The sequence below is a fragment of the Haliotis cracherodii genome, unplaced genomic scaffold (genome assembly GCF_022045235.1).
Source record: "Haliotis cracherodii isolate W230 unplaced genomic scaffold, xgHalCrac1.p SCAF_9, whole genome shotgun sequence".
In the NCBI taxonomy this organism is placed as follows: domain Eukaryota; kingdom Metazoa; phylum Mollusca; class Gastropoda; order Lepetellida; family Haliotidae; genus Haliotis; species Haliotis cracherodii.
The window spans coordinates 26930054-27057001 of NW_027266343.1; the positions used below are offsets into that span (position 1 = coordinate 26930054).

Consider the following 126948-nt stretch of genomic DNA (forward strand, 5'->3'; position numbering starts at 1 on the left):
GTTACTATTTTGTCATTTGTCAGGTAATGCGGCTTAGAACACCTGAAAGTAAGATGTTGTTCACATACATCATCGCACAAATAATGCGTGCATTCTACATCTACTCATTGCAAAGTAAAGGTGATTTGAAATTGACATCATCTGGCATATGGTTTGTGTCGATTAAAAGTGGTTGCCGTAAATCAAGAGATATAAAAATACCCATCATGTTTCAAATTTCTCATTTCTGGTTGTCAGATTCATATTTTGATTTGCTGAAGTGTCTATTTCACATGAAATACAACCCGCATTGAAAGCAATCAACACTCGTTATAGCGTAATGTACAACAGTGACAAACACATTGTCAGGATCACTCAGGCTGTTCATATCTCCACATTAATGATGCCATATTGTCATGCCACCCGTCTCGTCAGCTACAACTATGCAGATACACGAAGATAATCTACGTAGGTAGAGTAGCCTCATTCCTCACACGGAAGAGAATATTATCAAGAACGTCTTCTTGATACCGGCGTAAATATCCTATGTTAAAATATGTAGACCCACGGCCAGTTTGTGGGCAAAGTACTATCGACACAGGTGCACGTAATCCAAACATTAACAATAGAACATTTCGCTTATTTAGGTTAACTAGTCCGTTCAAAAATGATTTAATCCGCAATCGGAAAATATCAGTTAACACTAACCCACACAGGTATAACATTGGTTTCATGAAGACTGCAAAAATAATTCTTATTTGGTCCATATTATAGTTATTCGTGGCATACAGGAAAGGAAAACTTCACGTGTGCATGACCACAGACACAACAATAACTTAATAATAGATATGAAGTCACCAGCCCCGTGCTACACAGCTATCTTAGTACTAGGCTGTCGCGTAAATGGTAAAGTACGTTGTAACAGGTATGTCAATTCTACACGTAAGTGCGGACTCAGCCATTTTGTAAAAATGGGTGGGGGTTGTAAGTGTGCATAACTCTTTTTAAAGCGATACTTATTTAAAAATTAATTTTATTCTTTTCTCTTTCTTATTTTGTTGTTGTTTTTGTTGTTGGTTTGTTTTGTTTTGTTTTGTTTTGTTGTTGTTGTTGTTGTTGTTGTTGTTTTTTTGTTTTTTTTAGGGGGGGGGGGGGGGGTAAGACATAGACCTTATTTACAGCTCTTGGGGTTTTAGTCGAACAGTCACTGGTGTCACTGTGAAAGGGGAACTGATCGCCAGCTGATCACTAACATTGGAAGCTCGGTTCCCCAAGCTGGAGGTGCTGCTGCTGATCCTGCTGCTGCTGCTGACAAGACGGAAGCACAGAAGGAAACACCCGAGTCCGAGGACAAATAGATACACTGAAAATACAAAAGAGCAAGATGGATGCGAATAATTCAGTGGGGAATCAATTTGCAAATGTAAGCAAAAAGTTAGTTAAGTATCTGTATCTTATATTGAAAACATGTCACCACATGATTCAGTCATCTGATGTGTACACGTTAACGTGATTCGTCTGCGCTTGACTGCATTCCCCCCACCCGTCCTCCGGTATGTCGTCGGAAGATGTTGCGCGACTACTAGGTAGGTTGTTGCTGCTGGTGGAGCTGATAGGTCAGTCGGTTTCATGCAAGCAAGGGCCTCGGGGCGACACCAAGAATACTTCCAGGACCAAAGGACTAATAATAATCTGACCTATGCGGCACAGGAAGGTCAAAACGATGAAAACGTTAACGTGTCAGACCTGATAATGCTAATAATGTAACACGAACAGAAAATAGAGGACATGCAGCCACAATAAATACAGCCTAAATGATAAACTACCAAAGCTCACATTCTATGTTTAGCTGTTGCTGAAAAGGGAGGGACCAGTTCACATCCTACAGTAATCTGTGGCTGTAAAGAGAGGGATTAGTTCACATCCTAAAGTTATCTGTGGCTGTAAAGAGAGGGACTAGTTCGCATCCTACAGTTATCTGTGGCTGTAAAGAGAGGGACTAGTTCACATCCTACAGTTATCTGTGGCTGTAAAGAGAGGGACTAGTTCGCATCCTACAGTTATCTGTGGCTGTGAAGAGAGGGACTAGTTCACATCCTACAGTTATCTGTGGCTGTGAAGAGAGGGATTAGTTCACATCCTACAGTTATCTGTGGCTGTAAAGAGAGGGACTAGTTCGCATCCTACTGTTATCTGTGGCTGTAAAGAGAGGGACTAGTTCACATCCTACAGTTATCTGTGGCTGTAAATAAAGGGATTAGTTCACATCCTACAATTATCTGTGGCTGTAAAGAGAGGGATTAGTTCACATCCTACAGTTATCTGTGGCTGTAAAGAGAGGGATTAGTTCGCATCCTACAGTTATCTGTGGCTGTGAAGAGAGGGATTAGTTCACATCCTACAGTTATCTGTGGCTGTAAAGAGAGGGACTAGTTCGCATCCTACAGTTATCTGTGGCTGTAAAGAGAGGGATTAGTTCACATCCTACAGTTATCTGTGGCTGTAAAGAGAGGGACTAGTTCGCATCCTACAGTTATCTGTGGCTGTAAAGAGAGGGATTAGTTCACATCCTACAATTATCTGTGGCTGTGAAGAGAGGGATTAGTTCACATCCTACAATTATCTGTGGCTGTAAAGAGAGGGACTAGTTCACATCCTACAGTTATCTGTGGCTGTAAAGAGAGGGACTAGTTCGCATCCTACAGTTATCTGTGGCTGTAAAGAGAGGGACTAGTTCGCATCCTACAGTTATCTGTGGCTGTAAAGAGAGGGACTAGTTCACATCCTACAGTTATCTGTGGCTGTAAAGAGAGGGACTAGTTCACATCCTACAGTTATCTGTGGCTGTAAAGAGAGGGACTAGTTCGCATCCTACAGTTATCTGTGGCTGTAAAGAGAGGGATTAGTTCACATCCTACTGTTATCTGTGGCTGTAAAGAGAGGGACTAGTTCACATCCTACAGTTATCTGTGGCTGTAAAGAGAGGGACTAGTTCACATCCTACAGTTATCTGTGGCTGTAAAGAGAGGGACTAGTTCGCATCCTACAGTTATCTGTGGCTGTAAAGAGAGGGATTAGTTCACATCCTACAGTTATCTGTGGCTGTGAAGAGAGGGACTAGTTCACATCCTACAGTTATCTGTGGCTGTAAAGAGAGGGATTAGTTCACATCCTACAATTATCTGTGGCTGTAAAGAGAGGGATTAGTTCACATCCTACAATTATCTGTGGCTGTAAAGAGAGGGACTAGTTGACATCCAACAGTTATCTGTGGCTGTAAAGAGAGGGACTAGTTCACATCCTACAGTTATCTGTGGCTGTAAAGAGAGGGACTAGTTCGCATCCTACAGTTATCTGTGGCTGTAAAGAGAGGGATTAGTTCACATCCTACAGTTATCTGTGGCTGTAAAGAGAGGGACTAGTTCACATCCTACAGTTATCTGTGGCTGTAAAGAGAGGGACTAGTTAACACCGGACATCTGTCTGGTGTCACATATTGAATCAACCACAAACGCAAATTAAGTTTTGATAAAGATTTATTCCCTCCCTTAAGTTAACTTTAAACCCCAAATAACAACACATAAATGCAAAGTAATTCCAAATTAACTAACACAACTAACTAAACTAGCTTAACTTATCCTATCCTACTTCTATTACAAAAGTCCTACTACTAACAATACTAATATCTAATACTAATACTAATATTTTACTACTAACAATACTAATATCTAATACTAATACTAATATTTCACTACTAACAATACTAATATCTAATACTAATACTAATATTTTACTACTAACAATACAAATATCATAATACTACTATACTAATACTAATAGCCTACTTCTAACAATATTCACAGAACACTAATACAAATGTTCTAACAATAACACAACCAATACACATTAATAACATCATGGATGTACATATATAAAAAAAAAACCAAACAACAAAGCCACTCCGCTGTCACTTTCCCATCAACTGTACACATAAACTCAAGGATTTCTGATGTCACTGTTCATTTCACAAGAGGATACTTCCTCATAATAGAGAATGGTGATCTTTACACCCAGGCGATGTTTTCACTACGGAGTTGAGGGTGCCAGTGTTACTTGGATGCCACGGCTATGTTCATCCTATGATATGCACTGCAACGCCAACCAGAGTAGAAATCTCCTACAATGTTAGTCATGCCTTAAATGAACATACTGATTCTGGCTGACTGTACAAATTTTTACCATGCCGTGCTATTTAAACTGACCCCAAATACCAAGCTACCCCTGACCTCCCTATTGTTACACCAATTAACTACCCAGCTATCAGACGTACCCAGCCACGCTTCCCTGAACCTAACCTGTTCCCATAGTATTACCTGACAATACCTAAAAACAACCCACTAAGCTTAATATACTAATTTAACCATACCATAATACATCTATCTAAAGTATTAACATATAATTAATATATACAGGATTATCTGCGATCTTGACATATGGAACATCAGTCTGTCTGCCCTTCATGAACAGTTTGTCATAGCCATTATATATATGCATCGCTACATTTATTGTGTGATCAGAGAACTTGGTATAAGTGAAATATCAAATGACACCACATACATGTATCAGAACAGTATGTTAACTTTGGAATAAAGTGACCAAAATGGAGCATCAGTACGATCTACTTTCGACTCTTAAAATCTGAAACCTGTAAAATGACCATTCGTCTTTTGCACTGAATTCCAAAACTTCATAAAAGTCCACATAAAGAGAGATATATTGCTGGATCCAGCTCATGTATCACCAAATACCTGTTTCAAAGATTACCCACCACCTAGAATACAATCAAGGACGAACTTCATAATCACAGAAAGTATTTGAGACAAGTGGAACAAATACCATGGGGATTCTCAAAAGCTCAAAGGATTTGCTTGAATTTTTGCAATTTCGGAAAAGACTCAAGTTGAATTCTGTCAAAACATTTGATTTTTCAACTTTGTACACCACTATCCCACACGACAAACTTAAGGAAAACTTCATTTCTTGATCCGTGGGACATTTGTCACTAAATTAGATGTCCATTTTCAGAGGTTCAGGAAAATTTGTCAAAACTTAAAGGAAATGACGTTTGAAGTTTAATGAGAAAACAAATTGTCAAATCCTGGACTTCCTTGTTGATAACATCTTTGTAAAATTTCGGGATAAGACAGATAAGATATTAGGCGTCCCCATGGGCACCAGATGTGCTCCCCTGCATGCTGATGTGTTTCATTATGCATATGAATCGGATTGGCAAAATCAAAACAAAGGAACTTGGCCAAGAGGTTTAACTTAAGTTTCAGGCATACTGATGATGAGAGCCAAACCCTTCCACTGATTTACCCGCCCTAACAAGATAAAACTCCCCAACACTGCAGCCCTCTGCATTACCCAGATTGTCAGAAGGGCTGTATTCCTGGTAGCAAACTCGAGACCTCTCCCAGTGTCAGTCAACTGATTGGGAGGTACCAAACCTAAGGCCCCGAGAACAATTGGAAGTCGGACAACTTGGTACTCTGGATGCAAGCGTGACATTTCGAAAGCGAGGTCCGCATATTTGCCATGATTTTTCCTGAATCCTGTCAATCACATTGGTGTCAAAAGGGACAGAAAATTCAATAATATAAACGATTTCATTGGATTTATCAAAAAGGACAATATCAGGTTTGTTGGCCTAGATACGTCTGAGGCTGTAAACGGGCCTATTCCAAAGAATTTTGTATTTATCATTTTCCATGACGCCATCTACACGTCTAGGTCGTACCATGGTCTCTGTGTCAAAACCACAAGCATGGCGAAGACGGTGAAAAGATATTGCATTTGTGCCAAAGCGGGGCATCCACTGACAATGTGTTGGACACTCTGATTATATTCATTGCAAAATCTACATTTCATGAATAAAATTTGTTTGAAAATCACACATTGACGATGGGAAGTGACTGGTACTGCGCAGCAAACAGAAAGCCTTCTGTTTCACTTTTCAGGCCAGTCGACTTCTAGGATTCCTTGCTATGTTAGCAAACGCTGGACACCAAATTTTATAAGATTACACACTATGTTATGTGTGTGAAGTGTTTTTTTTTTCTCAAAATATCACTGATGTTTTTCGTTCAGTAGTACCCTCATCTCGTTCATTCTGTACCTTCTGGGGTAAATTCTACTATAGGGATCGCATTGCCGCGCACATTTCTTATCTAATTGATCAGAATATATCTCCCGCGTCAGTAAATGGCGATCTCCCGTTCGATACATGTATATGAGAATAAAAGGTAACCATCTCAATGAGATACCATCCTTCCAGTACATGTAATCTTCTGAATGAGGAACCATCCTTCCAGTACATGTAATAATGTCAATGAGGTACCATCCTTCCAGTACATGTAATAATGTCAATGAGGTACCATCCTTTCAGTACATGTAATCATCTCAATGAGATACCATCCTTCCAGCACATGTAATAATCTCAATGAGGTACCATCCTTTCAGTACATGTAATCATCTCAATGAGATACCATCCTTTCAGTACATGTAATCATCTCAATGAGATACCAACCTTCCAGTGTATGTAATCTTCTGAATGAGGTACCATCCTTCCATTACATGTAATCATCTCAATGAGACCATATCCTTCCAGCACATGTAATCATCTCAATGAGACAATATCCTTTCAGTACATGTAATCATCTCAATGAGACAATATCCTTCCAGCACATGTAATCATCTCAATGAGACAATATCCTTTCAGTACATGTAATCATCTCAATGAGATACCATCCTTCCAGCACATGTAATAATCTCAATGAGGTACCAACCTTCCAGTATATATAATCTTCTGAATGAGGTACCAGCCTTCCATCACATGTAATCATCTCAATGAGACAATATCCTTCCAGCACATGTAATCATCTCAATGAGACAATATCCTTTCAGTACATGTAATCATCTCAATGAGATACCATCCTTCCAGCACATGTTATCATCTCAATGAGACAATATCCTTTCAGTACATGTAATCATCTCAATGAGATACCATCCTTCCAGCACATGTAATCATCTCAATGAGGTACCATCCTGCCAGTACATGTAATCATCTCAATGAGATACCATCCTTCCAGTATATGTAATCATCTCAATGAGATACCAACCTTCCTGTATATGTAATAATCTCAATGAGGTACCATCCTTCCAGTATATGTAATCATCTCAATTTAATACCATCCTGCCAGTACATGTAATCATTTCAATGAGATACCATCCTTCCAGTATATATAATCTTCTGAATGAGGTACTGTCGTCCCGGGACATGTAATCTTCTAAATGAGCTACCATTGTTCCAGTGCATGCAATCTTCTCACTGAATTACCATCATTCCAGTACATGTAATCTTCTCAGTGAATTACCATCGTTCCAGTACATGTAATCTTCTCAGTGAATTACCATCGTTCCAGTACATGTAATCTTCTGAATGAGCTACCATCGTTCTAGTACTTGTAATCTTCTCAATGAGTTACCATCGTTCCAGTACATGCAATCTTCTCAATGAATTACCATCGTTCCAGTACATGTAATCATCCGGGAGCATCATCTACCAAAGATTATTTTGAGAATGAGGCATTTCCATCTAGCAAAGATTATCTGCTAAATGATGTATCATCTTCCGGTTGAGATAACATCATTTAGGACAGTTCAACTTCTGATTGTGAAAATATCATTTTGGTAAGCCAATTCCTGGCTGGAATGGGTGGGTGAGATCGGGGCGAGATCAAACAATGATGTCATCTTTCAGGGTAGGTCATATCTTTAAAGTACCGACCATTTACTCTTTGGGTTTTGCCTACGGGGTGTCGATACAATCGGGCAGTAATCCCAGGATTACTCAAGAACCTGTGCATCACATGGGTTTGAATCATGACAACTTTGTTTAATGTAATACTTGTTGTGTGTTAATTCACACTGGCTTTGACGTTTTCCTCGCAATGTAACGCAGTCTCCTCCGCGCGAGCTGTTGGCATTACAAACACTACAGAAAACATCCATTATTAATCGATACAATTCTACACATTTATGAAAATAGGTTGTTTTTTCTTTTCAAATGACACTTCAATTACAGTGATTCCACTGCCTATCTTACAAGTCGGGTGCGTTCTTGTTATTGCAAATGGATATTTGAGATATATTGTGTTGCTATTAATATTTATGTGTATATAAATATATTAATCGATACAATTCTACACATTTATGAAAATAGGTTGTTTTTTCTTTTCAAATGACACTTCAATTACAGTGATTCCACTGCCTATCTTACAAGTCGGGTGCGTTCTTGTTATTGCAAATGGATATTTGAGATATATTGTGTTGCTATTAATATTTATGTGTATATAAATGTATGTGGTGTTTGCTTTCGAACAGTAGAAACAACATTTAACCTTTATGATAATGATACGCTTACTTTATCGGCATCAAATTGGATCATTACTCACAATAAAGGCTTTATCTTTCATTTTCAGCTAGACGCGGACTTGATTGATTTACAAGTAAAAGAAACATGCTAAGGTTTATTGTCCGAAGATTTATATCACATAGCAAAAGCTTAGTCATTTTTTACCTTTTTTGAAATATTGGTTTCACACAAAAATGATAAGACTGAATGAAAGACGTGTTGCCCATCATACTGCCAAGAATATTGGGATATAAATATATTGTTCAGTGCTTATGAATAATGAACGTATAGTGGGCGCTTAGAATCATCGTTCGTCGCTACTTTAGTAGCAGATGACACAAAAATGTAGGCTTGCAAATTACGTCATCACTATTCACGCTCGAGCTCATAGCTCTCCTCTGGCATGTAACGTAGTGCAAAATATACCAATTACTATTACAAATTACAGTTTGTGCTTATTTTGACGGATGCAAACATAACAGTTAAACAGCCAACTGGAATTCACTATCCCTCAACCAATGATACAAGTCAATCTCTACTTTAAGCAGAGTCCATTGTACGATTCCGACTGCTTTTTGAAATCGCCATAAGAATAGCATGCTCGATTGTAGATTCAACGCTGTGAAATGTAGATACTAACTGACGGAGCTACTTGGATAATAGCCGAAATATTGAAATCTTGACGTCATCTCTCTTGTAATACAGTCTTATTACTATAAATAATCCGGCATGTCCTGAAATCTTGGCCTTGAGATGTCACACACAATTGTCCTGACAACCGTCTCATCGTGTACAATCCTGACACCTATCACACACAATTGTCCTGACAACTGTCTCATTGTGAACAATTATAACACTTATCACACACAATTGCCCCGACAACCGTCTCATCGTGTACAATCCTAACACCTATCACACATAATTGTCCTATCAACTGTATAATTATCAACAATCCTCACACCTAGTTACACACAATTGTCCTGATAACCGTCTCATCGTGTAAAATCTTAACACCTATCACACACAATTGTCCTGACAACCGTCTTATCGTGTACAATCATAACACCTATCACACACAATTGTCCTGACAACCGTCTCACCGTGTACAATCCTAACACCTATCACACACAATTGTCCTGACAACCGTCTCATCGTGTACAATCCTAACACCTATCACACAAAATTGTCCTGACAACCGTCTTATCGTGTACAATCATAACACCTATTACAAACAATTGTCCTGACAACCGTCTTATCGTGTACAATCCTAACACCTATCACACACAATTGTCTTGTCAACCGTCTCATCGTGTACAATCCTAACACCTATCACACACACAATAGTCCTGACAACTATCTATCCATGTACATGCCTAACACCTATAACACATAATTGCCCTTAAAAACGTCTCATCGTGTACAATCCAAACACCTATCACACACATAATTGTCCTCACAACTGTCTATCCATGTACAATCCAAACACCTATCACACACAATTGTCCTGACAACCGTCTTATCGTGTACAATCCTAACACCTATCACACACAGTTGTCCTCACAACCGTCTCATCGTTTACAATCCGGACACCTATCACACACAATTGTCTTGACAACCGTATCATCGTGTACAATCTTGAAACCTATCACACACACAATTGTCCTGACAACTGTCTATCCATGTACAGTTCTTACACCTATCACACACAATTGTCCTGACAACTGTCTCAACGTGTTCAATCCTGACACCTATCACACACAATTGTTCTTACAACCGTCTTGTCGTGTACAATCCTAACACCTATCACACACAATTGTCCTCACAACTGTCTCAATGTGTTCAATCCTGACACCTATCACACACAATTGTCCTGACAACCGTCTCAACGTGTTCAATCCTAACACCTATCACACACAATTGTCCTGACAACCGTCTCATCGTGTACAATCTTGAAATCTATCACACACACAATTGTCCTGACAAATGTCTATCCATGTACAATCCTAACACCTATCAGACACAATTATCCTAACAACTGTCTCATCGTGTACAATCCTGACACTTATCGCACACACAATTGTCCTGACAACTGTCTATCCATGTACAACCCTAACACCTATAATACATAATTGTCCATACAAATGTATAATCGTGTACAATCCTAACACCTATCACACACAATTGTCCTGACAACCGTCTCATCGTTTACAATCCTGACACCTATCACCCAAAATTGTCTTGACAACCGTATGATCGTGTACAATCCTAACACCTATCACACACAATTGTTGTGACAACCGTCTTGTCGTGTACAATCCTAACACCTATCACACACAATTGTCCTCACAACTGTCTCAATGTGTTCAATCCTGACACCTATCACACACAATTGTCCTGACAACCGTCTTATCGAGTACAATCCTAACACCTATCACACACAATTGTCCTGACAACCGCCTCATCGTGTTCAATCCTGACACCTAGCACACACACAATTGTCCTGACAACTGTCTATCCATGTACAATCCTAATACCTATAATACATAATTGTCCTGACAAATGTATAATCGTGTACAATCCTAACACCTATCACACACAATTGTCCTGACAACCGTCTCATCGTTTACAATCCTGACACCTATCACCCAAAATTGTCTTGACAACCGTCTCATCGTGTACAATCCTAACACCTATCACACACAATTGTTGTGACAACCGTCTTGTCGTGTACAATCCTAACACCTATCACACACAATTGTCCTCACAACTGTCTCAATGTGTTCAATCCTAACACCTATCACACACAATTGTCCTGACAACCGTCTTATCGAGTACAATCCTAACACCTATCAGACACAATTGTCCTGACAACCGTCTCATCGTGTACAATCCTGAAACCTATCACACACACAATTGTCCTGACAAATGTCTATCCATGTACAATCCTAAGACCTATCACACACAATTGTCCTGACAACCGTCTTATCGTGTACAATCCTAACACCTATCACACATAATTGTCCTGACAACCGTCTCATCGTTTTCAATCCTGACACCTATCACACACACAATTGTCCTGACAACTGTCTATCCATGTACAATCCTAATACCTATAATACATAATTGTCCTGACAAATGTATAATCGTTTACAATCCTAACAACTATCACACACAATTGTCCTGACAACCGTCTCATGGTGTACAATTTAAACACCTATCACACACAATTGTCCTGACAACCGTCTCATCGTGTACAATCCTAACACCTATCACACAAAATTGTCCTCACAGCCGTCTTATCGTGTACAATCCTGACACCTAGCACACACACAATTGTCCTTACAACTGTCTATCCATGTACAATCCTAACACCGTTCACACATAATTGTCCTGACAACCGTATCATCGTGTACAATCCTGACACCTAGCACACACACAATTGTCCTGACAACTGTCTATCCATGTACAGTTCTTACACCTATCACCCAAAATTGTCTTGACAACCGTATGATCGTGTACAATCCTAACACCTATCACACACAATTGTTGTGACAACCGTCTTGTCGTGTACAATCCTAACACCTATCACACACAATTGTCCTCACAACTGTCTCAATGTGTTCAATCCTGACACCTATCACACACAATTGTCCTGACAACCGTCTTATCGAGTACAATCCTAACACCTATCACACACAATTGTCCTGACAACCGCCTCATCGTGTTCAATCCTGACACCTAGCACACACACAATTGTCCTGACAACTGTCTATCCATGTACAATCCTAATACCTATAATACATAATTGTCCTGACAAATGTATAATCGTGTACAATCCTAACACCTATCACACACAATTGTCCTGACAACCGTCTCATCGTTTACAATCCTGACACCTATCACCCAAAATTGTCTTGACAACCGTCTCATCGTGTACAATCCTAACACCTATCACACACAATTGTTGTGACAACCGTCTTGTCGTGTACAATCCTAACACCTATCACACACAATTGTCCTCACAACTGTCTCAATGTGTTCAATCCTAACACCTATCACACACAATTGTCCTGACAACCGTCTTATCGAGTACAATCCTAACACCTATCAGACACAATTGTCCTGACAACCGTCTCATCGTGTACAATCCTGAAACCTATCACACACACAATTGTCCTGACAAATGTCTATCCATGTACAATCCTAAGACCTATCACACACAATTGTCCTGACAACCGTCTTATCGTGTACAATCCTAACACCTATCACACATAATTGTCCTGACAACCGTCTCATCGTTTTCAATCCTGACACCTATCACACACACAATTGTCCTGACAACTGTCTATCCATGTACAATCCTAATACCTATAATACATAATTGTCCTGACAAATGTATAATCGTTTACAATCCTAACAACTATCACACACAATTGTCCTGACAACCGTCTCATGGTGTACAATTTAAACACCTATCACACACAATTGTCCTGACAACCGTCTCATCGTGTACAATCCTAACACCTATCACACAAAATTGTCCTCACAGCCGTCTTATCGTGTACAATCCTGACACCTAGCACACACACAATTGTCCTTACAACTGTCTATCCATGTACAATCCTAACACCGTTCACACATAATTGTCCTGACAACCGTATCATCGTGTACAATCCTGACACCTAGCACACACACAATTGTCCTGACAACTGTCTATCCATGTACAGTTCTTACACCTATCACACACAATTGTCCTGACAACTGTCTCAACGTGTTCAATCCTTACACCTATCACACACAATTGTTCTGACAACCGTCTTGTCGTGTACAATCCTAACACCTATCACACACAGTTGTCCTCACAACCGTCTCAATGTGTTCAATCCTGACACCTATCACACACAATTGTCCTGACAACCGTCTCAACGTGTTCAATCCTAACACCTATCACACACAATTGTCTTGACAACCGTCTCATCGTGTACAATCTTGAAACCTATCACACAGACAATTGTCCTGACAACTGTCTATCCATGTACAACCCTAACACCTATAATACATAATTGTCCATACAAATGTATAATCGTGTACAATCCTAACACCTATCACACACAATTGTCCTGACAACCGTCTCATCGTTTACAATCCTGACACCTATCACCCAAAAATGTCTTGACAACCGTATGATCGTGTACAATCCTAACACCTATCACACACAATTTTTGTGACAACCGTCTTGTCGTGTACAATCCTAACACCTATCACACACAATTGTCCTCACAACTGTCTCAATGTGTTCAATCCTGACACCTATCACACACAATTGTCCTGACAACCGTCTTATCGAGTACAATCCTAACACCTATCACACACAATTGTCCTGACAACCGTCTCATCGTGTTCAATCCTGACACCTATCACACACACAATTGTCCTGACAACTGTCTATCCATGTACAATCCTAATACCTATAATACATAATTGTCCTGACAAATGTATAATCGTGTACAATCCTGACACCTATCACCCAAAATTGTCTTGACAACCGTATGATCGTGTACAATCCTAACATCTATCACACACAATTGTTGTGACAACCGTCTTGTCGTGTACAATCCTAACACCTATCACACACAATTGTCCTCACAACTGTCTCAATGTGTTCAATCCTGACACCTATCACACACAATTGTCCTGACAACCGTCTTATCGAGTACAATCCTAACACCTATCACACACAATTGTCCTGACAACCGTCTCATCGTGTACAATCCTGAAACCTATCACACACACAATTGTCCTGACAAATGTCTATCCATGTACAATCCTAAGACCTATCAGACACAAATGTCCTGACAACCGTCTTATCGTGTACAATCCTAACACCTATCACACATAATTGTCCTGACAACCGTCTCATCGTGTTCAATCCTGACACCTATCACACACACAATTGTCCTGACAACTGTCTATCCATGTACAATCCTAATACCTATAATACATAATTGTCCTGACAAATGTATAATCGTTTACAATCCTAACACCTATCACTCACAATTGTCCTGACAACCGTCTCATCGTGTACAATCCTAACACCTATCACACACAATTGTCATCACAGCCGTCTTATCGTGTACATTCCTGACACCTAGCACACACACAATTGTCCTGACAACTGTCTATCCATGTACAATCCTAACACCGTTGACACGTAATTGTCCTGACAACCGTTTTATCGTGTACAATCCTAACACCTATCACACACAATTGTCCTGACAACTGTCTCAATGTGTTTAATCCTGACACCTATCACACACAATTGTCCTGACAACTGTCTCAACGTGTTCAATCCTAACACCTATCACACACAATTGTCCTGACAACCGTCTCATCGTGTACAATCCTGAAACCTATCACACACACAATTGTCCTGACAAATGTCTATCCATGTACAATCCAAAGACCTATCAGACTCAATTGTCCTGACAACCGTCTTATCGTGTACAATCCTAACACCTATCACACATAATTGTCCTGACAACCGTCTCATCGTTTACAATCCTGACACCTATCACACACACAATTGTCCTGACAGCTGTCTATCCATGTACAATCCTAATACCTATAATACATAATTGTCCTGACAAATGTATAATCGTGTACAATCCTAACACCTATCACACACAATTGTCCTGACAACCGTCTCATGGTGTACAATTTTAACACCTATCACACACAATTGTCCTGACAACCGTCTCATCGTGTACAATCCTGACACCTAGCACACACACAATTGTCCTTACAACTGTCTATCCATGTACAATACTAACACCGTTCACACATAATTGTCCTGACAACCGTTTTATCGTGTACAATCCTAACACCTATCACACACAATTGTCCTAACACCCGTCTCATCGTGTACGATCCTAACACCTATCACACACACAATTGTCCTGACAACTGTCTATCCATGTACAATCCTTACACCTATGACACACAATTGTCCTGACAACCGTCTCATCGTGTACAATCCTAACACCTATCACATACAATTGTTCTGACAGCCGTCTCATCGTGTACAATCCTGACTCCTATCACACATAATTGTCCGGACAACCGTCTGATCGTGTACAATCCTGACACCTATCACACACACAATAGTCCTGACAACTGTCTATCCATGTACAATCCTAACACCTATCACACACAATTGTCCTGACAGCGTCTCTTCGAGTATAATCTTGACACCTATCACACACACAATTGTCCTGACAACCGTCTCATCGTGTAAAATTCTAACACCTATCACACACAATTGTCCTGACAACCGTCTTATCGAGTACAATCCTAACACCTATCACACACAATTGTCCTAACAGCGTCTCTTCGAGTATAATCTTGACACCTATCACACTCACAATTGTCCTGACAACCGTCTCATCGTGTACAATCTTGAAACCTATCACACACACAATTGTCCTGACAACTGTCTATCCATGTACAACCCTAACACCTATAATACATAATTGTCCATACAAATGTATAATCGTGTACAATCCTAACACCTATCACACACAATTGTCCTGACAACCGTCTCATCGTTTACAATCCTGACACCTATCACCCAAAATTGTCTTGACAACCGTATGATCGTGTACAATCCTAACACCTATCACACACAATTATTGTGACAACCGTCTTGTCGTGTACAATCCTAACACCTATCACACACAATTGTCCTCACAACTGTCTCAATGTGTTCAATCCTGACACCTATCACACACAATTGTCCTGACAACCGTCTTATCGAGTACAATCCTAACACCTATCACACACAATTGTCCTGACAACCGTCTCATCGTGTTCAATCCTGACACCTATCACACACACAATTGTCCTGACAACTGTCTATCCATGTACAATCCTAATACCTATAATACATAATTGTCCTGACAAATGTATAATCGTGTACAATCCTGACACCTATCACCCAAAATTGTCTTGACAACCGTATGATCGTGTACAATCCTAACATCTATCACACACAATTGTTGTGACAACCGTCTTGTCGTGTACAATCCTAACACCTATCACACACAATTGTCCTCACAACTGTCTCAATGTGTTCAATCCTGACACCTATCACACACAATTGTCCTGACAACCGTCTTATCGAGTACAATCCTAACACCTATCACACACAATTGTCCTGACAACCGTCTCATCGTGTACAATCCTGAAACCTATCACACACACAATTGTCCTGACAAATGTCTATCCATGTACAATCCTAAGACCTATCAGACACAATTGTCCTGACAACCGTCTTATCGTGTACAATCCTAACACCTATCACACATAATTGTCCTGACAACCGTCTCATCGTGTTCAATCCTGACACCTATCACACACACAATTGTCCTGACAACTGTCTATCCATGTACAATCCTAATACCTATAATACATAATTGTCCTGACAAATGTATAATCGTTTACAATCCTAACAACTATCACACACAATTGTCCTGACAACCGTCTCATGGTGTACAATTTAAACACCTATCACTCACAATTGTCCTGACAACCGTCTCATCGTGTACAATCCTAACACCTATCACACACAATTGTCATCACAGCCGTCTTATCGTGTACAATCCTGACACCTAGCACACACACAATTGTCCTGACAACTGTCTATCCATGTACAATCCTAACACCGTTGACACGTAATTGTCCTGACAACCGTTTTATCGTGTACAATCCTAACACCTATCACACACAATTGTCCTGACAACTGTCTCAATGTGTTTAATCCTGACACCTATCACACACAATTGTCCTGACAACTGTCTCAACGTGTTCAATCCTAACACCTATCACACACAATTGTCCTGACAACCGTCTCATCGTGTACAATCCTGAAACCTATCACACACACAATTGTCCTGACAAATGTCTATCCATGTACAATCCAAAGACCTATCAGACTCAATTGTCCTGACAACCGTCTTATCGTGTACAATCCTAACACCTATCACACATAATTGTCCTGACAACCGTCTCATCGTTTACAATCCTGACACCTATCACACACACAATTGTCCTGACAGCTGTCTATCCATGTACAATCCTAATACCTATAATACATAATTGTCCTGACAAATGTATAATCGTGTACAATCCTAACACCTATCACACACAATTGTCCTGACAACCGTCTCATGGTGTACAATTTTAACACCTATCACACACAATTGTCCTGACAACCGTCTCATCGTGTACAATCCTGACACCTAGCACACACACAATTGTCCTTACAACTGTCTATCCATGTACAATACTAACACCGTTCACACATAATTGTCCTGACAACCGTTTTATCGTGTACAATCCTAACACCTATCACACACAATTGTCCTAACACCCGTCTCATCGTGTACGATCCTAACACCTATCACACACACAATTGTCCTGACAACTGTCTATCCATGTACAATCCTTACACCTATGACACACAATTGTCCTGACAACCGTCTCATCGTGTACAATCCTAACACCTATCACATACAATTGTTCTGACAGCCGTCTCATCGTGTACAATCCTGACTCCTATCACACATAATTGTCCGGACAACCGTCTGATCGTGTACAATCCTGACACCTATCACACACACAATAGTCCTGACAACTGTCTATCCATGTACAATCCTAACACCTATCACACACAATTGTCCTGACAGCGTCTCTTCGAGTATAATCTTGACACCTATCACACACACAATTGTCCTGACAACCGTCTCATCGTGTAAAATTCTAACACCTATCACACACAATTGTCCTGACAACCGTCTTATCGAGTACAATCCTAACACCTATCACACACAATTGTCCTAACAGCGTCTCTTCGAGTATAATCTTGACACCTATCACACACACAATTGTCCTGACAACCGTCTCATCGTGTAAAATTCTAACGCCTATCACTTACAATTGTCCTGACAAACGTCTCATCGTGTACAATCCTTATACCAATACCTATATAAAAGGCAGCAGACCAGCAAATACCCATAGTACTATCTAAAGAGAATACATTGTAGGTTTTTTTTCCAGTTATCAATATGTTTGTGAACATGGATTGTTAACTTTGCATTTCTGTGACTTTACTCATGTTCATACACCTCGGAGTTGTGTAGAAAATGAATGGACAAAAACAAAACCAATATACAACAATTCAATATACAAAGCATGTTTTATTAAACTTTGACATTTCATATACAACAATCCCATGTAAATATACAACAACAGTACTTTCCTCACAAATATTTTCATCATATAGACACCATTTCCCTAACGACTTTAGCAATATCATCAGCTTCAACTGAGCCACTGTGGTGGATCGCAGTTCAGTCAGGTCAAGACAGTCAGGTGTCTCGGTACTAATACAATAAATAAATGTATACTACAACTGTGTATTGCGTTACTGCACTGTGTCTCCAAGGTATCAATAAAGCTCCTGATTTCAGTTCACGGAAGCCACCGACGAGGGACGTCATGCAGGGTTTAAACAGATTAACAGTTTGTTACTTGCACCCATCATAAACTGAGAATAATTTCCTACAGTTTGGTGACCATCCCTTTGCTCTCTTGTAACCATCTTGTAAGTGTCGGTGTGCAGCACGAGGGCCTGAGTCAAGGTTTATTCTGGTCATATCAGTTTTTAATTGCGTAAAATCTCCATCAAACTGGAGATTGGCCCTGGCGTTACTTAACGTCCAGCACTTCCGTCACGTGAACTGACGGGATTTAGGATCAGGTATGTAGACTTCATACCGCGCTGTGTAGAGAGCGGAGAGATGAGATTGAGGGGTATGGGTGGGGGTAGCACAGGGGATTCAGGGAGGAGGAGAGCGGGGGTGAGCCGCTATGTAGACTGTCCGCCCTACTCCCTGAGAAGTTACTGTCATGATAGAGCACTGGGACGCGCACCATCCGGTGAGAGGCACGCTGGGATATATTAGCTGCTTCCATTTCCGCTGCCAGTTGCCGTTTCCACTTATTCCGCCTATTCTGGAACCATATTTTCACCTGGGTTTCAGTTAAATGTAGCGATGCGGCTAGGCCGGCACGCTCTGAGCTTGAGAGGTAACGTTTCATGTCAAATGTTGACTCCAACTGAAAAACCTGGCTGCGAGAAAAAACAGTCCTAGTTTTCTTCTTCCTCTGTTTTCGTTTTTCATCGTCTTCGCTGTTTTGACATTCACCTTCTTTCATTGGCCTCTCTTCGTCGTCGTCTTCAGAATCATCATCTTTCAATGTCCTTCCCGGGGAAGGCGGGCCATCTGATGGACACCCCTCGCTACTCTTCCTGAGGGGCAGTGGTTTCATACCAGTGGGGGAAGGCAAAGGAGAGCGACATCTTGGGGAAGCTGCTCTTAGTTTAGCTGCGGCACTGGCTGCAAATTGAATTTATGAAATAAAATGCATTCTTGAAGATTCTATCGTTCAAACTGTATCACTGAACATTATAAAAATATAGATGTAGCAATATTATATATACTGCATTATTACGAACCGTATAGCGAAACACAGCCGTTCCTGGCGTAGTAAGAATTTAACTAAAGTTATCTTTGGAGGGCTTCAGCTTTCAGCTTCATTGTCTCGCTATCATGACCACTAGAACGTTTATACGACAAGTATTTCATTGTCGATAAATGTTGGCAATAGACATCTAACAGTCCCTATTTGGAAATGATTAATTTTGTGTGGAATATCATCCACAATCTCTTGTATTATTAAATACTGGCAACATACAGAAATAATCAATCTTATTGAGAAAGATCATTAATACAAAATTCCCGGTCTGCTCAAAGAATCGGATGAACTTAACACCAGAGACACTGACTCCTGATCAGAATCACAAATAATTTCAATATTATAATTTATTGCCCATGTATTCACATTCATCATTAATAAATCATAACGAAGCACTATGTAGAAACACGAAATGAGAAATAAACACGTGTGTCATGGTATGTTCCATCTGAAATGGAAATGAAACCGAAACGAGTTCGATACTGTGATCCGAATTGTATCCTGTATAGATGTTAGATCCTATGTCACCACTTACAGTGTGCTATATCACACTCTGTATTGTATTTACACACAACCACGCATTCACTCAGCTTTATTTTGGATAAAATAACATTTACATGTGTGGCAAAATACATGAAGACAATTTGAAAAGCAAAAATTACGATTTAATTTTCATGAGTTATACCGCAGCATTTGTTTCATAAATCATACTTCAGTCTGTTGTGTAAAGTCTATTTTAAATAATCGCAACAGTGCAAAATTGTTTCAGCCTATTCAGTTATTAATATATAAACCCAAGACAAATTATGCGTTTGATATGTGAAAGTACAAACAAAGAATGTTAAAATATATAGATAACTTATATTTATAGGTTTATTCTTTCGGAAAATACACATTAAAGTGTAACTTTTATTCAATATATCAAAGTCGCACAATAATGTGTTATTTTATTTTAAATTTGCATTCAAGACAGGAATCCAGTGAACAATCGATTCCAACCCTACCTCAAACCTAAATGAGTCACGGAAAAGACTTCTAAGAGTGAAACTCGTTAAATCTATTTCAGATCGATCCAATGCATCACATGAGATCTAGAATCCTTTTTAGAAATTTTATTTAATTGGCCAAATTTCTCAGTTCAATTTTTCAATGATTATTGAGTCTTTACTCTCTCTTTTTAATTGGGGGATAACTCTTTTATAAGATTCTTGCTTTTTCCCATTTCTCATTTTAAGACAGCATGCTCGTCAAGACAGTGAATTAGAAGTTGATATTTATTACGCACAGGAACATTTAGTGTGAGAAAGGTATTGATGTCCCCATCTCAATAGTTTACAAAACTATTTACCAGACTATTCCACACAATCAAGTTTTTTCTATATTGAGGAAATATAATATTAGTTATAGTGAATATTGAAATTAAATTATCTTGATTTCACACTGAAACTAATCAGCAGAAAGACTAGCGATAAGCAACTGCAGCGAAATGTTTCAACAAAGGTAGTATTTGGGAAAGAAAGTCAATGTTTCTGTTAAGGATTACATAATTTCATAACCACGTAATATATATTCCTAGCATCATAAGCTTGATGTCAATGAATTATTAATAATCACGGGAACAAGTGGTCAACCGCAAAATACCTCATTATTCCACACGAAACACAAACTAAAATCAGTCAGAAAGGATTTTTTGTATTGCTGATAAATTATTAGAATAATGATATTGTTTATTAGATATCAATTATTTATTTGCACATAGTTCAATAAAAACAGGTAAAGCTACGTAAACAGTGTGTAACATTATTTGTTTAATTCATCAGTTCCAGTTTGAAGAGTATTGCAGGAACTTCAAGAAAGGCAACGTATCTAACATTTATCAAAACTTGATATAATGCCACTTTTAAATATTCCATGAGTGCACGTCGATATTTTGAAAGGGATATTTTTGTATAAGATAACAAATATTTTTGCATTTATTTCAATATTCTCTGTTATAAACATAAAATGTTATATTGCCATACAAATCTTTTTCACTGACTTTTAGAATATTACTGATAAATGTTGAATATGACTTCCGATAAATATTTGCATAAAAAATAATGTCTCCATGAGAACACTTGTTTTAAACATCTGTCTGTTTGTCATTTCATGCTTGATTCTGTTTGCTTTGTGGTTGCATATTTGATTATCTGGTGATGGCCGCAAGCTTGAAGTCCCCTTTTACTATTATTCGGCATTTTCTTTGTAAAACTGCTTCAGAACGACAAGGCACTCAAACAGCCTATGAATTCCTTTTATATTGTGTACGTTCGTTTGGCCTACCAGAACGGATGACCCAGGTGTTCGTTTTGAAGTTAATATTTCGCAAAGAAACTGGCATCAAGAAAACTTTGAATGATTTACCGTGACAAGTATATTGACTTTTTAAGACTAGACGCTGTGTAGTCACACGCCAATTGACAACATCTACAAATCACGTTAAACGTGGGACTAAATTCACTATGATATAACCACAAACATGCATTTAATTATTCATGGCTGAATGATTGCTAAGCATCGTTACTCTGGTGACAATAAGAATATTATAGATAAACAGTTGATACAATTGAATCAAAGCGTACAAATTTAAAGCCAAATTAATAAATTGTGGGGATATTTCTATATCAGTTCAGTTTAAACTGTTTTAAATGTTATTGTCAAGAAACCGATCATGATCATTTAAATAAGCTGTAACTTGAAAAATATTTATCAAATACAAACACATTTAGTTGGGACGCTGAAAATAATATTTTTAAAGTTAATATCATTGGCAATGTATATATTATCATTCGATTAACTTATCATAAGTTTTAACTCTTATATTAGGAAAGGTTGACATGTTTAAATGATAATTCATTTCATAAACATTGTATAAGTATGTTGCATGTCAAAACAATAGGTTTACATGCACATCTTACTGACAAAATATAAGGAAGATATTCATAACAATGCGGCTAGTTTTGATATCAGTTTGACAAACCTGTGTAGTTTATGCAATATGAAGCGACGTGGGATTCTTAATACGCCCTTATTTATTTATTTATTTATTTATTTATTTATTTATTTATTTATTTATTTATTTATTTATTTATCTATCTATTTATTTACTTATGAGGATAAGAAGACAAAAATGATATTGTTTGATGTATCAGACCCTTTACAAATACTACCACGAGATGGCGTTTGTCTAAAATAGATTATTTGATATTGAAGTTATTAAGTTTAAGTGACGACGTCCCTTACACGAACCGGATAGAAATACGCATGTTAAAAACCTTCTCATCATAGAAATTATTTGTTAAAATTCTTTTTATATTCAGTCAATCTGTTATTCGTATTTAGAGACATGCTGTAAAATAACGTGATTTTTTTTTCTAGGAACACAACGGCATGTATTTAGACGTGTACATTATTCTAATATCGTGTTTAAATGATACAAAAGATCTGACTTATTTGCTTGAAATACGTACCATTGACATCTGCTTGTGAATGGACGAATGAGGAATACCACGGGTACCAGAAGTTGAAGGAACTTGCACGTGCAGTGAGGGCGGCGTCTGAGTAAGCTTGGTATTTGGCATAAATATCGGATATACTAGAAATCACAGCATCCTTTGTTTCTTTGGTTTTGTCTTCTGCTTCTAATGACTTGTCCTCCTTTTTGTCGGTATCATTCCCGAGGATACTGCTGATAGAGAAGGACGACTTGGGCGTGACAGACACGGGACTTTTCGGCCTTGCTTGCTCCTCGGACATGTTTAAAAGTTTTCTTGTTTCACACTTAGAATTCCAAGAAGGCTTCCCTGACTCCAAGAGAACGTTCAATGAAATAATATCATTGAAAAAAAATATTTCAAATGTAGTCTGGTTATATTATTGTCGCCTGCTTAATGTCGATCGTTCCGTTTCCCAGAGGACAAACAACTGGCAATAAAGGCAGTAGAGAGGATAAATATGTACTGGTCAGTACCCTCTAAACTCACGTCCTTTCTTTCAAAGGGGTGACACAAACTAATGGAGAGCCACGTGAAATTCGAGAGTGTGCTCGCTGCAGGATGAAAGGTGTGTATCTAAATCAACATGAGCGCACGTTAGTGGTTTCGTCAATGGCTGACTTCATCTACCATTTGCGGTGATAATCACAAAATAATAAGTGTCCCTGGATTAAACGAGTGACAACTTCAAGCAAAATCACTGATTGGCCAAACACAAAAGCTAATCGGATTAATGAAAGAGGAATCCTCCAGTACACCACGCCTCTCCAATCATCGACGATCGTGTATGCGATAGAAGCGGGGATCTCATTGGTCGGCTCAAATAGGGACAATTAGAATAACACGGAGGAGCCAAGGTTTCCAATATGGCGGTGTCTAACAATGAAGTTAAACGTCAAGATTCGCTTCAGTGAAGAAAACAGTATGTGATCCCCGTCAACAATAGCAGTTTTCTTTAGCAGATAAACTCAAGAGTGGTAGAAGATTAGCCAGATAGGCATCGCGGATTGGTTATGCTGCCCGACCCGGGTAGTTGAGATCAATTAGAGTACCAGGAATAAGGACGTCATGTTTGCAAGTTCAACTTGATGAGACAGAGGGAAATTTGCCTGTCTGTCCCTATATCACTTTCCGCTTGACTTAACCCACTTTCCCTTGTGAAAAGCCCGCATTAGTAAATGCGACACACCGTGTAATGTGCCTAAATGACACGCGCTCATATTTGTTCATAAACTCACAGGAAACGCGAGAAAAGAGCATTGTACAAACTACATAAAGCGGAAGGCAATGTTCAGTTATGTTGCGGCGTGAAGCTGTTTTTATCAGTTGCTATCAAGTTTGATTTGATTGAAATTACATTATTGGGAAATCTGTACTCTGCCACTCGCGTATACATGGATATCAGGTTTGATTGGGGTTTATGACATAAGTTATTACACATAGATATGATTAAAAAAAAATAAAACTTTGTTTCATAAACAAAACTATTGTATCAGTCAACCTTACCCAAGCTTTTACCATTCTTAACTTTGTACAACATGCTGTGATTTTAAAACGTGTTAATATTGTTTTTGTTAACATGTAATTAACATTGTGAAGTGAGAAATGCATAACTACTGCATATTGCATTATATTGAGCTTTTGGCTTGTGTTCCCGTCAATATACTAATCACACATTGTTATTTTACAATTCCCTGTCAGTTATTTCTACACGCATTTCCTGGCAAGCAAGCAATTATTGACGTGTTAATATATGTGTATAATCTTCATTGTAAACGGGTCAATTAGGATGGGCTTATCATAACACTGATTGGAACTTATCTATGTAATTCTGGACCTTGTCCTCTTTCCTCCGTCGGCCACAGGGGGAGGGGGTGTCTAGACCCCGGGGGTGCGGCTGTGACACGGGATTTATAGACGACGGTTACGGAGACAAGCATACAATAGTTTGACGGTTTGTTTACTCTCCACTGAGACGCACAAAAAAGCCATGTCCTTACACGCTCGGCCATTGTCGCACACCCAGTAGTGGTACCACACTATTTGTTCATTTCACAATAGCTGTAATAACCCCAATTTACTTCTGCGATAATATTTTTACAGGTATGTGTCTCATAAATCAACTACCTGCATAGTGTATATTCACACACGACGTCATTCTGTATCATCCGAGACAAAAGTATGTACATTTTATGATGATGACATCAGATTATAACAGTTATGTGTTTATGCGAATATTATGTTGACATCCAAGATACTTTGTGTATTCTATCAATTACAACCGCATCAAGTAAGTGTGGACATATATATGAATAATGCTTTGTTTGATGTTTAACGCCACATTCAGCAGTATTCGAGCTATTCCAGCTATATGACGGCCGTCTGCAAATGATAGAATCTGGACCAGACAATCCAGTGACTGACATCTTAGATCATCGATCGATGGGATACGATGACATGCATCAACCAAGTCAGCGAGCCTGACCACCCGGTCCCGTTGGTCGCCTCTTACGACAAGCATGAGATGTTGAAGACAAATTCCAACCCTGAATCTTCAATGGATATGTATGACGTAATCACAATGCTGACTATAACGTATTAGTAGGAGTATATTTTTTATTAAATATACATTAAAAAATAAACATGATATACAGTGCGTCAAGGCATTGTTTTGCTTACGAGACCCTAAAATTCTACACGTTTAGCATGAATTAGAATAGTAACTTAAAACAGCTTTAATAAGAAATATTACCCAAGATGTTTATTTGGAATTGATTGTATTCAAATCACTGGCAACAATATATACATGTATGTGTGAATTTAAATGTGTCTGTAGATAATGTGAAACTAATTGTTGAAATCATTATTTACACTGTAGCAAAATCAATATTTTCTGTCTGTGGCTACAGCCAGGGAGCGACATGAGATTAATGTTCATAACAGCTGGAAGGATACGTATAATGAGGCAAAACTTGTTGAGGCGTCAATTGCTCGTGGGTAATATCGAGGAGACTCAATCGGAGAAAATATCTTTCATATACATAATTGTTTGCATTGTGACTTTCAGCCATGCATTTTAAGTGTAACTCAAAATACAGTTTACACGTTAATATGCATTATTTCAGATGAACAAATATGTACCAATCAGTGACATGCACATGTTTTAAAAATGATTTAATATGAATCCACCAAGTTAAACTGATCAGTTGAGTATATCAAACCATTGTAACTGAGGCATCTGAAACAGGTACAAAGGCAATTATAAGTAGATCCTTAAAAAGTGCTTCTTTGGCGTTCATATATTTTACATATACATTTTACTTTCTTAATCAAATAATTGAATACAACCCTAAACATCTACAATAAAAAGATATTTTTTATCCATTTTACGTGTTCACATTGTGGATATGGCACTTTTTAAGGTCAATTAATTGGTCATGTTGTGTGTAACAGCAACAATATGATCTTGTTTATTTGAAACTAAACTTGCTGAATCTCTTTATCTTGGTAGCGAACCCCACGGATTTGTTACAATCCAAATATTTCAAATTAAAGGAATAATAGTTATTCGTAATGCCTGTTTTCTTTTTATTTACATTTTTAGTTTTTCTTAAATCATAAATATATCAATATGTTTGTGAAGGGCAAGGATATGCTGTGATAGCTGTGTTTGTGGCACCAATGCAAGGTAAGGCAAGTCATTGAGGTCATTGAAAAGTAATTTGTGGACAAGATGAAAAACATTTTTGAGTTTTGAAAAATATGCGTGGAGGAATTTCTTTTGTAATTTCTCCAATAGATTTTGCTTGAAGTTGCGAAGAGAGAGTAGACTGTGCTATCCGGCTGATGAATACACAGTTTATGAAATGTAATAGCGGTTTTTTTTTATTATTTAATTCAATGGTTGAACATACTTTATATGCTGTTATGATTGGCTTTTCTCTATTTATTATTCACCGTTTCAAATGAGTGTTTTGTTAGTGGTAGCAACTTGTTCCTAAGTCATTTAAGCATTTAATCAAAAACATCTATATAAAGTCAGTTATCAAATATTTGAATACAATATTATTTTATGAAGGCTTTTCTTCAACGTTTAATTTGCTATAACGGGTTAGGGCACGTAAGTGTGGTATTTAATAAAGTAATGACAGGTATGTACTAGAAAGATGCAGTTCGTATGACGAGTACATCCCAAACTCCTACTGGATACTGTAGTGACAGTTACAGATGTCAGATTTACAACATAGTTTTCATATAGAGGTTGTTTGGTCTCTGTTCGTGTTAGTAAGTGTTGGAAACTGAGAAACAGGGTAATGTAGAGGTTATTTTTGTCTTACTCATATTACAGAAACACATATCCATGGAATCTTTATGTCGTAGTGATTGATGAAACTCTCTGTATAAACGCAAATGTGTAGGCGATTTATGTGTTGTATTTTCAACCAGTGTTTTTCAAGTGTTACACTTTAACAGGTATTAATGAAAAAGTGGATTACGTTTTTTTTTAAAAAGAAATCATTATCCATTATTTAAAATGTTTCTAATTGTAGAGTTTCAGAAACAATTATTAACAGTTCAACCTTTTTTAACCTATTTCGTAAATATGCATATCGTGTTTAAAGCCAAATTCATTATTAAATCGAACACCAGTGTATTTTCATATTCCCCTTCACTTTAATGTACTGATGATTGAAGTTTCAGAAACAATTACTTCTCTTTCATTATTAATTCGTACAAACAACATTGAACTCGTTTGCACTACTACATGAAACAACTATGCGTATTTTTCAAAAATACATTATCCTGCCTCACATGTATCACGCCTACCAATGATGATAGGCTTCGACTGATAAGCGACTTTTCAATTTAAACTGTCTGGGCATATAAGGATGTGACGATGTCACTGCGAGGAGACATCGCTGTATCGTGTCTGTGACACTACTCCCAAAACATACATCTAATGCCCATATTTGAAAGATGAACTGATCTTTATGAGCAGAGGCAGAAAATATACCCCCAAATTACCCAATAATTGCCCAGAGGCTAAAGGCACTGCATGTACACGTCCTGATGACAATCTGTACAATATGTCGCGAGTGTACATAACAGTCTCACATATTGTATATACCTTTCTTAATATTTGATCAATACGAAGCTGTTGTCGCGAGATCGATCAGCTCACCAGACGAACAGTGCGTGTAAGGCGATCTGCAGTTCTTCGTGTACACTTAACAATAGTCCAATATCGCCACCCCGTCTCACCCCACTCCTCGTTATCACTACCCTAAACCCAGCATTACTGGCACGTGGGCTGTCTCCACACCTCCCCCTAACCCTATCTCGATCGCTACCCTACTCTTCTTCTCAAATAATGTACATGTATGATCCTTAATTACCCACGCTCGTCCCCAATATCCAGAGACAAAAGTCAAGTGTGGTGTGTTAGTATTGATGTCTCACCTTTCCTTACTCAGATCAAAGCGATAAGCCGACCTCACCTGGTCGGCTGTAGATGGATCGGCTAATAAATCATACAGTAATTCGTTAGATAAAGAGGTTTTCTATATCAGGGTATTAGATTATATCCAATGATGTGTACACCCAAATTTGGGAACATCGTTAACGGGTTTAGATGATGTTGTATGAAGCGGAGGTTGGAGTGTCAAACTTAACCACTATGATCGCGGGTCTCTCATGATTGTTGCCGTGGAAATGTAGCAGAGAATTACTAGCTAAGAGCGTCTGTACGTTTTCAGACGAGGTATTTCCCTCGTCGCTCGTTTGAGAAAACTATTGGCAGACACAGCTGTAATAAACTCCTTAAGACTATATCTGTGTCTAAGTTGAAGTCACCGGAGGCAGGGCAATGTGCAAGAAAACAGTCTTGCAATCGATGGCATATTTGTTGCACCACCATCCGTCAACCGATACATACCTCTCCTCTTAATACGAACAGAAGAAAACACGTAATACTTCGTTAACCCATTAAAAATAAAGACATATGTCGAAATACGCAGTACAATAGAATGTAGGTTAAAATTCAAATGAGTTTGCGTTAAACATTTTAGTGTATCAACAATAACTATGGTTTATCCATATATGAATGTAGCGATTAGTGACTGTTGCATTACATTGTTGTGAATTACAATAAAGACAAAGGAAGTATAGCGTAAGAATGCAAAATGACGATTCGATTCATCAATGCATTTTTTATCCTAACATGGAAACGATCGACCATGGTATATTCACCGCACGCACAACGACCTAAACGTTTTACTCTCTTGTTTTACATTTTCCGGTGATTCGTTGATGAATCGAGAACAGTGAATTTAGTCATTACTTGACGTCCTCAAACACGCCCATATGCCGGGATGTGGTTATTTTGATTATGATAATGGTCAACTTGTATTAACATTTAAAGTTATCATGTAATCAACGAACTGTGTTGTGACGTATTGAAGACAGTGTTCCAGTTTAGTCATGTTATTGACATCAACGGTGTTATGACATACATATTTACGTCTGACGATTGACTGCAGATTACTTGGTCAAAAGTAGGGTAATCCGTTTAAGGCACAATCGAGTGACGGTTTGATAACTGGTGATACGTCTATGTTAATCCAAGCTGAAAAACAAACGGACAGTCTCCAGTCAGTCTGTATTACTATCGCTTACCAAACTAGCAAGTCAGAAATCGTTCGTGCTATAGTTCCAATTTCAAATTAAATTTCTTACTTTAACTTAAAAAACGTCCATAGGATAAAGATTTTAAGTTTCTCTTTATGCTTAATTGTAACTTCTTTTTAGTTTTTCTCATTCAATTTCCGAAATTGCAAAAATCGAAATCTGGTTAAATTTGAAAACGACTTTGAGAAAATCCAAAAACCGCCAATCATTCAGCCAAAAACACCGAGAAGTTAAATTAGCGCAAAACCTCAGTCAAGATATCGTATTTCGTGACATCAATCATTGTCATTGGCGGTCATATCAAGACAGAATGAAAATTAAATCGCGCTAAGATTTTAAAAGCAAACAAAAACAATTTAAGTGACATATGTATTTGCATGCATGCACTTTTTTGAGAGATGCTTCAGAATTATTTATGTATGTGTAACTGTTTTGATGTATCCTAATTCTCTAGATTCGGTTTCCAAATCTTCGTTCCTCCAGCGATAATCGAATTCACGTTGGTATCGATAAATGTGAAAGACGATATGTCATTACTTTCAGTGTCGCCAAGCGCGGGCGACAATCGCTATAATTACATTAGAGCACGCGCAGTCCTCTCGCTCAGTGCGGGGCCAATTAATTTGTTTAATTTCATATCCTTTCTTTTCAACGCCGAACTGATTAAAGGCATTGGCGACTGGATAAGGTTTCACTGCAAAGCTTGCACAGCGAAAAATTCCCACCGGCGGAAAATTCACAAACCGTGGGCTAAGCTAATGAAGATTGGCCATCGAAAACGACAGTCTCCTACAAGGTTTTAAAGCCTGGTTCTAAAAGACTTGAAATCTTGGAATTGGTGTTGACTTTTAAAGGGATTAAAAGATTATGTGCATCTGCTCGCGTTGTGTGTGAGGTTAGGTGTGCGAGTGATGAAATAGCCCCAGGATGAGGACCAGTCGTCGATGCCGAATCTCTATGTTATCCTATAGTACCAAGGATCAGGAACTGTCATCTGTCAGTCATGTTGTTATTGGAATGTAAATCAATGTAAACGGGGAGTCATTAAGTCGTGGCCATATTCCCTGGACCATAAGCTCTAGCATCACACACATATCGTGTTTATGGGCCCCTCTATTACAGAATTCTGGCCTAATGGCAGTTGTTTGTAAAGTACTCACATTCAGCCAATACGAAACTGTTCAGATTTATTACAACTCGTACATATTGTTTTTTAAATTTGAAATTTGTAGTCAGAAAGCAAACAGCTGATAAGACTCAATATGTACATGTTTACCGTGCTTCACTGTTACTGAGAAATGCCAAACATTTTATGTCAAATAATGTTCGGGGTATTTAAGGTTTCCTTTTATCAATTTATGCTCCTTAATGCCCTTAGCCCATTTCTACAATGACATGGCAAATGGGGGGATATTTCCTCAAACGAAATAAGAATCATGTCCAAGATTAGGTCTCATTTAAGCTATTAGAGAGGGGCGGGCACGGCATCCGCTCAGCATCATTAAGATATTCAACGCATTATCGCACAGAGGAGATGCACAGAATATGCATCGTTTGATTCAAATTGGAAATCTAATATCGAATTTGATTCGCTCGATCTCTTTTTGAACCTTGTCGCATCAGGCGAAGCATTGTTCGCCCTTTTCAAATCTGATGCTTCCCCAGAGGGGCTGAACTGTGTTCACGATTCGCTAAGTTCAAATTAATTGAGGTTACGCTGTGATAGTTTGCCGGAAGACACATCGCACCAGCACTTATTGTGACTTGGACCGAAATGGACCAATCCCAGTGGACTATTATATTTGCTGCGGAGCTATCAAGTTTACACCGGAGCTATCATATTTGCTGCGGCCCTATCGAGTTTTCTTCACTGCGGAACTGAGATTGTTTGTTCTGATTAAAAGTTTGTCAAGTTGCACGCGATTGTGACGAGAAAATTGTTGGAAATTAGGGGAATTAAAAACTTCTTAATTGTCGTTGACAGCAACTTGAGTATTTGACTTGAGCACGGCAAACATATTTGGCGTATACTCATTGAGGCTTTTATTTCCTTTGATCCTCAAGAGACATTCTAATTCATGTTGGGGCAGAGATGTCTTTTAAAGCCGACAATGAAATAAAATCAGTTATATATTTTATATTATTATTTATATATCCGATTTATTTGATTTTCCCATTTGTATTGTGCATGTGCAATGTATTGTAATTAAATTGACTTTATTTATTTACAGTACCTGTATTGTATCACATGGGGGATTATCAAGTGTACAGATGCGCTAGAAAAAATACGTTATTGATATAAAAATATTCGAAAAGAACAAAAGGTATGACACTTAAATTTACATCCAGTATACACATATATCCACATGATAAAAGAGATTATATGCAAATAGAGCACCATGGTCGCGACATCTGCATCCGGGTGACAAGAAACGTGAGAAAATATGTTGCTAAGACTAAATTGAACTAGATTGTACTAACTGTACAAGATCACACATCTCAACATATAACATCTGAGGCAAATGTACGTAAGGAAACAATGTGTGCAAAGGTCTTGCAACTTGTTAAGGAATATTGTTCGCACTATATCATAATAGGAATATTCAAGAATAAATGGTAAACCGCCTTGAAAAGAAAGGGTAGTTTAACGTAGCCGCATCTAAGTTGATCGACATGAAATGTTACTGTTTTTTAATTGAGCCTTAACCTATATAGTTTACCTTGCAGTTAACAGCTCGGAGCGCTGCATTTGCCCTGATTCGCCCAGTTTTTCCTTATATCTCGTATTGAAAGGATTGTTTCTACCCCTGTTTGCATTACAACCATACCGGCATTGGGACACGGGTGGTGTATTGTACTACATGCGCGTATCCTTTTCACCCCACAACATGGCGTCGGTGTCTGAGCAAGATGCGAAACATAATCATTTTATGCTCTGTATAGACATATGCCAATCACAAAAATAGACCTTAAATGTGGGGTTAGGGTCATGTAGACCACAATTACTGGCGATAAACATATTTACACAGTTGGTACATTAGTACATACAACAGCTGTTTTGTGGATAAAATGTCGGAAATAATAAACATGTGTCAATTCACTTTACATTTTTCGAATGAATTGTTTTCGTTATATGTCATGAAAAGTATTCATTCCCCATATGAGTACAGACATACTTCAGCGCTTCGAATCCACTTCAACAACGCTTATCAATCATAAGGCATTATAAGAAAATGACTTTCGGTCGTGAAACCATAATCTAACGAAAGTTCTACATTTCCACCCACCCCTGATAAAATACCCTGTAAACGTCATCGACACATTGCCTGTCCAGTAGGGATATACTTACCCAGAAACCGTCACCGAAAGAAGATTCGATCACGAGCGTCACATATTATAATAGTAGAGAGAGCCATTTACGATTGGGGCCCTACAGGAACTGAATAATTTACAAACTTCGAAACACTTTCGAAATCGTTATTAACGTTATCAGATTTGTTCATTAATTAGAATTTTGGACTTTGGTCGTTTCAACACTAAAATTACTATTCGAGGTATGTTTGTCACGTTTGGGCGGTTAGGGACGCTAAAGCCATCAAAAGGGCCCATATATATCATGTATGAAACATATTCTTCATGTCAAATGACCCAACCATCTACTTTCGACTATAGTAAGTTGGGGTCCATCCAGTATTAGTTACGGGACTTGGTCAGAATAAAAAAAAACTATTAAATTTAAAGATATATTAAAGGTATTAAAGGTATTACTAGATATATACACGTTGTGTGTCAGGCATCCTTGAATATGTCCGCACGTCTTCACGCGTTCTCAAAGGCATTTAATATTGGTGGTTGGGGTCTTGAAAAAATAATTAGGCTTCTGACTGTTGAAAAGAAAAATTGCCTGCCACAAAAAATACATTGCCGCACGTTTCTTTTCATAAAAACAAATCAGGCTCATGGCTCTAAATAAAACAACATCTGATTTTGTAGCTGTAAAAAGTATCTAATCTCGATAAAATTAGAATATCAAAGATAGAATATCATATGCTAGGTCCCTTACGCTTCACTTACTCGGGACTGTATATGTAAAAGAGGCATCATTTTTATTTCTAATTGAGTTCATCTAATATTTCGACAAACAGGTTTCCTTGTAGATGTTGTAAAAAGACGCTGCTGACAATTGAAATAAATCTTGCTCATAGCTGAACGGATTTGCCTGCAGTTTGACTTTCTCTTGAAGTTCGAACAACAGACTTTCTTTCGAAAACATGCAAGTGTTAGACACAAGTCTGTCAGTCATAGGCCTGCCAGTCATAGGCTTGCCCTCCAGGTCATCACTAGTGTCCTTACTTAAAGTGTTACATATCCACTGTGCCAATATTGGGACCACATATAGAATTGAATCTCTATCCTCAAAGGTTCAGGACAAATAAATGAATGAAAGCAAATATCTTCTGAAGTTTAATGAGAAAACAATGTGTGATATGTTGGACTTTCTCTGTGATAAAATGTCAAATTTGGGGATAAGACATTCAGGCAAGAAGTGTAAATCTGCACATGAATCGGAATTTCGGCTCGGGTTGGCAATAAGAAACAAAGGAACTTGGCCAAGAAGATAGTTTAAGATTCAAATAAATGATGATTTGATATCCTTCGATAAAATTCAAATAGTCAATTTCCTTCCACCGAATTCACCTGAACTAGATATGAAAGCGACCAGTAAAACCGTCTTATCTTTTTCATATCTTGATCTATGTATAAATATTAAAAAAGATTCGATAAAAAAACTCTCCACAAGATGGATGACTTCAACTTTCCCTTTACATCAAGCAATATTCCAGCGGCTCTAAACTTTGGTGTCTACATTTCACAACTTTTGAGGTACAATAAAGCACGCTCTTTCTATGAAGATTTCAAACAGCATCATGCGACGCTTGCTGAAACATTGTTTGCTCAATGTTACAGTATTCAAGGCCTCAGTGAAGCTTTCAAAAAGTCTTATGGTAGACATGGCGAGGCCTTTCTCCAAATTTTACGCATCAGTGACAAACATGATGTCCGGTTTGACTTTCAGCTGAGCAATTTGCATGTGTTTATGACGGGTGCGGTGACCTTTTCACGAACACCTGGTACCATTACTGTTTGATAGTGATTCATAAACACATGCTTATGATGCAGTCCGAAATGTTGATTATGGAAATGTTTTTTGTCGCAATTATTATCATAACTCGTATTTTACCTTTGACAAGATGGCGATACGTAGTTTTCAGTAAACTTCAGTTTGAGGTGCTTGTTTATCTACGCATGTACTTAAGGCAGAACACGAAGGCTTAAAATAGTCCTGTGGGTATTTGCATAAGCAAGAAATTTGACATACATGTCGATACTGGTTCTGAAGCCTACGTTTCTACCGCCGACGCTCAGACTGACATTAACGCTATCCTTAGGTCCAGAGCAAACAATACGCTTCAGGGTACGACGACTGGCAGGTTTACAACACTCATTTGTGCCTACATTGAGCTAGGGTATTATCGACATCTTGAACCAGTCACCTCACTTTTTTCAATCAACATTCAATTCAAATTAATGTTCAAGGTGAAGAAACATAATTGACCACAAATAGGTAATAACTTAAAAGAAATATGTGTTTATAGTTGAAACTTTATGTCAAACAACCCATTTAAAAGCTAAATTAATTCAAATATGGAACGCGTAATATGACAGGTGGGTACAGCGGCGTATATACGCATATACGTACCTAACTCTCAAATTTATGGTAAGACTTTCATATCTGTGACATGGGCACAGACGAAATAAGGAAGAATTTACACCGTGTATAAATGTCCCCATTCTCATACTGAAGTAACTATCACTGGGGATGTAGAGGGCACCCTAGGGTTACAATGGCAACGAATGAAACATGAAAGGATTGATTGAATATGGTTTTACGCCGCTTTTAGCAATATTCCAGCAATATCACGGCGGGGGACACCAGAAATGGGCTTCACACATTGTACCCATGTCGGGAATCGAACCCGGGTCTTCGGCGTGACGAGCCAACGCTTTAACCACTAGGCTACCCGACCGCCCCGAAACATGAAAGGAGCATAAGAACAAAAATAATGGACGGCACCCCAGTTGACTTCGCTTTAACGTGACGTCAGGACTGAAATGACATCACAATGGCGTAATTTGATAATGAGAGTGTACATTCTTGCCATAGAATAGACAATGCATGGTCCAGTCAAATTCGCATAAGGAGCTAGACATCCGTTTCGTTAACAACATGGATTTCAACGTGCAGATTTCGGTCGACTGAAGGATTTTCAGACCATGTGTACCGCCAGCTGGGCGTCGACAGATATTTAGCACATCTTTTCATGTTTCTAATCAAGGTGCTGAAGTGATTTGATGCACTTCGCGAGATAAGGCCCGTTTTATTACAATATAGATCACCGCCATTTCGTTTGAAGCAATGGCAAATGATATGAGAGGTGGAGCCTGATTGGTCAATACGAAGGGAAATAGCGACTGTTGGCACTACGACCGAGTCTGGAAATTCCAGCCTAGTTCAGCGAGGGTGGAAACTGGACTGTTATAGCCTGTTAAAGCCCTTGCCTCGGGAAGATGGACTCAGAATAAAGCAACAGACTTTCTTTAAAACGTAGGGAAGCTATGAACTTGCATCGATATGTAGTGTAGCCACAGAGATACGTACTGTAGCCATAAACTCCTAGACATATGAAGTGAAGCCATGATCTCCTGGATATATGTACTATAGCCATGATCTCCTAGAGATACGTAGTGTAACCTGGAACTTCTAGAGATACGTACTGTAACCTTGAACTCCTATAGATACGCAGTGAAGCCATAATCTCCTAGATGTAAGTACTATAACCATGATCTCCTAAAGATACGTACTGTAGCCTTGAACTCCTGGAGATACGTACTGTAGCCTTGGAACTTCTGGAGATACGCACTATAGCCGTGATCTCCTAGTATAAACGTACCGTTGTCATGAACGTCTAGAGATACCTACTTTGTTTGTTTGTTTGTTGTTTAAGGCCGCAATATTCCAGCTGTATGATGGCGGTCTGTAAATAATCGAGTCTGCACCAGACAATCCAGTGATTGACATCATGAGCATCGATCCACGCAATTGGAATACGATGACATGCATCAACCAAGTCAGCGAGCCTGACCACCCAATCCCGTTAGTCGCCTTTCACGACAAGCATGGGTTACTGAAGGCTTATTCTACCGCGGAACTTCATGGGTCAGATACGTACTGTAGCTTTCAACTCCTGGATATATGCACTGTAGCATTGAACTCCTAGAGATACGCACTGCAGCCTTGAACTTCATGAAGTTTTGGGATGATTAAAATCACAAGAAGATGGTAGGTTTAATATCACCTGCCTGTTTAATATATTACTAGTGATCTCATCGGGACCTAGAGATTTATTGCGAAGTTAACCACTGTGGAGACCTTGGTGTGGTTTTAAATGCCAACATGCATCGATCACATTTCACTTCTCCGTGTCTACACACATATCAATCAACAATGCCAACCTGCAGTATGCAACCTCTGCACGTGCATTGAGATGGTATATTTTCAGACATCACCTCGCAATTAGAACTTTTGAACAGCTGTTTCAAATCCTTCACCTATTTACTTATGTTTCTTATAACCATCATCATCATCCCGTTCATTTTAGAGCAGTATGATATAAGTTGGATCAGAATCACCAGGGGTACATGGGGTTTTATGCGTCTCTCGATAGGTTTTACACCACGAGCCTCCGGCATGTTTTAAAGTAATCATGTTAAATTAATTAAGACAAATTGAAAATTGATAGAAAACAGTTGTTCGATTGAGCTGAGGTTAACTTGCGCTATGTCACGGGACATTCATTGACTCAGCAAAAGCGTGCGGCTTTTTGCTTCGAAGCGGGGTATAAGGGCTTTATTCTACCTCTCAGAAATCAACATACAGCTTGACTTGTTCGTGGTGGGGTATAAAAAAATGATTTCCCTCCAAGGCGGGATACATAGACCAATCACGTCACGTGGACCAATCAGATCTCATCATTCTGACAAAAAGGTATGATAAACCATTGTGTATATTTGTGTACAACAATATACACATCGTATTAATTTACAATGATGCTTGTCGACAATGATTATTCATAAATGTCTTCAATGGATTAATTGTCAGTGAAGTACTCACTGTATTTATAATTATACGCATCTCGGACAATATTACACATACGACCAAACATATTAATCTTCAATTGGAGTAAAATAAAATAATATCTATTGTTTTGATTCATTGCCGTAATTGGATGATTATTGTTTCACGCCATTTAACTGTATAATTATGCCGTATAAAATTCAAATAAATCTGTGCTGTGCAGAAGAGTGACGGCGGTTTGATAGTTCAATAAAGCAGTTATTACCTTTGTCGATTACAGCAATATCACATTACATCTCTGAAATTTTCATATACAATATACATATTACATTTTATCAGTTAAATGGTTGCTCATCTAGAGATTTAATCGCCTCTTCTTCCAGACAGAAAAAATACAGATATCTATAACTACGAACTCCGGTATAGTTGCTCTGTGATGGCGTTTTGTCCAGATTTGAACCAGGTATAGATGCTCTGTGATGGCGTTTTGTCCAGGTTTGAACCAGGTATAGTTGCTCTGTGATGGCGTTTTGTCCAGATTTGAACCAGGTATAGCTCCTCTGTGAAGGCTGTTGAGTCCAGATTTGAACCAGGTATAGTTGCTCTGTGAAGACTGTTTTGTCCAGATTTGAACCAGATATAGTTGCTCCGTGATGGCGTTTTGTCCAGATTTGAACCAGGTAAAGTTGCTCTGTGAAGGCTGTTTTGTCCAGATTTGAACCAGGTATAGTTGCTCCGTGATGGCGTTTTGTCCAGATTTGAACCAGGTATAGTTGCTCTGTGATGGCTACTTGTCCAGATTTGAACCAGGTATAGGTGCTCTGTGAAGGCTGTTGAGTCCAGATTTGAACCAGGTATAGTTCCTCTCGGATGGCTGTTTTGACCAGATTTGAACCAGGTATAGTTGCTCTATGATGGCTGCTGAGTCCAGATTTGAACCAGGTATAGTTGCTCTGTGATGGCTTTTATTCCAGATTTGAACCAGGCATAGGTGCTCTGTGAAGGCTGTTGAGTCCAGATTTGAACCAGGTATAGTTGCTCTGTGATGGCTGTTTTGTCCAGATTTGAACAAGGTATGGTTGCTCTGTGAAGGCTGTTTTGTCCAGATTTGAACCAGGTTTAGTTGCTCTGTGATAGCTTTTTGTCCAGATTTGAACCAGGTATAGTTGCTCTGTGAAGGCTGTTGAGTCCAGATTTGAACCAGGTATAGTTGCTCTGTGATGGCCTTTTTGTCCAGGATTGAACCAGGTATCGTTGCTCTGTGAAGGCTGTTTTGTCCAGATTTAAACCAGGTATAGTTGATCTGTGATGGCTGTTGAGTCCAGATTTGAACCAGGTATAGTTGCTCCGTGGAGGCTGTTGAGTCCAGATTTGAACCAGGTATAGTTGTACTGTGATGGCTGTTTTGTCCAGATTTGAACCAGGTATAGGTGATCTGTGATGGCTTTTTGTCCAGATTCAAACCAGGTATAGTTGCTCTGTGAAGGCTGCTGAGTCCAGATTTGAACCAGGTATAGTTGCTCTGTGAAGGCTGTTTTGTCCAGATTTAAACCAGGTATAGTTGCACTGTGATAGCTTTTTGTCCAGATTTGAACCAGGTATAGTTGCTCTGTGATGGCCTTTTTGTCTTGGTTTGAACCAGGTATAGTTGCTCTTTGAAGGCTGTTGAGTCCAGATTTAAACCAGGTATAGTTGCTCTGTGGAGGCTGCTGAGTCCAGATTTGAACCAGGTATAGTTGCTCTGTGATGGCGTTTTGTCCAGATTTGAACCAGGTATAGTTGCTCTGTGAAGGCTGTTGAGTTCAGATTTGAACCAGGTATAGTTGCTCTGTGGAGGCTGTTGAGTCCAGATTTGAACCAGGTATAGTTGCTCTGTGATGGCTGTTTTGTCGAGATTTGAACCAGGTATCGTTGCTCTGTGACAGCTTTTTATCCAGATTTGAACCAGGTATAGTTGCTCTGTGGAGGCTGTTTTGTCCAGATTTGAACCAGGTATAGTTGCTCTGTGATGGCATTTTGTCCAGATTTGAACCAGGTATAGTTGCTCTGTGAAGGCTGTTGAGTCCAGATTTGAACCAGGTATAGTTGCTCCGTGATGGCTGTTTTGTCGAGATTTGAACCAGGTATCGTTGCTCTGTGACAGCTTTTTATCCAGATTTGAACCAGGTATAGTTGCTCTGTGAAGGCTGTTGAGTCCAGATTTGAACCAGGTATAGTTGCTCTGTGATGGCTGTTTTGTCGAGATTTGAACCAGGTATAGTTGCTCAGTGACAGCTTTTTATCCAGATTTGAACCAGGTATAGTTGCTCTGTGAAGGCTGTTGAGTCCAGATTTGAACCAGGTATAGTTGCTCTGTGATGGCTGTTTTGTCCAGGTTTGAACCAGGTATAGTTGCTCTGTGAAGGCTGTTAAGTTCAGATTTAAACCAGGTATAGTTGCTCTGTGATGGCTTTTTGTCCCGATTTGAACCAGGTATAGTTGCTCTGTGATGGCGATTTGTCCAGATTTAAACCAGGTATAGTTGCTCTGTGAAGGCTGTTTTGTTCAGATTTAAACCAGGTATAGTTGCTCTGTGACAGCTTGTTATCCAGATTTGAACCAGGTATAGGTGATCTGTGAAAGCTGTTGAGTCCAGATTTGAACCAGGTGTAGTTGCTCTGTGATGGCGTTTTGTCCAGATTTGAACCAGGTGTAGTTGCTCTGTGAAGGCTGTTGAGTTCAGATTTAAACCAGGTATAGTTGCTCTGTGATGGCTGTTTTGTCCAGATTTGAACCAGGTATAGTTGCTCTGTGATGGCGTTTTGTCCCGATTTGAACCAGGTATAGTTGCTCTGTGATGGAGTTTTGTCCAGATTTGAACCAGGTATAGTTGCTCTGTGATGGCGTTTTGTCCAGATTTGAACCAGGTATAGCTCCTCTGTGAAGGCTGTTTTGTCCAGATTTGAACCAGGTATAGGTACTCTGTGATGGCTGTTTTGTCCAGATTTGAACCAGGTATAGGTACTCTGTGATGGCTGTTTTGTCCAGATTTGAACCAGGTATAGTTGCTCTGTGATGGCTTTTTGTCCAGATTTGAACCAGGTATAGTTCCTCTATGATGGCTATTTTGTCCAGATTTGAACCAGGTGTTGTTCCTCTACGATTCCTGTTTTGTCCAGATTTAAACCAGGTATAGTTGCTCTGTGATGGCTGTGGATTCCAGATTTCAACCAGGTATCGTTGCTCTGTGATGGCGGTTTTGACCAGATTTGAACCAGGTAGAGTTCCTCTACGATTGCTATTTTGTCAAGACTATAATCATGCAAAGTTGTTCTGCGATGGCAAAGTTGCGCAAAATGGCAATAATATTATCAAATATTGCTGCTCGACGATGGCAGTTTTGTCACGAATGAAGCCAAACGAACTGAGCAAGTGACCGAATATATATATACATCAGCAGACTGTATGAATCTGTACATGTGTTGCCACATTTCTGGTTGGTAAGTATGGTCTATAGAGACAGGCCTGGGTGTTACCTGTTAAATGTGGTCTATAGCGACAGGCCTGGGTGTTACCTGTTAAATGTGGTCTATAGCAACAGGCTTTGGTGTTACCTGTTAAGTGTTGTGTATAGCGACAAGCCTGTGTGTATTCTGTTAAGTGTGGTCTATAGCGACAAGCCTGGGTGTTACCTGTTAAGTGTTCTGTATAGCGACAAGCCTGTGTGTATTCTGTTAAGTGTGGTCTATAGCGACAAACCTGGGTGTAACCTCTTTAGTGTGGTCTATAGCGACAGGCCTGGGTGTTACCTGTTAAGTGTTGTGTATAGCGACAAGCCTGTGTGTATTCTGTTAAGTGTGGTCTATAGCGACAAGCCTGGGTGTAACCTCTTTAGTGTGGTCTATAGCGACATGCCTGGGTGTTACCTGTTAAGTGTGGTCTATAGCGACAAGCCTTGGTATTACCTGTTAAGTGTTGTGTATAGCGACAAGCCTGGGTGTATTCTGCTAAGTGTGGTCTATAGCGATAGGCCTGGGTGTTACCTGTTAAGTGTGGTCTATAGCGACAGGCCTGGGTGTATTCTGTTTAGTGTTGTGTATAGCGACAGGCCTGGGTGTTACCGGTTAAGTGTGGTCTATAGCGATAGGCCTGGGTGTTACCTGTTAAGTCTGGTCTATAGCGACAGGCCTGGGTATAACCTGTTAAGTGTGGTCTATAGCGACAGGCCTGGGTGTTACCTCTTAAGTGTGGTCTATAGCGAAAGGCCTGGGTGTATTCTGTTAATTGTTGTGTATAGCGACAGGCCTGGGTGTTACCGGTTAAGTGTGGTCTATAGCGACAGGCCTGGGTGTTACCTGTTAAGTCTGGTCTATAGAGACAGGCCTTGGTGTAACCTGTTAAGTGTGGTCTATAGCGACAAACCTGGGTGTAACCTGTTAAGTGTGGTCTATAGCGACAGGCCTGGGTGTATTCTGTTAAGTGTGGTCTATAGCGACAAGCCTGGGTGTAACCTGTTTAGTGTGGTCTATAGCGACAAGCCTGGGTGTATTCTGTTAAGTGTGGTCTATAGCGACAGGCCTGGGTGTAACCTCTTAAGTGTGGTCTATAGCGACAGGCCTGGGTGTATTCTGTTAATTGTTGTGTATAGCGACAGGCCTGGGTGTTACCGGTTAAGTGTGGTCTATAGCGACAGGCCTGGGTGTTACCTATTAAGTCTGGTCTATAGCGACAGGCCTGGGTGTAACCTGTTAAGTGTGGTCTATAGCGACAGGCCTGGGTGTATTCTGTTAAGTGTGGTCTATAGCGACAAGCCTGGGTGTAACCTCTTTAGTGTGGTCTATAGCGACAGGCCTGGGTGTAACCTGTTAAGTGTTGTCTATAGCGACAGGCCTGGGTGTTACCTGTTAAGTGTTGTGTATAGCGACAAGCCTGTGTGTATTCTGTTAAGTGTGGTCTATAGCGACAAGCCTGGGTGTAACCTCTTTAGTGTGGTCTATAGCGACATGCCTGGGTGTTACCTGTTAAGTGTGGTCTATAGCGACAAGCCTTGGTGTTACCTGTTAAGTGTTGTGTATAGCGACAAGCCTGGGTGTATTCTGCTAAGTGTGGTCTATAGCGGCAGGCCTGGGTATAACCTGTTAAGTGTGGTCTATAGCGATAGGCCTGGGTGTTACCTGTTAAGTGTGGTCTATAGCGACAGGCCTCGGTGTATTCTGTTAAGTGTTGTGTATAGCGACAGGCCTTGGTGTTACCGGTTAAGTGTGGTCTATAGAGACAGGCCTGGGTGTAACCTGTTAAGTGTGGTCTATAGCGACAGGCCTGGGTGTATTCTGTTAAGTGTGGTCTATAGCGACAAGCCTGGGTGTAACCTGTTTAGTGTGGTCTATAGAGACAGGCCTGGGTATAACCTGTTAAGTGTGGTCTATAACGACAGGCCTGGGTGTTACCTCTTAAGTGTGGTCTATAGCGACAGGCCTGGGTGTATTCTGTTAATTGTTGTGTATAGCGACAGGCCTGGGTGTTACCGGTTAAGTGTGGTCTATAGCGACAGGCCTGGGTGTTACCTGTTAAGTCTGGTCTATAGCGACAGGCCTGGGTGTATTCTGTTAATTGTTGTGTATAGCGACAGGCCTGGGTGTTACCGGTTAAGTGTGGTCTATAGCGACAGGCCTGGGTGTTACCTGTTAAGTCTGGTCTATAGCGACAGGCCTGGGTGTAACCTGTTAAGTGTGGTCTATAGCGACAAACCTGGGTGTAACCTGTTAAGTGTGGTCTATAGCGACAAGCCTGGGTGTATTCTGTTAAGTGTGGTCTATAGCGACAAGCCTGGGTGTAACCTCTTTAGTGTGGTCTATAGCGACAGGCCTGGGTGTATTCTGTTAAGTGTGGTCTATAGCAACAGGCCTGGGTGTTACCTGTTAAGTGTGGTCTATAGCGATAGGCCTGGGTGTTACCTGTTAAGTGTGGTCTATAGCGACAGGCCTCGGTGTATTCTGTTAAGTGTTGTGTATAGCGACAGGCCTGGGTGTTACCGGTTAAGTGTGGTCTATAGAGACAGGCCTGGGTGTAACCTGTTAAGTGTGGTCTATAGCGACAGGCCTGGGTGTATTCTGTTAAGTGTGGTCTATAGCGACAAGCCTGGGTGTAACCTGTTTAGTGTGGTCTATAGAGACAGGCCTGGGTATAACCTGTTAAGTGTGGTCTATAGCGACAGGCCTGGGTGTTACCTCTTAAGTGTGGTCTATAGCGACAGGCCTGGGTGTATTCTGTTAATTGTTGTGTATAGCGACAGGCCTGGGTGTTACCGGTTAAGTGTGGTCTATAGCGACAGGCCTGGGTGTTACCTGTTAAGTCTGGTCTATAGCGACAGGCCTGGGTGTATTCTGTTAATTGTTGTGTATAGCGACAGGCCTGGGTGTTACCGGTTAAGTGTGGTCTATAGCGACAGGCCTGGGTGTTACCTGTTAAGTCTGGTCTATAGCGACAGGCCTGGGTGTAACCTGTTAAGTGTGGTCTATAGCGACAGGTTTGGGTGTAACCTGTTAAGTGTGGTCTATAGCGACAAGCCTGGGTGTATTCTGTTAAGTGTGGTCTATAGCGACAAGCCTGGGTGTAACCTCTTTAGTGTGGTCTATAGCGACAGGCCTGGGTGTATTCTGTTAAGTGTGGTCTATAGCAACAGGCCTGGGTGTTACCTGTTAAGTGTGGTCTATAGCGATAGGCCTGGGTGTTACCTGTTAAGTGTGGTCTATAGCGACAGGCCTCGGTGTATTCTGTTAAGTGTTGTGTATAGCGACAGGCCTGGGTGTTACCGGTTAAGTGTGGTCTATAGAGACAGGCCTGGGTGCTACCGGTTAAGTGTGGTCTATAGCGACAGGCCTGGGTGTTACCTGTTAAGTCTGGTCTATAGCGACAGGCCTTGGTGTATTCTGTTAAGTGTTGTGTATAGCGACAGGCCTGGGTGTTACCGGTTAAGTGTGGTCTATAGCGACAGGCCTGGGTGTTACTTGTTAAGTCTGGTCTATAACGACAGGCCTGGGTATAACCTGTTAAGTGTGGTCTATAGCGACAGGCCTGGGTGTTACCTCTTAAGTGTGGTCTATAGCGACAGGCCTGGGTGTATTCTGTTAAGTGTTGTGTATAGCGACAGTCCTGGGTGTTACCGGTTAAGTGTGGTCTATAGCGACAGGCCTGGGTGTTACCTGTTAAGTCTGGTCTATAGCGACAGGCCTTGGTGTTACCTGTTACGTCTGGTCTATAGCGACAAGCCTGTGTGTATTCTGTTTTTAGTCTGTTCTAAAGCGTCAAGCCTGAGTGTATTCTGTTACGTGTTGTGTATAGCGACTGACCTGGGTGTATTTTTGTTAGTGTTGTTTATAGCCACAGGCCTAGGTGTATCCTGGTTAATGTGGTGTACAGCGACGGGCCTGCATGTATTCTGGTAGTGGTGTGTATAGCGACGGGCCTGGGTGTTTTCTGGTTAATGTGGTGTGTTAAGCGACAGGCCCGAGTGTCTCCTGGAAGTGATGTGTTCAGCGACGGGCCTGGGTGTATTCTAGAAGTGTGGTCTATAGCGACAGGCCTGGGTGTATTCTGTTAAGTGTGGTCTATAGCAACAGGCCTGGGTGTTACCTGTTAAGTGTTGTGTATAGCGACAGGCTTGGGTGTTACCTGTTAGGTGTGGTTTATAGCGACAGGCCTGGGTGTAACCTGTTAAATGTGGTCTATAGCGACAGGCCTGTGTGTATTCTGCTAAGTGTGGTCTATAGCGACAGGCCTGGGTGTTACCTGTTAATTGTGGTCTATAGCGATAGGCCTGGGTGTATTCTGTTACGTTTTGTGTATAGCGACGGACCTGGGTGTATTTTTGTTAGTGTTGTTTATAACCACAGGCCTGGGTGTATCCTGGTTAATGTGGTGTACAGCGACGGGCCTGCATGTATTCTGGTAGTGGTGTGTATAGCGACGGGCCTGGGTGTTTTCTGGTTAATGTGGTGTGTACAGCGACAGGCCCGGGTGTATTCTGGAAGTGTTGTGTATAGCGACGGGCCTGGGTGTATTATGGAAGTGGTGTGTATAGCGACGGGCCTGGGTGTATTCTGGCAGTGGTGTGTATAGCGACGGGCCCGGGTGTATTCTGGAAGTGGTGTGTATAGCGACGGGCCTGGGTGTATTCTGGAAGTGTTGTGTACAGCGACGGGCCTGGGTTTATTCTTGTAGTGTTGTGTATAGCGACGGGCCTGGATGTATTCTTTTACGTGTTGTGTATAGCGCCAAGCCTGGGTGTATTCTGGTAGTGTTGTGTATAGCGACGGACCTGGGTGTATTCTGGTAGTGTTGTGTATAGCGACAAGCCTGGGTGTATTCTGGTAGTGGTGTGTTCAGCGACGGGCCTGGGTGTATTCTGTTACGTGTTCTGTACAGCGACGGGCCTGGGAGTATTCTGTTACGTGTTGTGTATAGCGACGGGCCTGGTTGTATTCTGTTACGTGTTGTGTACAGCGACGGGCCTGGGTGTATTCTGTTACGTGTTGTGTACAGCGACGGACCTGGGTGTATTTTTGTTAGTGTTGTTTATAACCACAGGCCTGGGTGTATCCTGGTTAATGTGGTGTACAGCGACGGGCCTGCATGTATTCTGGTAGTGGTGTGTATAGCGACGGGCCTGGGTGTTTTCTGGTTAATGTGGTGTGTACAGCGACAGGCCCGGGTGTATTCTGGAAGTGTTGTGTATAGCGACGGGCCTGGGTGTATTATGGAAGTGGTGTGTATAGCGACGGGCCTGGGTGTATTCTGGCAGTGGTGTGTATAGCGACGGGCCCGGGTGTATTCTGGAAGTGGTGTGTATAGCGACGGGCCTGGGTGTATTCTGGAAGTGTTGTGTACAGCGACGGGCCTGGGTTTATTCTTGTAGTGTTGTGTATAGCGACGGGCCTGGATGTATTCTTTTACGTGTTGTGTATAGCGCCAAGCCTGTGTGTATTCTGGTAGTGTTGTGTATAGCGACAAGCCTGGGTGTATTCTGGTAGTGTTGTGTATAGCGACGGACCTGGGTGTATTCTGGTAGTGTTGTGTATAGCGACAAGCCTGGGTGTATTCTGGTAGTGGTGTGTTCAGCGACGGGCCTGGGTGTATTCTGTTACGTGTTCTGTACAGCGACGGGCCTGGGAGTATTCTGTTACGTGTTGTGTATAGCGACGGGCCTGGTTGTATTCTGTTACGTGTTGTGTACAGCGACGGGCCTGGTTGTATTCTGTTACGTGTTGTGTACAGCGACGGGCCTGGGTGTATTCTGTTACGTGTTGTGTACAGCGACGGGCCTGGGTGTATTCTGTTACGTGTTCTGTACAGCGACGGGCCTGGGTGTATTCTGTTACGTGTTGTGTATAGCGACAAGCCTGGGTGTATTCTGGTAGTGTTGAGTAAAGCGACAGGCCTGGAGGTATTCTGGCAAGTGTTGTGTAAAGCGGTGGCAGGCATGGGTTTATCCTGTTAATATTTATGGCATCAACATTCCGGTTCATCTTCCTTGATGAAATCCGTCATAGATGTCTGGAAGATGGAATCAATTAATTTCGTAAAATCTCTGAAATATTAAAGCAAGTCTTTAAAGCAAACTGCATATTTTAAGAGAACAAAACTTTTGTATTATGCCCGCCTTCTAATCTAGAAATGGCACTGCTTCTGTTCATAAATGCATGTACCTGTCTACAAGTTGATAACTTCATAACCGGAATCCCAACCTATTTCATGTGTCAGATATTGGTCATGAATTTCTTAGGATTACAATATATGTGCTGTGCGTTCGGTTCCAAATTCAATTTAGCGCTGTTAAATCTACAGGTAACTCAGCTCTGCATTGAAAACACAGTATGTTTATCTCCTAATTTATAAGAGAAATACGCACATAGACAACATGTATAATCATAGCAATCTATTCAGTGTCAACACTTTAATGTATAAAGCATTGAAACATATTTAACATGCTCATGAACCAACTCCTGACTAACCATTCCCTTCACCTTATTCTTAACCTATAGCACACACACACACACACACACACACACACACACACACACACACACACCTCACCCCGAGTGTACTGGCCTCCAACAATTAGTATTTTATTCTGATCCAGATTTTCATCTCGGTATATATGGAGGATAGCTACATTGTGACTGCACAGTGAAACAAGAAATGTTTATTTTTGCAGTGTTGTGCAGTTGCTCTTCTTAACACCATTACAAAGTTCTCATGATTATGTGGGTGGCAACCATTCCGATGCGACGTTCATGTTTACTCACCCAAGTTTTAAAACCGAATTAAAATTGTATGTACGTGACCTTACTTTATATACCTCCTTGCATTGTTGAAGGTCGGCACTCAACACGCCCTCCACAAGGAAAGTAACATGTCTACAACATTTCACGACTGTTCTGCATGCACTAGATAACTATTATATATTATTATAATATCGGTAGGGATAATGTTTCCTACATGTAAACTAGTCTTGTATAAGATTTATTTTGGAGTTTGAAACATGGTGTAAGCTGTGCCATGTCTGTTGATCCCGTGGTTCGTATCAAAACTGATTAACTCGCTCACTCTTCATATTAATGAGATGGTAAAATAAAGTCCCGTGCAGGAAACAGGTAGTATTTGGCTGCAAGATATGCACATATTTTACGCACGCTTCGTGTGGGTAGGTTTGTTTATGGAAGTATAAAGGTAAACACCCGTGTACATGCTGTGTATACCCACTAAGTCTGCACATCTATAAACACAAAAACATATTGAAGTCAAGTAATATTTGATGTTTATAAAAAAAAGAGTCAACAATAATCACTTCACAGACATACGAGTAAACACCGCCAACCAAGTCACCGAGCCTGATCACCCACACATTTAGTCACCTTTTATGAAAAGTAGTCGAAATGGCCACACTCAAAAGGGCCACAAACACATTTTGGTCAAAATGGCCCAAAAAATGAAAATGGACACATACCAAACCCTAGATGGTCAAAATGGCCACAAACGAAAGGTAGAAATGGCCACTTTCTAGATAGATTTATAAAAATAATCATTTTGTATGTTCTGGCTTTACTAATTTCAAAACAAATAACTCTTATTTGGCGGTAGTTTATTGGCATCAACATCACATAGCAAGTCAGTCAAAAGAACACAGGCAATAGTTCAGTCATTTTCAGACAACACTAACCGTGCCCCGTGTTGAGTTCATTATAGTCGTCACCATGACAAGGGCTATTCTTCAGATTTGCACAAATAGCAACTCAGATTTCCATCCTTGTGGAGGCGCCAGAACGCAAGCACTGAAGACGACACACATATTTCACTAAGGTTACAAAAATAAATTGAGCAGAAACTAACATATATATGTAGTTGACTTCATGTCCCCAATCCCCCCCCCCCCCCCCCCCCCCACCCCCACCACCACCACCACACACACACACACACACACACATACACGCGCACGCACGCTCTTGATTGAGGTGCCGCAATTAGCTGTGCAGAGTTGCGTCCCTTGTGCAAGCAGGAAACCTATTATACTCGTGGGTTCGAATCCCGGTTCGAATCCCGGTTCGCCCCGCTTATGCATGGTCGTGGGTTTCACCAAAGCGGTTTACGTCTAAGACCTGCATCTCTTCCTCCCACACGAAGCTTACACGCCGTAGGCCTGCGTGATGGTCTTCAAAGAGGCGTTACACAACTCACTCACTCACTCTCTTACTCACTCACTGGGGTCTTGACAACAGTTTTCTGATCATGCTGCCAGAAACTCTGGAATGAAAATAAAATCATTTCATAAATAGAAATACCACACAGTGTTTAGAAAAACAGTATACCCTCCACAGATAGCAAAACATGTAATTAATTATTAGATTTATGTGTTTGGGAGAAAGTTTTAAGAGAGCGCATGCAATCGAGAAAGCTAGTCCCGCAGTAGCGTGCTTAGCGACGGGATCCAAGATGGCGGGGTCTAGCAGCGTGTATCCTCTCCCAAAGCTTTCCAACTCATATTTTCCCGCCATACCACCAAAAGCACCACCACCAGCAGTTTCATATTCACAGTACGTATAATATCTATAATTTATGAGTATGGTTTCGTTTTATCAATGTTTTGATTTATGAACATCGTTTTCTGACAGTATGAAGAGCGCGACCCACTCACTTGTCAACTGAACTCCTCAAGCATTGCATGTCAACAAAGTTTAGCACAAGTAGTTTGCGTGTCGGTGGTGTTCGCGAGTTATCATTCTGAGTCGATCAGAACTCCGGTTTATATTCGTTTGTCTGTATTCACGCTATGGAAAATATTTACCAAAACTCTACTAGGCTAATGATCTATAGCCTAATATAGGCATGAAATTATAATATTTATTTAGATAATTAGTAGTTATTTTAAAGCATTAATCCATGAAAATAAGAGGGAATAATTCCAATAACAATTGGTAACATTGTTGAGGGCAGAAGTTGGACTCGGGGCCAACCGGAATGCCACTTATCATGATGAGAGTAATAAGGTTAGAAACACAGGGGCTTTTATATAGTACTATGACTATGAAAACACCTTTGTAGGGCTGGGACGAGTCCAAATTTACTACCCGGGTACCCGACCCCCTATTACCCGACCCTACTCGGGTACCCACTGTAAGTCTCAAGAGTTTGGAACAAAATGTCTGATTGTTAATTGTTTTACCACAGCCTTGGCTAAAACTTTTTAGATACATATATCAGACAATCAGATCATGCGTTCACTGAAGTTGACTGAAGCTTTATGTTTCCGCAAAAAGGAATGTATGCATCGTCAGAAAGAAATGCGAACATCAGCGATTTGTAGTGTAACCACTTGGCTATATAGTTTGTTTTTGTCCTTAAACAATATATCACATGACTAACCACGGGTCCGGGTAGTCCTGTGGGTACCCGGGTCGTACTCAGGACCCACCCGACCCGATTACCCGAATTACCCATCCCAGCCCTACACCTTTGACTCTAATAAATAGTCAAATTTAGACAAATGTATATCTTCTTACCTGAAACATGGATGCCTGTATATGGTCCTTGGTCCAGGCAGATAATTAAGTCCTTGCAAGTTTTGAATACATTTTGAATCTGCTAACAACAATTAAAGTATGGGTGCAGAAAATATAACCTAAAATTTTTTTGTTTCCTTTTCCTCAAAAACACAGATCAGTGTGCTGGTATATTATCAGAAGTTTGAGACAAAAAGAATTGTTTGAGTGCATATAAAGATGTGGGTCATTCTCAGAAAATGTCAGAATTCCTGTGCATTTTGTGCCATACAACTTTGTCTTATATTTGAATATAGATCAAATACCAGTAGAATCAAACTTTTTCTACATACCTCAACAAGAAAATGTGAGGTGTGTGCTTCAAAAAGGGACATAAAACCTTGTACAAAAGAGTATTTTTGTGCTATTTGTGAGAAGAAATTAATATCCCTTTTGTAATTTCAGAAAATTCTCCCATCAAATATAAAATTGCCGAAATGTTGTAATGTTAATCTAGTGATTATAAGTGCCATTTACAGGGTTTTACCTTGACCTACAAAACTAGCGCTACAGAGAACCCCAAATTACTGTTTTCAAGGGTACTTACAGTTAGGAAATGAAAGGGCCTTGTAAAGAAATGAAATGGTGTGGTGTACTTTACTGTAAGATTAAATAATTACTATTATTACCGAAACTTTATATTTCTTGTCAAGGATTTGGTACAATGAATATTATTGTGTGTCCCAAGGGACCCAGTATTATTTTCTTTTGTATGTATGTTTTGTAGTGCCACCAGTTTTTACCCCATTCAGAACAGGGTACCCTTCAGTCTTGTTTCACTTTTCAAATAGAAGTTATAGTTATCAAGTATACAGGAAATGAATAAATATTTTATTACATTGGCTTATTTTGAATACATATACATGTATGTAAAATGAAAACAGATGACCTACTTTGAAAGAGGTTTGTATGCTGTTTTTCATTTTTATGTTGAATTCCCTCATGGACGTCATAGTTCCCTCGGGTGTAATATTGGGATTCCCTGACATTCCGCAGCAATAAAAGTAGTGCGCCTAGGTGGGCAAGGCTTAATTTTTTACATTCATTGGGAAATGAATGCAGTAACACGTGACCAGTTCAGCTAATCAGATTGCAGGAATTTCAATAAACACAACGAAAATTTAATTATTGTTGATTGATGGCTTGTGGTGGTGAATGTGGACTGCTTCTGTTAGTTCTCTTTTAGTGAAGTCATGGAGATAGGAGAGGATTCTGACCTTTTCCCAGCTGAGCCTACCACGCTTAAGAGAAATATACAAGGTTATTAATAGGCTATGTCTGGTCCTTAACTGATGGATTAAGTCATGGCCTGTGACTCTTCTTAATGTGGAGAATTGTCTGTGACCTTAGCCACTAGTCGAAGCCTGAGTCTCATAAAATTCTGTTTGGTCTAGTGAGCTATGATGAGGGCCAAGTTTGGGCTAGCAGTCTCAAGGTTTTTTGCATAAGCAGGGAGTAGAACTACCATAACGCGAACTGAATATCAAGTTTTTAATGAAAAAGGTTTTGTTCTTTTCAGAGCTGTCAACGAGGCCCCTTACACTGCCCTCAGTGGAGTGATAGTAGATGGGAGAATACCAGATAGGGTGAGTTTGTGTTGGCCATGATGGGAGAATACCAGATAGGGTGAGTTTGTGTTGGCCATGATGGGAAAATACCAGATAGGGTGAGTTTGTGTTGGCCATGATGGGAGAATACCAGATAGGGTGAGTCTGTGTTGGCCATGATGAGAGAATACCAGATAGGGTGAGTTTGTGTTGGCCATGATTGGAGAATACCAGATAGGGGGAGTTTGTGTTGCCATGATGGGAGAATACCAGATAGGGTGAGTTTGTGTTGGCCACGATGGGAGAATACCAGATAGGGTGAGTTTGTGTTGGCCATGATGGGAGAATACCAGATAGGGTGAGTTTGTGTTGGCCATGATGAGAGAATACCAGATAGGGTGAGTTTGTGTTGGCCATGATTGGAGAATACCAGATAGGGTGAGTTTGTGTTGCCATGATGGGAGAATACCAGATAGGGTGAGTTTGTGTTGGCCATGATGGGAGAATACCAGATAGGGTGAGTTTGTGTTGGCCATGATGGGAGAATACCAGATAGGGTGAGTTTGTGTTGGCCATGATGAGAGAATACCAGATAGGGTGAGTTTGTGTTGGCCATGATTGGAGAATACCAGATAGGGTGAGTTTGTGTTGCCATGATGGGAGAATACCAGATAGGGTGAGTTTGTGTTGGCCATGATGGGAGAATACCAGATAGGGTGCGTTTGTGTTGGCCATGATGGGAGAATACCAGATAGGGTGAGTTTGTGTTGGCCATGATGGGAGAATAACAGATAGGGTGAGTTTGTGTTGGCAATGATGGGAGAATACCAGATAGGGTGAGTTAGTGTTGGCCACGACAGAGGAATACCACATAGGATGAGTTTGAATTGGCCATGACAGAGGAATACTACATGGGGTGAGTTAGTGTTTGCCATGACAGAGGAATACCACATAGGATGAGTTTGTATTGGCCATGACAGAGGAATACTACATGGGGTGAGTTAGTGTTGGCCATGACAGAGGAATACTACATGGGATGAGTTAGTGTTGGCCATGACAGAGGAATACTACATGGGGTGAGTTAGTGTTGGTCATGACAGAGGAATACTACATGGGGTGAGTTAGTGTTTGCCATGACAGAGAAAAACTACATGGGGTGAGTTAGTGTTTGCCATGACAGAGGAATACTACATGGGATGAGTTTGTATTGGCCATGACAGAGGAATACTACATGGGGTGAGTTAGTGTTGGCCATGACAGAGGAATACCACATAGGATGAGTTTGTATTGGCCATGACAGAGGAATACTACATGGGGTGAGTTAGTGTTGGCCATGACAGAGGGACTATCATTTTTCATTCATAAAACAATCACGAGACGTCATTCATTTTTCAACTACAAGGCAGAACTGTTCAAGCAATCTCATGAAAGACAGAGATATTTACAAACACTTTATTAAACCAAACAAAATAGCCACACACATCAAATTAGGTTTGCATTCTATATAAATTATGCATAGAGCTTCTACAGACATGACATATATCGAGTTATATCCATTTTACGACTACCGATCATTAGAGCGAGGAGGGTCCCCCATAAGCGTGACGCACCCGACCACTTTCGCAACTTTCAATTTGATTTAACGTAAAAGGATAAAAGGAAATGAAGTCGGTGTAAACTATCTGGACAAATATCTAGACTTACTTGGGATGATCCGGTTGTGCCATCAGTTTCCCCTTCGAAGCGTATTTTGTGGCACTGTTTCAGGAGTTGTTGTTTGTTCACGACTGCACAACCATGTCACTCAAAGTGAACATTTCCAATACAAATCATTAAAAAAAAAAGAGTGCTTGATTTTTTATTATGTTGCCCAAAATATCCCAAATGTGAACAATAACATTCCCTATCTTTAGCCTAAAACGCTGTAAGAAGATCGCGGTTGTCTTTTCTTATTCCGGTGGTGACCTTGCCCTTTGTTCGAAGCTGTCACTGACATGCACGCAGACTTGAGTTTGTTGATTTTAACATCTTCAGTACAGGTTGGTACAGTTAACATGAATGTCTTTGGCGAACACTCTGATTCCCTCTTTCAAAATGGTACGGACATGATATAAATTCAGCTGATGGAGCAAGGAAACCGAACCATTATGAATGCACAGATGCGAGTGATCGACTGTTTGTCCGATTTTCAAAGCGGGGCACTAATGTGACTTTCGCTTTCGCTCGGTCAGATATCATAGAAAGCCCACGAGTTTCAGAGAAATGGTATCTAACGAGAATGAATGTAGTATTCTCCCAGGCGGTCGGGTAGCCTTGTGGTTGTTAAAGCATTCACTCGTCACACCAAAGACCCGGGTTCGATTCCCATCATGGGTACAAATGTTTGAAGCCCATTTCAGGTGTCCCCCATCGTGATATTGCTGGAATATTGCTAAAAGCGGTGTTAAACTATACTCACACACTCACCCAGATTGGATGAGTTAGTGTTGGCCATGACAGAGGAATAACTCATAGGGTGAGTTTATTTTGGCATTGACAGGGGAATACCACATACGGTGAGTTTATTTTGGCCATGACAAGGGAATACCACACAGGGTGAGTTTATTTGGCGATGACAGGGGAGTACCACATAGGTTGGCCATGAGGCAGGGTGATAGCTGTTATTCCTGACCTCTAGTATACATGTCATGAAATTCATCATTAAGAACATTTAGGAGAAAAATAATAATGTTATTTACTTAATTTAGATCCAAATGTAGTGATCAGTGTGTTGCACTAATGAGATTTATTATATACAGTATATACTGTTCAAATACTCTGTTTATATTATTCCCCTGTCTAACAACACTACCCATATGTACTCCCTATACACTGGGGAATCATTAATCATATCTTTTGTGTAAACACATTTCATGGCACTGCCACAAGTTAGCCGGTGTACTTGCTAGTGGTCAAGTAACATCTTTACTGTTCACTGTTACATTTCCTTCAATATCTGAGGTAAGATTGAGCCAGTAATCTCACCAAGTTGCTGTTGGTGTTAAGATCATTTCCCCTTCACAGCTCCTTAGGCTTGCAGTGTGATGGAGGAGGACTGTGACACTGATGCTAGTCTCCTTCTCTGGGGACTCATAACACCTCTCTGCTGGGACTGACTGACATGAAATCCACATAACTCACTTTGATGTGGGCTCTTTCTTTACTCCAACAAAAACGTTTCCCTTAAAGTACCAGGGATATCAACATGTATGCATGATCATACAGGATTCATTTGAATTATCAATAATACTGTAAATCTTGAAAATAACATGAGCATGAATTAAATGTGAAAAATGCGAGTAATCTATGAAACTTCGAATTTATGTCTCTAAAATGACTATAAACAATAGGATGCCCTCACTTGAATAAGACAAATTAATTTCAAGATTTACAGTAATTCATAACGAATAAGGGTAAATCTTATCATGATGTATCTGTAACCTCAGGGTTGCCATACTTCCCGCCAGTCAAGTAGAATTATGTGGAGAGGAGTATTCTCTTCTCCTGTCCATGGCCTTGTGGGTTGTTAGGTGAAAGTCTAGCATCTTTGGTATTTTTTTCATAAATAGGGCAGTGGACTAAATGGTGTGGTAGCCTAGTGTTTAGGGCTGAAACTCTTCATGAAAGGTTTCACTCTTTGTTGAAAATAGCATATTCTCTCAGTGGTCTTGTTCTTGCAAATTTGAAGTTGAAGTCTGAAGTCTGGACATAGACAACTCTGTTTGTGCCTGCTGTGCAGGTGGTGGCGCCTAACTTGGTGTGCAGCTGCAAGAAGTGTTTGGCAGCATCACATTGATTACCTTGGGCAGAAAAGTATATTTTGGTTGCTCTATAGAAATTGTTAGCGCAACGCAACACAGTTTGCCTGTCCTCTGCTACAGCTGTGGTTGTCAAACAGTATGAGTCGAAAGAGGATCGAATTGAGCAGTGATATGTCAAAGATACTGCAGTGAAATTGTATGGAGGGAAACTGTGAGTGAAATACTGTATTCGCTGTAATTAGTGCCTAGGGGGCTTAGAAAATTGACAGATGGGGAGGGGGTTAGAAGCTTATTTAAATCATATATATGTTAACTTTTGCTGTCAGAGATGGAAAGGGCAGGAACAAGTTCAATGATAGATAGCATCGTGATAACATCGGAAGGAAATCACAATATTGACATGCATAGTATATGTTACTACCACTTCCGGAAGGTGATGTAAGAGCGAGGGAAAAGGTCAGACATGACAGTTTTGGTGTAAAATGGCAAGCCGAGAGGTGAAACCATACGGTGAGTGTAAGCAACTTTTCATGATATGTTGAAACTAGGGCTGGGAGAGGTTACTAAAACTCGGGTACCGGGGTTGGGTGGATACTGAGTAGGACCCAGGTACCCACAGGACTACCCGGACCCTTGTTTAATCACGTGATATATTGTCTAATGACTAAAACTATCTGGAACTCCATGGTTATATTACAAGTCATAAATGTTCGCTTTTCATTCTGACTGTGCACCCATTCCTTCTGATTTGTCATATGGTTGAATAAAGATATAACTTAAGTCAACTTCAGTGTATACGTGGCCAGATTGTTTAATACTTGTATCTAAATACGTTTTGCCAGGGCTATGCTAAAAAAGTTCCCAATCGGACATTTTTAGACATCTCCTGCGACCTAGAGTGGGTACCCGGGTAGGGTAGGGTAATAGGGGGGTGGGTACCCATGTAGTAAATTTGGACTCCCTAGTTGTAACTAAAACGTTTGCGATAATAGTTACCAGACAAGGTGACAGACAAATTTAGTTGTATTTCCTGTTTCAGTAAGTACTTTCAGCTTATGTCATCACTAGTTACTTGTTGGCATCAACATTGTCCATAAACATTTTACATTTTTTCTTCTCTGAAATGACTTTGTAGATGTGTGGATGTTTTGTGTTTTTTTGTGCAATAAGGGGGTTCAAGTTTGTTGAAGGTATAAATATTGATATTTCAATATGGCTGCCAGGTAGACATTTTGATTAAAAGAAAGTCAAATATCTTAAGACGGTAGAGGACCAAAGGTCTGAAACTAGGTAGGTAGGTGAGATGGTCACCTTGCATCATATGTACCAAGTTTGTTCAGGACATCTTGGTCACAAATTAATAATGGCTGCCAATGGCCATATTTGAAAATTAATAAAGTTTTTGAGTCATGAACATTTTGTCCTTAGAAATTACTTGACCACTGAAACTTTAAAGTTTGTTCACACCAATGATGACACATGAATTTGTTAAAGTGGTTCAAAATCTGATTTTCATATGGCCACTTAGGCAGCCATGTTGAAAAAAATGATTATGGCCATTACTGAGTCACTTATTTTAAAATTATCATGGAATTTGGTTGATGCATAGTTAATAGTGTCACTCAACATACATATTATAATTGTAGTATTTGATTTCTTGTATGATTACCCGGAAATAACAATCACATATTGATATTGCTCCTGTTTACTAGTAGGGATCAGGTAAACAATGAGCAGCTTCTTATCTTCAATGATTTTATAGTTTAAAGATTGAAAGACATTCATCTGCAACCATTATTTTACCAAGTTTAAATCTCTCCAACCTGTCCTTATTCTAGTTTGCGTGATTAGTGATATGTATCAAAAACAGAGATACATTCCCAGTATAGCATTTGGTATATCACAGGGTAAGTTTGTTGCATGTAGGGAACAGTTTTACGAGTCACTGATTGATATCAACCAATTAGTGACTGCGAAAAACCCTAGGTGACAGATTGACTTACACAGTCAAATGACAACAACCATGATTCAACTGTGTTTGTCAATTTATGACATATGCATCCATTCCCTGACAACTAAACTTCATTTCAGGCGCCTATCTTCAGTCTGGTCAGTGTTACCAGAATTAATGGTGAGTTTGTGTGGTCTGCCAATGCAATCACTGAAAATAAGATTCTCTATGTTGCATTAAATGTTGTTGATACGACTGCATTAATGTAGTGCAGCATCTATAATAAAACATATATACACTGTTTACCATTTGATTAAAAAATACATAATGGCGTAGCTCAAAGCAGATTTGTTGACATGCTAGTTCTGGTGTTAACTTACCTGTAGTAATGTTTGAACTTTGGGCCAAAAGTCAAAATGCAATGTCTGCAAATTTTTGATATAATACTATATATACACCCTTTACAAAACAGCTCTATTTTCTGTACAAAAAACATCTTCCCGAGGCAAGGGAGATAGCTGACTATAAAAATCCAGTTTCTACCCTTACTGAACTACGATGGAATTCCAGATTTAAATTTTGGCCAGAAAAACGAGTCTATGCATAGTCCAATCAAAATTCTGCATTTGTAGAGGTATCCTGATCATAAACAACATGGATTTCAATGTGCAGATTTAGGTTGACAGAAGGATTTGCAGACCATGTGTACCGCCAACTGGACGTCAACAGATATTTTGCAAATCTTTTCATGTTTTATATCAAGGTGCTCAAGTGATTTGAAATTTCAGACTAGTTCGGCAAGGTTGGAAACTGGGCTTTTATAGTCAGTTAACATCCTTGCCCCAGAAAGGTGTACAAAAATATTTATCGTTTAATAATTTTTTTATTTGAAGTTTACACGATATACAGCTTTTCCATTGGATGAGAGATCGTCCGTAACGACACAATTTGACGTTAATAAGTTTTTCACGAGACCGTGTTCTTGAAATGACCTAAACACTGACGGACTACTTCCATATTCCTGGGGAAACCCCTGGGAATTCCCTAGCATGAAAACATGCATAAGCGTTCTTTCTGATCATTTAGAACCTTTATTCTTGGTCTCAGCGTTTCAGTATACTTTGAGAAATGTCAGAGAGCGTGACTGCATGATTGTTCACGAATATCCTCGCTAAGGCCCATCCTAATGAACAAACGAAGAAATGCACATCTAAACTATCGTAGTATCGACTCGATCCGTGCCTAGGCTGACATTGACCACCTCCAGCAATCTATGAATTTACCTTTGTGTCTGTTTGACGCATCTTTATTCACCTTTCAATGATCGGCCAGTTGATCAATGATGACTAACACATGTAACCGCCAAAGGTTCATCAACAACTTCGGAAATCTCTCCCGTCACATTTATCGTGTCGGCCATTTTGACGTCTTGTACTTGATGTAAATGTATTACGACGCGCTGTCATTGTGACTGACTTACTGAGGTAGTTCTTTACAGACCTTTCTCATCTAATGAGGATATGATTTGAACACATGTGCTGCGTAAGATGTTTCTGAAGAGCAAGTTGTGCATCCATACGCCCATGTCACCTCTCTTTTTGAGGAACTATTTTACTCCGCGATATAGCTGGTTGTTGTATGGCTGTCAGTGTAAACATGAAGTCACACGTACTAAATAAAATTGTGTTTAGATCTAGGCCTACATCTTTTGAGGTAAGAAATTGTGATAAAAAAATTATAAGAATTGACCTTTACTTTGTGTGAGTTCATTGGAGTATGAACCTTCATAGAGTGAGGGCCAAACATTGTATGAACGTCGTTGCAAGCTCCGACGTTCATACAGTTTGGCCCTCACTCTATGAAAGTTCATACTCCAATGAACTCACACAAAGTGAAGGTCAATTCTTAAATGTAGAGCTAGTATAGGGGTTGGGGGGGCACTTTTAATGATTACTTGCAGATTGATCTATAATTGAATACTGCAAATAAAGTAGGAACATTCTTGCAGATACCTCTTACCACAACTAACAATGTCATCCACAAGTTTGAATTGCATATATTGTTCTTGTAAAGTCTACAGAGGCATCAATCTCATTAAAATCAGTTCTTAGTTCTCTCTGCCGCTAAACAACGATCTGAGGACATCCCATTACGGGTCACGTCAGAACGACCTTTCGCAAACTTTGACTGACCACTAAAATGACTAACAGGAAGTCGACATCAGCCAATGAGAAAGCAGCTTTCTCGAGCTTTGCAGCACTCGTTTCAACCTGGCGACTTCCATTTCAGATTACGCTTGAAAAATATGTTGACACAGTTCTCGATTAAAATTTTGAAAACTGAACAAACGAACATTCTGGAATGTCTAATATATGGTTGAGATTGTATGACAGTGCTTCCCGCGTACTGTGCAACGCCTCCTCCGTTCAAATGTTTATCCCACTGAAGCATAAGATAGACGATAATTTTGACGGAATCAGTTGTAGGGGCTGTAACTGTCGTTCGGAATACACCGTGTTAACGTTTTTGAGTTTGCTTGATTAGAAAACACATTCCGACTGTCACTTTCATGATCTGGTAAGCGACGCTTTGATTGGTTGGATGAAAGGTCGTTCTGACGTGACCCGTAATGGGATGTCGTCAGATCTTTGTTTAGCGATAGCGAGAACTAAGATCTGATTTTAATGAGATTGACAGAGGCATTGAAGCAGACGCCCTGTTTGGTAACTGATTGGAGCTACTGCAAGTTGGAAAAGATTGAAACACAGATCAGAAGGAACGCTTGGTGATGTTAATGGCAATTTCAATGACAAAAACCAACAATTGAGATTTAAGAATTGATGTTGATTTTGTTTTACGTTTATAACTCCATAAATGTTAAACTACATTGAAGTCAATTCCTATAAATAAATATGTCAACAAAAATAACTTCACTGACTGTTTATTAAATCATTAATACACTAAAAACTGTAGACAATAATATGAAATCCATGACATCGTTCAGTGCTATAATGCAACGCAAGCCCCACCAATACTGTTAACAACCAGTCAAGAAGCAGTAGAGTGTTAGGGGATGTGGACTAGTTTTTTTTTTTTTTTTTTTTTCCCCTATACAATACATACAGAAGCATTGCTTCTAATCATTTAGACCCTTCAATCTTGAACAGCGTTTTAGCATACATTGAGAAACTTCAGAGAGTTTGAATGCATGATCTCTCACAAATACCCTCGTTACAACCCTCGACAAAACGAGGAAATCCACATCCAAACTATCATAGCATCGACTCGATCCGTGTCTAGACTCACAGTGACAGTCTACAGCAATCTTAGAACTGACCTTAGTATATATTTCACACATCCTTATAATCACCTTTGAATGATGTGCCAACTGATCAATGATGACTAACACTGGTAATCACCACAGGTTCGTGGACCACTTCAGAAATCTCCCCTGTCACATTTATCGTGCCATTTTGATGTCTTGCACTTATTGAAAGTGTATAACGATGTGCTATCACTGTGACCTTTCTCATCTAATGCTGATATCATTTGAGTATATTTGATGTAAACAAACTACAAAAGATGTCACCATAGAAGAATGTGAGCATTCATACGCTCATGTCACATCTCCTTTTAAGGAACTACTTCATTCCGCAATGGTTGTTGTATGGCTGTGTAAACATGAAGTCACATGTATTAAATGAAATCGTGTATAGTTCTGCATCCTTTGAGGTAAAAAAAAGTGATGTAAAAAATTATAAGAATTGACTTTCACGTTGTGTGAGTTCAAGCTCCCACATTCATACAGTTTGGCCCTCACTCTAGGAAGGTTCAAACTCCGAAGAACTCCCAGAAAGGGAATGTCATTTTGCACTGAATGTGAAAAGAAAATAGAAAATGAAAACAGGTTGGTGTTGTATACTTTTATGACTGACCCTAACTAAAATTTACTAAATTGTAAATCTGAAAAACACAATTCCATGCTCTACACATGTAATTGAGACCAAAGACCATAAAAAAGACTGAATACTGACATCAAAAACCAACAACAAGTTTTTGGACTGGGAGGTAGTCTGCCCAGGAAAGTATTCCTTTTGTACAGTTTCTTTTAGGGGGAGGATAAAATGTACAAGCTTTAAAAATATTTACTCGTATTTTAATAATGATGGACCCGTGAAGATTTGGGGTAGAAGAGGTCTTCAGCAACCCATGCTTGCCGTATAAGGCGACTATGTTTGTCGTAAGAGGCGACTAACGGGATAGGGTGGTCAGGCTTGCTGACTTGGTTGATGCATGTCATCGTATCCTGATTGTGTGGATCAATGCTCATGATATTAATCACTGGATTGTCTGGTCCAGCCTTGATTATTTACAGACCCCGTCATATAGCTGGTATATTGCTGAGTGCGGCGTTACACAACAAATCAACCAATAATGATGACTCCCTGATTAGAATCTGACCTTAGCAATGTCAGACAAGTCCATTTTATGAACAGGTGGGTTTAGTATTGGTATTTCCCACATATTCTCACAGTCCTCTAGTTGATTATCTGTACCATTTCTCCAAATACCGATTGTCATATCTCTCCCACTTTTGGATGCAATCATTTAGCCACTGCGTTTATCAACGTTGCCCAGCTAAATCTATTAGGAGCAACACACTAGACACTTCCCTCTAAAATTAGCTTTGTCCAATTTACGTCATCAAGTTGCAGGCGCATGTTCGAATTCCAGAAATGACGTCATGATAAAAGAATGTTTTATCCTGAAATAAACCATGCTTCGTTCTTCATTGTTCATTGTGATTTATCGCGTAGCTGTCTTATATTACTTAATAACCACCATCGATGGTACATGAGTTATATAATAACATGAATAATACAAATTACAGTACTAGATTTACAGCAAGATGGCATATATGGTAGAATAATTCACATTAGTGCATTCAAATGTCTGAGAAACTTTAACAGTTTGTTTTTTAATGTAGATACTTTACAATTTGTGAACAGTTTTCGATATTTAATTATGGTTGGCCAACTTGTGTGGTATTCATTGATACATTCAGTGCATAAGGTTAAATGTGAATTACATCTGATAAATAGTGGAATTCGTCACTAATTACTTGGGAGTCACACAATGAACACATCCTTTGTTCTCAAGGTATATTTAACTATCAGCCTGTTTCTATTGGTAGTGTATGGTTACCAGTTCTAAAATACAGTAAAGCTTTAGAAGTGTGATCAGGAAGAAGTTTAAATTTCACAAAGTATGGGCAATCTTCAAAGAGTCTATAAGACAAAAAAATATGCGACAATAGCAATCACCTGTACCAAAGTGCTACGCTTATGGTGATAACACGATATTGGAACATATAATTCTGATAAAATAATTTCAGATACAATTTCTTCCTACAATTGGATCAAAATGTTTTGAAGTTGTACTTTTGAACTGAATCACCGGTAGATGTGGGAGGAAATGTGTATAAACGTGTATGTGTATTAATTTTTGTGTGTTTTGCTTTAGCCAAGATTGCGGACGTTTCTGAGTGAAAATGTATATAACAAACTGATTTCTTCGGTCCCTTGTTGTTCGTTATGTCCATGTTCTACTGTATCAGAGTAGGATTTAATGTTATCAATTGTGTTCTGAAGCTGGGTTGGACTTATACAATACAATAATACTGAAAGTTTCAAGCAGAGGTTATTTCTTCGCATGGGTGATTTTGAAGAAAACTTTCCTGGTGGTAAAGCGAAACAGAAAAAAGGATGGGTGATAGTTTTCCCCTTGCCGGACTCCGGTCAAACAGGATTTTATCCTTATAATTTCATCCCATAGGCCTGTTCTCCATATTTTATCTAAAGCCTTGGAAAAGTCGACAGGACAGAATAGTTTCCTTTTTTTATGTTTAATTGAGGTGAGAATAGTTTGAAGAATGAAAACATTATCAACAGTTAAGAAACTTTCACAGAAGCCTGAATGTGTGTGAGAAATTCATTCAAAATGATCGAGATGTCTTGCCAATCTGTCATTTAATATGCTGGTGAAAAGTTTTCCTAAAGCAGCTTAATAGTTAACTGGGTCTATATGAATTTGGGTCATTTACGTTGCCTTTCTTCTTATAAACTGGTCCGATGATAGAGATTGATTTTTACTGTTGTGTTCAAAGACATAAAGCTCTGATGGAAAAAGATTGGCAGCTTCTCATCAGATATCTTGTTATATGAGGCACTGATGTAATGTCTGTCTAACATCACCCAGGAAGCTAGTCCAACACCTGATTCCCAATCAGATAGTCAGCACAACTGTCAATGGGATCGGTGACAACATCATTCATACATTTCATGTCAATTTATCATGTGTTATTTCCACACTGGGATGTTATTTACAAGAAGGTCTTCCCGTTTGCTGTTCAGTTACGATGCAGTGGTGATTTGGGGCCACTTGACCGCTAGCTGGTAGTGTTTCAGCCCTGTCTTTTGTTTGCTTGACTGATAGCATTACCACCACTAAACACGCTTCAGTGACTTGTAGCAGTATCATAGCTGCCATTGATTTCCACAAGAGGAGTATTTGTTCATCGATAAGAGTGATAAACGACACAGGTTTCTTAATTATTTTGTGTTAATAAATACACATATGCTGCATGCAGTTGTTAAAGCATATTAAGATAAAGTCTTTAAAAGTCATTTAGAAGTGATACACATATTTAAGAGAATTTAAGTTGACATCCATAAATTCTCTTCCTCATTAAGATCAAGCCTGATATTTCAGTGGGTGTCCCTACCTCAAGTGGAGGACTGTAACAGTGCATGTAGATCTGGCTAGATAATAACAACTTATTCATGACTCACTTGACAATCAATTGATTCTTCTTTATGTTTGGAATGGATGCCATATCTGATTCAATTTTGAAAGTCCCATTGAGATGTTAGCTCTAAAATATGTATAGTAACAAATAACATACACAATCTAGATCATCATAATGTGTTCTACAACATCTAAATGAAAACATTACAAGTTATTCTAAACACCTGGCAGAACATTATGTGTTTCTACAACACCTAAGTGAACACACTTATGAACGCCAATTTTGCGGTCATGTGACCAACCTCTCGTCCAATGGAAAAGCTGTATATCGTGTAAACCTAAAATTAAAAAATTATGTGTGAGTGAATCTGTTATGATACTTTCTACTTTGACTTAGTTTGTTGTGTGTGCTTGTATTTAATGTTCCCCACTGTTGTACGTTTTCCCATTTGTCTCATAATTGCATGATATTCATTGTCCAATGACTCGCAATCACATGATTTCTTATAATATTGAAAATAGTTCCACACCTAGCTCCCTTGTCTCTTTTATTGAATACTGTGTGGAAGTTCATGATTTTGATATATACCATAAAAACATCCAAAAAGACTTAGTATAATATATAACACATTTGGAGGCAATCATTTCCCTGTTATCCTGTACACAGTTGTTTACTTTGTCCTACAAGATACTAATAATTTCACCAACTCAGGTAAGCTAAAGTCAATCAGATAATGCCGGAGGACTGGCCAGGGACAATGGTTATTAGCAGAAGGCACAATTACATCATTTACTGTTCTAATTGTCAGCCTATAAATCAGCTGATGAAGTAACCATGCATGTGTGCTCTAGTTGTGCCTGTGTGTTGCAGCATCCAGTGGAGCCGCGTTGCAGGGTGCGAAACCAGGTGGGACAGACCAACCGCTGGCGCCTCCCGGAGTCCTTGTACAGTGACCTACTGGGCAGCTCGCAGGCAGTGAAGGCCATCACCATGCCCTATAACCGCAGCATGATCAACATCATCACTGGTACGTCTCGCTCCTGCTCCCGACAAGAGTGGAGAGAGGTGGTCAGCACTCACAAGAAGGAGAAACCAGATAAACCCAAATCTACTGAGACTAGATCCAAGAAAAAGAAAGTTAGCTTAAGCAGTGCAAGCCCTGAGGTTCTGGGGGAACTGGAAGTTTATTCATATGCTGAGAGTAATTAGATTTTCTGGTATCAAAAATAAAGTGTGACACCAAGCTAAGAGTAGGTAGAATTTTGATTTATGTGATACAAATCTGCTGAGCTTCTCAGGTCTTGCTATATGTTTGTTCTGTGACTTGTGGATGTAGTTGTGTACAGATGTTGGCACTCTCTACTGGTCATGTCCTTCAGCCGAGTCTCCGAAGCTATCCACCAACCTAGACCTGTCCAAGCCCTACACATTCCGAGTCTCCAATGACAGACCGCAAACACAGCCAAACTTGATGCCGTCCCAGGCGTCTAAAGGATCCAAACTGCTGACTCATGACTCTATGTCCTCGTCAGTTTCACCGACTTTGCCCGCTTCAGCTCCCAGTAGACCCCGAAGGTGGGTTGCATGTCGTGTTGGTTGCATGCTGTGCTGATTGTGTCCTGTTGCTTCTGTGTCTCCTGCTTGTTCCCGGTCATGTATTGCAGTTCTGTGACATTGTTGGTTGTTATTTAATGCTTTATTTCTCATACACTTCAGAGCTCTCTGTAATCGCGTGGGCTGCATGTCTTCTGTATGCATTATCATGTACATTTCAGCTCTCTGAATGTTGGTTGCAATTTCTTTATATTTAACTTATGATTATCATTTTTGTTGAATGTATATTGCTTGTATCTTTTGCATACATTTCAACACTCTCTAACATGTTGGTTGCATGACTTTGCATGCTCTCATACGTTGCAGCCCCTTCAAATGTGATGGCTGCATATATATTGTCTCACATACATGGCAGCTTTCTCTTTATGTTTTTGGTTGCATGTATATTGCCACTGCTTTCTCTCTAATTGTGTTGCTTGCATTCTTGCATACATTTCACATATTTCATCATTGTCTCATGGTGTTGGATGCATGTGTATTGCTTATATTCTTGTATGCATTTCAGCTCTTTCTAATGTTGGTTGCTTTCATTCTCACATACATTTCAGCTCTCTCTAATGCTGTTGGTTACTTTCATTCTCACATACATTTCAGCTCTCTCTAATGCTGTTGATTGCTTTCATTCTCACATACATTTCAGCTCTTTCTAATGCTGTTGATTGCTTTCATTCTCACATACATTTCAGCTCTTTCTAATGCTGTTGGTTGCTTTCATTCTCACATACATTTCAGCTCTCTCTAATGCTGTTGGTTGCTTTCATTCCCACATACATTTCAGCTCTCTCTAATGCTGTTGGTTGCTTTCATTCTCACATACATTTCAGCTCTCTCTAATGCTGTTGATTGCTTTCATTCTCACATACATTTCAACTCTTTCTAATGCTGTTGGTTGCTTTCATTCTCACATACATTTCAGCTCTCTCTAATGTTGTTGGTAATGCTTTCATTCTCACATACATTTCAGCTCTCTCTAATGCTGTTGGTTGCTTTCATTCTCACATACATTTCAGCTCTCTCTAATGCTGTTGATTGCTTTCATTCTCACATACATTTCAGCTCTCTCTAATGTTGTTGGTTGCTTTCATTCTCACATGCATTTCAGCTCTCTCTAATGCTGTTGATTGCTTTCATTCTCACATACATTTCAGCTCTCTCTAGTGCTGTTGATTGCTTTCATTCTCACATACTTTTCAGCTCTCTCTAATGTTGTTGGTTGCTTTCATTCTCACATACATTTCAGCTCTTTCTAATGCTGTTGGTTGCTTTCATTCTCACGTACATTTCAGCTCTTTCTAATGCTGTTGGTAGCTTTCATTCTCACATACATTTCAGCTCTTTCTAATGCTGTTGGTAGCTTTCGTTCTCACATACATTTCAGCTCTCTCTAATGTTGTTGGTTGCTTTCATTCTCACATACATTTCAGCTCTCTCTAATGCTGTTGGTTGCTTTCATTCTCACATACATTTCAGCTCTCTCTGATGGCAATGGATGTATGTCTACTGCCTGCATTATCACATACATTTGATTTCTCCCAAACAGAGTTGGTTTCATGTCTGCTGCTTACAATTTTGCAATCGCTTCAGCCCTATAATGGTCATGGATGAATATGTGTGTTGCTGGCATTCTCGCATACTTCTCAGTCCTATTTTGATAATGGCTTTTGTTGCATGACTGTTGCATACTCTCAAAAGTTTGAATTTCTTTAGAGTTGTGAGAATTCCAGGCTGCATAAGTTGTTGTTCCAAATTAGATGTATGGCATATGCCCTCCCTCAGCTAACGGAAGTGCAGAAGTTCACGTATAATCACATTACTGCTAGTCATCGGACTGTACAGACGTTTGAGATAGCATCCTTTGGTTATCATTTGCTGACCAATACTTTCTCAATTGTATATATTATAGTCTGGTGTACTAGTGTGGTCCTTTCAGATTTACTTCAACGTAATTTATGTCTGAACTTAGCTCTTTTCCCAGCTTACTTCACTCGTGTGTTTTTCTGTCCACCATTCTGTTTTTGCGACATTGTCACGTCTTGTGGTTTGATATTTCAATATGCCTGCCTTAGCTCTTGTTTATGTGCTATTAATGTTCCTATTCAGGGCTCTCTGAGTATATAATAATACTCTTTATATCATAATTTTCTCTCGTAAAACTTTGAGTTACATGCCCCTTTCTCTTTGTTGATGTGTCTACTTTGCTTGCAACGTTTGTCTATTTCATTGAAATTATATGACTGTCGTGGCAGTAAATCATCTAGGGATCCCCACCTCTGGTGCGCCGATTGCACAGTCCCCTGTTCCATGTCGTCGCTGTGCAATCTTTGCCACTCTCAGAATATCTCAGGGTCTTGAGAAAACGACACACCCAATGTGCAGCCGGCATCCCCAGATGGCCGTTCACATAGACACTTCGGAGGTCACCAATCACATCATTATTATCATCTACCACGCCACAATCTTCACTATTTAAGCAATGCTTCTCCTCCCCATTCATCTACAGTGTTCACGCCCTCCGTGTCCTCACCCATGGTCACCTCTTTGTCAATGCCCACCAGTGCTGCCATCTATCATGCCTCCAGGTTTTCGGCTCCTTCCTTGCACCATATCTGGATCCTGCCTGGGTTCATTGGATACAATCCATGTACCCGTCATCTGTGGCTCAGGCGGCTCCTATGGCGCCTCGTCACTGATCCCCTTCCTGCAACTCCAGCCACTGCGGCATCCTCTGCTACTCTGGCAGGCACCTCTTCGCAATCATATCAATATGTCCCTGTTGCCACTCACTATGACTATGACTACAACTACGTCACATCTGTCCTTTGTTCCTTTAGAGGACATCACTAATCCTCGTGACCTCATACATGTGGCTCCTACTCTCCCTGGTCCTCCCGCCGCACTTCTTCTCACGCTAGACATCGGTCCCGTAGTTGTTCCCCATTTTGCCGGCAACACAACTATCCATCAGACTCTTATGTGAGCTCAGTTGGTTTGTCCTTTGAGTTGACCATCCTGGAGTTGGACACGCACCTGGGGCTTAATCAAATCCTGGATTGGATGGCGGACACGTTGGCTTCGGTCCCTCCCTCCCCGGATGTTGATAAAAAGTACACTATTAGGTCCTCTCTTACGTCCACCCCGCCAGATCCCAGGTTCCACCCTTGGCAAACTGGGCTGGAATTATGGAGTAATATTGTGATTGGACTAACGAGTTTATGCATAGTCCAATTACAATAGCGTAACGAAATCGACATCCGCTTTGTAAACTGTCGTGCACATTTTGGTCAATTGCAGGATACTGACAACTTAGCCTCAACAGATATTTTCCAAATCTTTTCATGGTTTTAATCAAGATGCTCATGTAATTTGATGCACTTCAAAAAATAGGTCCTGATTTATTAAAATATAGATCTTGATTATCAATCAGATCATCTTCACTGGTCAACACCATTTTATTTGAAGCCAATGCAAGTGATATGAGGGGTAGAATCTGATTGGTCAATAGGAGGGACATATAAGGGACAATACTCGTACTAGCCTCTGGTGGTGCAATGATCGAGCCTAGAAATTCCAGTCTAGTTTCTAGTAGCCTAGAAACTTTTACAGTCTCTGGAAGATGGATGTTACTGAGGACGATCCTAGCTGGGTCGATCATTTTGGTACTATAATGTCTTTTCAACAGCATCAAATTGACCATCTACGTAATCTTCAGTCGGCCTTGGCGGAGATCACCACCACCGGGTGCCTCGGTTATCTTGCCTTAATGGATTGGGTTTCTGAGTTCAAAAGGCAACTCCTACATCAGCCTTGGAGTGCATCCTCGCTCTTCAATGGCGCCATCTCTTGATGAAACGGTGCTTAGGCTCTGGAGCATGTCTCCAATCTATCCAAATTCAAAGGCCAAGGTCAAGCCTGTTCGCAGCCACAAGGTAATTCTGGAGGACCAGACCGCCTTCAGGCTGAGGTCAAACAATCAGCACCAGTAGCACATCGCCAATCACATCAACATCACGGTTGTCTGGTGTCTTCACAACTAGGGGACACCTCACTTGTCATCCCTACTGTCTCGGACCTTCAGGTTCTTTCAGTTTGTGGATCGAATGCACTTGAGGTTCATCATCCAGCGCAGATCCCAAGTTGTCACAACATCTTGCCAGACACACTCTCCAGACAAGACAAAGTGGCTCCCACGGAGTGAGTGCTCCATCCCGATGACTTCACCCTCGCGTGCCTGCGGTTTGGCCTACCACTGATTGACCTATTCACAACCAGCCAGAATTATCAGCTCCAGACCTACATCTGCCCGGTCTCAGACCCTCTGTCTTGGGCATTTGAAGCCTTCAGCGATCCCTGGTCCATCTCCACCAGGCCCGTAGTGCCAAGTGCTACTCAGCCAGGGCGGCGAAGGTTATCCTAGCATGACCAAGATCCAGGAACTTTGGTCACTTTTGCTGCTCTTGGTTGGAGGATCAACATGCAAAGTTTCATCCCCTAGCCTGGGATTTGAACATGGTTTTTAAGTTGCTCTGTACTGCTCCTTTTGAACCACTCAACTCATCGTCTTTCTTCAATCTTACCAAGAAGACGGTATTTCTCTTGGCGTTAGCTATGGCAGCTTAAATCTTATACGCCTTGACGTCTCCCAAGTACGGTTTGAGAGCAATGTGCATGGTGCTATCATCTGGGACTTAATTGCTAAGATTCAACTGCCAGGACAGCCGGACATATCTGTCACTGTTCCTCCCTTATCGTCAATAGAGGGTTCTGAGGACGAGGATGAACTACTTCTGTGCCCAGTTCATCGATCTAAGACACAACCTGCCCATCTCGCCTACTTCCCAGACGTAACACTATCTCACGGTGGCTGTGCTCCATTACAACCTCACTGGTATGGAATCGTCCAGAGCAATCAAACCCCCATGAGAATCGAGCCGTCGTTTTGCCCATGACTCTCCACAGCACTTGTTCCATTAAATCCATCATGGAGGATTGTTTTGTGTGCTCAGATAATGTCTTCGGGAGTCATTATCTCCGAGATGTGGCTTTTGAGGATGTGCAAGGTGTTCATAGTTTCGGTCCGCTGGTAACAAACCCCAGAGGGTCTTGACTTTTACACCTCGGAGCTGACCCTGGTAGAAATTACCCCAGACTAGAGGGTTTCATGTTTCCATTTATTCCAGCTGCTTGAATTGGAATTTAGAACTTGGACAACACCCATTTCTACTTTTCTTCTTTTGGTGACTGGACTTCACACCTCCTACTCTCTCTCAGGGAAGGTCAGTGGTTTCCAGTTTTCCAGCTCTGGTTAATTGGATTGGTTGAGGGTCTATCCTGAAATTCCATCAGAAAGGTATGCCCACCCCTCTGTTCTGTCTGATAAATATGCATTAAGGTTGTAATGCAGGATAAGATAAAAATAATTCGCAAAATCTAAATATATTTTACATTTAGATACTTATCCTTCATTACTACGTCTAAAGTGCCTGCCCATCTCACTGCAAAGGTTTCAGATGTCGGTACTAGGAGTTACTGAGTGTGGTTATAACTGACTTTGCCAATTCCGGTCACATGGTAGCTGTGGAAGGGCATATTCCACACAACTGGTTGGAACAACATCTGCAGCCAGAACCTCACAGCCCCGTCTTCCTAGTCAGAAAACAGCAGTAAAAACATGAAGGTAGTATTAGGATAAGTATCCAATTGTAAAAAAATATTTTGATTTTACTAAATAAGTTGGTTGTACTTCTGCTTCTTCTATTTGGGTATATGTTCCAGCATTTTCTACTCGGGTTGGTCCTGTGGCCTTTGCTTGCTCTCCCATACATTTCATCGCTCTAGTGTAGCACAGGTCATGTGTATATTACTTGCCTTCTCCCATACATTTCTTTTCTCTCTAATGCTAACGGTTCGGTGTCTATTGCTTGCTCTCTAATAGTATTGTTTGCGTGACTATAGCTTTTCAACCAATATATTTTATTGCTCTACAATAGTATCAATTGCATGTGTATTGCATGCTATCTTGCTTATGCTTCAGCTGTCTAATGGTAATGGATCTATTGCTTGCATTCTCACATACTTTTCAATGCTCTTTTGCTTGTCATAGCTTTCTCTCATAGTGCTGGGTGCATGTCTATATGCTCTCACATACATTTCATTGCTCTCTAATAGTATTGCTTGTGTTGATATTGCTTACTCTTATGCACATTTCTGGTCTGTAATCCTGTTGGTAACTTTGCAGCTCCTTGCATTCTGACATTCATTTCATTGCTGTGTAATATTGTTGGTTGCATGTCTATTGTTTGCATTCTTGAATACGTTTTCTGCTCTCTTTAATAGTGTTGGTAAATGGCTGTTGCTTGGTCTCTCATACAGTTCAATGTTTCACATTGCATAGTGTTTGCATTGCTTGGTTGTTGTTGTTGTCAGTTGCTTGCTGTCTTGTGTACATTGCATATTATTATCTACACTGTTGTATGATATTATTTACTCTTTGTGTGTGCTGTCTTTAATGTAAATTTAATGTTGATAAACTATGTTCATGATCAGTGGTTGGTAAAGGCCATATTAACATAATTACAATGACAAGCACCAGGGCATTATCAGTTAGTATTGATAATCTCCAATAGAATAATTGTTTCTATGGTTGATATTGAAGACTGCAATTCTGATCAAAACTGTCTCACTCTCAGGTGCTAAAAAGTATACAACAGCTCTTAATTAACGTCATTTGACGAAAATTGCGAGATTGACAACAATGAATAACATACACAAAGTGTTTGTGTGTATGAGGGGATCCTGTGAACAGAGAACCTTAATGTCCTTCTGTTATGGTCCCCTCTTGGTCACAGAAAGTGAAATATATCATACCACATTAACCTTATAGCCAATCCAACTCTTAAGTATGGGTTAGAGCACGAAGACCTGGTGCGCCATGGTTGGAGTAATCTAATCTATTTAAACCCACTCAAACATCTAAATGCTTAAAAAACATTGTTTTGTTGAAGGTAGTTTGAAAAATATTCAGGAACTCTATGCTTTCCTGGGAAAATACTGTGTGAGTCCCCCCTGCGTGATGCACATGCAATATGTTGCCTGAGCCTTTTGCACATATGGACCTCAACATCACTTGCCCTAGAGCAAACATAGCCCTGAACAGGACAATAGTAATTGTTTCTCTGTTTGTGTTGTTGAATGAAAATCTACGAAGTCACAAGTACGTACAAATATTACTATGCATAGAGTAACATGTCAATAGCGACCCATTTTTCACGTAATTGTTCTACCTTCAAGGTAAATGATAGTGGAAAAAAAAATTCCGTCATTGCCAAGTCTTGTTTAACTAACAATTCATTTGGTTGGAGCACAGTCCAAGAAGACAAAGGAGCTATGGTTAAAGTAATAGTGAGATTTAAATGCAGTCATTAATGATGGGGGGAAACACTAGCTTCTAGTCTACATTCAGCTTTAGTAATCTGCAGCACACTATAATCAATAAACATTTCATTGAACTACTGTATTGTACTTTCTGTAGTAAGATGCTTGATTTCTTTAAGAATTGACTGCAATATGCCTTGTGTTTATGGAAGCATAAATGTAAAAAGTGATATGCATACTGTGTAAATTCGCATAGATGATTGAAACAAAGTATGCACACCCTTTTTTTATGTTTATGACTCCATAAAGGCAGAAACATATTCTTATAAATAAGTAAGTCAACAATAAATACTTCACAGACTGCTTACTAAATCATTAACACAAACAAAAATCAATGACAACAATATAAAATCTTCCAGCGCAGAAGTGTAACTCAGCTCTGCCATTTGTTATGAGGACACATTAGACTATTGGTGAGCATTGCCTAATTTGTTTGGGGGATTTCTTTGTTAACCAATCAGATGCCACAGAATCAGATAATTATATGGAATTATTTACAGCATATTTACCGCCTTAAAAGTGTGTCTTTGTAAACTCTCCCTTAGCTTTGATTTGCAACTTGAGGACCTGGGTGCAAGACCACAGTACCATAACACTGACATGCTTCAATACACTCATTGTGTTGTAGGGTTTATGTTAGAATTACAAGTAGTATTCATGTCAGAAGATACAAGGATTACAATAATTACTTGAGATGATTTCTGTGATCTATCTGCCACAGTTTCAAATAATTAAAGAAATTACATGGTTCCATTGAATATGTTTTTATTTTTGTTATGTTAATACAGTCAAGTCTCGTTAATCTGACAATCGGCTTTATCCGACACTAATGATGGGAACCAATTTAATCAGTGTTATTTAGACCCGTTAATCCGACACACTGATGCACCTAATTTGCAACAAATTGCTGAAATCATTCATTAATCAGTCTTGATAATCTGACACATTGATCAGCGTACTCTGTGGTCATCTGCCCGCGAGTACACAGCCCTGTGTTGTGATGCGAGACGAGTTGGCGAGTAGCTGCATATTTCATCGGCTGCAGAGATAAACTTGCTTAACAATAAACAATTACTGCTTTAAATAACCAAAACAGGATTAATCACATGCCTAGATTACCTCAATCTCATTAAAATCGGATACAAGTTCTCGCTACCACTGAGGACATCCCATTACAGGTCACATTAGAACGACCATTTGCGAACTTTGCCCGACCAATACAATATTAACAGGAAGTCAACATTAGCCACTAAGAAAACAGCTTTTTTAAGCATTGCGGCACTTGTTTCAAATTAGCGATTTCCTTTCCAGACTATGCTTTAAGAACCAGTCAATTTTGAATCAGTCATACAGTCCATAACAGTAGTTTTGTGTTAAATTTTAGTGGTTGCATGATTACAAACATATTCTGCTGACAATGTAACACAACAATATGAATATTTCATTTTTCATTTTCCTACATGTTCGCATCGTTATCTATCGTGTAGTTGTCCAATTTTCGATCACGATCGCTTATACTACCCAATTTCATTTATCCGACATACTTGTTAATCCGACTTAATCATATGCAACCAACAATGTCGGATTAACAGGACTTGACTGTAGATCATTCCTTCAGTCATCATGTGCTTGATAAGATATATTGCACTGTTGACGAGGGTGGGTAGTTAGTAGCAATTGATAACACACATGGACAAATTATAGAAACTAACATTTTTAGTCCACTCCCCGAAACTTGCCCTCTGTACATTTGTGAGATTTTACATATAGTAATTAGTATGTCATGTGCTGAACTTACAAGGCCAAAGAAATGTTAAATAGACACCTACTTCAGATTGGCACATTATATCTGGGGTTGATCAAATCTTCTACATGTTACCTACTCAGTACATCCTATTAATTTATGTTTATGAGAGCTGATCCAATTGATTTCACTTTGCACCCCTAAGTCAATCACAAACTCCATGTTTAGGATGAGCTGGGAGAGATATAGCTGAGTTGCAGTATGTGTTTGTGTTATGGAGTCTTATCATATATCATTCAAAAGCTTTCTTTCTTTTTATTTTATTTTAATGTATTAAAGATATTTATGTTCTCAAGCATGATTGATCGTTGATTTCTTTTTCATTTCAACAATCAATGTGTACCTTTTGACAAATTTGAAACACCAATAATTACAGGCACACAGTGCTATATTTATGAATGTTTCCCATTTGGTAGTATCTGAGTAAATGCTGACAGTCATCTTCATCTGGCTGTGAGCCTTGTCCAGACTGTGTAACACTGCAGCTGGTATCAACAAGCCAGCCTCCATCAGTCACCTTGTAACAGCTGGGACCAGTCAACCACTATACTAAGTCAGTTGGCCACCAGCAGAAAGGAACATCCCATGTTGTTCTTTGCGCAGCTACTCCTGGATGAGGAGCATCTGCTTATTGTGCATTTGAGAATTAGAATAACAGTTAAATGAAACAACTGCTTGCCACATTCTTATAACCAAACATATAACCTGTAATGGAAGACATAATTTGGATAGTTTAATGACTTATTGAAAATGTTACAGCCAATTTTGTCAAATTATGCATTTTTCCTTCAATTTATGTATAAGATAGCACAATGGTTAAGGCAGATTTTGATATGCAGTTACAGGGCTTTTATTGCCAAACTTCAATGGAATAAGTGGTTTACCTACTCACAAGACTTGAAAAAGGAAAAAAAGCATGATTTTTTTCAATCTTTTCACTGAGAATTAGAATAACAGTTACACGAAACAAACTGCTTGCCACATTCATACAAGAGTCATCAGAAAGATGACATATCCCCCCGGCAGCTGTCTGTGAAGTAACCACTAGTAAATGTGCAATTCATTATGTAATGAGTCAACAGTTGAATGTTCTTTAAGAAGCATACATTGTTTACCCACTGAATTGTTTTCGAATACTGGCCCGGAAATGAACCTTTTCCCCAATGGAGTCTAGGTCCAACTTCTTTCCATAAAAATTGTAAAAAAAAAATTCGTAAAAAAATCTTTAAAAAATATAATATCAAAAGGCACCACTTCAGTATGATAGCTTTGCCAAGTTTTGATCAAATACAGTGAATGGTTTTTGAATTCTGCCACCCCTGGCCAACTGACTATACAGCCACATTCACACCTACTGACTGATCAGGTCACTCACAAAGTCACAGCCTATTACTACACTGTCATATTCATCAGATCAACAGCAACGACTAATATGAAAGGAAGTGTTTAGACACTTACTGGGAGTCTCTTTGACAGTTGGAAGTTATTGTCAGGTACACAGTCAGCTGGATAGTTCTATACATGTCTGTCAGCTGGCTGGGTGTCTATAGCAGCACGCACACTGCCTGCACAGCAGAAAAACCATGTCTATTACATGCCTGACATGTATACATTTCACAAACTGGCATCAGGGAAGTTAGAGGTCACTCTCATGTCAACCTCAGCTTGAATGTTGGTGACCTTGTATTGTCACAATGTGAAGAAAAGATTAGGATAGCCTGTTGTAACTTCAGTCTCCAGTTACTACCAGACTATGGTGCTACTATTCCATGTCAGTGAGGCATGGAGATCTTGGTTCTATTTTGGATATCACTACTTAACATGGCCTTTAAGAAAACATGAAATGAGTACCTCAGGTACCATGGCTTTAGATCATTGTAATAAGTCGTATTATAGCAGCAAAATATATACTTTTACTGTAGTAAAAAAGTACAGTATTGTACTATTTGATACTTCTGTTACTTCATATTCTCATCAGTTAGATCAAGGGCAGATCCAGCATTTTAAAAGGGAGAGGTCCAAAGTATCAAAATTCTCTCTCAGATAATTTTGCTGCCTACATATATTTGGATTTCAAAAGGGGGTGGCCGGACCCCCTCTGGATCTGCTTATGTAGATGACATCATGTTATGTTAGGGTAGGTGGAACATTGCTAAATACATGGACTTTAAGTGTTTTATTACCATTAACTGTTAACTTATTCCTGGCAAACACTTTGTGGACAGAAGAGATCAGTACAAGTTGCACCATACAACTTCATTTCTCCCTCCATAAATGCAAACACGAACACTGAAGTGAACTTTCTGCTATATTGGACAGTGTTTACAAAATCAGGTTTCTCGTATGCCGGTTATGAGACGCCTATTACATCACATATATGTCAAAGTCAGCTGCAATACATACATCCCTGAATTCCCCATACAATTTAGAAACAAATGACATTGACATTTTCATTGTTACTATTACAAAATGTCTAGATGATATCAAGTAAAATAAATTAGGTGTGGAAACGAATGCTGTGCTCGGTGAACTGCGCTTGTTTGAAATGTAAACAAGGCAAAATTCAGCAACATGTCTGGCTACATGGAATTATCCATGGAACAAGTGTCAAGCTGTCAATGGAGATCCCACAATACATTTACCAGTTTCATACAACATGATCTAGAGGGACTATACTCCATGGGCCCTTTTTCTGTTGAAGAAGTGTGTGTGTGACTGGTGGGTGTGGTGTATGTGTGTGTGTAAAGATCCCAGAAAATACCACAAAATGAGGTAGGTTAGCCTTTGGTTTATTGTTGACCAGGTTGGACAGATCACTGACTTATCATCTGGGATCATAGATCCTTGGTGTTGTCGTGGCAGACTTCAGATCCGGATATAATGACAATAGTACATAAAATCACCAACATAACGGGCATTGTGTGTTCATATAACGAAGGATATGTCATCATGCAGTAGGAATGTACGACATTATCATACCTTAGGTGAGATATGTATATATGCTGTTGGCAATAGGGCAACATATATATGTTTAACATCACAGTGAAGGATTAACTGGAAGTGACGTCATAGATGACCTCACAATCGGAAGTGACGTCACTTAGGAGAATGAACCAAAAGTCATGTCATGAAAGACCTCAGAACCGGAGGGAAACCTCATAGGTATGGTCATATATCACCAAATAAGTAACAATTATGATGTCATAGCATGGGAAGGGCACCACAAAGTGCCGAGGTTTTACAGGTTTGCAAAGGTAAAATCAGAAAGTTAGGCAATGGTTCATACTAGGGCGGGGGCTGGGGCTGGGGCGGGTAACTCAGGTACTCAGGTTGGGTGGGTACTGGGTAGGACCCAGGTACCCACAGGACTACCCAAACCCATGGTTAGTCACGTGATTATATTGTTTAATTAAGGGCAAAAATTATCTGGAACTCGATGGTTACACTATAAGTGACATATGTTCACATTTCTTTCCAACTATGCACACATTCCTTCAGACTTTATATGTTTGCATAAAGATAAAACTTCAGCCAACTTTAGTGTATGCATGACCAGATCATTTTATACCTGTATCTAAATACATTTTTACAGGCGTATGGTCAAACGTTTCCCAATCGGACATTTTGTAATGAGACCTACAGAGGGTACCCAGGTACCCAGGTACCCAGGTAGTAATTTGGACTCGTCCCACCCCTAGTTCATACCACCGTGTTTTCTATGTATTCCCCTACTTCACTGCTGCCAATTATCAGGAAGTACTAGATGATAGATCCCGCCTGTCCTTCTGGTAAATACTGGCTGTGATGTAATAGAGGTAGGATATTTGTAGGAATACGTTTTTTCCTTTGGACAAGTGGTTGGTCACATGATCGCAAAATTGACTTTCATACATTTTTCCTGAGACCATGTTCTTGAAATCACGTAAACCCTGACAGACTGCTTCCACATTCTTGGGGGAACCCCTGGGAATTCCCCATCACAGAAGCATTCTTTCTGATCATTAAGACCCTTTAATATTGAACTCAGCTTTTTAGCATACACTGAGAAACATCAGAGTTTGACTGCACGATCGTTCACAATATCCTCACTACGACCCATTTTAGTGAACAAAATGAAGAAATGCACATCCAAACTATTGTTTCAACAGCTGGTTGTTGTATGGCTGTCAGTGTAAACATGAAGTCACACATACTAAATATAATTGTTTATAGATCTAGGCCTACATCCTTTGAGGTAAGAAATTGTGATAGAATATTATACGAATTGATTTTCACTTTGCATGATTTCATTGGAGTATGAACCTTCATAGAGTGAGGACCAAACTGTTGAATGTCAGAGCTTAATGAAAAGGTTCTTTTATGTTTGTGTTACACCAGTTACAAGTGCTGTTACAGCAAAGACAATTTTGTGTATGTAATATACTTCTTAACATTGATTAAAATATATATGTAGTTTTGATATTGTTTTAATGTACTGTATATATACTATAGTTCTTATTTTGAAAAGCATATATGTAAAATATATAAATGAATAGTTTGCCTACTATATGTGTGACACTTGTCGTTACCCTCGCCGCTTTTGACATAGCCATGAGGAATGTAGTTCTACAAATAAAGTAATACATTTTCTATTAAACCTGGAATGATATATTGCCATGAGACCAGGGTCATTACTACATTATCAGAACAATGAAGTTAATGATAATATAAAACAAATTGATGTCAAATTGTCATTGGTGTAACAGTGATTTAAGATTTGTTTTATGATGTCTTAAAGCTGTTCTTACAAAACATAATTAAATTCCATTTTCTGTGAGACATGAAAAACACATTTAAGTCACACTTACATTTTACATTTGATAAAAGAGTGTGTTGGACATTGGATGATATCAGTGGCATAATAAATTAGGTCATTGGAATAACAGTTGTGTTGTGAGGTAATCATCAATTCTCTTTTGCATATATGATTATGATGATTTTGTCAAAGATCTTATTTCAGTTTGTAAAAGCTTTACCATGACAATATATACATAAATTTGTTTAATTAGAAAGACCACAATAAGAATTATTGCTAGTGTCAGTGGGGACATACATTGTGTCACTGGTGTAACAAAATCGGTCAAAGTTCGGTCAAATGTTTACATTTTTTCTGTTTCCTTTCAGGACTTGATCATATTTGAAATGAATCAAACGTGTATAAAACTACAATTGAATTATTTTATCAGTCACATAGTAATTTGAACTACTTGTCATGTTATGGTCAATGGTGTAACAACATTTGTCCTTAGTGTAACGTTACACCACTCACTGACATATTTGGAATATTAATGCATTTATAATACAACAACTGCTCCCTCAGCAGAGAAGAATGTGCTAAAGAAAACAAATTGACAATCTTCATGTATCAAACAAACAATGTTAGGCTGATGACAACAGAAAAAATGATGGTGTAAGTGAAGCTTACCAATTCTGTTCAACTGATCTGCTGCCTGCATGTTCTTCACCTCATGCGCAGGAAGTGACCAGGAGCAGTTTCTTCTCAATTTTCAAAGGGTGCTTACTTAGATTTCAGCTATTTATGATTTGTTACACCACTGACAGTGAAAATTTTTTTGACAAGAATATAATTTTATGTATGTATGCCTCAAGTAGACTGTAACACTAGGGGGTTCACAAAGTATAATGAATAGATCATAAATGAGCCATATAATTATGAAATTGGTCAAAACATTACAATTTTTAATACGATTAAATTATGTAAAAGGGGATTCAATCTTGTTTACTTTTATAAATTAATGTATTTTGTATTCAAATATTGTTTCTATTCCCCCCCCAAATGGTCATTTTGTGAAAATTCTTCAACTGAACATAAAAAGGACCAATTTTGACAATGATCCATATTTAATAGCTCACCTCTACTATGTATTTTTACCCAACCAATTGTGCTTTTTAGTGACCATTTAAAAAATATAATGTTACCTCTATAAATCTTTGAAAAAGAACGTTTGCAAATAAAAACTGAAAGACCTGATGTAGATTTTTAGGCCATGAAAGAAATAATTATTAGATGTTTACCCCTGTCTGCCTCATTAACACACAACCTCCCATCATTTTGCCTACAAGGAAAATGTTGTTGTGTTTCTATCCTTGACAAAATACATACCTATTCCTTCAACACACTCACGCCTCGTGTGAACCACAGCCATCCACAGTTAATTAATGTACACAGATATCCTCAATACAAAAGATAATAATTTGTTGTAACCTTAAATACATTTATTTTTCTGTGTAACATCTTTCACTGTGCATGCCAATGAAATTTCTCAGTGAAATGAGCAATTAAGCAGTCTTCCCTAAAGGCAATAGCACACACAGGAAGGAACTTGTATGAATATATGATGTGACAGTTGTTCAGATTCTGTGGTACCTGTGTTAGATGGGGGCATATTGGCACAGCTATCATAATACTTGGCTTCATTTTTTGCCATGACAATTCAATGGCCTGGGGCATTGTTCATAATATATATCACTGGTTTATCTCATCTAGTCTAGATTCTAGAATATTTACATGTTGCCATGGGACTGGTATACCTGGAACATTGTTGTCGTCATTAAACAACATTCATTCACTCATAATTGTTTTGATCAATTATAAAATGATTGTGTACATGGTAGAGAAGATCGAACTGTTTCATTATCAGAAATCAGAACTTACACAAATGAAACAACATTGTTCCAAGTGTGACTGATGTCTTGTTCAGGGTGAAAATGATAACTACACTGCCTCAGATATGTATGATGTTTATCTTTACAGCATAACGTCCAGTCTCCGTCCACTTCGGACATTCACACCAAAGAATGCCAGGCCAGTCACCCCAAAAGATGTGTTCCTGTATCACTCCAAGAAGAACATGAGCTTTGTGGGACCAGGTGAGGCGTCAGTCACTGTCACATCTGTGCTGCCTAGTGCAGAAGACTTGTAAACTTAATGACAAGTGTTGTCCACCTGGTCATAGCAAGACAGATGGAAGTCTGCAGCTGAAGGGAGGTAACTCTTGATGACAAACTAAAGAAGCAGTAAAATCTCCAAATATATTAGAATAGAGTTGCCCTTCCATCCCAGCTACATGTGTGTCATCTATATATGTGTGTGTGTGTGTGTCCTAACCCTGCATGCCAAGTCTTGTTCACATCACATCTTCGTGTGTTTACCGGGACTGCATTGTTCTGATTCCAGATATTTTAACACCAGGATAACTTCTAACCAACTCTATTATAAAGATACTTAAAGATAGTCATAGAATCATTCTAAATTGCTGGAAGGTCTAAAGACACTAGTAAAGTATTACATGACCTTAATGTGTCTCAACTGAAGTCTCTTCTTCGTAGAGCCATTAGGAGAGATCTCCTCCTAAACATTAACATTTTCATAAGACCTTGTTACGGTATCAAGCCACTAATAATTGTTTTCATTCCAACACTGAACCAGATGGTCAGATGGATGTACTGAGTAATACATATCAATGTTTTATCGCTGAACCTGAACATTACTTCTCATATGATTATTATAAGAAAAATGTTTAAGAATCCTTTTCAACATGAGAAAAAAAGAGGTCAATAGGTTGTAGGCATTTTAGTAAATATGAGTTAATAATACTATTTTGTTAGTATGATGAGTACCTTCCCACAATGCAGAGTTTTGTGAAAGCCTCCTACATCTGCAGCACCTAATTCCATTGACTGCTTGTGCGCAAGGGTCCGAGTCGATCTTCATAGACTGATATGAGTTAAATGGCATCCCTCATGTTTCTTCGCAAAAGATGTATTATATACTGAACAACATAAGTTCCCGTGACATTCAATAAGAATTAATGCAAAGTTTTTTATCAAATCTGAAACAATTTCAGTTTGCAACAGATAAAAGACTCCTGTAAGTGTTCAAATGGTTTAATTTGTCATACTGACTTCAGAAAATGTGTGATTTCATAAAAAACATGAACATGCCAAAATGTCAATTTACAAATCAATAGCGTGTGTGTCCACACAAGCAAGCAACACATCTTCATCTCTTCATCGTGGGGGGCACGGGTGGCCCAGTCGTCTAAGGCGCTGCAATTCGCTTTGCAGAGTTGCGTCCCTTTGGCACGCCAGAAACCTCTGATTGTGGGGTAGAATTCCGGTTCGCCCCGATTATGTTTCTAGGTTTGTCAGCACCATACCCGTGCTCGTGGATTTCACCAAGTGGTAAACGTCTGAGACCTGCATCACTTCGGGCTTTCCTCCCACACGCCGCGATATAACTGGAATATTGTTAAAAGCGGCGTTAAACCCCAATCACTCACTCACTCATCTCTTCATCACAAAAAGTCCTGTGGGATATCTGTCTATATCTGCTGGAGCATGTTTCAAAGTTCCTGGTGGAGTCTGTGGAACACGTAGTTGATCCATCTCATTGGTGAGAGATCAGGGGAGCGAACCGGCCAGGTGATGACATTCATGTTGTTTTGTTGAAGAGAATCCTGAACAAGTCGAGCAATATGAGGCCAGACGATGTCATGTAGAAAGGTAATGCCTGGGCCATGACGACGCAAAAAGGTCAGGGATGCTTCTTGCAGTCACTGTTGCTGGCTGGAACCGATTTCGTAGCTGTGTTGTTCGAATCCAGTTGTCTTGTTGATTATTGGTTATGCGTGGCCTGCCACTCAGAGGATGGTCTCTAACTGCATTCGTCTGTTGCCAAATGGTGTTTCTGTGGACATTAAATTGTCTTGCAACATCATGTTGACTCGATTCTGCTTCAAGCATACCTATGGCTCACAGACACACATTTTCGGACAGGCATTGCATTTTGTAATGTTGAATAATTGTGTAATTTTGTGGTTGTTGTCAGCATGACAATATGGAATCCCGTTAACGCACACGTTTTTAATACCCATTCTTGGGCAGTGAAATGCATGGGGCTTACATAAAAGTCAACTTTTGCATGGAATGCATGCTTTTCTGTAGCAGTTGCATTTTTGTGATTTGATTTCATACATGTACTACAATATTGAAAACCAATCTTTACTTGTTTGAAAAATACTCTAAAATATTGGTGTCACAGGAACTTTTGTTGGTGAGTATATCAAAACAATTGGTACCGGTAAATACAATTATAATAAATGTGAAGGATGAATTCAAAATTATTCATTAAACAGAATAGCAGTTCCACTGATATGGCATTATCTATGACCCCACTGCTGTTTAATTATCTGCTCTTGCAGGAACTGATATAATTTTTCAGGGGAGAAACAATTTTTCAATGATCCCAAATATACCACTATAAAATTATATACAATCTTCCAACAACTTTAGGTAACTTACGTGAATCCCTCACATGCCTGTTATTGGTAAACAGAAATTATGTTGGCTTCATTATGAAATATATTTATCTTATGATCATGGTTACAAAGTTAGAGCACAATTATGTTTTTATGTTCCAAATCATAGCTTTGATAATAACCCAGTTTGTAGAAGCAGAAAAAAACACTGTGTCTAGCGGACCACAAACACGTGTTGCAACCCATCCCGGCTTCAACAAAGAACTGTATGACCCTACTCCAGTACTAATAGCATACACTGCCCTGTGTAGGGCGTCTGCTGTACTTTATGTCTGTCATGTGTTGTGTCATGTCATGTGTCATGTTATAATGACACATACTTTTGTTTACTCATATTGTTATACATTAATCTCTGAAAATTTTGATTGCTGTTAAATTGCTCCTGATGTCAGTACCTAATTAAAATTAGAAAAAAGATGTTGGCTCTCTGGCATATACATATAAAGGCCAATATCCTGGCCTTGTATAGATGACACTCATTGATCACAGTTTCTGACACTGAAGTTATCAAGAAGTGGTCAGTTGACAATTATTTGTCAAGCTTCTTCGCCTGAGAGACAGTTGTTTACATTTTCAATCTAAGTATTGTGTTGTTAGATTTAACTGTTCATATCATTCTATATGACAGATGAGCAGCCATTAGAGTGTGGTGAGTGCATTCTACCTCTGTCACTGCTGTCCTAGCTGCCATAGCTCCGTATTTACCTCCCCTTCTTAACACTCCCCTGTGCTGTGTGGTGACGCTGACATGAGGTCACATCCTCACGTCTGTGTGCTTGTCAATAGTCAAATTTGACAACCTTCTAAGAAGGAACTATTATCAGTTTTTGAGAACAGATAATCTACAGGTGCAATTTTCCAATATAGGCTTAGGAAAGTGAACTGCCAGTCACATGACGAGACATCCCAGAAGCCAGTTCTTACCACGCCACAGGAAGTCATAACACCAATGACAACATTTGTAAAACTTCTTCATACACACATGTTGAGCCACATGGCACAGTGGTGTCTGCTTCTTGTCTGCAGGGGATAGGGGCATGGCCTGCATCTCTCGATCTCTCTTTAGAATGTTCTGATTCCATACCCATAGTTGTGTAAAGAAGTTAAAATGTTGTATACACAGTGCTGACTCAGCTCAGGTTTAATGTTTATAAATGTAATATGTTTATTCCACTGACAGTTTGGATTCAAACACAGTAAATTCAGACAGTATTCAAATATAAAATCTGTATATATATATAATCTTATATGTCACCCTGTGTGTAATGCTCTTGTTTCTCAATCATATCTCACATCTTCTTGACTAATCTTTGCACAAATATTTAGAGGTTATTACTTTAGTTTTGACATAGGTAAGTTACTGGGTATTCTACATGGTTTTAACCGTATGCTCTATGAAACTACATTTTGCATGGATAATTCAAACAATGATGTATTGAAATAATGGGTGGCTGTTTTTCTATACTCCATACATCATGTGACCTATAGGGCCTTGTTGCTGTAGTAATTTAGTATTCATATTCATCAAAATAATGATATTTAGTCCTTTAATAGATTCTGTAACCTACCCTCCTGTCTTCCTGGGCTGGGTAGTTGACTCTCCATTGGGCTTTGTCAGTATATATGTATTTGATCTTAAGCCATGACCATTTTCTGCCTAATATTAGGTGTGTACAACCTGTGAATGAAACTGTCTTAACTCATCCTCCACTGATAGAATATTTTGTAAAACCAACCTTTCAGATGTGATCTTAGAGTGCCTAGGCCTCAGCTGGGAGCTTCACCGGCCATTCCTCCAGAAGTCTGGAACCCTGGCGACTTTGCTGCTCTCTGCCCTGGACCCCACTTCACAGAAATACTATCGCAGCTCTGCCTCTGAGACCCTGGATAACTACATTAAAAAGAGTGAATTCTACAGCAATGAATACCGCGACATCAGTCAACGACTGAGCGTTGTGGGTGATGCTCCTGAAGAAAAGAAGGGCGTCGGGCATCCTGCTCACACATCACAGCAGAGGACAGGGACAGTGGCAACAATCACACTGGACATAGATGATGCTCTGGTCACTAAAAGAGGTGGGTGTTTGTTGGAATAGTAACACTGGACATAGATGATGCTCTGGTCACTAAAAGCGGTGGGTGTTTGTTGGAATAGTAACACTAGACATAGATGATGCTCTGGTCACTAAAAGAGGTGGGTGTTTGTTGGAATAGTAACACTGGACATAGATGATGTTCTGGTCACTAAAAGAGGTGGGTGTTTGTTGGAATAGTAACACTAGACATAGATGATGTTCTGGTCACTAAAAGAGGTGGGTGTTTGTTAGAATAGTAACACTAGACATAGATGATGTTCTGGTCACTAAAAGAGGTGGGTGTTTGTTGGAATAGTAACACTAGACATAGATGATGTTCTGGTCACTAAAAGAGGTGGGTGTTTGTCGGAATAGTAACACTGGACATAGATGATGCTCTGGTCACTAAAAGAGGTGGGTGTTTGTTGGAATAGTAACACTGGCAATAGATGATGCTCTGGTCACTGAAAGAGGTGCGTGATGGTTGGAATAGTAACACTGGACATAGATGATGTTCTGGTCACTAAAAGAGGTGGGTGTTTGTTGGAATAGTAACACTAGACATAGATGATGCTCTGGTCACTAAAAGAGGTGGGTGTTTGTTGGAATAGTAACACTGGACATAGATGATGTTCTGGTCACTAAAAGAGGTGGGTGTTTGTTGGAATAGTAACACTAGACATAGATGATGTTCTGGTCACTAAAAGAGGTGGGTGTTTGTTAGAATAGTAACACTAGACATAGATGATGTTCTGGTCACTAAAAGAGGTGGGTGTTTGTTGGAATAGTAACACTAGACATAGATGATGTTCTGGTCACTAAAAGAGGTGGGTGTTTGTCGGAATAGTAACACTGGACATAGATGATGCTCTGGTCACTAAAAGAGGTGGGTGTTTGTTGGAATAGTAACACTGGACATAGATGATGCTCTGGTCACTGAAAGAGGTGCGTGATGGTTGGAATAGTAACACTGGACATAGATGATGTTCTGGTCACTAAAAGAGGTGGGTGTTTGTTGGAATAGTAACACTAGACATAGATGATGCTCTGGTCACTAAAAGAGGTGGGTGTTTGTTAGAATAGTAACACTAGACATAGATGATGCTCTGGTCACTAAAAGAGGTGGGTGTTTGTTAGAATAGTAACACTAGACATAGATGATGTTCTGGTCACTAAAAGAGGTTGGTGTTTGTTGGAATAGTAACACTGGACATAGATGATGCTCTGGTCACTAAAAGAGGTGGGTGTTTGTTGGAATAGTAACACTGGCAATAGATGATGCTCTGGTCACTGAAAGAGGTGCGTGATGGTTGGAATAGTAACACTGGACATAGATGATGTTCTGGTCACTAAAAGAGGTGGGTGTTTGTTGGAATAGTAACACTAGACATAGATGATGCTCTGGTCACTAAAAGAGGTGGGTGTTTGTTAGAATAGTAACACTAGACATAGATGATGCTCTGGTCACTAAAAGAGGTGGGTGTTTGTTAGAATAGTAACACTAGACATAGATGATGCTCTGGTCACTAAAAGAGGTGGGTGTTTGTTGGAATAGTAACACTAGACATAGATGATGTTCTGGTCACTAAAAGAGGTGGGTGTTTGTTGGAATAGTAACACTGGACATAGATGATGCTCTGGTCACTAAAAGAGGTGGGTGTTTGTTGGAATAGTAACACTGGACATAGATGATGCTCTGGTCACTAAAAGAGGTGGGTGATGGTTGGAATAGTAACACTGGACATAGATGATGCTCTGGTCACTAAAAGAGGTGGGTGTTTGTTGGAATAGTAACACTGGACATAGATGATGCTCTGGTCACTAAAAGAGGTGGGTGTTTGTTGGAATAGTAACACTGGACATAGATGATGTTCTGGTCACTAATAGAGGTGGGTGTTTGTTGGAATAGTAACACTAGACATAGATGATGTTCTGGTCACTAAAAGAGGTGGGTGTTTGTTGGAATAGTAACACTAGACATAGATGATGCTCTGGTCACTAAAAGAGGTGGGTGTTTGTTGGAATAGTAACACTGGACATAGATGATGTTCTGGTCACTAAAAGAGGTGGGTGTTTGTTGGAATAGTAACACTAGACATAAATGATGCTCTGGTCACTAAAAGAGGTGGGTGTTTGTTGGAATAGTAACACTAGACATAGATGATGTTCTGGTCACTAAAAGAGGTGGGTGTTTGTTGGAATAGTAACACTGGACATAGATGATGCTCTGGTCACTAAAAGAGGTGGGTGTTTGTTGGAATAGTAACACTGGACATAGATGATGCTCTGGTCACTAAAAGAGGTGGGTGTTTGTTGGAATAGTAACACTGGACATAGATGATGCTCTGGTCACTAAAAGATGTGGGTGTTTGTTGGAATAGTAACACTGGACATAGATGATGCTCTGGTCACTAAAAGAGGTGGGTGTTTGTTGGAATAGTAACACTGCACATAGATGATGTTCTGGTCACTAAAAGAGGTGGGTGTTTGTTGGAATAGTAACACTGGACATAGATGATGCTCTGGTCACTAACAGGTGGGTGGTTTTTGAGAGACTTGATTTCCTTTTTTTGTAATTCCAACATTAATTGTTTGTGGTGAAATGATGAATTATGTTGCAGCTGTGGCTGTTGCCCTAGGCAACCTGTACCATGATGAACTGGAGGTTGATGTGAATGACGTGGCTGGAGTGCTGGTTGTTGCTACAATCCTTGACTTCAAATCCCTTGTTGATGGGTCAGTATTGTTACATTAGATATTAGTTACATATGGAGCTTTTCACTGTCAAGACACACACATGTTGATGTGATGTAATGATTGACTTGTTGAATGACAAGGTTTCCTGTGACAATGAACATACATGCTGCTAGAGAGATCTCCATGTAGGTGGTTGTGTTGCAGGTGTTGTGACATCATGTTGAAGTCTATCAGCTCCAAGACTGCATGTACATATCACCACACTGCCTCTCATGTAAGTAACCTAACTGTTACATGAATCTCAGTATTTCGTGAGTAGCCAGTAGTAAAGAGTTCAAAATGAATTTGGCTATGATTTGGCTCACCTTGACTCATGTCTACATCATGTTTCAGTACCACCAAGACCATGTGGTGGTGGCTTGTGAGCGATGGCTGGAGCTTAATCTCATTCCAAAGGTTAGAGTTCTCTCCCTTCACTATGTTGACTGGTTGACAATGTGCAGTTGTGCTTTTTATCTGGAAGCTGATGAGATCAATGACACATTTTACTATATGCAAACATTCAATTTAAAATGGGCAACACTTTTACGAAACTAAATTAAACAACTTTTAAACAACTTAAACAACTTTTGCATATTTTGTTATTGAAAACAACTTTACAAGTTAATAAAGAGAATGTAAGTATGTCAACTTCTTTATTATGAGGAACACAACGTTTCGGAGTATATGCTTACTCTTTCATCAGGTGAATGAATGCCTTACTTACTTACTTACTTACTTTGGAGATTTAACGTGCACTTTCTGATGCGTATTTCGCACACGGGCCCGGCCAGGCCATTTAATGTGTTTCCGAAAGGGGCGAAGGTGGCCTGTGCAACCCTAAGAGGGGGCTTTAGGGGTTGCTTATATATAATTTGGGAATTTTGAGATTTGGAATAGATGCCGATGGGGTTGGGGAGGAGAACTAAGGGAGCTGGGTATGGTGGATGTTAGTTTATTTATGTGATTTTGATTTGGTAGGTTATTATGTTTTTAGATGCGTTTTATTAGTTCCGTTTTGATTAAGAATACGCCTAAGGCCTTGAAGTTTTCTAGTTTATTTTGTGGGTTTAGTATTGCTTCTAGAGTGAGAGCCTTGTTTAGATTGAGGGTGGTTTGTAATGCGGTTCGATGTGTGAGGTAGTGTGTGCAGTGGATGAGTGCGTGTTCTGGGGTTTCTGGTTGTTTGCAATGTGGGCAGTTACCTGTAGTGTGTTTTTTTATATTTTTAGGTGGTTATTTAGGTTGGTGTGTCCTGTTTGGAGTTTAGTGATTACTCTGTCGATTTTTTTTGATGGATGGAGAATTTTTGGTTTGGTTAGTGGTTTGCTGAGCACTTTTTTGATTTGGCTATTTGAGTTTAGATAAAGGTTATGCCATTTTTTGGTGATTTTTTGCTTGTTTACACTTTTAATTTCTGATTTTGAGATGGGTAAGTTTAAGCTTATTTCTGGGATTTTGAGGGATAGTTTAGCTGCTTTATTGGCGTTTTCATTACCGTATATTCCTACGTGGGCGTGGATCCACAAGAAGGTTATTTGTTTGCCTGCCTTAGTTAGGTCGTTGGAGCTTTTAAGTATTTGATTTATTAATTTAGGTCGGTTTTTGGTATTTTTGTTTTGGAGGGCTTGCAGTCCACTTAGGGAGTTGGTAAGTATTAGGATTTTTTTGTGGTTTTTGGATTCTTCATTATGGAGGGCTGAGGCCATGCCCATTAGTTCTGCCGTGAATATTGAGTGGTTATTTGGGAGTCGGAAGGATTGTGTGGTTTTAGTTGGTTGTGTGGTATGGACTCCGAAACGTGTGTGTTTGGAGGTCGGATCTGAGGATACGTCCGTGTAAATGTGACACCAATTTGGCCAATTTTCGTGTATGTATGCTAGTGTGGTAGTTTTAGCTATGTTTGGGTCGGTTTGTTTATTTATTTGGCTAGCTAGTGTTGTGTCTATTTTGGGTATTTTAAGTTTAGGGGTGAAGATATTTGATTGTTTGCAGTTTTGTTTAAGATTTTTAATTTGGTGTTCATTTAGGTAGTTTGTTATTCTTTGGGATATTGGGGTAAGTAAGGGGTGTTTACGAGCTAGAGCTTGGTTTTTAGGGCTGATGTTTTGGTTTATTAAGTTTTGGATGAGAGGGTTTGATTTGGACGCGGCCCAGAAATTTAAGCTTAGCTGTTCCCTGCGTAGACTTAGTGGCATCTCTCCTGTTAAGGCCTGAAGTGAGGTGTAGGAGGTGCCATGTTGGGTGCGTGTAATTAGTTTGAGAGCTTGATATTGTATTGAGTCAAGTTTTTTAGATAGGGGGTTGTTAAGGTTGTTGTATATGGCGCAGCCGTAGTCTAGTTTTGATCTAATTAGTGATATGTAGAGAGAGAGGAGAGTATCTTTGGAGGCTCCCCAGTTAGAGCCAGTTAGGCATCTTAGGGTGTTTAGGTCTTTACTGCATTTAGTTGTTAGGTTTTGGATGTGAGCATCCCAGGTGAGATGTTCATCGAAAATAAGTCCGAAGAATTTGGTTTGTTTTTGAAATTTGATTGTTTGATTGTCTAGCTGGAGGATTGGGGAGGCGGGTTTCATGTTTTTATGTTTGAATACTATTCCTGTTGTTTTTTCTGAGTTAAGGGAGAAGCCCCATTTGTCAGCCCATTGTTGTATTTTATTAAGAGATTTTTGGAGTAAATTTTGGGCCATTTTCATGCTTTTAGTGCGGATCCAGATGGCTCCATCATCCGCAAATTTTGATGTGTTTACTTTAGGGGATAGGCCCTCGAATAGATCGTTTCATTATATTGAAGAGGGTGGGGCGGAGGATACTGCCCTGTGGAGTGCCATTTTCTAGGGGAAATTGGTCCGATAGAGTTTGGTCTATACCCACGGTTATTTTACAATTGTTTAGGAAGTCCTGGATGTAGTTTATTATCTGACCTTTGAGTCCTATTTTTTTCAGTTTTTGTATTAGCCCGTCGTGCCATACCATGTCGAATGAATGCCATGAGGCAGAGAGCATATATATGTACATGTAAGGACAACAAAATTTATAAGATAACACTAGGTGGAAACTAACAGGAAAGCCAACAGATGATTGGCGCTGATAGGTGATTAGCAATACAATGGAGGCCGACACTTAACAGTAATTAGCGCTGACAGTATGGAAGCCAGTACCCAGTTATCATAGGTAGGTAATAGACAATGGGCATGCAAATGGGAGGCCGGGGGTAATTAGCACTGATAGGTGAAAGGATGGAAATAGCAACGGGCAAATGGAAGCCAGCCAGATAATTTACACCCACAAAGGTCAAAGCAATAAGTCCCAAGCACTGGGCAGATTGGTTCCCTGGTCATGGTCCGTGGCTGGCTGGTGTCTCCTGATGTCAATAGCTTCTTGTAGTTTTCTTTGTCGCCAGTTGTTGTTGTTGCTAGACAGGACTTTGGTGGCTTCCCACATGATGTTATGGTGTTATGGTTTGGGTTCTTCAGGATGTGTTCGGAAATAGTGGATTATCTAGCTGGCTTCCATTTGCCCATCCTAGAAGAGTTTGATGTGGTTTTCTTCTCCCAACTCAAAGACATTACCATGAGCAAGTAACACTATTTTTAACCGAATCACTGGTAGATTCAAAGAAAATGTGTGTGAAGCTAATTGCTGCTTCTGGCTTAGTTTACAAGACAATACACACGGTAATCTTACTCTCTGCATATAAAACAATGCCAAGCAGAACAGGAAATACAATTTAATCAGTAAATCGTATTTTAGCAACGATTTTGAATGCTTGTACAATGGGGTTGCATTATAGTCAACAGATTCATTTAAATAAGCACCCTTGCTGTGTTGAGTTTTTAGTGTCAGTAGTGGGGTATGCACCAGCTAGAAACAGAAGCTTGTCAGGTAGGTATACTCTTGTCTCCCTTGCAGTTGGCCTGTCAAATACAGCTGAGAGAAATGTCAGGCGATCTGCTACAAAGAATACTGAAATCTAACAGGTAGGATCACAGTCTTCACCAAGGGATTATCATGTTTACTTCTATATTTTCTTTTGTTTATCCATAAAAGTTGTGATGCTCATACATGATAACAAAGTCTGAAGAATTTATTATTCTGTAGATCAGGTTTTGTAAGAAGAATTTCTAGAATAAGTGAACTGTCCATCCTGCTTTAATGTAACTGTTGTCCTGCGCACTATGTGTTGAGTTCCGACTCCTGTGACTGTTGTCCTGCACATTGTGTGTTGAGTTCCCACTCCTGTGACTGTTGTCCTGCACACTGTGTGTAGCGTTCTGACTCCTGTGACTGTTGTCCTGCACATTGTGTTGAGTTCCGACTCCTGTGACTGTTGTCCTGCACACTGTGTGTTGAGTTCCGACTCCTGTGACTGTTGTCCTGCACACTGTGTGTAGCGTTCTGACTCCTGTGACTGTTGTCCTGCACACTGTGTTGAGTTCCGACTCCTGTGACTATTGTCCTGCACACTGTGTGTTGAGTTCTGACTCCTGTGACTGTTGTCCTGCACACTTTGTGTTGAGTTCCGACTCCTGTGACTGTTGTCCTTCATACTGTGTGTTGAGTTCTGACTCCTGTGACTGTTGTCCTGCACACTGTGTGTAACATTCTGACTCCTGTGACTGTTGTCCTGCACACTGTGTGTAGCGTTCTGACTCCTGTGACTGTTGTCCTGCACATTGTGTTGAGTTCCCACTCCTGTGACTGTTGTCCTGCACACTGTCATTTCCTTGTTTCCTTCTTTCAGATTGTTTGTGTACAACGAGTACAGCGTGTACAAGACGCTGGTCTACTGGCTGTTCCTGCAGGTGAACCCCGACATCCAGCTCATGCCTTCACACAGCTCCGTCTTGGCATTTTTTAATAGGTAACACATCAACGTAGTTGGAACAGATTGTTTATATTATGATGCTTGTTCATAAGTAACTGAGGCTTGTTTCAACTGGTAGCACCTAGTTTCAGATGGCAGTTAGTGGATGCCTAAACATATGTTATCCCACAGCATTCCACCTCTATTATGACAGTCTCTAATTATGCACTACGAGTATGGATCCGGCAAGCCAGTCATGGATAACATGAGCATCCACACAATGACACTGATCATAAATCGTTACCATCCAATCCTTATTAAGTATCAATTGGTTCCAAAGACTCAATTCCTCATGCGGGGTAATCACCAAACTAGCCCAGCCTGTTCCTAAACCATAACATGACTTGTAAGGTGATGGGCCATATCATGTCCTCTCTAACAACCATTGCCATACCATGTCCTTTGTAACAACAATGGCCGTATCATGTCTACTATAACAACCATTGCCATATCATGTCCTTTGTAGCAACCATGGCCGTATCATGTTCTCTATAACAACCATGGCCATATGTCCTTTGTAACAACCATGGCCATATCGTGTCCTCAGTAACAACCATGGCCATATCATGTCTTATGTCACAACCATGGTCATATCATGTCCCCTGTAACAGCAATGGTCATATCATTTCCTCTGTAACAACCGTGGCCATATCATTTCTGTTGTATAACAACCTTTGCCATATTATGTCCTCTCTAACAACCATGGCCATACCATGTCCTCTCTAGCAGCCATGGTCATATCATGTCCTCTCTAACAACCATGGTCGTATCATTTCCTCTCTGACAACTATGGCAATATCATGTCCTCTCTAACAACCATGGCGATTTTATGTCCTCTCTAACAACCATGACCATATCATGTCCTCTCTAACAACCATGGCCATACCATGTCCTCTATAACAACCATGGTCATATATATCATGTCCTCTGTAACAACCATGGTTATGTCATGTCCTCTCTAACAACCATGGCCATATCATGTCCTCTCTAGCAGCCATGGTCATATCATGTCCTCTCTAACAACCACGGCCATATCATGTCCTCTCTAACAACCATGGTAATATCATGTCCTCTCTAACAACCATGGCCATATTGTTTCCTCAGTAACAACCATTGACATATCATGTCCTCTGGATATACAACTATGTCCATATCATGTCTGCTGTATAACAACCATGGCCATATCATGTCTGCTGTATAACAGCCATGGCCATATCGTGTCCTCTCGATAACAACCATGGCCATATCATGTCCTCTGTAACAGCCATGGCCATAACTTGTCCTCTGTAACAACCATGGCCATAACTTGTCCTCTGTAACAACCATGGCCTTGTCTTACAACCCTTTGTGTTCTCTTTGCAGCTTATCCAAGAACACTGCCTTCCTGGAGAGAGACGAGAGTCTGATATATGCTCCGCTGTTTGCAGCTGTACGGCTACATGGGATCACAGACAGTACGAGACTATATGCATTATTATCATCAGTAAAAAACACACCATTTTGATAGAAACTAATATAATACAGATGTGTCAGTTGTTGAATTTAGGATGTGTCATTGTAAACATCACTTACAAGATTTCACCTGTAAAGTAACTTCCTGTTCAGAAATAGGTAGGCTCCCTCACCCTGTCTGGTCATTTGACTATTGGACTTTGAGGGATGTATAACATTTGTTCTTTTGAACATCTTATTCAGATCAACATAACTCAACAATGATCAACATGATGCTTTTAGACGTGTATGAAATTAACAGTTACCTGCAAAGTACCATACAAAGTATGTCTTTTGTGAGTGTTACATTTGCGTAGCACACTGGGTTCCATACCTGGAGGTGTCTCCTGTGTGGCAGTACTGGTAGCCTGTCCATGCATTGATCATAGAGACTAGGATATTGTAGTACTTGTAGTCAACAATTGAACTGCTTTACTGGTTTGAGCTGCTGAGCAGAGCTAAGATTTGCCACATAAAATCAAATCCATATCAATAAATTCCATCCGTCCATCCGAATCAAGGGGACAAATTTTCTCAGAGAAATGAAACTTTACACACTGATTTTACCGCTCTTGATATCAAATGTGTTCCAAGATTGGTGTTGTTAATTCGTGAGTTTTGGCCCTTGCTCCATGCGGGCCTTTTGTGTGCATTCATTTCACATTTAATCACTTTTTCTGATGACAAAAACTGTCCCAAGTGCCTATCTCATCTAAAGGCTTTAGGATTTGAAAGTTTATATTCACTAATATTTAAACAAGCTTGTGCCACGTGGCAGGGGATAATGATAACGCTGTTTTCTTGTTTGTCTTTGGTACAACTTCGCATAGATTGTTGCAAGAACAGTTCTATATCACCTGTAAAGTTGCATGATGTAGAAGGTACCCTCAGCCACATCTTGTACTTCAACATACTCTGTTCAACACAGGTGGTCAATAGTTTTAAGCAGTAAATCCTGGGAGAAATCAGAGATATGATTTGATTTCTGATTGTCCTTGTAAAGTAATGTACATACAGTGCTTCATAATGATTGTCTTTCAGCTGGGAACATTCAGGACATGCAGATAATGAACATCCTGCCGCAGAGATGGCTGGTGGATCTCCTGTCTCAGCACTATCATGCTGTGAGTATACACCTCCTGCCACACCCATCCTACTGCTCCTACACACCCACTAGCTGACACCCAGGGCTCTCCTGTCTCAGCACTATCATGCTGTGAGTATACACCTCCTGCCACGCCCATCCTACTGCCCCCACACACCCACTAGCTGACACCCAGGGCTCTCCTGTCTCAGCACTACCATGCTGTGAGTATACACCTCCTGCCACGCCTATCCTACTGCCCCTACACACCCACTAGCTGACACACAGGGCTCTCCTGTCTCAGCACTACCATGCTGTGAGTATACACCTCCTGCCACACCCATCTTACTGCCCCCACACACCCACTAGCTGACACACAGGGCTCTCCTGTCTCAGCACTATCATGCTGTGAGTATACACCTCCTGCCACGCCCATCCTACTGCCCCTACACACCAACTAGCTGACACACAGGGCTCTCCTGTCTCAGCACTACCATGCTGTGAGTATACACCTCCTGCCACACCCATCCTACTGCCCCTACACACCCACTAGCTGACACACAGGGCTCTCCTGTCTCAGCACTATCATGCTGTGAGTATACACCGCCTGCCACCCCCATCCTACTGCCCCTACACACCCACTAGCTGACACACAGGGCTCTCCTGTCTCAGCACTACCATGCTGTGAGTATGGGCAGATACTGATGTGATGGTACTGATTATGTCTGCTTCCCATAGTGATTCTGTGATTGAATAAGTCTCCAGCAATCTACGCTGGTCGTTGGAGGCACCCAAATGGATTGCGTGGTCAGACTCTGTGACTTGGTTGAAAGCGTCTCATGGTACTCTGACAGCGTGGATCGTTGAACACAATATAAATCTCTGGATTTTCTGGTCCAGACTTGATTATGTTCAAACCGCCATCATATAACTGGAATATCATATACCGCTGAGTGCGGTGTAAAACAAAAACCAAGCAACTAAACAAGCAACTTTATGTCTGCTGCAGCTCCAGGGTGGTGGAGACATGTCTGCCCTGAAGAACTTCAACATGTCAGCTGTGAGACAGGGCTTCGTTGTGGATGATGTGAGTGATCCCCCCTATTATTGGCTTGTGAGATCTAGTGAGAATTTCAGTGTTAACTTTCAACATGTGTGGTTAACAGTCCATGAATAAAGTTTTGAAATATAGCATAATTCTACATAGCACCAGGTATTTTGGGGACAATATTTACTTTTGATGATTGTGAACCAATGCCAACCTATGTTCCTGCTCTTCACACAGGAGCCTCACTATCACTCCGAGATCCTCTCTCTCCATGGCTTTCACTTTGAGCTGAAGGCTGTTCGCCAGAGCACAGCGGGAACTTATGTCTTCTACATGCAGGTAAAAGTGTTGGGATCACATATATGTGCCAGTGGGGAGTTGTACATTGTACAAGATGTCCGCCAAGTTGTTCTCGTATTTCTCCTGCTTCGAAATTAGACTTTGTTGTACAACTTTGTTCTTGTTGTATAGCCATCGTAGGTGTGTACCCATGTACAAACATGTTTTCCAACGCTATCTGTATTTGCAAGAATAGTTGGAGTGTTTTCTTGCATAGCTGCTGCGAGGTCGCCTTGTTCTCGGAAACCATGTTCTTTGCAGAGATATTCGACAAGAGCTTCTCTATCTAGTGTACCCGAAAAGTCCCTAGTGTAGTCTATAGAATACAAACCATAGCCGTGTGCTAGTAGTTGTCTTTCGAAATCTGGCGGATAGAATTTCTACCTGGAATATTGGGCAGTTTCGGAAACCAAAATCTCCTGTAGCCCATCCTGCTTCTATGCTTCTGATTATATTTCTCCTGTTCTGTTAGTAGTGTCTTACCATTCTATATGTATTGTGTCTATATCTTTAGTTTTTTATAACATTAGACTGTAATGTGGAGGTCGGAATGGGACTACGTGAGCAGTTGTTGATCATTCTGAAAAGACTTCTACCAAACTGCTTGACTGAGACTATACATGGACTGTGTTTCAGTTGTAATGTTGTTTCCAGCGTCTACGTCCTGGTGACCCTGTCCTGAGTTTCCGCCAGAGTGAGAGACACACCTTCTCCATGCGTCCCGACCGTGAGGTGCGCTACTGTATTACAGTGCAGTACAGCCATAGAGGGGAGAACCACCTCACCACCACAGGGCTACTCACACACAAGTTTGGTCTTGGAGAGAAGACAAGCAAGAGTGAGGTGGGTACCTCTAACAAGGTGCATGCTTTGTCATCTGTATTGGTGGAAAATAGATTCTTAAAAGAGAGTACCACTCGCATGCCAAGAAATGGATTTGTATTGGATATTTTTATGGAAAAACAACTTTGGTACTGTTAGTGCATCGTTGAGAAGTGTAAACTTATTACAAGATTTCATTGTGTACAACTGCATATGAAATGTTCTTTTGTATTATTACAATGGTGTATGTAATGGAACTTTGGGTCTTGGATCCTGCCACGTCACACTTACTCATGTCACCAGCAATCTGTGCTGGTAATAAGAGGTGACCAAATGGATCGGAGGGTTAGGCTCAGGGACTTGGCTGGTTCCATGTCTTCATACCCCTCCCCCCTGTCCCCCTCTCCCTGACAGAGATGATTGTTGCTCAGAATATCTATCACTGGATTGTCTTGTGTGGATTATTAACAAGTTGTTGTCATATGGCTGCAGTACTGCCCGATGTGATGACAATGATACAACTGTAATATTATTCAAAGCAGTGTTACACCTAACTCCCTCCCTCTCCTACCTGTTTCACTCACTTACTCCCTCTCTCCGTATCCAGGTGATCAAGATGGAAGGCCTGCAGAAGCCGATCTATGTGACGTATGCCATCATGTTCCCTGTATCCTGAGAGGCTTACAATACAGATATGCGATACTGTGATAAAACTGGCATACATTTCAGTTTGTCTATTTTATGAGTGGCAATGTGCAAATAATAGTCATAATATTTATTGGTTTTTATATACTTTATTTTATCCCTCTTGTACATTGAGATATTAATTTCTGGTCAGTCAGTAGGCATGTGAGCAGATGTGCATGGAAATATGTATACTTGTATTGACTTGCATCAGCTTGACTTTAAAAGTGTATTTACAAAAACATGTATACAAATCAACATTATAGATTACTAATGGTGTAACCTTGAATAAATAGATTGAAATCATTGATGTTGGTGAGATGTATTTTTACTGAGTGTTGGGTGATGCATATATTTTTCAAATGGTTTGCTGTTGTATATTACATTGTATTTATCCTGAAACATATGTTGGAATCTCACAGTTTCATTGTTTCCTACATTATATGTTACAGATTAGATAGTTATTAAATAGGTGCATGTTGGATGGTAACTCATCCTGCAGAAATAGGAGCTGGACAACAGTGGAAGAAGCTTAGTACAAGTGAGCCCTGTTCATAATTGCCCCATGCCAGTGATCTCCCTTCCTCTTGGATCACTGACATGATTTGGCTACATCTGTGCCTATATGTATGTTGTTGTGAGTGTTTAGGTGTAACCCTGTGATATGTGTTAAAGTTGTATCTATATATCGGTGTAACCCTGTGATATGTGTTACAGCTGTATCTATATATTGGTGTAACCCTGTGATATGTGTTACAGTTGTATCTATATATCAGTGTAACCCTGTGATATGTGTTACAGTTGTATCTATATATCAGTGTAACCCTGTGATATGTGTTACAGCTGTATCTATATATCGGTGTAACCCTGTGATATGTGTTACAGCTGTATCTATATATTGGTGTAACCCTGTGATATGTGTTACAGTTGTATCTATATATCAGTGTAACCCTGTGATATGTGTTACAGTTGTATCTATATATTGGTGTAACCCTGTGATATGTGTTACAGCTGTATCTATATATATATCAGTGTAATCCTGTGATATGTGTTACAGCTGTATCTATATATCGATACTCAGTTTGGACAAATGTTGCATTGACATCGCTGTCATTCTAAGTTGTTGATAGTGCACTTTATGGAGAAATAAAATGTCTATCATCTGATTTAACATTTATTGTTGTTTTGGGGGTGACCAAAAGCAGAGGATAGACAATGGTGTGAAATAAAAGTCCTGGTGTCTTCCTTAATTATAGGTATTTAGCTAATATATCCCAGATCCAAATCTGATCTATTGACAAATGCAACATGACTCACTTCCTAAGACACGTGCCTTCAAATACAAGTACAAGTGCAACAATATATTTACTTATCAAGTTGGAAACCAGACCAGTAAAGATCTTTTACCCACCGTGATTGCTCCATGATGGCAGCCAAATAAACATACCTTCTCGGGTAATCCAACCCGATAAGTACATAGAAAGTTACATGAATGAAAATATAACTACACATATTTGAAGGTAAGTGTTTTAGGAAGCAAATCCTGTTGCAGTTTTCATGGCATTATGATTTATGTACATTATGGCACGGTTGTTAGCGTGGCATGTTCCAAATTGGGAATCTATTTGGAATGATTGAGTTAGGTTTAGCACCACTTTGAACAGTATTCCAGTTATATAACGGCGTGTCAGGTTAATGTGAGAGGAAAGCCCAATGTCATGCAGGTTTCAGACGTTTACTACTTCGGTGAAACCCACGGGTATGGTGCTGACAAACCTAGAAATATAATAGTGGCAAACCGGGATTCGATCCCACGATCACAGGTTTCTGGCATGTCCATTGGACGCAACCCTGCACAGCTAATTGCAGCACCTTAGACGACTGGGCCACCGTGCCTTCGAATCTATTGGGAAAAAATTGTGGAACAGCCAGTAGCTCTCTGTAGTGACAAGTATCAAAATCATATATTAGGAGCAGCACAGTGACACTGTTAGTACCGCTAATCCCTGAGTTGCTAGTGCAGTTTTTGGTGTCTGGGGGCACCCTCTCACTGTGCCTAAACTTGAACATGATACTCAATGGTCTCTGTGTTGCTCTCACTGATGAGTAGAACAACATGCGTCTAGCTAGACATTCGTAGACTCAAAGAAGTCGTGCATCTCTGGCTAACAGAGGTAGTTTACCCGGTATTAGCGAAGCTGATTGCAAAATGCAATTTTCGAATTTGACCCCGACCTCTTTAACGACCTAGTGCGCCACCATCCCACGACACCAACCATTAGATGTGATTGCTTACTCCCCAGCTGATATGATCAGATCAGATCATTTTCATTTGCCAATACCATATAAATATAGATCAGAAGATTGATGATTCCCACTATACCCTACATTTTGGGCATAGAAATATAATAATAGGAGATATCAAATGTAGTATAGGTAGTCCCACAATGTCACACAATAGGCGTAAGTGAACCATGCATATGTCTTTGTTGTTCAATAACTTGAGAATTACACCACAGATAAACACATGAGTCACTTGGAGCTACTGTCGAGTATCTGTGCTGAATGGTGTCCAGGAGGGATGCCATCATAGCCAAATAATCTAAAATCATCTCTGTAATAAAATCTGATAGAATCTAGAATTGCCTGTGGTATTGTTCTGTAGGCAGCTTCAATGGCGTCTTGTCTCTGAGCTTTCCACTTCCTTCTTTCTGCCCTTGGCGCTGATGAGTAGGTGTTCAGAACATATTCCTTAAATGCCTGCTTGTACGACGTCGCTACACGGAGCTTCTGAACTACAGCCCCAGCATCAGTGTAGTTAGGTAAATACCCGTTAAGCTGAAAAACGCGCCACAGTAAGTGCATAAGGCCAGTATCGTTTATACAGCGTTGATAAAACTTGCGTTTTAACAAACTGAAATTATAGTCAATGAGCATACTCAACTCTTCTCTTACATAAGCGTCGTAGTCAAATGACTCTATCATCCAACCTTGTCCAACTCCCTGTAAAATGAAGGTCGCATCATCAGTAAATGTTTCCTGTTTCCCAAGGATGTTTGGCTTGAACTGACATGGGTCACACCTGTGCTTTATTGGTTGCCAGTGCCCATTCATTTCTCGTGGATGGTGGGAGACAACATATTCTAAAAATTCCTGAAAGGTGACGTCATTGTGGCATCTAGAGGCTTCCTCCGATACGGAATCTCGTCTCGCAGCTAACGTACTCATGATATCCTTTCTCACCCAGAAATCTGGAAGATAGTATTTGTCCAGATACGCCGACCACAGGCGACTGAACGGGTCTCTTGAGAATAAAAAACGAGTGTAATTGTCATATTTGGCACCCATCTCATGTACTATGGAAGTGTGTAGTTTTGTACCGTAATGGACGAACATCCGAGGTATGCCGAATGGGCTTGTCACATTGTGAGATCCTGTGTCATTGTTCAGGAATAAAAATACTCTTTTCCAGAAAGTACACCCAATTTTGGCAACAGAACAGTAAGCAAGTCTTGAATTGTCTTGTATGTACACAATGTCCACATGTCCCTGTTCGTTATAAGTAGAACTGCACTCAGACTGTAGGGTGTCCAGGCGTTTTTGGAATTCCTGTCTCTGTTCATGTCCAGTTGGTACGGCGTCGAGCTTTGATAACCCAAGTGTGCCTTCTGCCACCCGATGTGGCTGATACAGTCTTTCTGTTGTATTATGAGTTCGGAGCAATAGATGTATCCATCCATCTTTGGCCATTTTTCTATTATTTTGGCAATCAGACTGAGTGAGGGTTGGCTTCTGGTTAGGTCTGGGGTCTTGTTCCTGTGTGGCACTCCCTTGATCGCCGTTGAATGTGGACCGAGCATGCATCCTCCCACCTGCATTTAGAATATTGAAAGAAGATACCAATTTAGCCTAATTTGCCAAAAACTATTAACAACTGAATTCAATAAACGAACAGAAAATGTAAAAAACATATGCAATTTGAAGAAATGTGATGCTTCAACTAAGACAACATTGTTCTGCCTGGTGTAGTGTTAGTAAGGCAGCAGGACATCCTGTACAAACACGTGTGGTTGGTATGTGTACGTGCGGGTGACTACACAATCTGGGGAAAGGGGTTCTTGAAAGATTTCAGTCATTATCAAGTTGATCCTTATCATTGGCTATGAAAGCATCTGTGAGGGTAGATTACTTTACTTCAACAGTGCAAGGCTTTATTATCTAAGTGTGGTATAGACGAACAATATCATGTCCCAACTGAGAGTTCTTTTCTAATTATTTATGTGATACGGTTCCGGAGTCCTGTGCCACTTACGTTCAAACTGGTGATACGGGGAGAAGTAAGTCGTGCAGAATCCGCCGCAGATGAGGATGATGATCCCGAGGACCCTCGCCCGGCTCCAACACACACGCAGGACCAACCACACTTTCATCCTAGTGCATAATAGTGGAAGTTAGCTGGTTTCACTGAAACATCTAATGCAAATCCTCTGCATATGCAAATATGTGCTAGTCTATTATCAGGGGGCACGGGTGGCCCCGTCGTTTGAGGCGCCGCAATTCGCTGTGCGGAATTGCACGACTGGGCACGCCAGAAACGTCTGATTGTGGGTTCGAATCCCGGTTCGCCCCGATTATGTTTCTAGGTTTGTCAGCACCATACCTGTGCTTGTGGGTTTCACTGAAGTGGTAACCGCCTGACACCTGCATCACTTCGGGATTTCCTCCCACATTAAGCCGACACGCCCCGATATAACTATAATACTGTTAAAAGCGGCATTAAACCCAACTCACTCACTCATTGTCTATTATCAGGTATGCTCAGTTTTAGAAAACAATCAAGATGATGACGTCATGTCTAGTAATAATGATTTTACTCATGTTAGTTGACATCATTATGTTGTGCGCAACTTGTTTTCACCTTAGAATTCAAATTCAAACTTCATTCTGACATAACATTTTATAATTCTGCATTTTGACTGGTCCGCCAGCGGTATCGAATTAGAGAATAACCTACGGGCTACAAGGAATTACCTAATTCAATATTATTTCACGAGCGATATATTTTCTGCAAATCCGTGTTGAGAGGAAGCCTATATATACTCTTCAAAAAACGAAACACAAAGCCAAATTTGTGTGAGGTATACATTTATATGAGGAACCGTACAAGGTACTGAGTCTAAATGTTGTGGAGAGAACACTTGGTGATCGTAGTAATCTCAGTTATCGGTACATAGAAAAAGTCCAAGGTGAAGGTCAGTTACCATCACTAACGCATATGTCCCCCGTTGAAATAGATCTCGGCGTGACATCTCCTGCCCATGGAGGGGACAAGCATGCGAATCACATCCTGGAGAATTGCAGCCTACAAGGCCTGCAACGCAAAAGCCAACTGCATCAACGTCTGGGGTTGTGGTTGACTATCGGGTTCAGATCCGGGGATGTGGAGGGCCAGGGTATACCATCAACGGGGTTGTTGTGGAGACAGACACTTGTGATCCGTGCTGTATGCGATCGAATGTTGTCCTGCTGGAATACACCGTTGTATCGTTGAGCCGTAAGATTGCCCTGGATATGGACCAAACCTGTCCTGCCATGATAAGAGATAGACGTCAACATCATTTCGCTACCCCCACCAAACCAATCCATTTCCTGTGCGCAGTTTCCGGCGTTGCGTTCTCCCCGACGTCTATAGACTCGTGCTCTTTCATCCCCTCGAGAAATCGTGATTCGTCGCTGAATCAGACATCTCTTCGTCGCAGTTGATCCCATACCCTGTGTTGACGACACCAATGCGCACGCTGTTGACGATGTTGTTGACTCGATAGGACGTCTTGCTCGAAGACCGGGGCCCACTTGCACAGAACAATCTTAGTTACAATTGATCTTAGGTGGCTACAATCAACTTTACAATCACCATACAATTGTCCTATTCCACTTGCACAAACCGATCTTAGCGCGATTGTCAGACGGCTAGGAGTCTTCATCTGTGGAGGTACGAATATTTTCAACTCGACTCCTGTCTACAGTTGTCTGCAAACGCGCATAGTTTGCTGCGCATACAATAAGCGGAACCGGTAACGACACGCAACACGTACCTTCCTCCATCGTACTTTGCAGTTTCAAGAAAGGTTCCAATCTTTTTAAGGAAACGATTACTAGAATGAAGGTATATATTCTTGTCGGCATTAATACTGTCATGATTTAGGAATTGTTTTCTATTTCAACAAGAGAAATACCTACTCATGTTTTTATTCAAAGTATTGAAATACGAATAAATACATTATTTATCAACATAATTATTATGAAAATTAAAATGAATAATAAAAATTATTCCTAAAAACATAACGCGTAAATGCATGATCGTCATCTATTTGGGTAAGCTTTTCGTAAAATCCTAAATATATCCGTCATGTTTTCGTTTCGTTGCTCCAACAAAGGATGTTGTGACTACCATTTGAAAACACAGAAAGACGGGAACTTTCAAAAACGCATAGACGGGAAAAAAGAATAATGAATAATACTTCGAGAAAGCAATTGTTTAAATATATTCACTGGGTAATTATTTTGTGTGTGTTAAAAGTGTGAATTTTATTTTTGCTATTTATGGGATATTTTGCAAAAAATTCAAATGTTTCATCATGTACATTTGCTTGTTTGATGAATACTTGCATTTCTTTTATTTTAAACTCTGATATTTAACCGCTCGTCCACGTACCAATTTGATTTTAGATTTAGCATGTATATAGGGGGAGCTCAGCGATTCAACAACATTGATACACTGGGTAACGTAGATTGTACTCTTATACAAAGGGAAACCACTTCCATCTAGAGTATGAACTAAGATTAGCTGCCCTTGATTTATCGAAAAGGTCTCGGACGTTACAAAACGCTTGCGGGACGACTTAGGTTTTTATCCTTCCCTTGTTTAGCGAAAAGGTATGTTGTTTCACATTTCTTTCAGTATTGAGTCGGATGGGAATATTCCTTTTATTACTTGCCCTTTAAGAGATCACCCGTTTAATAAACGTACAGCTGTATTACACATTGTGTAATACCAAAACGCGTGCTTATGTACTCTCGGAACACGTTTCACGAACAAATATTGAAAGCTCTCAACATCCCTTGGCTTATTCAACGACATTGCGTGTGGAGATGATATATCACTGAGAGGAGCTTATGCACACTCGATGACCCCAGCAACCTTGTTGCTAGGTTGACGTCACATGGCATTGTTTCGCCGTAGGATCTTGCAACAAAATTCCACAAATTACGTCATCGGGTATTGTGACGTTATTGTAAACTTTAAGGTGCAAGGCCCCGTTCCACAAAACGATCGTACGGTAGCGCAACGACAGTCGTTGGTCTAACTTAAAGTATACGAGTTGCGATAACCTTAACGCTACGATACTTTTGTGGAACGGACGCCTGAATTCTAAAGGTGGACCGTTGGATGGTATTAAATTCATACGTTATCAACTTTTGGCGTATTTGAAGTATTACTGTGTTAAACTCAGTTGGATTATGCCGTGGATCGTGTAGGTGTCAGCCTATTCACACTCAACAGTATAATTCTAAAAACGTTATAAATGGCCAGTAATAAATAAAATACTAAATTCGCTCCCGTGTAAAACCAATTTTATGAAACTCGTGAATAGTTGTGGTATCTGACTCGCTTTCGCTCGTCAGATACCAGAACTATTCACTCGTTTCATAAAATTGGTACTACACGGGAGCACGTTTTGTATTCCATATTTAGCTGTCGAATCGATAGTTACGTTTTTAACTGTGGTAATTAACGATATTTCTGACGTTAAATCTGTGGTGCGTTCTTCATGTTGTTTAAGTGTCGATTCGAATTATAAAGTTTAACAAAATAAAGCGGCAATGTTTGAACGTAAAGCAGTTTATTTATGTGCACGCCATTTTGTCAAGATTATTTTAGGGACTACAACGATCTTAGCTACTAAGATTGGTCCGGACCAATTGTAAGTTTCGATTGTAGCTTACAATGATCTTAGCCTACAATCGCTTTGTGCAAGTGGATGGCGATTGTAGCCGAAGCCTAAGATCGCGATCTTAATGATTTACAATGATTGTAGCGCTAAGATCGCTTTGTGCAAGTGGACCCTGCTGCTTTTAAACGATTTCGTACGGTCTGGTCTGCGTTTGATTTGGCTGTGGTCGTCAATTCACGTAGGTGGCGCAGTCGGATGTAGCGATCATGGACGGGGGTCGTCACTCTTGGTCGTCCCGTTGCGCCGATCACGTGTTGACCCATGCTGTTGAAACCGATCCTAATAGCCTTGTGATGGTGCTTGGCCCTACATTGAAAGCCCTTGCTTCAGCTGATCGAGATTCCTGCAAGGGGCCTATGGTATTGCTTCTTTGCAGTTCTGTTAATCTTAGCATGTTGTTGAACTGTCACTGTTCGATTGACGCAGATGCCAGGCAATCAAAAATACTGAACTTTAATACCGTTCATAGTGCTGCTGCACGTGCAGTACATGCCGCTCCATGACTCTTTTGTTAACTGGGTGCGTTTTTCTGAATCGTACATGTTTCCCGACTAATGGTGTCTTTGTCCTTGTTGTGATCATTTTGATCCGGGAATTTTGTCACTGACACTATACCACATTAAACCTCTTCATTTTGCACTTCTTGGTCCCTTTTATAGCCAAAAATATCCCTATTGCGTTTCTTTGTTTTTTTAAGAGTATATTTCCATAGTCTTTTCTATTGAGAAAATGTATAAGAATTGGCGATATATCATTGTTGAACGACGTCACGTAAACTATTTGTGTTATTTGATATAACTAGACGTTGCTATGGGCTGCTTCGAAAAATGATGACACTATTAAATGGAACAATTAGCAATTCTATAATGCTTTGTGCTTATGCATTAAATTCAGGGTGAAAAGACTACGATTTCAAAATAACAAATGTATATATTCGTTGAATGGGGATCGTCTGTTTTTGTCCTATTTGGGGATACAATAATCATCAAAGTAAAAGGTATCTGTAGGTAAGGTAATCTATTCTATTTTCATACAATTCGGATTTTGGTACTACTAAAGTTAACTCAAAGGAAGGAGCCTCAGTTCAGTGTTATATAATATACATCTGATTTCTTGTTAACAATATCAAGATAAAGGATTATCTTCACCGCATCTTTAACTGCTCCAACACGTGCACTCTAACCAATGGAGGACTAGTATCACGTAGTATCACAGGCACCTGTTCTCAAACTAAGTCAAAAACGCGTGGAGAACTAGTATCACGTAGTATCACACAGACACCTGTTCTCAAACTAAGTCAAAAACGCGTGGAGAATTAGTATCACGGAGTATCACATGCAGTGTTCTGATTCACCCCTGGCACCAGCGCAATGTCTTACTTACGTGCATCCGTCCTCCAAGTCATCTACAGGTACAATACGGCTCTCACTATCTTTATGCCACTGATGAACCATCTACAGGTACAATACGGCTCTCACTATCTTTATGCTTGTTGAACAAATATAGATGATTCATGTATGTCTATAACGTTTCAGATATGAGTTATCAATAAATCCCACTTTATTTCACTGTCTATAGAGATACATTGTTTAATGAGTTTTGAAGTTTAAATGTTGAATACACATAAGCTTTATGACGTGATGTTGTGTACCTGACGTGTACTTGCGCTGTATCTGGGACCACTATGTTGTGGAGGGTATATGGTGTCAGTACTACCGGGCAGAGTTACGTACCACCGAAAGGTGGAACGGTGTCTGATTTTATTCCGTTTCAGGAAAAATGACACAGAATAATTCGTCCAGTCCCTACAGATCTGAAATTCGCTGTGTATGGGCGTGAGTTCAAATTCCAGATTCAGCTGATTTGGCATTTAGATTTGTCAGCACCATACCCGTGCTCATGTGTTGCACAAAATTCCTCCCACATCAAGACGAACGTATAGGTATCACAGCAGCAATAAACCAAAACTCACCCACTCTCATAAACGCACGGTAAGTGTATGTAGCGTTCCAGATTTGTAGACACTTACACTTGAACTCATGCTTCACAATTCCTAATCATGAGACATCCGACAACAGTCACATGTGTCATCGATCCCCCCTCGTATAACCCTAGCTACATGTGTGTGTGTGTGTGTGTGTGTGTGTGTGCGTGCGCGCGTGTGTGCGTGTCACAAGTTTATGACACAATATACATGACGTAGGATATATAGCAATACATCTTAGTTTCATGTAATGAATTGGTTTCATGTAATATAAACCTTACAATGCAGAAAGAGAGGAATGATCAGCACATGCCGTAACAATTAATTACACACTCGCTGAAAGGACACTTTATCTAATCTTGATAGTATGTAATTGTTAATTGCATTTGCATGAAATGAACAAAATCATGACGATGTATCAGACAACTGTACACAAACGCGATCAATAACATGATGTTTATACGTATTAGGTCTTAGACATGAAAATGAAATGAAAATAATTTTTTTGTTTTTTATTAAATTACGATGCCTATCTGGAAATAATGGACGTTTTTGTGTTTACAGTTCGATGGACTTTGGCAGGATACAAGATTTCCCTTTACAGAATTACCAATATGTGCCAATTACTAACTATTTACAAGAGTCCCAGTTGAAATAGAACGTGTTACATTTAAAGCCTCAAAAATAGATAGTTATTAACCCTTACTAGAAAACCTTTAAATCGCAATCTTGAGTTCCAGTTGAAAGTAGAGCGCGCTATTTATAAAGCTTTGCAGTAAAATGTGAGGTTTTCATCAAACAGACCATTATTCTAATGAAAGATGTCATACAGTCGTCCCATATAGTGTGGTGGACAGTTTCAGGCTATCAGCTAACGTCCCACTGATGAACCAAGGCCCACAGTCGTCCCATCTAGTGGGTCGGACAGTGTCAGACTATCAGTTAGCATGCCACTGATTAACCAAGACCTACAGTCGTCCCATCTAGTGGGTCGGACAGTGTCAGGCTATCAGTTAACATGTCAGTGATGAACCAAGGCCTACAGTCGTCCCATCTAGTGTGGCTGCTAGTGTCAGGCTATCAGTTAACATGCCACTGATGAACCAACGCCTGCAGTCGTCCTATCTAGTGTGGTGGACAGTGCCAGGCTATCAGTTAACATGTCACTGATGAACCAACGCCTGCAGTCGTCCCATCTAGTGTGGTGGACAGTGCCAGGCTATCAGTTAACATGTCACTGATGAACCAACGCCTGCAGTCGTCCCATCTAGTGCGGTGGACAGTGTCAGGTTATCAGTTAACATGCCACAAATGAATGAAGGACTACAGTCGTCCAATATAGTGTGGTGGACTGTGTCATGCTATCAGATAACAAGCCCCTGATGAACCAAGGCCTACAGTCGTCCCATCTCATGTGTCGGACAGTGTCAGGCTATCAGTTAACATGCCACTAATGAACCAAGGCCTACAGTCGTCCCATCTAGTGTGGCTGCTAGTGTCAGGCTATCAGTTATCATGCCACTAATGAATGAAGGTCTACAGTCGTCCCATCTAGTGCGGTTGACAGTGCCAGGCTATCAGTTAACATGTCAGTAATGAACCAAGGCTTACATTACTCCCATATAATGTGGCTGCTAGTGTCAGGCTTTCAGTTAACATGCCACTAATGAATTATGACCTACAGTCGTCCCATCTAGTGTGGTGGACAGTGTCAGGCTATCAGTTAACATGTCAGTAAAGAACCAAGGCCTACAGTCGTCCCATCCAGAGTGTCGGACAGTGTCAGACTATCAGTTAACATGCCACTAATGATCGTCCCATCTAGTGTGGTGGACAGTGTCAGAGATGTCAGTAAACAAACTATTGACCAGTCAATTAACCTGACTGGATATGGCTATAGACAGTTTGATCAAACAATTTTCAGCGTAGGAGAAGGTTCCAATGTCGATTTAATGATAACTTCCAGATTTTCGTCATTTTTCAAAGGGTATTGTCTTTATAGATCATATGCTCACTCAACAATAATATCTTCGCTTCACATATGGATGTCTGGATCTTGTAAGGTTGTAAGGTTGGTAAGGGTAATATTTTGTCCGATAATGTGTGAGTTAATACAGATTTAAACCACAATCGAGGGCACTGATTTTCTATTTGGCCAAATAGTCCCGTGACATTCTCCTGTATAGACCAGCCAAGAGTGAGTGAGTGAGTGAGTGAGTGAGTTAAGATTTAACGTCGCATCGGCAGTATTTCAGCCATATCGTGACGAGAAGTACATTAATAATACAAAGATTTAGACTAAATAAAAAGCTGTCAACGATGGACAGTACAATAACTAGGGTATCACGGATTCAATTTCAAACTAGTTGAGAATATATAAAAGCCATAAGTATCAACAACACAATATAAAAATGGGCTAGGGATCGTCAGTAACTAAAGGGAGATCACCATACTAGGGACTATGGGGACTTACATTGTCTTTGCTTCCTGCATGGACCCCGGCAGGATTTATATCATCCCTTCAGTCACTGGCGATAGATTACCAGTTAAGCCTAAGATTTAAAATGACAAAAATGCTACGTTTTAAAAGTCTGGTATGCATAAAAATACTTCGAATGACGTGGAACTTACATACACTCTTAAGGGGACAATAATTTTACGCTACTTCAACCCCCCTCGAGGGTACAGCCACTAACAATCTAAGTTATATATTAGCACTACCAATATATAAAAACATATTATGTACATCAGAATTTATGTATTAAATCAATATCCTTTAAAAAGCGCAATACTAAATGGGAATTAACTTGACTAAAAAGGTCCTTGACTGTTTTGACACTATAATATTTATCCCTTGTGATGAAAAAATCAATGTAGTCAAGCAGGACATGCTTGACCGTGATTCTTTCATCACAAGGGACACAAAACGGAGGATCCTCACCTTTTAATATATACTCATGTGTATATCTGCTATGGCCAATACGACATCGTCGCATTATGACCTCTTCAAATCTGGACTGACAGCCCATGTAGGTGTAACCGATAGTTGGTTTAATTTCATGTAATTTATTGATACCTACTTGAGTGTCCCACTTCTTTTGCATTAGATCACGGATGTAAGATCTAATCACGGGTTTATAATCAGTGTATGGAATAAGAAGTGGTGTCACAGATTTGTTGAGTGCTGCCTTTGCAGCAGCATCAGCCATTGTGTTACCAATGATACCAACATGGCTTGGTAACCAGCAAAAGACGATGTCATAATGGCCAGTAGCAAGATCATTAAATAATTCTAGAATTTGCATTAAAAGTGGATGTTTAAAGGACATATTTTTAATTGCCTGAAGGCATGAAAGAGAATCTGAAAATAGTATGAATTGTTTATGTTTAGATTGATTACTGATATATTTAAGTGCTGTAAAAATGGCGTTTGCTTCTGCAGTGAATATTGAGCTGTTATCAGGTTAACGTGAAGAGATTGTTCTGGATCCAATGATCCACCATCCTTGGATCCATCTGTAAATAGAGATTGATAAGTGTCGTAAGTGTATCTTAGTTGATGGTATTCTTGTTGATAAATTAATTGGTTAGTATCTGATTTCTTTAGTTTTTTTAATGTCAGGTCTACCTCTGGCTTTACCATTTGCCAAGGAGGAGATGAGAAAAGTTGAGTAGGAGCTATATCTTGGAGTTTAATATTTGAACTGATATTGCAGATTTTATTCTAATTCCAAGTGGTGGATTGAGTGCTGATTTCTTATCGTAAAGATCTTCGTAGAGAGGATGGAATATACATTCAAAAGCTGGATTGGACGGATTAGAATATAATTTAGTGATGTATTGTAGAGATAATTTTAGTCGGCGTTGTTTAAGAGAAGGCTCATCTGCTTCTATATAGAGACTGTGAATGGGAGATGTTCTGAAGGCTCCAAGGCAAAGCCTCAGACCTTGATGATGTATCGTATCTAGTCTTTGTAAATTACTTTTGCATGCTCCACCATAGATGATGGAGCCATAATCATGTTTTGAACGGATCAGTGACCTGTATAAGTGTAGGAGGGTTGTTTGATCCCCTCCCCACTTTGAATTAGAAACAAATTTCAATAGATCGAGTGCCTTCAGGCATTTAGCTTTAAGGTATTTAATATGTGTGAGGAAAGTTAAGTGATTATCAAAAATAAGTCCCAAGAACTTGGCCTCCTTAACAACTTTGATAGGGGTGCCATTCAGAAATAGTTCAGGGTCCTTATGCGGTTTATATTTTCGGCAGAAATGTATGCAATTAGTTTTTGATTTGGAAAAGTTAAAACCGTTTTCTAGACACCACTTGTTAATTTTATTGAGACATAATTGTAATTGCCTTTCAATTGTGTGCATATTTTTACCCCGACAAGATAGATTAAAATCATCCACAAAAAATGATCCATCAACTGAATCATTTAAAACTTTTGACAAACTGTTAATTTTTATACTGAATAAAGTAACAGACAAAATACTGCCTTGTGGGACACCTTGATCCTGATTATAATGATCAGACAGGGTTGTACCTACGCGGACTTAAAATTGCCTGTCTGTTAAAAACTGGGATATAAAATGAGGCAGACGGCCTCTTAATCCAAAATCATGAAGATCTTTTAAAATACCATGTTTCCATGTTGTATCGTAAGCTTTTTCTAATTCGATAAAGATTGATACAGCATGTTGTCTATTTACAATTGAAATTTTAATAAACGATTCTAAACGCACTAAATGATCGATAGTACTCCTGTTTTTCCGGAAACCGCATTGTATATTGGTAAGAAGATTATTTGTTTCCAAGTACCACACTAATCGATTATTTACCATGCGTTCCGTCGTTTTACAAACACAGCTAGTTAGAGAGATAGGTCGGTAATTTGATGGATCAGAATGATCCCGCCCAGGTTTGGGTATTGGTATAACAATGGCATTATGCCATGAAGGTGGAAACGTCCCTAATGTCCAAATGTCATCGAATATAGTCAACAAAGTTTTTAAGGCAAGATTCGGGCAAGTGTTTCAGTAGCTGATAATGAATATTATCAGCGCCTGCTGCTGTATCAAGAGCTTGCCCTAAGGCAGTAAATAGCTCATGTAGTGAAAATACCTCATTGTAATCTTCACCATTATCAGATGTAAAATTTACTTTTTTCTTTTCCTGTTGGAGCTGATATTTTTGAAATTCGGGAACGTAATTAGTTGAAGACGAATGTTGAGATAAAGTTTTCCCAAGACTATTGGCAATAGCAGTTTTATCAGTTAGTAAAGTATCGCCATCCTTCAGATGGTTAACGGTAGAATGTGATCCCTTGCCTTTGATCTTTTTAATCATGTTCCATACCTTGGACATAGGAGTACGCGTGTTTATTTTGGAGACATAGTTCCTCCATGATAGACGTTTATTTTGCTTAAATAGACGTCTTGCCTTAGCATTTGAAATTTTGACAGTGTTTAAATTATGGACAGTGGGATGTTTACGGAGGTATTTCTCCGCCTTCTTACGACATTTCCTAGCTTGTTTGCAGTTGTCATCAAACCATGGTTTACGAACACGTTGGTTGACGGAGGACTTAGGAATTGATTCATCAGCAATTATATTCAGTTGATCTGAGGACAACTGAATCGGGTCAGTAACATTCTGAAAAGACGTAGGTTGTAATTTATCTTTGCATAAAGATTGAAATAAAGGCCAATCAGCCTTCAAAAACTTCCATCGAGGTGAAGGTGGATCAGCAGTTGGATTAATGGGTTTAAGCACGGTGGGGAAATGGTCACTTCCACACAGGTCATCGTGAACAGACCAGGAGAATTCGTTTAACAAAACTGAGTCCGTCAGAGACAGGTCTAAAGATGAATATGTGCCAGTAGCAGGGTGTAAGTAAGTGTTGGAGTCATCATTAAAAATGCAAAGATCATTATCGGAAACAAAATCCTCGATCACTTTTCCCTTTTGATTAATGGTTGAACTTCCCCATAAAGGATTATGCCGATTTAGATCACCCATGATGACACAGGGCTTTGGGAGCTGGTCGTATAGTTTTTGTAGATCATTACGCTGAAGATTTGAAGAAGGTGGAATGTATAAGGAGCAAAGTGTGAAGGCAATATGCAGTGTAAGTCTAACTGCAACTGCTTGCAAATTTGTGTCAAGTGGAACAGGACTGTGAACAACGCCCCGCCGCACTAACATAGAAGCACCTCCAGTAGCTTTATCTCCTGGATGAGAAAAAGAATGATAGGAACTATACTGCCTTAATTCAAATTTATCAGTATTTTTTAAGTACGTCTCTTGTAAACAAATTGCTGATGGAATAAAATCAGTTGTTAATAACTGTAGTTCGTTAAAATTGTGTCTAAGCCCTCTGCAATTCCATTGACGTACATTGGAATGATTCATGGCGGTTCCTCAGGAGATCGCTCAGGTGAACGTGAAGAGGAGTCACAACTGTTGGTGTGATGTGAGGATGGAGTAACATCCATCTCTAAAGGATCAAAGAAGTTGTGAACAGCTACAGATGTTTCAGTAGGTGTTGGGATCTTTGTTGTAATTTTCCTGTTTTCTTTTTTCTTTTGTTCTTTTGACGTGTCAGCTGATGTTTGAACAGTAGCTGACATTTCTGGAGCTGCTAAAGATTGAGTCAAAGTTTCACTCATAATCTTAGATGGTGGAGAAGTGTCACATGTTGTAGTATCTAATTGAGGTGTCTGGCTTTCAGAAGTTGTCGTAATAGGCATTGGATGTTCTGAATTTGCCCATGTCAAATCTGTTTGACATTCTATGGATCAAGTTGTGGAAGGGCGAGAGACAGCTGCAGCATAGGTTTGTGTTGATGGAGGAGACCGGCTGGCAACAAGTTTTTTAGCATCCAGACAAGACAAATTATTTTGACATTTGACAGTCAAAATATCCTTTTCAAGTTTTCACAGTGGACAGGATTTGGAAGATGCAACATGTCGGCCATTACAATTAACACATTTGAGTTCAGCTGTACAATCAGAACCGTCATGATTGCTACCACAGCGGCAACAAACAGACGATCGATTGCATGTCTTGGACCCATGTCCAAACTTCTGACACTTATAACATCGGAGTGGATTGGGGACATACACCTCCATTCCGATGTTGAAATAGCCTGCCTTTATTGATTGGGGTACGGTTGAAAGGGAGAAGGTGAACAAATAGGTGTTCGTAGGAACGAAGGTCTCACCATCTTTTCTTCAGAAACGTGTCACTGACGTGACATGTTGTTCATTTAATTCATCAAGTATTTCGTCCTCTGACACCTCAGCCAGACAACGGGCTCTGTCGCGGATGATACATCGACTTGAATTTAGTGTTCTGTGCTCAGAGACAGCTACTGCAGTGTTTGCAAACATTGTACAATTCAAAAGATTGATAGCTTGCTATCTCCGTGCACACTCCACCAAAAGAGAGCCGCCCCGGAGCCGTGAAACATTTTTTACCTCTCCGCAAATACCTGCAATGGCTTTGCAAATTGCAAATGGATTCATTTTTAAAGGATGTTCAGTTACAGATTCAACTACAAGAAATCGTGACCAATTGGAATTTTGTTGAACAGAAGCAGCGTCAGATGAGAAAGTCTCAGCTTCTAAACGTCTTTTCTTTTCGTTGCGGTTTGAACTAGAGTGATTGTTTGCCATGGTGAAAGTAAATTATTCAGCACCCCTGCTCCCCACCCACCATGGAGTGCTACAAAGAGCGATGTTTTTCCTGCACCGGATCTCCAACATGCAAACATCAGGGATACAGAGGTGTTGTACTCCAGTAAGAAGAACATGAATAGCTGTATTTGTCTATCAAATAAAATGTCAGGCTGGTTCGGCCCATGGCAAGAAATTGAAGACATACAGAACTCAGAGGTCGAAAGTACCAGATTGGCCCATGAGCCACCGCCTTCTGGCGTAAGACTCTAGGCAATTTATTCAATCCAAAATTGAGAATATACACAAGATATGCACGACCGAAATATACATTAAAATACACATGTGTGCATATACAGTATTACGCACAGGGCCTGGCATGACCAGCCGATTGATAAGACCGGGCCCATCTTACCACCCGTCTAGGCGAAGTAAGGATCAAAGTAGTGTGTTGGGCAAAGGAACACAGTTCCAGGAACCAGTGCCCTCAACCACCAGACTCCCGTCCTCCGCCGACACAGGGACGCAACCCACGGCAAACGGGCTGCCCACTTTGGTCGCCTCTTACGACCAGCAATGGGGTGCTGTGGAAATAGACCTGTATAGACCAGCCACGAGACTGCAATGTGTTGGCCAAATAGTACTGTGACATTCACTTGTATAGACCAGGCACGAGAGTGCAATATTTCGGCCAATGAAAGTATGACAATCACCTGTATAGGCCTGCATCGAGAGTGCAATGTGTCGGCCAATAATACCGTGACATAAACCTGTATAGACCAGGCACGAGAGTGCAATGTGTCGGCCAATGGTACTGTGACATTAACCTGCATAGGCCAGCCAAGAGAGTGCAATGAGTCGGCCAAAGGAAGTGTGACATTCACCTGTATCCACCAGCCAGGAGAGTGCAATAATTGTTGGCCAATAATACCGTGACATTAAGACGTAGAGACCAGCCAAGAGAGTGCAATGTGTCTTCCAATGGTACTGTGACATTAACCTGTATCCACCAGCCAAGAGAGTGCCATGGATTGGCGAAATAGTACTGTGACATTCACCGTATAAACCAGCCAAGAGAGTGCAATGTCTTGGCCAAATAGTACTGTGACATTCACCTGTATAGACAAGCCAAGAGGGTGCAATGTGTTGGCCAAATAGTACTGTGACATTCACCTGTGTAGTGCAGCCAAGAGAGTGCAATGTGTCGGCCAATGGAAGTGTGACATTCACCTGTATAGGCCAGCATCGAGAGTACAATGGGTTGGCCAAATAGTACTGTGACATTCACCTGTATTGACCAGCCAAGAGAGTGCAATATGTTGGTAAAATATTACTGTGACATTCACCTGTATAGACCAGCATCAAGAGTGCAATGTGTCGGCCAAATAGTACTGCGACATTCACCTGTATAGACCAGCATCGAGAGTACAATGTGTTGGCCAAATGGTTCTGTGACATTCACTTGTATAGGCCAGCATCGAGAGTGCAATGTGTCGGCCAATAGAAGTGTGACATTATCCTGTATAGGCCAGCATCGAGAGTGCAATGTGTCGGCCTATAATACTGCGTCATTCACCTGTATAGACCAGCATCGAGAGTGCAATGTGTTGGCCAAATAGTTCTGTGACATTCACCTGTATAAACCAGCATCGAGAGTGCAATGTGTCGGTCAAATAGTTCTGTGACATTCACCTGTATAATCCAGCCAAGAGAGTGCAATGTGTCGGCCAAAAGAAGTGTGGCATTCTCCTGTATAGGCCAGCCTAGAGAGTGCAATGTGTCGGCCTATAATATCGCGACATTCATCTGTATAGACCAGCATCGAGAGTGCAATGTGTTGGCCAAATAGTACTGTGACATTCACTTGTATAGACCAGCCACAAGAGTGCAATGTCTCGGGCAATGAAGGTGTGACATTCGCCAGTATAGGCCTGCAACGAGAGTGCAATGTGTCAGCCAATAATACCGTGACATTAACCTGTATAGACCAGCCACGAGAGTGCAATTTGTCGGTCAATGTTACTGTGACATTAACCTGTATCCACCAGCGAAAAGAGTGCAATGGGTTGAGCAAATAGTACTGTGACATTCACCTGTATCAACCAGCCAGGACAGTGCAATGTCTTGGCCAAATAGTATTGTGACATTAACCTGTATCCACCAGCCGAGAGAGTGCAATGTGTTGGCCAAATAGTAATGATACATTCACCTCTAAAGACCAGCCACAGGAGTGCAATTTGTCGGCCAATCAAAGTGTGACATTCAACTGTATAGGCCAGCATCGAGAGTGCAATGGCTTGGCCAAATAGTACTGTGACATTCACCTGTATAGACCAGCCAAGAGAGTGCAATGTGTTAGCCAAATAGTACTATGACGTTCACTTGTATAGACCAGCCAAGAGAGTGCAATGTGTTAGCCTAATAGATATGTGACATTCACCTGTATAGACCAGCCACAGAAGTGCAATTTATCCATCAATGGCGTTGTGACATCTACCTGTATAGTCCAGCCAAGAGAGTGCAATGTGTCGGCCAATAATACCGTGACATAAACCTGTATAGACCAGGCACGAGAGTGCAATGTGTCGGCCAATGGTACTGTGACATTAACCTGCATAGGCCAGCCAGGAGAGTGCAATGAGTCGGCCAAAGGAAGTGTGACATTCACCTGTATCCACCAGCCAGGAGAGTGCAATAATTGTTGGCCAATAATACCGTGACATTAAGACGTAGAGACCAGCCAAGAGAGTGCAATGTGTCTGCCAATGGTACTGTGACATTAACCTGTATCCACCAGCCAAGAGAGTGCCATGGATTGGCGAAATAGTACTGTGACATTCACCGTATAAACCAGCCAAGAGAGTGCAATGTCTTGGCCAAATAGTACTGTGACATTCACCTGTATAGGCCAGCATCGAGAGTACAATGGGTTGGCCAAATAGTACTGTGACATTCACCTGTATTGACCAGCCAAGAGAGTGCAATATGTTGGTAAAATATTACTGTGACATTCACCTGTATAGACCAGCATCAATAGTGCAATGTGTCGGCCAAATAGTACTGCGACATTCACCTGTATAGACCAGCATCAAAAGTACAATGTGTTGGCCAAATGGTTCTGTGACATTCACTTGTATAGGCCAGCATCGAGAGTGCATTGTGTCGGCCAATAGAAGTGTGACATTATCCTGTATAGGCCAGCATCGAGAGTGCAATGTGTCGGCCTATAATACTGCGACATTCACCTGTATAGACCAGCATCGAGAGTGCAATGTGTTGGCCAAATAGTTCTGTGACATTCACCTGTATAAACCAGCATCGAGAGTGCAATGTGTCGGTCAAATAGTTCTGTGACATTCACCTGTATAATCCAGCCAAGAGAGTGCAATGTGTCGGCCAAAAGAAGTGTGGCATTCTCCTTTATAGGCCAGCCTAGAGAGTGCAATGTGTCGGCCTATAATATCGCGACATTCATCTGTATAGACCAGCATCGAGAGTGCAGTGTGTTGGCCAAATAGTACTGTGACATTCACTTGTATAGACCAGCCACAAGAGTGCAATGTCTCGGGCAATGAAGGTGTGACATTCGCCAGTATAGGCCTGCAACGAGAGTGCAATGTGTCAGCCAATAATACCGTGACATTAACCTGTATAGACCAGCCACGAGAGTGCAATTTGTCGGTCAATGTTACTGTGACATTAACCTGTATCCACCAGCGAAAAGAGTGCAATGGGTTGAGCAAATAGTACTGTGACATTCACCTGTATCAACCAGCCAGGACAGTGCAATGTCTTGGCCAAATAGTATTGTGACATTAACCTGTATCCACCAGCCGAGAGAGTGCAATGTGTTGGCCAAATAGTAATGATACATTCACCTCTAAAGACCAGCCACAGGAGTGCAATTTGTCGGCCAATCAAAGTGTGACATTCAACTGTATAGGCCAGCATCGAGAGTGCAATGGCTTGGCCAAATAGTACTGTGACATTCACCTGTATAGACCAGCCAAGAGAGTGCAATGTGTTAGCCAAATAGTACTATGACGTTCACTTGTATAGACCAGCCAAGAGAGTGCAATGTGTTGGCCTAATAGATCTGTGACATTCACCTGTATAGACCAGCCACAGAAGTGCAATTTATCCATCAATGGCGTTGTGACATCTACCTGTATAGTCCAACCAAGAGAGTGCAATGTGTTTACCAAATAGCACTGTGACATTCACCTGTTTCGACCAGTTACGAGAGTGCAATGTGTCAGCAAATACTACTGTCACAATCACCTGTATAAACCAGCCACAACAGTGCAATATGTTGGCCAAATAGTACTGTGACATTCATCTGTATATTCCAGCCAAGAGAGTGCAATGTGTCGGCCAATAATACCGTGACATTCACCTGTATCCACCAGCCAAGAGAGTGCAATGTGTCGGCCAATAATACAGTGACATTAAGATGTAGAGACCAGCCAAGAGAGTGCAATGTGTCTGCCAATGGTACTGTGACATTAACCTGTATCCACCAGCCAAGAGAGTGCCATGGATTGGCGAAATAGTACTGTGACATTCACCTGTATAGACAAGCCAAGAGAGTGCAATGTCTTGGCCAAATAGTACTGTGACATTCACCTGTATAGACAAGCCAAGAGGGTGCAATGTGTTGGCCAAATAGTACTGTGACATTCACCTCTATAGACCAGCCAAGAAAGTGCAATGTTTTGGCCAATAGTACTGTGATATTAACCTGTATCCACTAGCCAAGAGAGTGCAATGTGTCGGCCAAATAGTAGTGTGACACAGGGACACAGGGACGCAACCCACGGCAAACGGGCTGCCCACTTTGGTCGCCTCTTACGACCAGCAATGGGGTGCTGTGGAAATAGACCTGTATAGACCAGCCACGAGACTGCAATGTGTTGGCCAAATAGTACTGTGACATTCACTTGTATAGACCAGGCACGAGAGTGCAATATTTCGGCCAATGAAAGTATGACAATCACCTGTATAGGCCTGCATCGAGAGTGCAATGTGTCGGCCAATAATACCGTGACATAAACCTGTATAGACCAGGCACGAGAGTGCAATGTGTCGGCCAATGGTACTGTGACATTAACCTGCATAGGCCAGCCAGGAGAGTGCAATGAGTCGGCCAAAGGAAGTGTGACATTCACCTGTATCCACCAGCCAGGAGAGTGCAATAATTGTTGGCCAATAATACCGTGACATTAAGACGTAGAGACCAGCCAAGAGAGTGCAATGTGTCTGCCAATGGTACTGTGACATTAACCTGTATCCACCAGCCAAGAGAGTGCCATGGATTGGCGAAATAGTACTGTGACATTCACCGTATAAACCAGCCAAGAGAGTGCAATGTCTTGGCCAAATAGTACTGTGACATTCACCTGTATAGACAAGCCAAGAGGGTGCAATGTGTTGGCCAAATAGTACTGTGACATTCACTTGTATAGACCAGCCACAAGAGTGCAATGTCTCGGGCAATGAAGGTGTGACATTCGCCAGTATAGGCCTGCAACGAGAGTGCAATGTGTCAGCCAATAATACCGTGACATTAACCTGTATAGACCAGCCACGAGAGAGCAATTTGTCGGTCAATGTTACTGTGACATTAACCTGTATCCACCAGCGAAAAGAGTGCAATGGGTTGAGCAAATAGTACTGTGACATTCACCTGTATCAACCAGCCAGGACAGTGCAATGTCTTGGCCAAATAGTATTGTGACATTAACCTGTATCCACCAGCCGAGAGAGTGCAATGTGTTGGCCAAATAGTAATGATACATTCACCTCTAAAGACCAGCCACAGGAGTGCAATTTGTCGGCCAATCAAAGTGTGACATTCAACTGTATAGGCCAGCATCGAGAGTGCAATGGCTTGGCCAAATAGTACTGTGACATTCACCTGTATAGACAAGCCAAGAGGGTGCAATGTGTTGGCCAAATAGTACTGTGACATTCACCTGTGTAGTGCAGCCAAGAGAGTGCAATGTGTCGGCCAATGGAAGTGTGACATTCACCTGTATAGGCCAGCATCGAGAGTACAATGGGTTGGCCAAATAGTACTGTGACATTCACCTGTATTGACCAGCCAAGAGAGTGCAATATGTTGGTAAAATATTACTGTGACATTCACCTGTATAGACCAGCATCAAGAGTGCAATGTGTCGGCCAAATAGTACTGCGACATTCACCTGTATAGACCAGCATCGAGAGTACAATGTGTTGGCCAAATGGTTCTGTGACATTCACTTGTATAGGCCAGCATCGAGAGTGCAATGTGTCGGCCAATAGAAGTGTGACATTATCCTGTATAGGCCAGCATCGAGAGTGCAATGTGTCGGCCTATAATACTGCGACATTCACCTGTATAGACCAGCATCGAGAGTGCAATGTGTTGGTCAAATAGTTCTGTGACATTCACCTGTATAATCCAGCCAAGAGAGTGCAATGTGTCGGCCAAAAGAAGTGTGGCATTCTCCTGTATAGGCCAGCCTAGAGAGTGCAATGTGTCGGCCTATAATATCGCGACATTCATCTGTATAGACCAGCATCGAGAGTGCAATGTGTTGGCCAAATAGTACTGTGACATTCACTTGTATAGACCAGCCACAAGAGTGCAATGTCTCGGGCAATGAAGGTGTGACATTCGCCAGTATAGGCCTGCAACGAGATTGCAATGTGTCAGCCAATAATACCGTGACATTAACCTGTATAGACCAGCCACGAGAGTGCAATTTGTCGGTCAATGTTACTGTGACATTAACCTGTATCCACCAGCGAAAAGAGTGCAATGGGTTGAGCAAATAGTACTGTGACATTCACCTGTATCAACCAGCCAGGACAGTGCAATGTCTTGGCCAAATAGTATTGTGACATTAACCTGTATCCACCAGCCGAGAGAGTGCAATGTGTTGGCCAAATAGTAATGATACATTCACCTCTAAAGACCAGCCACAGGACCGCAATTTGTCGGCCAATCAAAGTGTGACATTCAACTGTATAGGCCAGCATCGAGAGTGCAATGGCTTGGCCAAATAGTACTGTGACATTCACCTGTATAGACCAGCCACAGGAGTGCAATGTGTCGACCAATCAAAGTGTGACATTCTCCTGTATAGCCTAGCATCGAGAGTGCAATGTGTCGGCCTATAATACCGCGACATTCACCTGTATAGACCAGCATCGAGAGTGCAATGGGTTGGCCAAATAGTACTGTGACATTCACCTGTATAGACCAGCCAAGAGAGTGCAATGTGTTAGCCAAATAGTACTGTGACGTTCACTTGTATAGACCAGCCAAGAGAGTGCAATGTGTTGGCCTAATAGATCTGTGACATTCACCTGTATAGACCAGCCACAGGAGTGCAATTTATCCATCAATGGCGTTGTGACATCTACCTGTATAGTCCAACCAAGAGAGTGCAATGTGTTTACCAAATAGCACTGTGACATTCACCTGTTTCGACCAGCCACGAGAGTGCAATGTGTCAGCAAATACTACTGTCACAATCACCTGTATAAACCAGCCACAACAGTGCAATATGTTGGCCAAATAGTACTGTGACATTCACCTGTATATTCCAGCCAAGAGAGTGCAATGTGTCGGCCAAAGGAAGTGTGACATTCACCTGTATCCACCAGCCAAGAGAGTGCAATGTGTCTGCCAATAATACCGTGACATTAAGATGTAGAGACCAGCCAAGAGAGTGCAATGTGTCTGCCAATGGTACTGTGACATTAACCTGTATCCACCAGTCAAGAGAGTGCCATGGATTGGCGAAATAATACTGTGACATTCACCGTATAAACCAGCCAAGAGAGTGCAATGTCTTGGCCAAACAGTACTGTGACATTCACCTGTATAGACAAGCCAAGAGGGTGCAATGTGTTGGCCAAATAGTACTGTGACATTCACCTCTATAGACCAGCCAAGAAAGTGCAATGTTTTGGCCAATAGTACTGTGATATTAACCTGTATCCACTAGCCAAGAGAGTGCAATGTGTCGGCCAAATAGTAGTGTGACATTCACCTGTATAATCCAGCCAAGAGAGTGCAATGTGTCGGCCAATGGAAGTGTGACATTCACCTGTATAGGCCAGCATTGAGAGTGCAATGGGTTGGACAAATAGTACTGTGACATTCACCTGTATAGACCAGCCAAGACAGTGCGATGTGTTGGTAAAATAGTACTGTGACATTCACTTGTATAGACCAGCCAAGAGAGTGCAACGT

The 126948-nt window shown here is 40.3% G+C and overlaps 2 protein-coding genes and 1 pseudogene across 2 annotated transcripts; 1 reads left to right on the forward strand and 2 right to left on the reverse strand.

Annotated features, from left to right (window-relative positions):
* Positions 1-19282: 19282 nt before the first annotated feature.
* LOC139453240 (homeobox protein HMX3-like) lies at positions 19283-23845 on the reverse strand. The gene is made up of 2 exons (XM_071234865.1): positions 23560-23845; positions 19283-19911 (listed from the first exon to the last, which is right to left on the reverse strand). The coding sequence occupies exons 1-2, from the start codon at positions 23843-23845 to the stop codon at positions 19283-19285; spliced, it is 915 nt and encodes a 304-aa protein (XP_071090966.1).
* Positions 23846-50434: 26589 nt separating this feature from the next.
* On the forward strand, positions 50435-101047 carry LOC139452416 (BTB/POZ domain-containing protein 16-like). The gene is made up of 18 exons (XM_071233887.1): positions 50435-50535; positions 53060-53126; positions 66517-66673; positions 67026-67221; positions 83310-83425; positions 86504-86524; positions 87619-87951; positions 90572-90686; positions 90852-90921; positions 91041-91103; positions 94599-94666; positions 95431-95550; positions 96916-97007; positions 98086-98168; positions 99138-99215; positions 99414-99515; positions 100170-100358; positions 100945-101047. Exons 1-18 carry the CDS (start codon positions 50435-50437, stop codon positions 101011-101013), a joined length of 2040 nt encoding a protein of 679 aa, XP_071089988.1. The 3' UTR covers positions 101014-101047.
* A 2516-nt stretch (positions 101048-103563) lies between these two features.
* LOC139453385 (uncharacterized) lies at positions 103564-105451 on the reverse strand (annotated as a pseudogene).
* Between the last annotated feature and the right edge of the window lie 21497 nt (positions 105452-126948).

Bases quoted from the DNA above. Each gene is read 5' to 3' on its own strand.
- LOC139453240 (XM_071234865.1), bottom strand. From the start codon at position 23,845: ATGTCCGAGGAGCAAGCAAGGCCGAAAAGTCCCGTGTCTGTCACGCCC. The intron at 19,912-23,559 runs GTACGTATTTCA...TTCAATTTGCAG, and splicing joins TTCACAAGCAGATGTCAATG to CCAGTGCCGCAGCTAAACTA.
- LOC139452416 (XM_071233887.1), top strand. From the start codon at position 50,435: ATGGCGGGGTCTAGCAGCGTGTATCCTCTCCCAAAGCTTTCCAACTCA. The intron at 99,216-99,413 runs GTGAGTGATCCC...CTCTTCACACAG, and splicing joins AGGGCTTCGTTGTGGATGAT to GAGCCTCACTATCACTCCGA. The intron at 100,359-100,944 runs GTGGGTACCTCT...CTCCGTATCCAG, and splicing joins AGAAGACAAGCAAGAGTGAG to GTGATCAAGATGGAAGGCCT.